This window comes from Lepidochelys olivacea, assembly GCF_965140295.1.
Source record: "Lepidochelys olivacea isolate rLepOli2 genome assembly, chromosome: 6".
NCBI lineage: Eukaryota > Metazoa > Chordata > Testudines > Cheloniidae > Lepidochelys > Lepidochelys olivacea.
In genome coordinates, this window is record NC_140416.1 from 60,704,538 (window position 1) to 60,838,346 (window position 133,809).

Sequence of the window (133,809 nt, forward strand, 5' to 3'; positions counted from 1 at the left end):
CTCTGTGTCTTTGTTACCCTCAGGAGACAACATCTAAAATCACCTGTCTGGTGCCAGCATTCATTGCCATTGCCTCCTGCTCAGTTTCATGCAACTCAGCAATTCCCTCCTCATTTCCCTTGTGGGCAATACTCATTCTGGCTGGTGCTGTGAGTTGTGCTGTGCACAAGCATGCCAAAGCAAACATGGCAATAAGCAGGGCTTGTTTAAAACTATCAGGGAGCAAGGAAATCTGAATCTTAAGTTTCATGTTCTGATTTGACTATACTGACAACAGTATGTTTGTTCTATTTGGAGTTGCTGCTGTTGCAGCCTTAAGGGGTTTCCCCTCCACTCCCACAGAACACCTGAGCGGAGAAAGAAGAAGACTTGGGATGACATGTTCAGTGAGATCCTTCAAGCCAGTGCTGCATCAGACCATGAGCAGAAGTCCTGGAGGATGAATACTGCATACTGTATAGAGAAGGAAAAAGCAGACAGGCGAAAGGCCCAGGAGTCCCAGCAGAAAAAGGAAAGGGAGATGCACCAGGACATAATGGGGCTTCTCCAGCAGCAAAACCAGATGCTGCAGACTCTTGCGGACTTACTGGTTCAACAATCACAGCTTGGACGACTCCATTTTAGCACCTCCCTGTATCTTGCCCCGCCCCCAACATTCCAGATGGTTTCAGGGACCGCATTCCTACCCCTACTATACCATACCAAAGGACAGAAATGACAACCAGACAGAAAGAACAACCAGAACTTCACATATGCTGACCTATGAGAGCCACTGTTGCTGTATATGTAGCCAAAATTTATGTGAATGTTCTTTCCCTTTAAGTTCTGTTCCACTAGTTTTTAATGTATTTGCTTTTAACTTGCACAGAACCTTTTTTTTTTTGTAGTGGTTTCTATTTTTTGGAAAATAATCTTTGGAGTTCTCAACATATACTGCAGAATACCTAGCGGTACTGAAAGCACCCACTTATTTGCTATTGTATAGTGTGACAACTCTCAGGATCAGTGACCAAAAAAAGAGTAATAATCAAATATACAGCAAGCACCACAAAATTAATAGGGGCACTGTCAGTGTTTTATTTAAACATATACACCTAGCACTGCACAATTCTTAACAGGCCCCAAAACTGTAGGGCCAGGTAGAGTACAGTCCACCACAATGCATTACTGTGGCTCACTGTTACAGTGATCTTTCAGGGCATCCCTGAGTCATATAGCTCTGTGTTGAGCTCTTCTGATAGTCCTTGAGTCAGTCTGTCTCAGCAGACAGCCACGGCAACTTTTCCCCCTTTGCTTTACAGATATTATGCAGGACACCGCAGGCAATTATAACTATTGGGATGTTTTTTTTCACCGATATCCAATCTTGTGAGTAAACAACGCCAGCATCCCTTCAATCTACCAAAAGAGCATTCAACAATCATTCTACACCTGCAGAGCCAGTAGTTGAATCTTTCCTTGGTGCTGCTGAGGTGGCTAATGTTCAGCATCATGAGCCAGAGGAGCCAGGGATAGGCTGGGTCCCCCAGGATCACTATCAGCATTTCAACATCACCAATGATAATCCACTGGTTCGGAAAGAAAGTCCCTGCTTGTAGCTTTCTGAACAGTCCTGTGTTCTTAAATGTGACATTATCATGTATCTTCCCAGACCAGTCACCATTATTGTTGGTGAAGCATCTCTGGTGATCCATCAATGCTTGAATAGCCATAGAAAAATAGGCCTTTTAGTGCTGTACTCTGGGGCGACGTGGGTTGGTGCCAAATTAGGAATATGCATACCATCTATCACTCCACCACAGTTTGGGAACCCATTGCCAAGAGCCACAGTCCTGTGTAGCAGAAGACAATTAATGGCTCTGCACATTTACATGACAATGGCCCCTCACAGTGGATTTTCCAACTCTAAAATGATTTCTCGTTGCAGATTTCCTCCATGCGATCACCACTTACTTCTTTCACTGTCAGTGCAGCTCTCAGGGGTGAACTCGGTACACTGATCCAAGAACACAGCCTTGCACATCTGAAATTTCTGCAGCCACTGCTCGTTGTTCCAAACCTGTAGTATGATGCAATTCCACGAGTCAGTGCTTGGGTCCAGAAGCAGCGCTCCACCACCAGAAGCTACTCTGTGAATGCCGCCAAGAACCTTGAATTCAATTTGCCTGCATCCCACAGCAATCTATCCTCCACAAAATCATCATGTTCCCCCTGAGTTGGTTCTTCATGTGACTCTGTAAATACCAGAGGATCATGAGTCCTGTGCTTGCATCACTCATGAACATATTGCAGAGCTGTGCAAGTTCCATGCTTCCATCAGAGATGGCAGACTGTGAGCAGGGCGGCACGAGTTCATGTTTTTTTTAAAAAGATGTGAAAATGATGGAATATGGATGATATTATGGGGATGGAGAAAGTTGCATGCTGGGAAGTTGACTCCTTGTTCCCAGTCACCCAGGTACAACTCGTTCTTCCCTACTCAGCCTTGCCAAAACTTCCCAAAATACAGTGCCCTGGATGGTGGTGAACTGCACACGGGGATACCAACCCATGGTGCACCACACCATGCATCGACAGAAGCACTCCATGGTGAGTAAGTGCAGCAGCTTTATGAAAATGTAATTTGCATCAACCAAATTTGGTAGACATGGCCTTAGAGAAAGTTAAACTTCATTGGTACTTTTCTTTTTGTTAGTTTGACAACTAGGTTAGCTTTGGCACTAAAGCTGTGAAATGGGAAGTCTGAAGATGGCAAATGTACCCTGTGGATTCATAGACGAGTGTCAGGAGGTGAACCCATTAAAGAAGATTACACTATGAGGAGACAGAAAAGGGGATTCCTCTTTTCTATCCCCCATGAAGTTTCTTGGGGACAAAATGCAGTTAAATGAATAGCAAAGGTGAAGGGTCGTAGTTGCTAACAAGGTAGAAAAATATTGATATAGCACCTTTTATTCCCAAGTACAATTAGAGCTAATTAGAAAAGATTTAAAATCCTTAGATGAAAATGTTTTAAGTTACATGTTCATAAAGATTTTCCATTTTACACTAAAAATAGGATAAAATGCTTTTGAACGGGTCTCTCATATACACAGACCAGCACTAAAATTCTGGGGTGCAGGGCAGAAGTCAGGGATGCAGCAAACCAATGTAGGCTCAGAGACTGGCCTCTGATAGAAAGTGTTTTATTTGTTAATGTCCATGCAGAGCACACAGGACCTGGATTTTTTTTAAAAAGGGTCTTGGCAAGGAGATGCAGTGTCCTGGTACTAAAATGTATCCCTCTTGGAAGCATGGAGAGCTGAACTGATCATACTGGATTTGAAGCTGTGGTCCTAATGAACAGCAATGCTATCTAATCTCTGGTGAACAAGTGGTTAAATCTCAGCCCTACTTCCCCCCCTCCCCTAGCACAGGTGCTCAGATAAAGGGCTGAAAGTGTGATGGTTAGGGAATCATTGGAGAGTGTACATCTTGGGGAAGCCATAATGAGTCCCCACGCCTGAGGTTATAAAACAGAGCTGAACTTTGAGCCCTGGGGAGCTTTTCTTCTGTTTATAGTAAGAAAATAAATTTGAATTCTTAGTGTGTTACTTTCTAAGAAAAGACCTTGCTTATTGTAATGCTTTTCAGCGGAGTATTTGGTCAGGAATTCCAAGTATTTCATAGCACATGCACAGGAGGGGGGAAAAAGTGACTGTAAAGGATAAAAAAAAGTTTCCAATTTAATGAACTTTAAAAGATAGATTTTTTTGCTTTTGCAATCTTAAGATTTGGGCTTACAAAACCAGGATTTACAACAGTTTTTTTTTTTTCCAAAGTATAAACAAAGACACTCTAAGAAGCCATCTCAATTACAGCAATCTGAGTCCCACTATTACAGAAATGTTTTTCCACTGGTAAGATAGCAAAATATTAACACTTCCTTGATGCTACTTATACTTGTTTTGAAAACATTTCCCCCCTCCAATCTTCTTACATGCTTGTTAAATATTGTATCATTCACCATCAGAGTTTTCCCTTAGAAAAGCTGACCCTGACCGGGAGAGAGGAAATCATCTATGGCACATAATGGCTCTCCCCTCCTCCTAATTCATCAAGGTTTTTCAGTTCCCACAAGAGTAGCACATTCTTCTCCCTTCTCCTTCCCTCTCTCCTTCCATCATCCTTTCAGAAGCTCTCTCTGTCTTTCATTTTCTTTTTTCAGGGCATTTTACCTGTCCTCCAGGCAAGTGTATCTGTGAGGCAGTTACTCTGAAACCAGTGCTGGACCACAAGCTGAACAGAATGGTATTGCAAAAATGGCTTCCCAGACACAGTTCCTTATTCCTGAAAATCAGGCAGCCTTTGCTAGCACTTTCTAGCAACTACTAGATTCAGCAGAAGCATTTTTTTCTTTTATCAATGCTAACAGAACCAAACAAGTAATTTTTACTCCCTGTGTAACAGTTTTCTCTTTCCTCCCTAAATTCCTCTCATCTAATTGTGTGGGCAGTAGTACCATTGCCCCAGTACACCAAGCGTGCCAGGGCTGTTGGACTACTGCACTCTAGTAAAAACAGGGCCCAGCCAACATGACCCATCCTTCCAGGATGATAGACCAGCTTCACAGCGACAAGCTGCAAAGCCACCCCTCTCTGACACAAGACACCTCCTAAGTTTCAGCGTACCCACATTTAGGGGCAACTACTCTGAAAATAGCTCATACATACAAATACTTGTTGAGCTGGAATCCACAGGTCCAGCTGCAATTTCAATATTGCAGCATGGCAGAGGAAAAACCAACCATGTACTCCAATACCAGCCTATTTGCATAAGCTCTCTAGTGTGATGAATAAGACCAATTCTGATACAAATGAACAGCAAAATTGGAAAGGCTTGAAAAGTTGTATCAGATACATTATACATCCTTCCCTCCCTCCAATCTACAATAATCACCCTCTTTCTTTGATGGATTGCCTCTTGTAAGTACGCACACAGAAGGTAATGCTTTTGTTATACATCCCTGCATTCAGGGTCACGCTCCAGTGACAATGAACCAAAGTATGCCAGGCATATTCAAGGGTCTTTTTCTGTGCCACATTTTAATGGCCTTTGATTGGAGTTGGGTCTACATCAATTCACACTTCTAACACCAAACATCAATATCTCGGCATAACGATGCAACTGTATTAACTTTTTTTTTTAAAAAAAGTAGAAAGGTATCAGAGGAACAGCCTAAGTTGATTTTGGAAAGAGGCTTGTTTCCTACACTTTTGTATTCATATTAAAATTACTTCACTGAAGTACATCAACGTAAGTGCTTTATGAAGTATCTCCACATACATAAACAAGGAGGATATTTTCAAAACATGTCTGACACTTCTTTACTTTCTGAAGTGGAATACGGGGCCAGAGCGCTTTTTCCCATTTGCTCCCCTTTTCTTTAAAGAACACACTACACACCACTACCAGTGTGGTCTAATTCAACAATCATCCTTCATGAGACCGTAAAGCCTGTAATGTATAACAACTATCAATATGCAAAAACTCCTTTTCAGCAGATTACTTACATTAACACCAGTCATATTAGGTGGCTGGCTGAACAAACAACACACGTTCACACAAGAATAAGTCAACTGTCTTAATAAGGATTTACTTTAACAGAACCTTGAATGGGTACACTATACTCAGTCTCATTATCAGAGAGTTGATTGGATTTTTATACAGCACGAGCCATAGGCAATCTAAAATAGACTCACTGAAGAATGGAATGGAGAGTCAGAAATGCAACATTTTAGACCCCAGCTCTAGGTGCCTTTAATACTTCCTGTTTTTCTTTTTTTAAGGAGAGAGCGAGCACGCACCCAAGAGAGTGTGTGCTAAACAGATGTTTTGATTTATCATGTTTTTAACTTCTTTTCTGATGAAGAATTCTCTGAATCTGTGTCTTCAAACTCTGCTCTGTGCCTTTTCAGTCCTCCAAGAGATTGAGAGCTCTCGCTGTCTATCAGATGCAAGTTGCTGATATCCTCTTTTGTCCCCACACTGTAACTGTTAGAGTCCATTTCAGACAGGCAACAGTCTTTGTGCAAGGTAACACCTGTCTGTACAATGTTGCCATTATCAGCATTTAAGTGTGATTGTAGTCCTTGGGTTACAGTCTCCTGCTCTCCAAATCTCTGTCCATTGTTGAAGTATGAAGGGCAAGGATGTAAGTGGCCATTATTGTGATTTACACAGGATGTCTCAAGGTTTCTGTCCTCACTATCATCAGTTTGGTTTCTGGAGTAATGACCAGATCCACTACAGATGGCGGCAGCAGAGAGTGAATCCTTGGAAACAGCCAATGAGAGGTGGCTTGATGCTGGTTGACACTTCGGGCTGTTTTTCTGTACTAGAAGTCCTGCAGTTTGAGTGCATGGCTCTTCGGTACGACTACTTAGCCCTTTGCAGATTGCTTTTCCATTGAGCTTTTTAGTCTCAAAAGAATGTTCTGCAGACCCACTGCTGGTGTCTTGGGATGTGCTTTCTTGATCCTCCATCCGTCGCTGATTGTCGCGTTCGTGATCTTGACCATTACTAGAGTTTTCTACCATACCATATTCCTTTAAAGTTTCTTTGCTGTGGCTTTCAGTAGAAATATCTTGGGCACCTTGAGGAACTAATAAACTCAAGTTACCAGCATCTTCCTTATTTAATGAGGGTGCTGTACTGTGTCTTCCACTAGTTCCTGGTCTCCCCTCATCATTCTCCCCCTCTTCATGAGAGGATTCACCATCTTTACCAGTGGAATAGGATATATAAGAATATTGAAGCCATTTGTAAGCTTTGTAAATCTTTCTCTCTACTGATTCACTATCTGAGCAAGGAGAGGCCCTTTCTTTGAGGACCTCCATATTAGTGGAACTTCTTCCAGGTGAAGAAGCTGGAGAAGAAGAAAGGTCATCTACTTTAATCTGTGGGTAATCATAGATATCCTCACCTATGTAGGTGCTCACATTTTCTGGATTTGTACTAGTCCTCTCTTCCCTTTGCATTTTCTGTCGTCGTCTTAATGCATTGCGTTGACGTGTCGATGCACGTCTTTCATTCAATTCCTCTTCATCATCTGTGCTGCTACTACTGCTAGAACTGCTAGATTCATTCTCTTCAGGACTTGGGGACCTTGGCCGTGGGAAAAGGTCTGTGTCCAGTTCTGCCTCACAGGTATTCTCATCAGAATCAGACTCATTGGAAAGAGCCAGGAGACGTTTATCCTGATATCTTCTAAGTGCAGATAGCCTCTGTTGACGAGAAGCCACATCTTCTCTCGCTGGCGGAGATTCTGTTGATCTTAAGGTCCCTAAGTTATAGGCTGTTTCATCTGATTCTTCTGCCACTTGCGGTGGGGAGTGATGCAGAGAGGCAGAGGATTCGGATTCGCTATACCCGGAGCGTTCACTTACTCCAGCATGGAGCTGCAAGATGGTGCTTTCACTAAGATCACTGTCGGAGTCAGAACTCCAGCCTTCAATCTCCCGACGCACGAGGGAGTCAAAGAATGCCATCATTCGTGGATCCTCCTGGACAGACTGGTTGGCATAATCATGGGACAGACCACTGCCACTGTTCAACACAAGACTAATGTACTCTTCATGAGTATAGAGGCAACGTGAATCATCCTCAATTCTACCATCCAGATCTCCTGTGCAGTCAGGCTGCTTATAAGGACTCCAGATCTGTAAAAGAGTGAAACAGAAGAATACATTGCATATTATATATATATACACACACACACACACACACACTCACTCTCTCACTCTATTTTAAAATACATACTATTTAAAAGCATTTCAAATACTACAGCAGTACAAATGCAAAGATTATGATATATAAGATCATGTTTTAGACTTCACTGTCCCCCGCCTCCCAAACAAGAACTTATAGTACTTGGAGAACTGTTCCTTTCACCCAATTCCAGATTTTTTTTAAAAGGAGTTTTTCCTCCCTTGGCAGCTCACATCACAAATCTCCAATAGTTTCGGTATTTCAGACTATAATATTTCTTGCAAACATCAGTGTTCTATTTTTGTATAAATAGGTGTTGCTCTCTCACTATGGGTAAGAATACTTTGTTGCCTACAGTACAGTCTAACCAATAACGAAGGCACTTGTTTCCCAGGAAACTAGGATCACTTGTAATGATGTGCGATGACATTTCATCCAGTTGCATATTATATGTATATCTGCTCAGTGATCAGGATGCTCAATGCATGCAGGTAAAAAGCTGGATATTACTAGTACATCTGCTAAACAGTCCTGAATTAAAAGGTTATGTGAGAGATTGACTTCCCCATCCCTCGATGCACCTGATGTCAAGGGACTGCAGCAGATCTAGTCAAAAAGATCCCCCACTCCTGCATTCCCATGAAAGAGAGGGAAGTAAGAATGTTTAGATATTTATTTACGCTAACTTTGAAGGGGAGCTGGGCAGTGATGTTGGGAAATTTAGTCAGTCAGTGTCAACAGTCTTGGCTATGCTACTGGTGCAGAGCCCAGTGCTACTAGAAGTTTTCTTGATGAAAGAACAGAATACCAGTTCTCTGTCGGGATCTAAGGATGCACTAGCTAATGCAATACTTAGATCCTCTCACCTCTTTCTTTTATTTCTAGATGGAGACGCAACAAGACTAAAGCATTAATCTGGACTCTGACACTAACCACTATCACCTGGCTAATGATTAATATAAGTCCAATATTATAATTATGTATATATGTATTGTAGACAGAGCTGGTAGCAGCCCCTATACTCAGAGTTGCCCAGTGCTGCCATTGCAAAGACCCAATTTTCAGTCCCTTAGAATGCTCCTAAACTAATTGTTTGGGCTGCAAGTTTCCATGCTGGGTGTCTGCCTCAGACTGAAGTTTTTTTGGGAAAAGTTATAGAAAAAGTGGTTGAGCCATTTCCCAGAAAGAACAGGAAAAACTATACTGGTTTTGCCCATGTTAAAAAAAATGTTTACAACAATGATTTCATGGAGAAACTTGAGAACCTACATCCTTAGCAAGAATTTTAAATTTGTCAAAGAGGGAGGCTGTGTTAGGGATGTGCCTTTTGCTGTTCCTGTGAAAAGTGTCCAAATTTGGCCAAGTTATGAGCCTTTGAAATATTTCAGTTTGTAAATGCTTAGTGGAGACTCGTTAGAATTTGGCAGATAAATTCTCTGCCGATTCCATCTGTACTGAGCATGCTCCATCCTGTACCACATGCCTACTGGACTGCCATGGGCGGCGGGTGTCATAGGCTGGGGGAGGCTGTGCCTCCCCAAATGGCATGACCCTGCCCACACTCTGCCACCAGGCCTCCCCCTCCTGCTTTGCATGACTCCAGTCTCCCTATGTGGTAGCCCTGGCTCGGGCCGTGCCACCTGCCCTTCTTCCTGGCGCTCTGGGGCCCAAGGCCATGCCAACAAACCTCCTGGCACTCCTGGGATGGGGCCGCGCCGCCCCTCTCTCCCAGTGCTCTGGGGCTGGAGCTGCACCGCCCTCCCTCCTGGGGCAAGGCCTGTGGCCACAGTGAAAGGGCTCTGGGCTCCAGCGGGGGGACTGGGGGAAACATGGAAGGGGTGGAGCCTCGGGTGCAAGGGAACCCAGCCGGCGGTTCACTTGCCACCCATGCAACAGAGCAATGGAGCATCCCAGAGCTGCTGCTCCTTGCAGCCAAGGGCCATTGGAATTGGGAGCAGGGAGACTGAGGGTATGTCTACACAGCAAAAAAACTCAACAAATCTGCAGTTGGTCCATGCCAGCCAACTCTGGTTCACATGGCTTGGGCTGTGGGACTGTTTCATTGCTGTGTAGAATTCTGGGCTTGGGCTGGATCTGGGGCTCTCTAGGACCTCCCAGAACTTGGGCTCCACCCTGAGCCCAGAAGGCTACGCAGTAATGAAACACCCCTACAGTTTTGAATTTTTGAATTACAGGGACTTTTGAATTTCTTCCCCCAAAATATGCCTGCCTGTAAAGAACAGGAACTAGGTCCCAAGCAGTGAAAGAAAACTGATCTGGCCTGCTCTTGTGAAAGTGTCTCTGGAGGAATCTCTCCTGGTTCAGGAGCAATTGGGGTAGAGTTTCCCTTGTGGAACCTGAACTGGGTTTCTTCATAAACAAAATGCCTTGGCCTTTAGCCTGTCCTGTCTGGGTGACTACCACACTGAGGGATGTGGAACAAATGAAGATAATAAGCTTGGCAGGTAACAATCCCTAAAAGAATTCATCTCCCAGTAGAAAGAGGAGAGGAGAGGAGACAAACACTACTCCCAAATTTTGGTTTTAAAACCTGGGAGGGCAACAGATAGCTGAGTGCAGAATTATCTGCTTGATCAGGGACAAGGAAGCTTGGGATGATCATGCAAAGGGCGTAATTGAGCACTGGAGCTCTACTTACAAGTCTGAGCTGCCTTTGTTATTCACAGGAAGAGAAATGCAGCCCCAAGTGTCTCAGACTTGGGGAGAGGTCATAATCCAGGAAAATCCATGAGGTACTGCACATAATTTATATACCATGTCAAAATAACTGAAAAAAAGTTATGTTCTTAATGTAAGTGAAAATAATTAGAGCCACCTGACTACATCAGATTATCCTACCAAGCAGCAGCAGATAGCCATGTAGACATTGGCTTGTCACCACAGAAACAAGGGTGAAAAGATTTTCCTATACTTGACACACTGGTAATTTTCAAACAAGTGGAACATCACCACTCATTCTCAAACACCAAAGCTGCTATTCATTTTAGGATTTAATGCAAAAATGGCATTCATTTTTAAAACTCTCCCTGGACTCGCTTTAGTTTGTGTCCTATGGACAGTCCCTCTGTACACCCAGCATCCCCTGCCCAGCTTGACAGACCTCCTCTCTGGTTTCACAGGTGCTGGTGGGAGTGCCTCATCTGCATCTCTCTGTGTCAGACCATTTTTTCATTCTGTCATTTAATTGTAAAGGATTGCAGTTTGTAGGAAAGATGTTACTCTAAATAAAACTGCAAAGAGCAGCTATGAAACCAGTACCTTAACTCACTTCTACACTCTTCAAAACTATGTCCTCCCTTCAGAAACCTGCACTTGGAAAGAGAGAGCTATACCCAGGGGGTAATGCATCCAGCACTTCCTCTCTGGTAATATGGATTCAAACACACTTTAATCCTGAGCAAAATGAGCATGATGGGGCTCAATCAGGGCTGTCTGAAGTACTCTGGGTTTAACTATACCCTCAAAATAAACATCCAGATTTGAATTTAAAGCTTCTTACGTGCCATGTTTTCAGGTCTGGTGAACATCAAAAGTCCAAGCCAATGAGATACAGTCAAGTGGGTTCATTTTAAAAATCAAAGGCCAAAGCCACCCCTGGAGTAAAACCACTGATTTTATTAGAGTTAAGACAGAGATTAATTTGGCCTTCATTTGGGACCCAGCACTAAAATAGCAAGTGTGTTGGCAGAAGTGCATGGGAATCTCAAATAGCTGGTCTGTATTATACCTAGATGTTGGTATTGAAGTAAGGCACTGCTAACAAGTGCTAAATTTAGTAAAGCTAGTCTAAAAATTAAAACCCAAACAATTACTTGTATCCACATTTTAACTCATCACAGACCTCCTATAGCTGAGGAAATAGAACACTAGTCAATAGCTGAAAGGTTGTCTTTACATCTTCATTTAAAAAAATATAAAACAAGGATTTTTTCGAGTGGTAGTGAAGGGAAGGGAAGAGCTTTTAAGAAAGATTTGAAAACCAGTTTTAGAGGTCAGTTGTACATCTTCCCTCTCACTTGTAATATCATGACATCCCTGGGGCAGCTACAGCAATTACTTAAATGAAAGAGTCACAATAGGAAAAGATATACATTTTTGAGAGGCTTTAACGCAATAAAAAACTCTCATCTTTTCCATCCACCTGTTTGGTCTGCTTCTGCCCTCCACATGCATCTCTGCCACCTGGTCCTTTTCTTCCTCTTCTCCCCGGACAGACTAACTGGCTGCCTTTTTTCCTGGACATCATTCCCTCTGGTAGTTCCTGAAGCTTCTCATCCAAATACATAGCATGGACCCTTAGCAGAAGGAGCTAAATTGACTTTACCTTCTTACAGGCAGCTGCTTTTATTGGCCACCAGGCTTTTCTTTGCAATGAAGAGCCTGGACACTTGTAACAGGAACTGGAAACCAGGAGAAGCAACCAGCACCATGTAACCTACCTACTTTCCATGATGAGCAATTGCTCTGCAGATCAGTTTGATAACTGCTGCATGTAAGATGGTACCTCTACTAGGTTAGCAACCTTCACATGCAGTACTGCACTGCAGACCTCAGCACTGGAAATGAGCTCAAATGCTGGCAACAGACTTGAACTCAAGTCGTGCTGGCCCCTAAATGAGAAGGATAATTAGCTGAGCCAGACCGATGATGTACAACAACCAAAGGGCAAGAAGTTCTGCCTTTTTCATGTGTGGAGTTGCCTGGATTTTACTAAACTTTTTCCCCCCCAACTTGTGATCTTAAAGGCTTCAGTTTTTTCAAAACAGATAAGTAAGTTCCGTCACACACACTGTGACAACAGAAATTGTCTTTTAAAGGAAGCGCTGGAGCAGAGAGGTCTTTGAAAGAGTTACACAACCTAAGAATGAACACTTAACCGAATCAAGCTTTTAATCATTAGACAAAGAGGAAAAAAAAAAGAGTACACAAAAGCAACACAGGGGATGTGTTTATGCCAAAGTTAATCCAACAGACTAAGCACAGTCATGCAGGAAGGATTCACAGGGTAAAGGGTCAATATATCCCAAATCCAAAAGAGGGACTTTAGACTGTATGAATTAAGTTCACAGAGCCAAAAATTCCTCTGGCAGAATTGCGTTTAAATAGAAACAGGCAGTCTGTTAGAAATTGAAAGTCAATACGCTTCTAAAGACTATACAACAGACTTTGTCAAAATCCATATTTAGGATGATGCAATCCAGATATTTTCTTTTGTTTTAAATACACACACAAAAGTCTCTCAGGAGAATATAAATGAAAATGGAAACAAAGAAGAGGAGGAGAATGGAGGTGCAAAACTAAAAAAAGTGTCACAGAAAAAGACACGAAGAAGAAAGTGGAACTAGGATAAGATTCTAAAGGCTGTTAATAGTTGGAATGTGAATGAAGCGGATAGGGATGAGACGTGGCCCAAATCCTTGGGAGCATGGCCCAATGCCCAACTTGCAGACTATTAAAACATTTATTGGCAGGGTAAAGGTTAATTTGTAACTGACTAAAAGCATTTAGTTATACTCAAACAACCGCCATTACAGCCACCTGCACTCAAGAATGTTACAAAGCCATTCAGCAAATGGTTTGAAGCAGGATCAGTTTTCATGGTTAGAAATTTGGTCAGTCTAGGTCTGTCAACAGGAATAGTGAAACAGAATTACTTATTTCCATTGCAGTGGCATGCAAAGCATGGGAAGTGCTGTACAAACACCTAGGACAACTCAGGAACAGAAGCCAACTTATCTTATGCCCCCCCCACAAGAGAAGTACTTGATAGCAAAATAGGATATACCTCTGCATTCCATGTAGTTTCTGATAGGCACCGGCCTTCTGAAAATTCTACACATTTTTAAATGCAGACTACAGAGAAGAGACAATTCTAACATCTAGCAATGTCCATCCCCTCTTGAATACATACAAAGATATGGTAACTTATACAGCTCCACTTATTCATGTTGTCATTGTACAAGCACTTAATACGCTTTTGTGAAAAATTCGAAATGGACCCAGGAGGTAGTACCTGGGTGGGATATAGGCTAAGGTTCAGTTGTACTGAACCCTTCCAGGATGTTCTCATGAAATTTCAGCCCAAAATGTCAGAAATCATATGAGATAACTGATCATACGACATTTCTGCCAGTTCAGGCCAAACTCTCTTGAGACTTTAGATATGCTCCAAATAAAACTGGAAAATAGGTTCCTTTTTCTTCAGGTCCAAGCAGGAACCAAACCATGGGGGAAGATTCAAATCCACAAAATTCAGATCTGACCCTATGCCCCCACACCATTTGAAATTCAAAGGGATTTAGACTGAAAATTGGACTTTTGCCAGTCTCTAATAAAACACTATATTTAACTGAAAAAAATCTGCTATTAAAAAAAGTAGAGACAACATCAAACATCAGGAACATGGCACTGGTGTAATATGGATTCAAATATATGGAAAAAAAATGTGGCCCAAATTAAAGAGTTGGGTAAAAGACAAATGATATCCACTTGATAGGCTAGCCAACTTGAGCCATTGCCTTCAGAACACTGCTGCCAAACAGCAGCACTTGCTGATGATCAGCTAAGGGCTGCAGGTCACGTGGTGCTAACTGTTGTTCTGTATCCAGATGCTAAATTAAATTATATTAAAAAAAAGAAAGAGCTAAGAAACCCCCACACAGACATTTTCCTAATGTTACTTTTCTATGTATGCAATTACTGTTGTTGCCACAGGAATATGATTGCAAATGGCAGGGTATTATGAAGGGGAGAGTGTCCATAAGACAGACAAACATTAAAACATAGTCCATACTATGAGAACCCCTGCTGTGAAGTCATGACAACTCATGGGACACACGCCCTGTTTTGGGCCAGACAGATAAAGGGGCTAGCCCTCTTGGCATCAAACCTTGGCGGGGGTGGGTGGGTGAGTCATTAACAAAACTAAGGTGCTGTTTCAATATCAGTTTTTAAAAGGAAAAATGTATTTATGACAATGACTGTTCTCTTACCTTTATAATCTTTTCAACACCAGAGGAGCAAATCATGTAGGTATGGGGATTAAACCGGACCTGGTTTACAATTGACCGATGACCTTTCAACACCATAAAGGCACCATTAACAACCCTGCCGATCCCACCTAGTTAAACAGAAGAAAGAAGAAGGGAAATGAATTGGAGCACACTATATGTAACAATTCATCTTAACTATACTCTGTAACTCTTGGGTTGACAAATAGAATATCAAATCTCCACATAAAAGTTACTACAGAAAGAATGCTGCTTCACTGAGGACTATACCTCCAGCAAATCTGTCCTTGGAGACTACACACTTCAACCTCCTAAATAAAAAATATGGGAAGTTTTAGAACTCTGGGATAAGTGTGATAAACGTATTCATCTCATATAAAAGAACAGCAACATATTTAATTGAACTGCAAGTGAAGCTGGCTTGTTTGAAGCAGAAGACCAAGAGTCTAAGTTTGAGGCAGAGATAAATTCACAGATTGGTTCACCAATCATTGTGCCTTCCTTTATCAGTGGTAAAGATTGCAAGATAATTTGCAGGTAATGAAATGGAGCAAAAGAGCATTGTTCCACTGGGTGTGATTCCTTGTCATGAGGCAAAGGAGGTAATCCACACTGGCTACACAAAGGGGAGTGCCAGAAAACAATGGTAGTACCTGTAAGGTCCTACATTAGTGACTCACATTTAAGTGTGAGAAGCTCTCTGTATTTTATTAGGTCTAGTTCCCAATGACAGCTTTTCACAGATTTGATTCTTCAGTGTATTTATATGTAAGTATAATTGTTTTGAGAACACGCACTTGCATGTTTAAATAAGGAAATGTCATAATGAAGAATGTGAGCAAAAACAGCACTGTTCTTTGAAAGTCAAAAATGAAAACAACTACAGAGGAAGGAAAATGATCTATCAAAATATAACTCCTGAGGTCAAAATACATCTTTTAGAAAGCTGAACGTGGTTTACTGAGCTATGCTGCCTGCAGCAATCCTAACTTAAAAAAAACAAACAAACCAACCAACCAAAAACCACCCCCCAAAACCCCAAAAAACAAAAAAACCCAAACCCACAACATACACAGCTTGCTTGTTAGGTTTAAACTGAACTGCCTTTTCCCCTAAGTGGCTCTGCTCATCAGGTTTCTTTCCCCCTTTGTCCCCATATTTGAGCTACTTCAGAACAAATATGGTACTGTAGTTCGATTCCTATGTTGTCCTAATTAACTAGCAACATTTTCTCCTGAAATGGAGAGTAGTGAAATTTCCATCAAATGGCCATTTTCTGTAGGAAAAGCTGCACTGACACTAAATGGCAGCCAGGCTGCGGGGGAACCAAAACCAAACAATCTCAAATACAGCTTTTATAGCAGCCTTCCTTTGTAGCTTACGTGAATAGCATGGAACATGTATTCTCCCTTAGTGAAAGCTTTCATCAGCTGATTTCTATTCCTCTACCCCAGAAAGCTCACCTCTCAATCTGGCAATGCATAAATGAGGGACACAATGTGTGACAAGAACAACCCAGAATGAGAAGGACACAAAATTACTTGATTTAAAATGTAGGATTTATTCCATTTATGTAAATAACTCTTTCCATAACTTCAGTTTCATGGTACTTTATTTCTGGCAGAAGGACTTTTCAATGGTAAAAGTGAAGGGATGTTAAATCTGTGAGACACAATTAACTTTGGGACTAGAATGAACATACCACATTTGAGATGTATGCATGAAAGAAAGAGGCCATAAATTATTTTTAAAAAAACAAAACAGCAAGACAGAGACAGCCTGGCCAAATGCTTCAAAACTTACAAAATGGTAAGACCTCTAGTAACCTGAGAAATTTGCAAAGTTCTTTCTCCTCACCTACATCTCTTCTTGGGCAGTCACCAAATTGAACAAGGTGACATTTCAACTCATTTCGGCAAGTCTCCACAGAAAATACCAGTTATGACCCTCACCCTTTTCATGGTATTGTCCATGCTAGACATTCATGATCACATTCGTTCATGCAACTTGCCTTATTTCTATGGCATTCTTTCCAACCAAATCACAACTGTCAATCATTAGCATGCATCAGGCCAATTGTGCAAGGTTACACCAAGTGCATTTCTTGAAGTTCTTATCTTAGCTTGGTGGACAAACATTCCAGAAAAAAGCCTTAGGAGTAAAAAGGCAGAAGCTGCTCAGTAAATGTTTCCAGTACAAGTGATGCCTAGAAGGCAAGCTTTAAACCGTTCACTGATTCTACACACTGGCTACTTGAACACACTGTAGTACAAGATTCAGGTCTGATATTGGGAAATGCTTTGCAGAGGATTAGGAATGCTCCTAAGAGTCAGGCACTAGAAGTAAAACGGGAAAAGGAAGGATGGTCTTGCGGTTAAAACACAGGCTTGCAAGTCAGACACCTTGGGCTCTATTCCCAGGCTTGTCACAGGCTTCTTCCATGCCCTTGAGCAAGTCACTTCACTATGAGCCTCAGCTTCCTCATCTGTAATATGGTTATAATAGTTATTTACCTCAGAGTTATTCTGAAGATTAGTATTTGTAAAGTATATTGAGAGCTCTGGATGGAGAACAACATGTAAATGCAAAAGATCTTAAATACATGGGCATCCAGAACTTCACAGCTGTCACTATGCTGCAAAGTGTGGCCACTCAGAAATTCAGTGGCAATGGGAAAGGATCTCCAGTCATTCTGCTCCAAAACTGGAAGTCCTTATCATTTCAGCTAACAGAGACTCCACTTGCTGGATCAGACTCATCTAGCTAATCTAGTCCAGTATCCTGTGGCCAGTATCAAATGCTTCAGAGGAAGATGGAAGAAAGCCTAAAATGGACAATTACAGAAATATTTCCCTGTGAGCAGGTTATTCTAACCCTATCAGTTAACGGTAAGCTTATGCTTCCCAACACAAATGTTTATATCTCTTACAGTAATATTTTTATACCCTCCAAATGTTACTGATGAGATTGTTACCTCTTGTGACTTATGGGGCTATCCAAAAATTCATGGTCTTGTAGGTTGTTCCAGTTAGGGTGAGAAACTGGAGAGAGTCGGGTATTTCTTTGATGCAATTTTGTTTATTTACAAAAAAAATATACATAAAGTACTATTTCTCTGAATACAAGAGAAATCAAATGGGACAGTTCATTTGCTCGCTGTTCTAAGCCTGCCTTTCCAGCCAGCACTCTGTGCCCAAAAAGCTCTTTTCTAGCTTTCCCTCAGGGCCACATTACCAGCACTTCTGTTACTCTTTGCTTGGGTTTCTCTCCGCTTCTGTCACTGTTCTGTTTTTCAATCTCACGTACACACTCTTACTCAAACAATGCCTAGCTGAGCTCCTGCCCATATAATTCAAAATTCCTGAGTGGCCTTCGATGTGCCTTCATTTTGGCAATAGACATGGGCCTGTGTTTGGGGTAGTGGCCACTTAACTGTTTCAGTCACCTGATTCCAATGGCTTCTTTACATTTATCTTGAACGTAAAGTGGCAGTTACACTGGACTCATAGCAAGGTTTAGTTCAACCCATAAGAATAGCTATACTGCATCAGACCAAAGGTCCATCTAGTCCAGTATCCTGTCTTCCGACAGTGGCCAATGCCAGGTGCCCCAGAGGGAATGAACAGAACAGGTAATCAAGTGATCCATTCCCTGTCACCCATTCCAAGCTTCTGGCAAAACCCATAAACACGATTCTCATCCATTTATGTGTCGTATATGTCAGTTTGCTCCAGCACTTTGTTTTCACACAGCTCAGTCTCTGACAGTGGTGAAGGCTAATGCAAACAAGTTATTTAGCTTTACTGTAATGTACTAATGCTCTAATCAGTCCTTTTACTCCATAGTGATCTGGCAGACTCAATTCTAATAGGGTTTCATCTTCTAGTATACTTAGATTTTGGGAGGTTTTGGTGATTAGTGGTTCGAATTCCTAACTCCATCTTTAGTTTTATTTGCCATAGTTTGCTTCTTTCTGTTGGCTTCACTTGGACTGGACTTCTGTTTTATGGAGGACAACCGTTTGGCCAGAATAACCTCTTGTATTATGCCATTTGACTACACAGATTTTTTTTTCCCCCTTGCTGCCCTTATTTCTTTTTTGTTCAAGGGTATGCAGACCTTCTGTGACTGACTCTGCACGGTAATTTCAATATTCTTGTGTAATTATAGTATACATATAAACTGCTTCTATTTTGAGTCTGATGATTTAATTTCCACACTTTTGACTTGAGGGTGTTTTTGATTAGCTTCCTTATTTTTTTTAAATCCTCCTTTCCGAAAGTTTAGAATCAAAAAGTTTAACTTGCTTTTTATAGGATCCTTCCCATGAAGACTGTAAGTTTAGTTGTACTGTTGTCACTGTTACTCAGTGGCTCAACAGGGCTGGTAGCTACTTTTTGATCTACTTCTACCTCCTCCTACATGTTACTCAAAACTAGAGTCCATAATAGGTCTCCTTTTGTATGCTCCAAAACTAGCTGCTCCAAAGGAAGAAATGTTTAATTATGATTAATTATTATTATTTGTATTACCATAGCACCTAGTAGCTACAGTGTCCCAACATATTGGACTCATTTCTGAGAGTGGTGCAAGCACAGGGTTTATGAGACAAAGCTGGGTATTTCGGATTACATTCAGCAGAAGGCAATGGAAAATGGACTAACCAGCTTGGTTTAATTTTACATTATTATAGCAGAGTTTAATTCTTCTAGCACTGAGTTAATTTCTCTATGCTAGAGACCCTGGATTACAAATCTGAACAAAAAAAATTCTACAGGCTAATTATAGTTGTATTTAAATATCTTCAATTTCCTAGATGTTTTTTAAATGGCTAACGCAATAATATTTTATGAAATATGTCTGGACTCTAGTTGTAGACAAAAGGTAATGCTAACCTGCAATGTGAATCTAGTAGGTGTCTAACAACACAACAAAGGAGTTGGAATTAGGCCTGTTTTTATAATCTGTACGAATTATCTGGAAGAAGGGATTTAACAGTAGGGAAATAAAATCCACTGATAATAAATTATGCAGTGCTGCAAATATCAGTTTGGACAGAAACACCACAGACAGGGCATGAAATACCAAAGTGAGATTACACATAGAAACATGCATGCCAATACATTCAGGAAATGCTGTTAAACATATTGAAGGGAAGAGATATACTTGGAAAGCAGTAATGCCAACCAAGAGCTACAGGTGGTAGTACCCACAAATTAGATAGGAGTTTGAAATGCCACATAGTATTGGGAAGGAATTAAGATTTTTGGACCACACAACCAGAAGTATCACTGAGGAACCTATAACAATCTAGAATGGAGAGGAGTTACTCAGGTGTAATGGGATGAACATAAGTAACAGATTGTCTGATTAGCTGGAAAAATGACCTAGTGTTGGAAGTCTACTAAAATGTGGAATAGTCTGAAAAGTAATGGAAGCCCCATTACTCAAATAGTTTAAAATTGGACAAGGCTCTGGAGAACTTACTGCAGGGAACAATCCTCCACTGGCCTCTTGAGGACAAACTGAGTGACCTAACAAAGTCTTTTCCGTCTAAAACTTTAAAAAAAAAAAAAATCCACTCATTCATATAAGGTAGAGTGACATTCCAGAGACAAACATGTAACTTCATACAAGCCTTGTGAATTATTCAAAGTGCTGAAAACTAGCGAGAAGGGCCAGATGTTCACAGCTGCTGCCAGTTTGCCACAGAACACCATTAATCTGTAATACATGGCACTGCAGTAGCAAGCCAATTTAAATTAATTTGTTTTTCCATTAATAATACTCTGGGCCACTTTGTGCCTTTAGGGCACAGCCCTGTATTTGAGTTGTATAATGCTAGGGGGAATCCATGGAGGGATTGTATCTTCAGGAGTCATGTGGTGTGGGGAATGGTGATAGTAAGGAAGGACCATAGCCTTGCCTGAACTCCTCCCCAAGAATAAGTAGGACACAGGTAATGAGATTAGACATATTTCCTGCAAGGGGGGAGAAGAGAAGTCCAGGTAAAACATCCTAAATTCTTCCTTCTCCCCACTCCCTTGTGCACCCATGAAGGGGACAGGCACAGACTGGCTCTTTGTATGTTAGCAAACACCTCTGTTTCTAGTTTTAAAAATACATGGCTTCCCATTTGCAAAGAACAAGCACACACACACACACACAAATAAAAAACAAACCAGATACACACAGCATGGACCAGACCCTTGTGTGTATAACAAACAAAAAAAACCAAAACAACCCCAAACCAAAATACTACGCAAAGGGAAGTTAAGCAAAAAACTGGGGTTTCTATTCTATCTCTTCTAGAGAGTGGGATTTAATAGTCTATAATGCGGACAAAGTGGAGGCCTGGAGAGGTTTTGAAATCCACAGGGAAATCTCAGACTGAAACATCTATAGAGAGTGGAGGCTTCTGCACAGAGGGTCAGTCCCTGTGCAATACTGTGCCCTGCCATGGGAGCAGAGTTTCCTCTGGGATGTTGGCGCTGGAGGCTCCCGATCACTCTTTGAACAACCAACCCACCCCACAACAAACCACATGCTTGACAGTCTGCAGGTGCAGAGGAGGACTTGAAGGAACGAACGCTGACAATCAAGGTTAATTCCTCAGGATATTTCCTAATGGGTTTTCCAGGGGGATTGTCATGTGGAGCAGCCCCTCCACCCTCACTAGAATACCAGACCATCTAAATTGCATTTGCTGTACCTGGGATGGGAAGGGGGAGTATGATGCTATATAAGATCAGCTTCTCCCTCCAACAAATTTTATGGCCAATTATTCAGGATTTCTACACATTTCAGGAAGTTGCAGGGGATAACATGGATCTAGCACGAGTTATAAGTATCTCTTGGGAACAGCTCTTGTGAAACAGGCAAACAACATTAACAGGGTTATTTTTTACTGATTAGTGTGACTGGAATGTAGGTGGGCTGGACAATTTGATGATAAATTTTTTTTTACTTTTCCCCTTGGGATGTTTCAAGTAAGTCCCACCCTAAATGATCCAGCTCAGCATTCTTCACCAATGCAATTAGCAATTTTCATTTTAAGTGGTTAAGTCGCTGAAATCACTTCCTAGCCCCTAGGGGAAGGGCCAGGCCTATAAATGAAGATATGCTAGAAAGTGAACTTTCTATCGCACAATGGAATTTGATTTCAGTACCAAGGAATTGGTGTTTGCTTCTTACTGTCAACTTCATTGGGAAACTCCAGCATCACTTGCCAGCAAGAACATAGATTTAAAAAAGTTACAGTAAAAATCACTGTCTAGATTCAAGGCTGCATCTACCTCAGGATTCTTTGTTGCTAAAAGCTGTCGGCACCTCATCTACACTAGCCTCTTGTTACACTGGTGGAGCAGAACAAGCAGCCAAGGAAAGAGTTATTACTGAAATAAACTGGAAACAATTTGGAAAAGCAACACACACCCTTTACATTCACTCTTCTCTTCTGTCAGGAGAAACACCGTCTGCTGGTGCTTTTAGCTATATAGTTCTCAAAAAAGTTATATATGCTTTTAGCTATACAGTTCTCTTAGCACATTGTTGGCACCATAAAAATTAACAACTTTTCAGAATGCTCTTCCTGAAGTTAAAAGAACAAATCTTGTGAAGTTATAAGGTGGAAAATAAATTATTTTTCTTGGATGTGGAAGTGCCAAAGACCCTAAGCATTAATGCAAATGGACATATTACAGGCATACACAGTGGTTGCCAAAGAATTCAGCACAATGAAGAGAAAAAGACAGGAGACTGAATTCTGGGGCAACCAAAATGGTAATTGTTGGGTATTTATGTTTCTCTTCCCTTTCTGTTCTCAGTGTTATCCTCACTTTTGAAAATATGTATTAAAATTATTTTAATGCTGGTGAAAGGACCTAGAATGACAGTCCTGGATGCTGCAACTTCTATTGGATACAGCAGTACAAGCTGCCCAACAATGCCTCCATTCTGGAGGATGTCCTCTCTGAACAGCATCTGCCTTTGCAGCCCACTCAGGATTTGCCTTCTCTCCCAAGAAAGCCAACAAGGGCTTGTTAATGATAGTTGAGGTGGTAGTTTGTGCAATATGGACAAGTTTTGGTAACCTGAGGTGGATTCAAACCAGGGAAAATGGATTTATATCAATCACCAGTTGTGTGAGACACAACAGACTTTTTAAATTTAAAGTGTTTCAGAGTACATTCCCATGGGATTAGATCACTTCCCGCCCCCCCAAAAAAACCTCCACTAATCATGTTGGGACTTGGAGAGCTTAAAGCACAAACTTGTCTCCAATGCAATAAAATCTTGCCATCTAATACTTCAAGCATGAAGAGCTGTTTGCATTTGCAATGACATTGCAAAAAAGGGAAGAAAAATTGCATAAGTCGTGCTGAAAACTGCCACAATTAGTTTAGTAACTGGACCACAATGACAGGCCTGTTACTGCCAGCAGTTACAGAGTTACAGTCAAAGATGGTATTAAGGGAGATTTGGAAATGCAGTTTGCTGTTCTGATTTATTAAGCAGCTCAAAAGTCTGGTAACAGTCATTTCAATTAAATAACTCAGTGATCATCTGATCACCTTCTCCAACCACAAAATAATAAAATTCCTGTTTTTAAAACAGCTTCTCGGAGTGATATTTAAAACACACACACACACACATCCCACCGTGGTTTTGGTAAATTCTGTTGAAAAACCACAAACAGTTAAACAAGGTTCTAACAGTCTTGCTGAGCAGCATGGGTGAGGCCTACATCTCACCTCACTTCAGCCTTCCTCACTGCCAATAGAAACTTGTAGAAATACTGGATTTGGTCACCCAAATAAATGACCAATGTCCCAGCATAGTGCTAGGGTGCCCTGTGCTGCAGGAAATGCTATCCATCAGAAGAAAGATAAAACTGAGGCTCTGCCCACTTGTACCCTTCGATGAGGAATCCATAGCTTTAATGAGGGAATTAGCTAAAAAACTCACCAAGCCACTAATGATTATTTCTGAATAGTAACTGAGAACTGGATAGGAACTGGGGATGTAGGGAAAGCACAGGACCAAATGTTCCACCATCTTCAAGGAGGGAGGGAAAAGGTGAAGGAAGTGTGATTGCTGGCACTTATACATGTATATTACATTATCCCTATTAAAAATGATCAAACATATAGGGAGAAAGTTGGAAAAACGCTTTTAAGCTTCCTAACTATTGTATCGTCACTTAAGTCTCGCAAGGTAAGCAATGAAAGCCCCCGTTGTGTGGGGCATTTAAAACTAGGCTGAACAAATCACTGGAGAGCTTACTGTGGAGCGGGGAATGACCCAGCCTGCCCACTGGGGAAACATCTCTAAACTACAATTATTTGCAAGAGTAGCAGAGTTTGTTCCAGTATCCTGGAAAGGTGCCAACACAAGTAGTTACACTGCACATACAGAAGAACCTCAGAGGTTGTTCATAACTCTGAACTAAACGTTATGGTGGTTCTTTCAAAAGTTTACAACTGAACATTGACTCAATACAGCTTTGAAACTTTACTATGCAGAAGAAAAATACTGCTTTTAAGCATCTTAATTTAAATGAAACAAACATAAAAAGTGTCTTTAGTTTACAAAAATTTGACAAGGTTTCCTTTCCTTTTTTTTTTTATTATTTTTTTTTTTAAAAAGTCTTTTACGTTTAACTATGTTTAGTAGTTTTACTGTTGTTGGTTTTTCTGGTCTCTGATGCTTCCTGACTGTGTACTTGGGGGGAGGGATAGTTCAGTGGTTTGAGCATTGGCCTGCTAAACCCAGGGTTGTGAGTTCAATCCTTGAGGGGGCCATTTAGGGATCTGGTGCAAAAATTGGGGATTGGTCTTGCTTCAAGCAGGGGGTTGGACTAGATGACCTCCTGAAGTCCCTTCCAACCCTCACCTTCTATGATTCTATACTTCCGGTTCCAAATGAGGTTACTGCCTCCCCTAATCTGCTGTCGAGTAATGCTATGAGCTGTTAAACAGCTATCATCACTTTCCACTCCTGAAGTGGCTACATTTTGGTAATGAGTGAAGTTCTCCGTATTTAGTAATTCTGAAAAGCAATTTTAGGCTTGCAAAAAGGTACCATATCATACACAATTCATCAGTACTGCTCCCTTAAATGTGTGTTAATAGAAATATGTCTCAAATCAATTAAAGAGGGCTCATAACTCAGCTGTAGTCATCTCTTTACTAAAAATACCAATAATTAGAAGAGTACAGTACAGTACATTATTTGTAAAACTTTAATTCATAACATTTGTGTTTGCCATCACTCTATCTTATTGGATCATGGGCATACAGACAGACACTTCTTAAGACTCGTATTGGAGGCCAGAAACTGAGCAGGAGGGAATTTCCTGTATTAGCTTAGGTGGTGTGAGGTGAAAAAGGCCTCAGCACGCCCGTGGAAGGAGATTTTTTAAAATTAAATAAAAGTAAATGTTGGTAATTTTTGTAGTCAAACCCCACTCACTGGGTTGAAAAAACTGCCTTGCCAGTTTAGAAAATGCCTTTTATCACAACAAAGAAGACTACATAAATTCTGGAGAATTCTCCCACTCGCTCTTAGGTTGGAAGAAGGAGTGAGTGAAGAAGACAGATAACTACAGATCAGTTCATCCTAGATGAACTGGATGGCTGGCAAATTAATTACCACAGAAGCCAATATCCATAAGATGTATAATGGCCCCATTATTACTCATGAAAATCTTGAAGAGTCATTCTCAGATCAAATTCTGGAAATGTTCAATGGGTACATTAACATGCATCAGGGTTTAAAAACAGATTAGCAGCACAGGACAGTTAAATTGGGCCTCCTCAAGGGAGTGGCATAATATCAGCAAATAAAGTGATGCCTATATGAGATAGGAATGATTTACCAGCAAGAGTATGAGCTCAGCTAAAGTCTTCCAAAAAGGGAACCACTCAAGTTACAGGAGATCAAGATATACATACTCTATCTCGTGATTTTCTGATTACTGCATTTGACATTAAGCAATTAGTTTTGTAACGGAAGTGTTGAAAGCTTATACTACTCCTACCCTCAAGTTACAGTAAGAACTGTCAGGAAAATGAACAGGAGTACTTATGGCAGCTTAGAGACAAACACATTTATCTGAGCATAAGCTTTCATGGGCTAAAACCCACTTCCTCGGATGCATGCAGTGGAAAATACAGTAGGAAGATATACATATACACGCACCCAAACGCACACACACAGAGACCATGAAACACTGCGTGCATCCAATGAAGTAGGTTTTAGCCCACAAAAGCTTATGCCCAAATAAATTTGTTAGTCTCTAAGCTGCCACAAGTACTCCTGTTCTTTTTGCAGATACAGACTAACACCACTGCTACTCTGAAACCGGTCAGGAAAATGTTGACTAACATGACATGTTAATTTGTGCTAACTCTAGGTATCAGTCCTTGTACACAGGTGCTCATCTGCTCAGCACCAAGTTCAAGATTGTGTGGTTCACAGCCAATAGCTGAAGACAACGAACAGAGGGATGGATCCTCTAGATATTAGGGCCATCAGCATCCATTGCCAGAGAAAAGCAGTATCCTGAATCCAGGAACTGACGGATAAGTAAAGGAAGAGTATATGAACAGGCCTATTTTAGAATATAAAAGTGTAATTTAGAATCTACATATATTTTCTCTTACTAATTTCAAATAGCTGTTTTAAACCAAAAAGTTACACAGGAAAATGAGGAGAGAGATCTCCTAGAGAAAGGATGAGAGAGTCAGAGGAAAAGAGTTAAGTCAAAGGAAAAGGCAGGGCAAATCCATATAATCCTGGTAAAGAGACGTTAATATCTTTGAATTTCTATGGTCTAAACATAGTCATCAGTTTTGTATCCCAATAAAGTAGATTATTATATAGAATCAAGTTTAATAACCAGTCCAAAATTAAGAGGCCTCATTTTCTCCAAAGTTCTCCAGTTTGCTGAGCCTTTTATGATCTACTCTCCCTAGCTCTCATAATTCACTGTACCTGAACAGCTTTTAAGAATAAAATAAAAACTTGGCAATTTACTTTTAAGGCAAGTTATCTGCTGCATTACTATGTAACTGTAGCACAGGAAGGCATCTTCTTATTAGTGTATGTGCAAAGTGCCTCACGTGGCACGTGGCCAGGATTCATCACCGAATTTGGTCCGCAGGTTGGATCATTAGCTTCCCCAACTTGAGCCAAGTACTGACAGGGAGTGGGAGTGAATGCTGATCCCTGCCCCCAGCAAAATATGTCATACTTAGTTGTATTCTATATAAATAAGGTACACATTTTCAACAGTGAGGGTTAATAACTGAAGCAGTTCAAAGGAAGTGGTAGATTCTCCAAACACTTGACATCTTTAAATCAAGAGTCAACGTCTTTCTAAAAAGATATGTTCTAGATTAAGCACAACTCAATGCAACGGAGACACTGGGTGAAGTTCTAGGGCCTACATTATGCAAAAGGTCAGGCTAGAATAGAGTATATGAGGGTCCCTTGTGGCCTCAATCTATAATACAGTAGGATACTGTGTGATATTTTGAGAGGTACCTAATATTTAACACTAGTATTCGTCAGATTCCCCATACAAGCTTACCTGCTTCTGGATCCGGAGGAATTCTCCACATGTATAAGTTGAAGTCATCAGAGCCAGAGAGGATGTACTATTAGAAATAAAAATAAATAAAGCAAATTACAGGTGAGGCATCACTTGAATTAGGTTCTCTTTCTTAAAAGTGAATTGAGAGAATTCCAGCTGTTTGGTCATGACTTTTAGAACTTCAAAAGTTTTACTTCTCTTTGTGTCTGGACAGGCTGCTGCCCCAACTAGGAATCACAGAACTCTGGACACAAAAGGACGAGAGTTCGAAGCAAGCGTCTGCTGTCCATGTTTTATTTTTGGTCTGCTACGGAGTCTAGCCTCCAAAGCAGAGATGGATGTAGACCAAAATCCCAGACCCAACCACCCGAACTTTGAGCTCTCACCTTTTCCTAAACTCAAAATTGTTCATCCTCAGACACCACCAGCATCTAGGATGTGCCATATATTCAACCACCACCACCTGCACCACTGATGCCTTTATGAAGATTATCATGAAAAGTCAAATCACTGTTGCCAAGAATCATCTTGCTATTAGTCACTAGAGGGAAAATGACCAAATCTAGTTCTCTCTTCTTAAATTTCAGGCAACGCTGCAAATATGAGTTTATCACAATACTGTACTTTTTTTTTGGTTTATAGTTTTGCTGGGGAGAAGGTTACAAACAGCACCTCCTTTCAGCAGCCTATAATGGATGAACAAATGCTTTACAGGGGAGTCGCATCTTACGCAGTGGTTAGCTTCTAAAGTCAGTGCATAAGGCGAAAATCATGTATAGTCAAAATTACCCTTGAAAATCCCTTAAATTGCCCATAAAGTACAGTACTGTATACACTCCATCACATTAAGATTAGGATCAGCATCCATAGTGCTACGTATCCGTGAGAACGTAAGCCTCGTGTACGTGGCCCTGAAACAGCGAATCACACCTTGATCGAGAGGTTGGAGGTGGTACTGGGGGGGAAGAAAGACTACTTCAACGTCATTATGCACAAACCAGAGTGCCGCAGGGTGGCCAGGAACATTCTCTATGATCAGCAACACTTTAAAGTCAAGACCTTTCTCTTCGAGGTACCACTTGAGCTCCGGAATGAAACACTTGTGGAACCAATCCAGAAATAATGCTGCCGTCACCCAGCCTTTTTATTTGATTGCCAGAACACAGGCAGGAGATTTTTGTTCTTGCCTTTTAGGGCCCGGGGATTTGCAGCCCTGTAGAGCAAGCCTGGCTTTATTAAATGCCCAGACGCATTGCCACACAACAGTCATAAGGTCTTTAGCTGTTTTGAAGCCAGGGGCCTATCTTTCTGATTTCGAAGTGTTAAGTGCAGTTGGGCATTTTTTTCCAGAAGAGCCCAATCTCATCAGCATTAAAAGCTTGTTCCGGAAGCTAGCCCTTTTCTTCTATGATTTTCTTTAATTGTTCGGGGTAGGCTTTTGCTGCCTCTTCATTGGCAGATGCAGCTTCACCAGTAGTCTGCATGTTTTTGAGGTTGAAGCGGTTCCTAAAACTGTTAAGCCAACCTTGGCTGGCTTTGAATTCCTTCTCATCAGAATGCCGTCCCTCTTCAGCTGGAGGTTTGAACAGTGTGTAGAGGCTAAGAGCCTTTTCTCGCAACGTGTTGCCATCGATAAGCACACGTTTACGGTTCATGTCTTCCAGCCATAAGTTTAATGCCTTTTCAGTTTTCACTAAAGTCTTATCATGCACCTGGCTTGTCACCTTAGCAGTTATTGGAGCACTTGATGCCACGGCTTGACGAATTTCTCTCTTGAATCTTGATGGCACGGATGCTAGATTCGTTGTGGCCATATTTACGCGCCGCGTTGGAGACCGACATACCGTCTCTCAATAAGTCCAACACAGCCAGTTTTTCCTCCAGTGTTGGAACAGATCGCCGTTTCTTCAGTTGAGCACCAGATGAAGTAGTTGGCTTGCATTTAGGGGCCAAGTTGTATGAAAAATGTGTACAGTATCTTTAAACACTAGAATCACACTCAGCAAGGCGAGATGCTCACACTATGAGAGGCACGCAGGAACTGAGACCGACTGAGGGACCAGCAGATTCACGTCTCCCATCTCATGCTCACTCCGGGGCATACGCTCATTGAATGGAATGGTGGGCTGAATCGCCCACACTATCTACACGTATCTTGTTATTTTTCTTTTTTTTTTGCCGAGCGCGTACAGTTGAATTCGCGTAAGTTAAATGCGTGTATGATGCAACTCACCTGTACACGAAGGCACATTGCACATTACTTTATGTATTCCCTTCTTTGTTGCATACTGCACCTTTGCACTATGACTCTGATGTGTCACTTTATGAAAATATGCTTATGATATGGATGAGACATAACAGATATACATTATGCAAGATAGCTCATATGAGATATCATTGGAAAGGTTATGATTTACTGAATGTGATTATCCAATTTGTATGCATGTATAATTTCTGTATCTGAAGTTAGGAATATTAACTATGAATCTGTATTTCAAATGTGTTACTTTGGGCATCGACCCCAATTAGCCCTTCAGGGGCAACAATGGAAAAGCCAGACATGGCTAATGGGCCATTAGCAGAGACAATGGACTGTGAAAGGACTTAGTCTTCCTGTGGACGCTCCGAACAGCCTACAAGTAATGGTGGCTACAGCCCTGCAGAGAAATGGGTCTGAGTCACCTGGTACTGGACCCACCCCTTGGAATGCCAGTGATCTTCCACTGGGAGACAAAGAGCTATATAAGGCAGGGGAGTGACATCACTGAGGTTCTCCTCTGCCTCCCCACCTTAAGAGACACTGAAAAAGACCTGGAAGCAAGAACTGAACTGAGGGGAGAAGGGTTGAGCCCCAGGTGGAAGGACAACCAGCTTGCGAATAATACTAAATGAGGTTTCAAGCTGGAGACCAGTGTAGCTGTCTTTCAAGACTTTCTGTAATCTGCCTGCAACAATATCTAGGGTGAGAAATTACTATTTGTAACCAATTTCTTTAGTGAAATAAGCTTAGTTTGAGTGTTTGGTTTTATATGCTTAGTAATCTGCTTTGTTCTGTTTGCTACCACTTTAAATCTGCCTTTTATAGTTAATAACATTTTTTTGTTATTAAATCCTGTTTCTGTAATTTCTAACTGGGGGAGGAGGGCAAGGAGTTGTGCATACCTTCCTCCACATTGAGGAAAGAGGCATATTTCATAATATACCTTTGGATCTGCACTCCAAGGGGAGGTGGACACCTGAGTGCTGGGGCAAGTCCCTTAAGCTGAGCCTTCCCAGAACTGAACTGATCTCAGTGTCTGTTTCATCTTGCAGTTGGGTGTGGCCCTGCCTGTGTGTTGGCTGGAGGAGGCTTAATAGCCTGGTTCAGCAAGACAGGTAAAAAGGGTCCCAGCCTGGCATAACAGGCGGGCTCAGTGGTATCTCAGCACATCAGGTGGCATCCTAAGGGTGACATTGTCACAATGACAAGGGGACATTTGAAAAGGAGAACATTTCACTGCCTTCCAGTTGCCAGGGGACACAAAAACCACCTCTTACCACATCTTCCAACAACCTGCTCGGTGACTCATTTACCTTAATCTCAGATGATGGACAACAGGGTATGCAAACCAAGGACAAAGGGGCATATTCTGATCTCAGTTACCCTGATGTAAACTGAAAGTAACTCTGTTGGGTCTACTGACTTATGAATCATTTAAATTGCTGAAAATCTGATTAATTTAGCCCCCAAAATCAAACTTTTTTTGTGAGTGACAGAGAGAAAGAAAATTTAGCCTTTTCTTGACCCCTGACAGAAGATAAGCTCTGCTTATCCGGCTTGAGTTTAACTGATTTCCATTCTCCAGGGATAAACAAAACTCATCAGGCAGAGTGATAGCAGGCTGTGAAGAGACAGGTCCTGTGATCTTAACACAGGACTAAAACAAAAATAAAGCCAAACTACATGGAGAAACACATAACCTTGTAAAAACTGTAAATAATATGCTAGTTGCTGTACAGGTAAAATGTGTGCTGCCACAACAATGCAACATCAGACCTCTGGAATTGCCCCCACAAACACAATGCAAGCAACTATTCTTTTCTGCTCCCAGCTCCAATTTTAAAACTATATGGGTATGAGTAAGCATCTACAAATGCAAATTGCCTGTTTACTAATGTGAAGGAGCATGGATCAAATACCAGTTGCTTTACAAAACTTGTGTGCACTAGTTCTGTATTGCTTAGAGACTCTTCCTTTCAGTGCCAAGCACTCCAAAGAGTAATTCCTACAAGCCAACATGTTCAGGCACTTAGGCAGCTTACCAGTGCCAAAATGACCTAATGGTGCCAGGAATATAAGCGGTTCTCTTTCATATGATAGCTTGTAAGTGCTAGCCCACAGCAGGCTAGGCGACTGTGCCAGATCTACATAAATTAGGGTTTACGCAGGCAGCCTCCCAAACAAAAACAGTTCAAGAAACAAAGCAGTTCTGCAAAAGGTATTTGTTACACAGGAAAAGGCTACATGGAAAGTTTTGTTGTCGTTTTTGTAGTTGTTTAAATTATATAAAGGATTGCCATCTTGTCAACATTTGTTACCCCAGAACGTAACCAAAACAGAAACTGTTCAGCACAGGGCAAAGACAGCCCTCGTTTGAAAATAAAACGACAAAAATATCCCTGAAAATGGTTTAAGAGAAAGCTAAATTTAAACACTTCTATCAAAAAAGAGCTGATGCTGAACAATAATGCCTCAAGTTTCCCCCTCTACCAAAATCATTGTCATACCCAGTACCTCATGTCTTGCTTTGGATAATATATGTACTACAAAAGTAGTACATATATTACTTCGGAGGGGAGGAATAGCTCAGTGGTTTGAGCACTGGCCTGCTAAACCCAGGGTTGTGAGCTAAATCCTTGAGGGGGCCATTTGGGATCTGGGGCAAAAATGGGGGATTGGTCCTACTTTGAGCAGGGGGTTGGACTAGATGACCTCCTGAGGTCCCTTTCAACCCTGGTATTCTAGGATACGTCTATGATAATAACCAGAAAATTAGTTTCAGATTTATTTTTTTTAAGGGGAAAGGGAAAGAGAAATCAAAAGAAAAATCATTTGTAAAGAACAGAACAGATGCATACAGCCTGTCTGGAAACTTCAAAATGCATCAGGCTGCAGCCATGCTAAGAGTCTGGTTTGGGAGCAAAAAACTCTTTGGGAACCTAGTAACAAAGGGAAAAACTGAGGCTACGTACGTGGTGGTGTAAGTTGCACTTTAGTGAGTGAGTGTACGTAGGTCTAGTAGTCCAAGTTTTAGGGATTCTAACTTGCCATAACTTGCATGCCAAGGAGCTGGAAGAGGAAGTTAAAAGCTCCTCTCCTACTTTTTAAGTTACTCTTAAACTTTTCTGCTAGTCATTCACTTCATACTACATTCCTCTCTCCTAGCCCATTAATGAAGTTGCACAAGCTTAAACTCACTTTAGAGTCAGTGGGCCAAATTCAGAAGTGAGGCTGCAGAATTTGCCACAGAATTCATTTCTTGCCACAGACAGATGTACCAGAGTCCCAATTTTCATTTTAAATAGTGAGTTGTGCCTAGCGATAGCCATCAAAAGCTATTAATAGCGTAAACTGAAGAAGAGAGTCACCTACACAAGTCTGCAGACAGCTTGAACCAATAGCTCAGAGATGGAAGTTTGGAACTTTGGGTAGGAATAAAAAGCCACTTTTCAGAAGATACCAAGAATTCAGCATTTCTATCACAGAATTTGCCATTTTGCTGCTGTAAAAGCCAGTAGCCAACATTCCTCCCACCCCACATCTCCCTGCCCTTCCAGGATCTCCCTGTAGTTGTCTCTTGTTTTCCGGCTTTCCTCACAATAGCGGTTAACTGGATGACAGAGCATGCTCCCTGCACTGTTGCATGGAGCCACGTAGCAGGGGTCAGGGAACCAGAACAGGAGTCCAGTTTACAGTCCGGCACTGGGAAGCAGCCAGGAGTGTAGGCATGTGAGCTGCACTGGCTGAAGAACAATGCAGCAACTGAAGAGAGGAAGATGAGCTGCTGAAGCCATCTACAACCTCCCCATGTCCCTGGCACATTCAGAGAGGAAAGAAGGTTCTAATCTGCGCTGTCTGTACAAGAGCATTGGATCCAAAGCCTGGGGCATGTAAATGGGCCACCTGTCCAGGATTGCTTCAACATCCATTTTTGAAAATAATTAATTTTATTTCAATTAGTATTTAAGTGAACCATAGTTCCATGTGGTATTGGAGGATAGGAATAGGAATGAAGTGTATTTCATAATAGAATGAATTAATACTGCTGTAGAATTTAAAATGTTGTTGCCATGGAGTACACAGCACCATGGTTATATGTTGGTAAGTGGCAGAAAGCCACTAAGCTGGTTTAAAGAAAGGCATCCATTGAAGGAGCCATATAAGCAATGTTATGTCAGCTTAGACTCCACTTTATATATGGTCCATTGATCTTAGGTTGCAATGGAATGTGCAAGACTAAGAGTATCTTCTACCAGCTGATTTGCAGAGTAACACTGATGAGGCTCATGGAGGTAAGCCAGCAGTGATGGACTCACAAGGGTGTTAGGAAATACTGAAAGGATAAATGGTGGGCCCCCAAATAGAGGATTGGTGAAATAGCGGTGACTTTTGAATCAGGCCAGACACGGAGGGAAGAGCTCACATGCTCAGATCTTTGGAGGAGAAGCCTCCACCAATGTTAAAAACACCTGCTTCATTGTCTGCATTTTTGCTGCAGTAGCTGATCACTACCGTAGATATTAGCATGCAGAAAGTTCACATGTGCCATTAACGGAAAAGCATTTCCTAAGAATCAGCACATAATTAAGTATTTCATTCTTTTAAAGGGAATCCTAAGGAAAGGGATAGATAATACAGAAAAAAAATCATATGGTCTCTATATAAATCCATGGTAAGCCCATAACTTGAATACTGTGTGCAGATTTGGTCCCCCACATCTCAAAAAGGATATATTGGAATTGGAAAGTTACAGAAAAGGGCAACAAAAATGATGAGGTGTATGGAATAGCTTCCATATGAGGAAAGATTAATAAGACTGGGACTTTCAGCTTGGAAAAGAGATGACTAAGGGGGAATAGGATAGAGGTATATAAAATCATGACTGGTGTGGAAAAAGTAAGTAAGGAAGTGTATTTACTCCTCACAACACAAGAATGAGAGGTCACCAAATGAAATGAACAGGCAGCAGGTTTAAAACAAGCAAAAGGAAGTATTTCTTCACACAACACACAGTCAACCTGTGGAACTCTTTGCCAGAGGATGTTGTGAAGGCCAAAACCATAACAGGATTCAAAAAAGAACTTGATAAGTTCATGGCGGATAAGGTCCATCAAAGGTTATTAGCCAGAATGGGCAAGGATGTTTGCCAGAAGCTGGAAATGAGCGACAGGGAATGGATCACTTGATGATTACCAATTCTGTTCATTCCCTCTGAAGCACCAGACATCGGCCATTGTCCTGAAAGACAGGATACTAGGCTAGACTGACCATTGGTCTGACCCAGTATAGACGTTCTTATGAAGGATCAACCTCTATCTATGCTGTTCGCAACAACAAGGGGAAAAGACTTCCAGATGACAACAAATTGCCAATTCAGAAGTTGCCTTAGAAGGAAGAAAACTAATATCTGCTGCTGAAGAATGCATAGATTCATTCTCAGAGCTGTAAGTATGTTAATTCCAAGCATTTTGTGCTATGACTACGACTTTGGAAGAGTTACTTCTAGACTTGTGTGTTCCCCTTTTGGTCCACTGCAGCTCCTCCCATTCCCTCCACCCCACTTAAGTCTCCCAAAGGAAATTACCACAGGCGATACACACAAATTGAGATCTGATCTGTTGCTGCTGCAGTTGCACAACAAATATTAGCACATTCTAGAACCCTACTGCCTTCAAGTTTTTATTTTCCTATTGTTGCCTGTTGGAAAGCTCTCAGCATCTTTCAATCTATATTTCCTATATGAAGAATGAGAGAATTCCACTCTCTCTTACCTCCATGAAACGCTTATTCTGTTATACTGCTATATTGATTAATGCAAAGTATGTGTGTAAGGAAGGGTCACTTAAGTCTGTTCCAATAAGTGGAACTCTATATCCATCTCAACCCCCACTTTGCTCTTAAAAAATAAAATACAAATCTGTAGTTGCCATTAGGCCTTCCATCATATTAAATCAGTCCTAAGATATGAGAACTACAGGGCAAATTCAAATGGATAACAAGGGAGATATTTTTCATATGGAGACTATTAACTGACTGACATCTACTTTACAATTCCACTGGAATTATTGTATTAATTCCGCATTTCTTGGGTATAGAAAATATGCACATGTGCAAGCAACAAGAGAATTTGTTATTTATCAAGGACCTGTTTTCAGTACGGCTAACACAGAATGCCCACTGACACATCTGAGACAAAAATAAGGACACGTCTATGGAAGAAGTTGGGGGAAATGCCTCCAAATTAATAAAAATAAAATAAAATAATAATAATAAAAAAAGTGCAAAACTATTAGCAAAATACCACAGCCTGACAGGAAAAACAGTTCATGTCTAGGCTCCCCTCTTTCCCTGGAAGACAAGACAAGACCAGACTAAACAGTTTGCTGACCAAGCCCTTCCTTCCACACACAAGACTGTTGTCTCCATGCCTGGCTGTAGTCCCCAAGCCTGTGAACCCAGCTCCCTTTAAGCCTCTCAGTATGAGTTTTCCTCATCAGGGCAGCCACTTCTGAGGCCTCCCTCCTCCTGACTGATCCCTCCCTATTACTATCTCCAGCCGAAGGACCTGGCTTGTGGAGTAGAGCTGATTTAAGTACCTGTATCGAGGGCAGACTATTAACACCTTCTTACCCTGGCTCAGTGGAGAGTTAGTATACCCAATCAAAAGTATGGAGAGAGGCAGGTGGAAATTATTCCTAGAAGCATGTGTTAGGATTAGAAAAACTTATGAATAGAAATGCTGTACTCAGTGGTGTTGTACCCATGTTGTTCCCAGGATATTTGAAAGACAAGGTGGGTGAAGTAATGTCTTTTGTTGGACCAACTTATGTTGGTGAAAGAGACAAGCTTTCAAGCTTACAGAGAGATCTTCTTCAGGTCTGGGAAATGTATTTAGTGTCATAGCTAAAGGCCAGGTCTACACTACACTACACACTTACTTTGGTATAACTACGTCATTCAGGGGTGTGAAAAATCCACCGCCATGAGCGACATAGTTATACTGACCTTAACCCCCCCACGTAGACAGAGCTATGTTGCCAGGAGAACTACCACCTCTCGTTGCGATGGAGTTATTAATCCTCTCCCATCGGCTTAGCGCTTCTGGTAAAGATGCTCTACAGCAGTGCCAATGCAAGTTTGTAATGTAGACCTGCCCAAATACAAGGTGGAACAGATTGTTTAGCATAAGTAGTTAAACACACATTTCAAGGCCATTAAGACCCCTCCAGTCATGGGGGAAATAAAGGTGGGGGGACGCAACTAGGGAAGGGGTTGTTAGTAGGTTATAAATTGCTATTATAAGCCATACATCCAGTGTCTCTCCGTCCATTATCTTTTTTAATAAAGAGAGTCTAGCAAAGTCATGAATTTAAGCTCCCAGGCTCATCTTTTGAAGGTGTTGAGCAGGTTTCCTTTGAGAATAAGAACTATCAAAGCATGATCACTCTGTGAAAAGCGTTCACCCACAGGGGATATGGTATTTTTGTTTTTTTATCATTTTCCTGTGTGAGTTCATTTGAGAGCACAGTGATTGTCTGGTTTCACTCACATAGTTGTTATTGGGACATTTAGTGCACTGGGTGAGGTACACCACATGTTGTGATAGGCACATGTAGGACCCTTGCATCTTGAAAGGTGTGTTGTGGGGGTTGATCATCGAAGCAGTAAAGATATGTTTATAGGTTTTGCATCCATTGCTCTGATGAGATCTGGTGCAGCTTTCAGCTGGTGTGTTCTGATTTGGGGAGAGTTTGCTTCTTCTGATGAGCTTGGAGAGGCTGGGGGGTTCTTTGAAGGCCAGAAGTGGGGGTTCAGGAAAGAATTCTTTCCGGATATGGTCCCAATCAAGAATGGGTTGTAATTGTTAAATGACACCTTGTATAGGTTCCAATGTGCGATGACAGAAATATTATTTATCCATTAAACGTCTAAAAACCGCAGCTGTTTACTTAGTACAGTGTTTAGATACTATAACAATAGGTGCATCCAAAACAGAGTAGATAAAATAGGAAACAAATTGAGAGACTACAGAGGAAACTGGTGGATGAGACAGACTAGATAACATCATTGGACTATTACTGTGGCATTGTTAATTGTTAGTTTTTCCATTCCAGGACTGGACATCAACATAGGAACACCATAAGCCGCTTAGTCTTGGCCTCTCTATCAGGCAATTGTTGAAGTGGGGCAAGCTTTCAGTTCAATTCTTCCTGAATGACCTGCCTCTGTTTAATCTATAACAGACAATCATTTCTCCCTATTCACATTATTGCCAATTTTAAGATCTCATCTGATCAACTGAATTTCTTATTTGTTGTCTGCAAAATTTCCAGCCCATCCTTACTAACTACCTGTTGTCCTTTCTATGAAAGGACTCTTGTAACATCTATTCCTGCCTGGATAATGGTGGCTCATTAGTTTAGCATTTGTACGTAGTGCTATGGCTTCCTGCTAAATCCTTAACCTTCAGCCGTCACAATTTTTGCTATGTTTTAAAAGCCTTGGTAACTATATGTATCAAAAAAAGTTTTTAATCAGGCAGAAAAGAAGGTTCATATCAATGGTCATACAAGGCATCTTGTTTCTAGAGGCACCATTTAAATGCCAAAGTTGTGACACTGAGAAAGTCTGAAGCTTTCCATTCCATACCTGCTCATTTCTTCAGGGATTTATACAAGTTTCCATCCCCAGGCAAGCAAACATTTGTACATTTGCTACTTAAACTTATTTGCATTCCTGAGGTAACAAGTGCCTTTTTCCCAGCTTCACCATCTCTTTCCCTGAGTACAGATATCAAATCTACCTTTCCCTCTGGAAGATCAAACAAAAGGAAACCAAACCATTCTATGTAAAAAGCATATAACTTAGTCATGAATTTTATTTTGGTTAAGACTAAAAAGAATACAAGTCTGATGACACTTCTGTGGGGAGTTTTGCCTTCCAAGACTCACTTTAGAAAGCAAGACCCTGTCCTTTATGAATAAAATATATAGGATTTATGCAACACAGCTATTCTGCCTTTCTAAATTCACAATCTAAATGCCCCCAATCTACTGTATAAGTTTGCCTAGTGTCCTAAAATTGTTTTTAAGTTTGGTTAATGTTGAAAACCAATTCCCTTAACATGGCTGTGCCACAGGTGTGGACAAGGCACAAGACATACTGAAAATCATTCAGGCCTATGTAGTGTGACCAAGAGGATTGAGAGAGATTTTCAACACACAAATTTGACTATGATTAGGCTGCTGGTGCACAAGACCCACTACTCATAATGCTGGCCAATATAGTCTTATTGTGTCCTTGTACCCCCTCGATCTGTCTGTATCCATCTGTTGTCTTGTTTCATACTTAGATTGTAAACTTTTAGGACATGAACCACGTTTTTGTTCCGTGTTTGTACAGTGCCCAGAACACTGGGGCTCCTAAGTGTTATGGTAATAACAAAAACAGTGGCTTAAAACAAAAAAGTTATCCTTTTTCACCCTAACCAGCACAATTCTATTAACCTGAAACTGTTTTCCAGGCTGGTTCTTTAAATTACTTAACATGGCTCAAACTGTTGCATAAACAGGACTTAAAACCACCCCTCATCCACAAGAAGCAAATCAAGGGAAGAGAAGAATCTTCTCCATTTATAACATTTACATAAATGTTTACACAGCATACACTGTTTGTCCAATTACAGCTGTTGGAGAAGGAAACAGTCATCAGCTACTGTTAACCATGTACTGATCAACTTACAGAGATCCCCAAAGGCTTTCTCTGCAGTAATTGATTGATTGTTGTCCCGGAAGAGACATGCTGGTCTAATGAACTGTACTGACTGGACAAGAAAAGCCAGATGGCTGTGTAACAGAGACTAAAGAACTGCACTGAAAATTCAAATCAAACCACTACTCCCACCCCCAACACACACCCCAATCTTAAAAGCAACTGAGCGTCCAAGGGGCAATTTTAAAGACCGGTCATACAAAACTGTCATCAAAACCTATCGATCAATATTTTGCAAACTCTACTGCATAGTAAAACTGATTTTTTAAATCACCAGGAGAAGTAACTGAAAGTCTATGATTGCATATTTCTGCAGCAAGGAAAATATTCCCACTACGTCCCAAAGAAAACAAAGAAGAAGTTTCTATGCATGCGGAAAGGAAGAGGGGTAGATGTAGACTATTTCTGAACATTGCTATAGCTGCAGGCATCCTGCATGCTTTTCCAGCTCTTTTGAACCCATTGAATAGAAAGTTCTATTAATTATGAGAATACAAAATTCCTAGCCTTCTTATCACTATCCGCTTAGAAAAGAGCATATTTTAAGCTTGGTTCTGAACACAGTTTGTCCTTGTCTACACTTGCAGTTAAACAGCATTCAGTACCAGTTCAGCTGCACCCATCTGCTGGCCCCTATTTTGTTAGCAACAGGTAATTTTTTTTTTTTTAAAAAGCATAGACCAGACCATACCCATCATCCTGAAGAGAGAAGTCCTGACACTGTTCCTAAAGTGCACATAAAAGGAGCCCCAATTCTGCAAACCTCTGAAAGTGCATGAAATCAGGGCTCCTTGCCTGCAGAGCCTGAAAGGAGCGAAGGAGTACAGCTCCTTTTGTGCTAACCTCAATGTCCCGAGGACTAAGGCTCTCCTACTAAGGTCTTCAGGAAATGAGGGAGAAGAAATGTACAGGGCAGGAGGGTTGGGGGGAGATGAGGGGGAGTCAGCAGAATCAAAGGGGGGTGTTCTCTATCACTTCTGCTGCAACTCAGATCCCATGAAGTCTCTTTTGGGATGGGATGGGAGGAGGGGAAGGGGAGACAAACACTGAAAGTGATAGGTTTCAGAGTAGCAGCCGTGTTAGTCTGTATTCGCAAAAAGAAAAGGAGGACTTGTGGCACCTTAGAGACTAACCAATTTATTAGAGCATAAGCTTTCGTGAGCTACAGCTCATGTTTGGCTATGGAATTGGGTTTCTTCAGCTTCTATATACAAAGCTCAGTTCCAACTGCGTTCTTTAAAAAAAATCAAAGATGACCAGCCATTCAGCAAGCTAACTGACAGACACCAATTTTATCTCTGTAAAATATAGTAAGACGCTAAATTCCTTTTTATGTAAGCTTGTCCAAAACCCCCCAAAAACATATTTGCACATGAGTCCTTTACATTTCAAGACCTGACACTGCAAGAGAAATTAGTTGCCATGAGCTATCATTCATACTCCGGCATCCTTTTGCACAGGAAAAGCATACATGTACTCTTTAGAGAGGAAAAGCTCCCTTTAATTTTTAAAGAATTAGACACTGATAAGTACCACTGCCTCAAAAATGTCCTTTTAACTAGAACGAATGCAGGATAGTACAACAAAAGTTAGATTTCTATACCACGGCAACACCCTCCCCCCCCCCCCAATTTATGGGGCTTAGCAACCATATAACTAATCCTGTTTGGGAGAAAGCAGTGCTGATCGTTCGATTAGTTGATGGGCACAAATCATATTATCCATCCCCAGAGTTTAGTGTGCAGAGTTAAACGTAATGAAAGCTGTAATTTTTTATAGGGAGCTTGAACAGTCTGCAGTGCAGCAAGTGGTGCATTCCTGAAACTCCCCTCCAGTGTAATGTCAACAGAAGAGGCTGAGTGGTGATGTAATGTCTGAGGGCATGCCATAGATTCAAGACACTTTTTGTTCTATTCACAGGATACAAATTAACCCTTTTATTGAAGCAGGCAACAACCAGCTGTATTTTACTACCACAGGCCCTGGAGTGGTTCAATATATATATAGTGTGAAATAAAAGCTGGTTATTGGCATTCTGTTCATTTGCACCACATATTGTAGCTGGGAATCATGAGCAGGAAGTTTATCTGTCTTCAGGTTTTATACCACTGCCCAACATGAAGATACAAATGCCTTCCATTAAGTGTAGATGTACTTGGACAAATTGTGCTCTTCATTTAAACCCAGGCAGTCCCTCTAAAGTTGATAGGGTGCATTGGTGTAACTAAGGCCAAAGCTGGGCCAATTCAGTCTGCCTTCCCCACACCCCTTATTTTCTTCTATGGGTGTGTGAGCAGCTAGGCTGGGCTGAGTTGAGCTCCTAATTAAGGCAAACAAGACACTATATCGTGTTTATTCACTGATCAAGATCAGAGCTCCTGTAAAAGGAAGAGGCGAGGCTTCTTAGTAAGTGGCACATGAACAGTATATTCATATTTAGTAACTAGGACAAGGGCAGAATTTTGTGTGGATCCAAATAATAAAAGTTTTCAGTCAGACTTTAGTCATCATAAGAACCTAGGTATTTGCAGAAGAGTAATATACCACTCAACATGAGTAAGGGTAGCAGAATCTGGCCCTAATATCATCATCAGTTATAATCCAAACAAATAGAAATTCATTATGGATTGATTAAAAAAAAAAAAAAAACTAAAAAGAATGCAGATATTTGGTGCAAACTGAATTGAGGGTTTGGCATTTCTGGGAAAAATCTTTCATATTCTGTTTATTATTTCAACAGGTTCATAAGGATAACGGTTATGTTAGTGTTCAGACTTGAATGATTCAGATGCTTTCATAGGAACACAAAGGCCTGTTACCAAGGACATAGAAAGAAGCATGGCTAGCTAACCTGTACCCAACAAAAGGGACATGTTCTTGTCACAGCCTATGTGCCCAAAATATCTGTAAGTCCAGTAGGAATGCAAACCTGAAGCACTTTTATAACATTTCCCTCAATTTCATTAATGATTGAGATTCAGTTTATATTTTGTATGATTTTTAGTTCAGCAATTTCATAGTGAGGCTAAAGAATGAACATTTCTACTTTTTACAGCTTCAGAGAACAATGATACTAACTCATCGACATTAGGCTTCTATTTTACTAGCAGCAGGTTTGCTTTAATACCATTTGCCTGCATGCAAATCACTTACAGCAGGTTCCCATTCTCAATGACAAATATTAAAGCATTTTCTATCCCTGTTCCATGGGATGGTTAACAGAGTCTATCGGGGGGGAAAGGGGGGTGATTCCAGAGCACAAAACCCTATAAAGACATAAAACACAAGAACACCTGTAGAGACTGATGGCCATAAAACTCGCTAACAGTTTCAATCTTCATCACTGTCTGGACAAAGAATCATCTACAAGTTCTGTTAACAAAAACTACATTCTTAGCAATGTTGGTTATTTAGGACTTTTGCTGTACAATGAAAAGTGTATTTTATACTCTCTAGTGGGAATTAACCTTTATATTCAGCTATCAGCCTAATATATCAGTAAAACTAAGCTAACTAGCGAATAATATAAAGGGGGGGACAAAGACATGGAAATCTACCTCTTCCCCCAACTCTAAACATGCAATAAATTTGCTATCCAGGAAATTTACTTTTCCTCCTCCTCCTGGTTTTGCATGATCACTTGCTAATATATTTATGACTTGTTCTGTACCTCATGCTTCATCTTTGAGACCCCCTTAAGATAGTCTCTTTCCTGTCCCAGCTCCCAAAGACGAAATAAAATTAATCATAGAATATTAGGGTTGGAAAAGACCTCAGGCGGTCATCTAGTCCAACCCCCTGCACAAAGCAGGACCAAACCCCAATTTTTGCCCCAGATCTCTAAATGGCCCCCTCAAGGATTGAACTCACAACCCTGGGTTTAGCAGGCCAATGCTCAAACCACTGACCTATCCCTTCCTCCCTCTCCTTTCTTCCTTTTGTCAGGATCCTGAACTCAACCTTCTCATTGTCACTGCTGCCTAGGTTGCCACCCACTTCTTCTTCCCCTACCAATTCTTCCCTGTTTGTAAGCAGCAGGTCAAGAGGAGCACAGCCCCTAGTTGGTTCCTCCAGCACATGTACCAGGAAGTTGTCCTCAACACTCTCCAAAAACATCCTGGATTGTCTGTGCATTGCTGTATTGCACTAGTTTAGTGGATAGCACTCATTTCTCAAGTACAGCCCTTTCAACACAACCCCCATCCAAGGGTGAAAGTTAAAGGACTTACCAGTACGCCGGAGTCCTGTGCAGGGGGCATGGCCTCAGCCGGAGAGGCGTGGCCTTAAATCCCCAGGCCCTTTAAATCTTGGGCCTGGGGCTCCAGCTGAGGTAGTGGTAGCTGGGAGCCCTGGGCCCTTTAAATCACCCCTGAGCTACCAGCTGCAGAGGCAACTGAGAGCCCTAGGGTTCGGGGGCGATTTAAAGGGCCCAGGGCTCCAGCTGCCGCTACTGCAGTGGAGCCCGGGGCCCTTTAAATCACTGAGGAGTCCTGGGGACTCCCGGCTGCCACTGCTACCCTGGGGCTCTGGCAGAGCTTTAAAGGGACTGGGGCTCCGCTGTGGTAGCAGTTGCTGGAGCCCCCAGACCTTTAAATCCCCCTGAGCCCTGCTGCCCGAGCCCTGGGGTAGCGGCGGCCGGGCTCCGTCTGGGATTTAAAGAGCTCCAGCCGCCGCTACTGCCCCGGCCCTTTAAATCCCCTCCGGAGCCTCACCGCCACTACCCTAGGGCTTCGGCAGCAGGGCTCCGGAGGGGATTTAAAAGGCCGGGGCGGTAGCGGTGGCTGGAGCTCCGGGGCCCTTTAAATCCCCACCGGAGCCCCGCTGCTGCTACCCCAGGGCTTTAAATTGCCGTCTGGGAAAGCCAGTGCTGGTATGCTGTACCGGGGCGTACCAGCTTACTTTCACTTCTGCCCCCATCCCACGCCCTACTGTGGTATGCCTTTGGTAACCACATGTTTTCCATTTAGGAGTATAACTTTTAAATCAAATACAACTCTGTCAGGTGGTCTCAACTTTTATATAAAACTCCATATGTTTAATTGAAAATTAGAATAGAATATAAAGTATTATCACTAGATCCAATGTAAAATATTAAATCTTGAGTTACTTCCTTAAGATGTCTTGAACATAAAATTAAAATGAGGACTGAATCATACATAGTCTGCTTAGCACATACCAGGAGACAAGAAATGAGAGCTGCAGCCAGAGAAAGCCTATCTTAAGCGACACTCACAAATTGAGCATCCCTTTTATTTCCAAACCCTTCCTCCCATCTTCCTACTTCCAAAACAACCCTCAGATACTACAGTAATGGGATGCAGCATAACACTCTAAGATAAACAGATGGGAGCAAGTTTCCAAGCTCTTTTTCTGTAAATTCTGTAATTTTTCTGGGTTTCATGAATGGACACATATCACACAAAGAAACAAAAACAAAGAACTCCAACACACCCGCCAAAGTACAGAATTTGCCTTACAAAGAGCTGCAGAAGTCTCTTGTCCTGTATCCCTTGTGGATTTGGATGCAGGTTCCAGCTCTTGTCTTCATGTCTAGATATGCTCCACCAGGATGCAATTCCTGTTGGAAGTGACAGCCCTATCGTTGGAAGTGACAGCCCCTACATGTCCAATTCCTATCACTGGATATTTTAAAACGTATCCAGTTACTTCTAACTATTGCTGTGTAGTTTCTTGAACTTTCATATTCCAATTAATTATTTTTGTAGTCCTCTAAATCAGTGGTGAAAAAAAAGTCATTGCAGTTTTCCTTTAGTTTGGTTGACTGGTGTACTAGGTACAAGCAAACACATGATTAGTATGCCCAGTTATACTTGACATTTCTGCAGTTAACAGACTTCCCCACACCAAAGATTAAGTTACATGTACTTGTTTTGCCACCAGTGAAAGGTTTCCAGTGAACACCCTAAAAAAGTTTGCCATTTTGGAAGACTGCCCCAATGGTCTCTTGATGATGTTCCATATTATGTCTCAGCTTCCCTCTTTCCTTCCCAGCTCTAAGTTTCATCAGGAAGTGCATCCCCCATTGCTCAGAGATTCCATATTGTATGTAACGCTTATACACCAGCTTCCTAACTGAACCAGATAACCTGTCTGTCGGGTTTTTCAAAAGGCAAAAGAACAGGCCCAGTGAAGAATGCCCACACTCTTCCCATAAAGTAATGAAGTTTAAAAAGCTAAAGGTCGATCTGGGTCCTGAGTCAGAGAGAAGGCAAACATCTTCTACAGAGCTCATGTAGTTCTACTCTGACCTCTAGAGGAAAAAGACTACTGTCATGTTTAGGTTTGTTCCATTATGGACCCATAAGTAGTGGCATGCTTCCAAAAAAGGTTAATTTGCTTCTGCAATATATTTCTTTGCCCTTTTTAAGTTTCCTTGCGGAAAACTCCTCTAATTTTTAGATTGCCTTCAGTACTGCTTCTGTGACTCTGATTGGAAATGCACAAACATACCTACTCCCTGTGCTTCTTAGGCACATCCACTTACTTCAGTAACAAAAATATGTTTTCATGCCTGAGCCCTTATAGTTACAAGAGACTCTATTCTATCTCCTGCACAGGAAACATATGTTCTGATTCCAAAATCTTTATTATTGATATCAGGGGAAATCTCACATGCTGGGCAGGTTTTATGGTTCCAGTAGTTGTAAAAATTTGTTTTTACTTGTAAAATAATAAATTTGACATGTAAGTTGAGCAAGAAGAATTTTAAATACCCCACAATGTTTGATTTTACAGGCCTGTTTCTCCTGGCTTTAAATAATAATAATTAAATGAAAGTAAGTTTATTTTTCTGACCTAGACAATATTGTCTAATACACAGGTCTGAAAACTGATCAAATGGGCCTTTCAGAGAGCTAATTTTCTAATTTTAGATTACTTTATTCAGATGTAGAATTTACCATACACCTTGGTGTGCATTAGTTTTCACTTAATTTCTTCCTGTTGCAATATTACACAATTTTAAGGCCACCTGCCTCCCCGTGTGTTCTGGATTCAGTAATATCCCCCAAATCAGAGAAGGCTCTTAAAGTGGTTTTCAAATGCTCATGAAAGCCTCTACTTTTGCACAGAGTAATTAGCACATGAGCTTGGGAGGGCACCACTTGCCCGTTACCTGGTCACGGTCGCCTGCAAAACAGCAGCTCTTCATGGTACAGGAGTTGAAGTAACCTTGGTTGTCAAACTGGAAGACAGGCAGTCGGGAGTGGATATCGTAGAGCACTGGTGGAAGACGCCGACGCAATGCCAGCAGCTGGGTACCATTACTGTTGAATCGGACACTCATGGCACTTTGAAGGGACAGATTTCCACCATAGCGGAGCAGTGAACTAAGAAAGGGGAGAGAGAACAAGTCAGGCAGGCTGCCTGAGATTTAAAGTTTACATAAGAGCATCAACTGTGTTTCACTTTTTAAAATACATATGTGATCTCCCAGTGTAGGTTATCAGAATTTTAAAGAGAAGAGGAAATTCTGCAGAATGATCTTTGCTCCAGGTGTCGTCATTTTCATTATGCTGCCATATAAACAATTTTATACATCTGAATAAAGTCTCTCTCTGCCCCATTTCTGCAGAAAAACATTCAAAGCACCCATTTCCAAGCAAATTTGACTCAAAACTTGAATGACAAGCTATCAAAAGTGCTCAGTTTAGAAAGGTGTCTGGAGATAGAGGCTAGTGCGGGTTGCTTAATTGACAGAGATTTTATTCTCCTCCCTCCCACCACGTGCAGCAGATAGAATTCCCTGCATGGGGACAAATTCTAAGACACAGGTGATTACAATTAAAAAAAAACAACCCACTGTTGTTGTAGGGTTGGGCTATTTGCATTTTTGACTAACCCTGCCAGCACTCAGATCTTTTGGTTCATCTGGTGCCCTAACTATTGTGGGCTAATCCCTTTTTGCTATCATGTTGGTGGAGGATGGAGGCTGCAGCTCTTTATCCACAAGTAGATGATCAGACCATTCGCTCATTCCAGCTTCCATTTACAGTTTCCATCTTTACAGCACATCAGGTAATGTTTGTGTTGACTGCTAGTGGGGACAATCAGCTCCAGGCATCTTAAATAAAAGACTACTTTAATATTAAGTTATTATGAAAAAGCATAAGATAAGAGTTAGCCAATCTCAAACATGTCACCTACAAATACTGCTAAGTAGGCAAAGTTTATATTCCATGTGACACGACTGCCTAAAATTCTTACATGGTAGAAGTCCATAGCCTCACCCAGCACGCAGATCACAACCAGTGTACCTATGTCAGCTCTTGGTCACGTGTCCAAGACAAAAGTGAGTGTTGTGTGTCCCCAGACCCTAAAGATTCTTCTTTATAGGAAAACCAAGATCTTTGTCTCCCACAGGTGCCCAGGATAATAGAAACTTGGTTTGAGGCTTGGGTTCCTTTGTGCTTCCAAATGCATATTCACTCTATGGATGGGGAAAATCGTTTTGTTTGCTCTGTGTCTGGTTTAAAGGGATTTAATGACTCCTACCACAACATCTGAGATGGACCTTTTGGTTCATGGGTTTGGGGGAGTCCCCACCAGATGATCTGTCCACCTTCAGTAGCTAACAGGCATGTGCGTACAGATGTAACATTTTCAGAGGAAGTTGACCCATAGGTTTTAATGCATCATATTTTCAGATATAGCTCTCTTCCCAAGGCTTTTATAAAAGTGAGTCACTCCCCATGGAAGGGAATCTGCATTCCACAAAGGTTTAAGCATGTCTTGTTTCATGACATATACTGTAAAACTGAACAGATGCTTGCTCTTTAGTTAGAGTCAAGAAGAACCTAGTAATGTACTTAAAATGGGCCCAGTTTTTTCCTCTCAGTGGTCAGAGTTGGATTTCCTTGAAGAAACTAGAGGCATTTTTCAAAAGTCCTATTACCTGACATTTTGTTTTCTGTAACCAATTACCTGACATTTTGTTTTCTGTCTTCCTGCCAGGACATGCCTGCATCGGACTCCTTGCTCTCCAACTCCCCACTACAAGGGTGATTTAATTAGATTACACTGCACACTCCCTGTACTATTCCACGAAGCCAAGCAGCAGGTGGTTGGGGAGTAAATTGGGGGTGGGGGGAGGGGGAAGAAGAGGTAAAGGTAGAGATGGTAAAAGGGAGTTGGTGCTTTATAGCAGAGAATGGGGACCATGTTTGATAACTGTATATAGAAAGTTCGATGGGGAAAGGACAGGAGTATACATGGTAAGAAGAGAAATTTAATAGAAGACTCACATAGGGAAGGGTGAAGAAGAGAGTCTGATGGTTAAGGAAGCATCAGAGACGTACATCATAGCAGGTGTAGGTAGTGACATCTAAAATCTTGCATACTTTTTGATTCAATTGTCAACTTTCTAAATAGTGCTCAATATGTGGATGATATAAGCTCCTAAAGATTTTGCATAGCCTTGGCCCAAACTTATTGGGCAACTCCTAACCTACTAGAACCTTCCCAAGACAGTAAAAGGCTACATCGGGGGGAGGGGGGAAAGAGGGGAAAGTACAATAAACCAAGTTTGGAATTTCTGGGTCTAAACTATTTTAAAGTTATGATGTGGCAAAAAGGTAAAAATGTTTGGTTTTTCAAAAACTGTCATAATTGTCACTTTCAGGTTTTGGGGCAGGGATAGTGTCTTTCTCCATCAGTTGTGAAGTACATAGCACATCTTTAGTGCTAATAATCTGACTAATCACCCAAAAAACTTTCCCCAGTTAAAAGTTTCTTCTGGTAGAAAAGCGCGTGTGCGCGCACACAGACACACAAACACACGCTTCAGGTGGTCTAGTTTATAGTGCAAAGCTAGTTACAATCTTAACTACCTGGGGACTAACAGGTCTCCCAATAATCTCACTTTTCAGTATTATGGCTGCCCCCTGAAGAAAGCTCAAATGCATATTGAAAGTTTCTAATTCAAAATAAAAGAGCTCTTGCTTCTCAGACTTAGATTTGGGCTGAACAAAATAGGTACAAGTCTTTTTTTAAAACTTTGATATTGGGAGATTAGAATTTTCCCTTGTACCATCTGAACTTGTACCATAAGGTGCCCCCAATGCCCAGTCCCACAAGGATACATTTGCAATACAAAACAAAATAGTAGCCATCACATACACAACACGTTGACATGTTTTACATATGCAAAAGATAATTAATTGGTAAAATGGACTACCAAATACAGCAAGAGAAGCTGCAGCCATGAATGTATTCAAAGGAGTTGGACAAACATTAAACCCTCTGTGCGCTAGGAGATGGAACATTTGTTTTAAAATAGTTTTCAAAACACAGCTCCCTCCCCCACAAACTTTAAACATTTAGCCAGCAGGAGTAGATCTAGCCAAATCGCAATAGCCACCAGATTTAGAAATAGTAATTCAGTCCTGTAGAAGCAGATGCCAAGTAGGCTTTCTGAATCGAATATTGCATACTGTTTGGTCCACAAACCTGTATTACATTTGGTTTGGGGGCATATGGGAAAGTGAGGAAAATGCATTTGCAGACTTCAGACAGAACCGCATTTTTTGCTATACACAGGGGCTTAAGAGGGGGAAAACGAACATAACAGGGTACAAACCATAGCTAGGTAAGTGAATGGATCTAGAGAAGCTGTGCGGCACTCCTTGCAGCCTCAACTATACATTCAAGCCTACTTCTCACAAATTACATCCATTAGACTGGCAATTCTTTTAAGTGAAATTAACAATGCGGTAGGGATTGCCTCCAACTTCACTGTACCAAGTCAAGCTTTACAACCCACCATCAGCGTGAGCCTACCAAATATCTGCTCACCAAGTGATGCTTAACTATTAAGTAGCTCTCAGAATAGATCTCGGTGGGAATTTGGGTAGCTTTTAATGCCCACCTAATTATCTGCTGAGTCTGGACAAAGGAACTGAGAAATCCACCATCTGAAGTTCATTTCAACTTTGAAAAGTGACTAGAAGAATAGCATCTTCTTACTAAATAGATCAGATTCTTAGCTATTTTATTTAGTGACTAAAAATAAAAGTTGTCACTGTTTTTAATCCTGAAAAGCCGACACAATGAAAAGAGTAATGCACAAGTTAGAATACAATCGCATCTCAACTACATTGTTCACTAAATTCCAAACACTTACACCTGTGTAAATCCACTGAGACAGCGGGGCACCCTAGAACCTTTACTACAGGTGACAGGGATATCAGAAAAAAAACAAAACACAACTTGCCTCACAAACTCTGGAGTGAGTTTGCAGGACTGGCAGTTGGGGGGGGGGGGGGAAATCTGTTTTTACTTGTATACTGTTACATTTGCCCTAGAGTTAGTGAGAGATATCAGTGTTTAAGAGTCACATTTCAGAAAGGAAATCTTAAAGAGGATTTTTTGAGGTTATCATTGCTGCTGTCGGGGGTGGGAGGAAAGAGTATGGCCATTCTGAATTTCCCTCACTTGTTTTTTATCATGTCACCTTCTCTGTAGCTAGAAGAGAAGACAAAAGTCTCTCCCCAATGAAGAGATGACAATATATGCTCATGGAGCTTTTTATTCTTCCCCTGTGTGAGCCACCAAGTAATAGGAACATAAAACTTCAGTCACTTATACTCAGTGAAGAGGTGTCACTTCCCTAATATGAAACTGAGGTATTCAATCAGTACAGGTTTTGGCTCATTTTAAGACTGCTTTCTCCTCCTCCCTTCCCCCCCCCCATCACTTATACTCCCTCACAACTTTTCTTCACAGAGTAGTTCTCAGAGGTGGCATCCTCTTGCAGGAAGTGTTATTAGTATAACCAGGTAGAACCAACAAATATCCCTCAGAGAGATGAAGGCCATCACCAGTAACAAGATACTTAAAGTCAACTCTCAGAGACCATCATCTGTCATGGTAATACCAAGCACAACCAGAGCAACCACTGATGGAGCATGTCTGAGTGAGCAAGGTAACACTCACTTTCTGCCATAAGTATCACCTTCTTCACTCATTCAGAACTATCCTGGCATTTTGTCCGCTTCCACTGCCAGCTGGGTGAGCCAGATTTGGAATGCTGGCATTGCTGCACAGCTCTGGAAACAACAGTCAACGACAAACATACATTTGAGGTTTTTTTGGTGGTGGTTGTGGGTTTTGTAGAATTAAGAGAAAAATGTTCTGTCTATAGACTAAAACTAAGTCCTAACACATATATACTGGCATTGGGGGCAGGGTGAAGGAGAGAATGACAGAGTTATGTACAATATGGTCATTGCCATAACTGGACGCACTGTGTAAGGGCAGCACTCACGTGTTAACCAAACATGGGTTCAGATGAACAATATTAGGCTGTCAATCCAAGATCAGCATCATTAGTGCAAATAAATAAATTTTTGCTGGAAGCTGGGCGGGGAAGGGGTGGAAAGAGGGGAGAACCACAACAGCCAGTATTTGCATCAGCTCAAGGCTTCCTTTCCAGGGAAAGGGGTGGGGGAGAAAGAGAACCACTTGTGCCTGAAACAAAAAATTTGCCTTTTAAAAGAAGTGCTGTTTAAATAAACATGCCATTTTTTTTTTGAAAGATGGACATTTGGTGGGTCAGCATAAGCTTGCATGAGTTCTTCATAAGTTAGCTTTGCCACACTTAGTAGTCACTGATACACAGAGAATAGCATAGGACCTTGGGGGAAGTTTAAAACAAAAAGTGCACCAGGATAGCATTAGTGGAGCCATTCAATACACATTCCTTTTGATAAGCAACAAATGTTACACAACAAAATGGATTACAGTCAATGTCTTTAGGAAATGAGAGTCATTTGTGGGGGAGGAAAGGAAGGAAGGAAGGAAGGGAGAGAAAGTGTTGATAATTCCAAGCAGGGTTGTTTACAATATAATGTAATAAAGAAGATTGACCTTAAAAGGAAAAAAAAACAAATTGAATGCTCGTAACTAATATGAAAACAAAATGTCTAATACACATGATCACATGCCATCAGGTTTATCAGCATCTCTGTAACCACTAAACTGAGGTACTTCTAACAGTGCAAAAAAAGAAAAGGAGTACTTGTGGCACCTTAGAGACTAACCAATTTATAAACCAGTGCAAAAAAAGAATTTGTAATGGGATAAAACCTGGCAAAAAGAATCTAAGCCTGGGAAAACAGAGAAGAAGTTTTTAACAGATCAGCTAAGCTTTGAAAGAAGGTTGTTTTCAATACACAAAACAGGAAGTTCTTATTTATTATGGATCACACCCTACAGGGACTGAAAATATTGATGGTATAGAAGAAAACAAGACAACAGTCTTAGCTTTTGAGACCAGTGGACTTCGCTACTTTATTTACAAAGCCAAAACAAACCTGCTATATATCTAACCTGCTTTGAAAACATAAGCATGGCCATACTGAGTCAGAAGACCAGTGGTTCATCTAGCCCAGTACTCAGTGGCCGGTACCAGATGCTTCAGAGGGCATAACTAAAACAGGGCAATTATCGAGTGATCTATATACTCTGTTGTACAGTCCCAGTTTCTGGCAGCCAAAGGTTTAGGGACACCGAGAGCATGGGGTTGCGTCCCTGACCATCTTGGCTAATAGCCACTGATGGACCTATCTTTAATTAACTTATCTAGTTTTTTTTTTTGTTTTTTTTTAAAAACAGTTATACTTTTGGCCTTCGCAACATGCCCTTGTAACAAGTGTCACAGGATGACTGAGTAGTGTGAAGAAGTACATCCTTATGTTTGTTTTAAACCTGCTATTAATTTCATTGGGTGACCCCTGGTTCTTGTGTTATATGAAGGCGTAAACACTTTCTTATTTACTTACTCCACATCATTCATGATTTCACAAATCTAGTCTCCCCACCATAGTTATCTCTTTTCTAAAAGTCCCAGTGTTTTAAATCTCTGCTCATATGGAAGCTGATCCTGTCCCCTAATTTTTTTTTTTGCCTTTCTCTGTAAATGTTTCCTAATTCTAATATATTTTTTTGAGATGGGGCGACCAGACCCGCATGCAATATTCCAGGTGAGGGTGTACAATAGATTTAGATAGTAGCATTATGATATTTTCCCCTCTTATTATCAATCCCTTTTTTTCATGGTGCTAACAGTTTGCTTTTTTGACTGCTGTTGCACATTGAGCAGATGTTTTCAGAGAATTATCCATAATGACGCCAAGATCTCTTTCCTGAGTGGTAACAGCTAATTTAGGCCCCATCATTTTGAATATATAATTGAGATGACTTTTCCCCAATGTGTATTACTTTGCATTTTTCAGCACTGAATTTCATCTGCTATTTGGGTGCCCAGTCACCCAGTTTTGTGAGATCCCTTTGTAACTCTTCACAATCAACTTTGAACTTAACTATCTTGAGTAGTTTTGTTTGCAGCTGCGAACTTTACCACCTCACTCTTTACCCCTTTTTCCAGATCATGTATGAATAGGTGGAACAGCACTGGTCCCAGTACAGAGCTTTGGGGGACCCCGCTATTTACCTCTCTCCATTCTGAGAGCTGACCATTTATTCCTACCTTTTGTTACCTTTGTTACCAGTTATTGATACATGAGAGGACCTTCCCTCTTATCCCATGACTGCTTACTTGACTTAAGAGCCTCTGGTGAGGGACCTTGTCAAATGCTTTCTGAAAGTCCAAGAAAGCTATATCCACTGGATCACATTTGTCCATGTTTGTTGACAGCCTCAAAGAATTCTAGTAGATTGGTGAGGCATAATTTTCCTTTATAAAAGCCATGTTGGCTCTTCTTCAACATATGTTCATCAGTGTCTGATCATTGCAACTATAGTAAAAATGGAATTAATTTGCCTGATGATCAAGTTAGGCTTAAACAGCCTGTAATTGCCAGGATTGCCCCTGGAGCCTTTTTTTTAAAAATAGGCATTACATTAGCTGTCCTCCAGTTATCTGGTACAGGGACTGATTTAAGCAATAGGTTACAGACTACAATTAGTAGTTCTGCAATTTCATATCAGAGTTCCTTCAGCAGTCTTGGGTGAATACCATCTGGTCCTGGTGAATTATTACTGTTTAGTTTAATCAATTTCTTCCAAATCCTCCTGTACTGACACCTCAATCCGGGATAGTTCCTCAGATTTGCTACCTAAAAAGAACGTCTCAGCTGTGGAAATCTCTCACTCACATCCTCTGCAGTGAACAGCAATGCAAAGAATTCATTTATCTTCTCTGTAAAGGGCCTTATCTTCCTTGAGTGCTCCTTAAGTACTTCAAACCTCCAGGGACCCCACTGATTGGCAGGCTTCCTGCTTATGATGTACTTAGTTTTTGAGTCTTTTGCTAGTTGCTCTTCAAATTCTTTTTTGGCCTGCCTAATTATACCTGTACACTTAACTTGGCAGAGTTTATGCTACTTTCTATTTTCCTCAGTAGGATCTGACTTCCTATTTTTAATGGATGTCTTTGTCTAACTGCCTCTTACTCTGTTTAGCCATGGTAGCATTTTTCGGACTTTTTAAAATTTGGGGTATACATTTAGTTTGAGCCTCTACTACAGTGTTTTTAAGCAATTTCTATGCAGCTTGCAAGTGTTTCACTAGTGACTGTTCCTTTTAAATTTCTGTTTAATGAACTTCCTCATTTTTGTGTAGTTCCCCTTTTTGAAGTTAAGCTACTGAGGTTGGTTACAGAGTAACAGCCATGTTAGTCTGTATTCGCAAAAAGAAAAGGAGGACTTGTGGCACCTTAGAGACTAACACATTTATTTGAGCATGAGCTTTCGTAAGCTACAGCTCACTTCATCGGATGCAATGTAGCTCACGAAAGCTTATGCTCAAATAAATTGGTTAGTCTCTAAGGTGCCACAAGTACTCCTTTTCTTTTTGAGGTTGGTTACTTTGGTATTCCCCCCCCCCCTACTGAGTTCTGAGGTCTGTTAATGCCCGTGAAACATAAAAAAGGGAGGTGAAAATAGCCCAGCAGCGCATACAGTAAAATTAATCTACACATACAAGATGTTCCTAAGAATTCTAATATAATTTAATAGTATGAGGACAATGTTCGGAAGGCCCTGTCGTATTTCTAATCATAGAAATACTTTGTACGGGTAATTCCTGTAGGATGATACTACCCAGAATCCTTCACAGGAAATTGGGAGTCTTTGTTTGGAGAGTGAAAAAACAAGTTTGGGCAAAATTAAGCTTCCAGGTCTGTCTTCCCATATAAAAATTAACCCCACATAAGCACAATATACTACATCCTCCCAGACTGGATAAAGCGTGGAGAAATTTAGGAAAAAGAAAAGGAGTACTTGTAGCACCTTAGAGACTAACCAATTTATTTGAGCATGAGCTTTCGTGAGCTACAGCTCACTTCATCGGATGCATACCGTGGAAACTGCAGCAGATATTATATACATACAGAGATCATGAAACAATACCTCCTCCCACCCCACTGTCCTGCTGGTAATAGCTCATCTAAAGTGATCATCAAGTTGGGCCATTTCCAGCACAAATCCACAAATCACCCGACCAAAAACAAAATATGTTTAAAAATCATGAGGTTAAATTTTATATTTATAAAATCTGAGGGAGTCGGGGGGGGGAGGAGGGTTTGCTTTCTGGTTCTTCTAGTGTTCATTTAAGTCTCATTTTCAAGTTTTTCCTCCCCAACCAGGAAGGCTAAAAAACTTTCATTAAAACAAAACAAAAATAATTGACTTCAGGAGCTGGGACTTTAAAATAAATATCACAAGACTTATGACAAACTTGTAAGAGTTGGTAAAGCTGGATAAATATCAGGAAGCATTTCCCTGGGTTAGGGCCAGGGCCGTCCCTAGCCATTTCGATGCCTTACACAGCCCCCTGCCTGTGGGGGTGGGGGGCGAGGCCAGCCTCCATGGGGGGGGGGGGGAGCAAGAGCAGGCTTGGGGGGCAGTTTCCTCCCTGTCCCCCCAGCATGAGCTGGCAGAGTGGAGCTGGCTGGGGCTGGGTTGCTCCACTTCCTGCCACCTGGTGAGTGCAGGGCAGGGCCAACCCCTGCTGCAGTCCTCAGGGGAGTGGGACTGGGGGCGGGGGCAGGGCTGGGGCGGAGGCCATGGGGAAGAGGTGGATCAGGGGCTGGAGCAGCACACAGTTGCGTGGGGCACCAGGAAATTTGGTGCCCCAAAAATTTCCTGATGCCCTATGCAGCTGCGTATTTTGCATATGGATAGGGATGGCCCTGGTTAGATCTGCCCCATCTAATTTGGCCATTGAACGCTGCCTTTGCCCTGCCAATGAATTCAGCCTTTCTAGACAGTTCACTTCTTTCACATATATCTTTGTGCCTTCTTCCATTTTGTCCTTTATTCATAGACAAAGCTACAGACTTTTGGGCTTGGGGGGAGGAAGGGTGAAGAGGAAAGCATTAAAAAAAAAATTATTCTTCAAACTCCTCCTTCAGACTCACCTCCACCATTATGCCTACAGAACACAGCCAGATAACAACTAGGCAGCTGAGTCAAGACTACTGCTGATTTTGCAAAATCATGCTTATTTTACTGTTAACTAATGCTCCTTCCATCCCCTCTCCATTTGCTTGTTTCATCCACCTGTTGAGTCTTCTCATAAACTTGTCCCAGAGAGCTCAACCTCTGAATCATCTTCATGACATATCTGTATAGCACCTAGCAGAATGGAGCCCTGATCCCTGCTTAGGTCCTCTAAGAGCCGCTGTAAATCTAAATAATAAGCGAGATCTACCAGACTGTAAAATGGTTTTTCAACAGAAACAGAAGACCCTTTGTTTGACTTAAAAAGCCAAGTGGAGAATTTAAAAAACAATCCTGCTATGACCACAGGGAATGGTCTGAATCACCTAATAGACCTCTTCCATCTCTAAATTCTCTGATTTAGGATTTTATTATTTAAATTGGTCAAAAGTAGCAGTTGTATGGTAAGGTGATGGTGTGTGAAGGGAATATAAGTAAGTAGGATTCAAAGCAAAAAAACAAACAAACAAACAGCAGATTCCACCAGATAACCAGACTGATGAGAGACCAGATATGCCATAGGAAGGTGACCTTCAGACAAAAACAAAGGCACAAATTATTGTTTCTGAAATGAAGCTGATTTAACATCAGTAAAAATAAAGGTACGCAGCTGCCAGGGAAGGCAATATGTTTGTCTGGAAAGGTAATTCATTATGAATTAAAAACTGCTGCACTTGAAGTGAATCTGTTACTCTGAAACCTGCTAAAGTAAAGTAATAGTAACAGCCGTGTTAGTCTGTATTCACAAAAAGAAAAGGAGTACCTGTGGCACCTTAGAGACTAACCAATTTATTTGAGCATAAGCTTTCGTGAGCTACAGCTCACTTCATCGGATGCATACTGTGGAAAGTGTAGAAGATATTTTTATACACACAAAGCATAAAAAATACCTCCCCCCACCCCACTCTCCTGCTGGTAATAGCTTATCTAAAGTGATCACTCTCCTTACAATGTGTATGATAACAAGTTGGGCCATTTCCAGCACAAATCCAGGGTTTAACAAGAATGTCTGGGGTGGGGGGGTAGGAAAAAACAAAGGGAAATAGGTTACCTTGCATAATGACTTAGCCACTCCCAGTCTCTATTCAAGCCTAAATTAATAGTATCCAATTTGCAAATGAATTCCAATTCAACAGTCTCTCGCTGAAGTCTGGATTTGAAGTTTTTTTGTTATATCATCGCAACTTTCATGTCTGTAATCGCGTGACCAGAGAGATTGAAGTGTTCTCCGACTAGTTTACGACTGTTATAATTCTTGACATCTGATTTGTGTCCATTTATTCTTTTACGTAGAGACTGTCCAGTTTGACCAATGTACATGGCAGAGGGGCATTGCTGGCACATGATGGCATATATCACATTGGTGGATGTGCAGGTGAACGAGCCTCTGATAGTGTGGCTGATGTTATTAGGCCCTGTGATGGTGTCCCCTGAATAGATACGTGGGCACAGTTGGCAACGGGTTTTGTCACAAGGATAGGTTCCTGGGTTAGTGGTTCTGTTGTGTGGTATGTGGTTGCTGGTGAGTATTTGCTTCAGGTTGGGGGGGCTGTCTGTAGGCAAGGACTGGCCTGTCTCCCAAGGTTTGTGAGTGTGTTGGGTCATCCTTCAGGATAGGTTGTAGATCCTTAATAAAGCATTGGAGGGGTTTTAGTTGGGGGCTGAAGGTGACTGCTAGTGGCGTTCTGTTATTTTCTTTGTTAGGCCTGTCCTGTAGTAGGTGACTTCTAGGAACTCTTCTGGCTCTGTCAATTGGTTTCTTCACTTCCGCAGGTGTGTATTGTAGTTGTAAGAATGCTTGATAGAGATCTTGTAGGTGTTTGTCTCTGTCTGAGGGGTTGGAGCAAATGCGGTTGTATCGTAGAGCTTGGCTATAGACAATGGAACGTGTGGCGTGGTCAGGGTGAAAGCTGGAGGCATGTAGGTAGGAATAGCGGTTGGTAGGTTTCCAGTATAGGGTGGTGGTTATGTGACCATCGTTTATTAGTACTGTAGTGTCCAGGAAGTGGATCTCTTGTGTGGACTGGATCAGGCTGAGGTTGATGGTGGGATGGAAATTGTTGAAATCATGGTGGAATTCCTCAAGGGCTTCTTTTCCATGGGTCCAGATGATGAAGATGTCATCAATATAGCGCGAGTAGGGGCATTAGGGGACGAGAGCTGAGGAAGCGTTGTTCTAATTCAGCCATAAAAATGTTGGCATACTGTGGGGCCATGCGGGTACCCATAGCAGTGCCGCTGATTTGAAGGTATACATTGTCCCCAATGTAAAATAGTTATGGGTGAGGACAAAGTCACAAAGTTCAGCCACCAGGTTTGCCGTGACATTATCGGGGATAGTGTTCCTGATGGCTTGTAGTCCATCTTTGTGTGGAATGTTGGTGTAGAGGGCTTCTACGTCCATAGTGGCCAGGATGGTGTTATCAGGAAGATCACCGATGGATTGTAGTTTCCTCAGGAAGTCAGTGGTGTCTCGAAGGTAGCTGGGAGTGCTGGTAGCGTAGGGCCTGAGGAGGGAGTCTACAAGCAGTTGTGCCAGAGTCAGACTGCAAGACTATCATGATGTTCGACACTAGTACACACACACCAGGACTGACACTGCTAAGTAAATGAAAGAAAGTGCAGCCACACACCTCTTTGGCATCAAAAGTAATCACAACTTTCTTAAGTAACAGGTGATTGATTACGGGGGTTTTGCTGTTATATTAGTCCTTCCATTAGAGAGGATCAAAACAGAGATTTACAACCAGCCAGTTAAGCATCACATGCTTCCCTATAAATGGGTAAACTGAGGTAGAGAGATTTGCCCAGCTGACAACATGACAGAGTTGAAAACAGAAGTCAGGGTTTCTGACTCCCAGTCTGTTATGGGAAGTTACTTTTATTCTTCCGGGGGGGGGGGGAACAAAAAACAAAAAATCTCTCTAATATCCTTTCATGCTCCCATTTATTGACTGTTCCATAAAGGATTTAGTGATGTAGTTTTCATGAAAGCTGCTATATAAAATGAAACTGAGTAGTACTGAACCAAGGCAGGAAAATATGTATGCTGGAAAGGTCATACCTTTCACAAAGGCCTTGCACCTATTCACTGCCAACGCTATTCTGGAATCAAAGCAAAGCAAAGTTAATATATAACTGCTGGAAGTGTTACAGGTACCCTTTCACAAAAGATATTCCTAGCACAGGTCACTACCATTGGTGTGGGACTGATTTGGCACTAGTAAGAGAAATAAAAGGAGAAGAGTCAATTACTATGTGGTCACAGAGTGCATCCCTTTTCTTATGAGCATGCACTTTGCTTCCCTTCCCAAACACACCTTACTCAGGTAATCCTTACTCAGCCCATCCCTCTGCCACTTTCCTCAAGCACATGAGAAATGAATGTACACAAGAGAAACATGTAATCAAAGCAGTAGATCACTCCACTCCTTTTACACCACCGCCTACATGTGACACAGAGGCCCACTGGGTACCAGCTGCAAAGGGTTTACTGTTCTGTAATAGCAGTTCCTAACAGACCTGAAACTCACAACGCACAGCACACCACTTCCAAGGTATTTATCCATAAAGAATATCATGTGATGTTTACGCTAAAAGCTGGTGTCACGCTGATAATGACTATGATTGTAACATATATGTATTCCTACTAGATACTGGAAATGTGTTCTTATAGTTTGCATCAAAGTGTTAATTCCAGGCAAAAGTGAAAAACTGGTTTCTTTCCAGACCAGATACGTTTACCCATCTATCTGTTGAAATGTAAATTGAGTGTTGTCTCATTCACAGTCACCTTCATGCAGATGAAGGATTGGGCAATTTATCAGGAAGAGCTGAACGGCAGGGGGGGAAAAAAAGTCTTATCTGGGGGTGCACTTCAAAAGGTTTACTGGACTAGCTGAGGGACAAGGAAAGCACCCCATTATCTTGCATCTATGAAGTAAACGAACACTGTTTACACTCATGAAAACGGGATCAAAACCAGCCTCAGCTGGAAATGTTGCAAAAAAGCATTGGGGGAGATAAGCCCACTCTAGACAAGAAGTTAGCTTGTTACATTTAGACTAGTCTCTAGCAATTGTGTATTTTGTTTTATATGTAACCCTTCTACTTCCATTATCCTTAACTTACTCTCTCTCGACTCTTGATAAGAAACTTATTCTTGTTTTCACTATAGATATATTTCAGTGCTGTGGTATTGTACAAGGTATTGATCCTGAGTTGAATCATACAAACTGGGGTGTACTGTTCTCTTAGGGACAGCATATCTGGCATTACTAAGAGCATTCGATGGATAAGCAACTGAACACTGCAGGGGAATGCTTCAAAGGGCCTCAGGGACCAGACAGCATCTACTGTTAATCTGCAAGGCAAAGTAATGGCTGGCATAGCCCAGACAAGATTGTTTGGGTGCCTAACAGGCTGGAGGAATCAGGGAGCTGACACAGTTAAGCACACACACAAGTCTCCCTCTCGCTGGGGGCACAGGGGTAACAAGGTGACTCTCAGTCTTGGGCACCTTGAGAACTGTCAAAACACGCAAACTAAAAACAAACAAGTTCATTAACAATTCACCCTGAGTTTCAAAGACAAGACAAAGGAAAATAAACCCCTTATAAATGGACAAGTCATTTGACCTTTGAGACAAGGCTGAGACACAAAGGTGCCATTTCACAGCTATCACAAAGCAATGCCTTGTCTAAGGAAGAAGTATATCTAGAAAGTGCACTACATCCATCTTAGGACACACCCCTATGCCAGTGAATAGCTCTATTGTCCCCCCTTCCCTCTTGCTTGGCTCCTGGCCTGTGTTTTTATGAGTGATTTAGTCTTTGTTCTGCAGGTGTTAAATACTCTAATTACACACAGACATGGAGGTCATACTTTTACCTATAAAAATGTTGTTTTTTTTTTAAATTGTACCTTGTTTAATTATGCTTCTAATAGCCAGCCAAAAAGAAATTGCCTTCCTAGTTGCAATTGAGAGATCACAGATTGCTTGCTTGCATCAATAACTTTGGTGAACACAATCAGTAACTTCCTTTTAGAGCTCCTTCTCCCTAAAAGGCTAGCAGCTCCCTTGCAAGGGGACCCACAAACAACCCCTTGTGAATAAAGTCCATTTAACATGTGTATAGCTTCTCTTCTCTCAGACAGAAGAGTTTGTTTTTCCAGACTAGTTGGGCATTATGTTCTATATATGTATACCTGGATCCCCTAATTTATCTAAGTATTAGAAATATTCATTTTGATACACTTACCTCTCTCACATGGACACTGAGCAAGTCTTAATATTTGTAAAAAGCTTTGAGATCCTTAGATAATAGTGACAGGTTTTGTTACTAATAAGAAGCCATTCAACTCAAAAAACTGTCAGACTCCTCCAAAGTTTCACTTTGGAGATGGGCCACTACCCCATTCCACTCCCTTGCCACCCTCTCCTCTCTGCAAAAAAGGAAAAACAAAATTAGTGTAGAAGATTCAAATTAAAAAGCAGCCTTGCCTCTTCTCCCTGGCACTCCTACATAGAAGAATATGAAGAACCGGTTCAGAGTAAGGTCCAACCACAATTTCTGAATGTGTGTTGAAAATTGTTTGGTCCTGTCTATATTTTAGATTAGTTTTCAGTACCCCCCTGCAACCATTGATGACACCAGTTATCAGCAACTAGTAAGATTTTTTTTTAAGTGTCCACAAGTGGTCTCCTAGTTCAGAGCCCATATAAATGTGAAGGAATGGAGGTGGGGGAAGTGACAGAACTACAAGCATATAGTGCCATTCTCTTTTTGGGCAACTAAAACAGTTTACCACAGTAACACTTCAGCAGTACCAGCCAGTGTCTATTTCTTCTCAGCTCTGGACCCTCTGACCTGCAGCAGAGCTCAAGCGGCTACAAATCTCAGTCTTGGGTTCAAAAGACTATGGTCTGGAGCAAGCCAGACTCTACTGGGAGTTTGAGAACACACACTTCAGTGGGAAAGGGGTGCAGCAGCACAGAGCTCAAACACAGAAGCTTGTTACTAATGGACACAGACTGCATAGTTAACTCAAGTGATCGGTACCCAAGTTAGCCTAGCCCAGGTGTGAGCAGCAACACGGTAAAGCCACACTCAAGTTACTGTGCCCATACGTTGTTGCCATACTCACTCATGTGAGCCATTAGGACTTCTGTGATCAAATCCCATGTTTCTCAGTATTGCAGTAAGCAGAGATTAGCACTTCAGTGGTTTAGCCTGCAGTCAGACTGCAAAGTGGGCCAGTTACCAGCCTGAGCATGAGCAGCACTCCGGCTTTAGCCTATAACCCAGGACAGACCAGCTAGTTCAGGTGTAAAGCACCATCATACTCTGATGAGAGGTTTTTTTGCACATAGACAAAAGCCAGGTCAGAGGCAACATCTGAGTAAGATCCCGAGTCTATTGCAAAGTTAAGACAAGCTCTAAAAAGGCATGGAGGGTGAAGAGAGACGGCAGTACCAACCTCAAAAAGCGTGATGTACCTACCAGGTTGTAGAGTAACAGCCGTGTTAGTCTGTATTCGCAAAAAGAAAAGGAGTACTTGTGGCACCTTAGAGACTAACCAATTTATTTGAGCATGAGCTTTCGTGAGCTACAGCTCACTTCATCGGATGCATGCCGTGGAAACTGCAGCAGACTTTATTTATACACAGAGAATATGAAAGAGTTCCCAGAAGTTACCTACTACAGGACAGGCCTAACAAAGAAAATAACAGAACGCCACTAGCCGTCACCTTCAGCCCCCAACTAAAACCCCTCCAACGCATTATTAAGGATCTACAACCTATCCTAAAGGATGACCCAACACTCTCACAAATCTTGGGAGACAGGACAGTCCTTGCCTACAGACAGCCCCGCAACCTGAAGCAAATACTCACCAACAACCACATACCACACAACAGAACCACTAACCCAGGAACTTATCCTTGCAACAAAGCCCGTTGCCAATTGTGCCCACATATCTATTCAGGGGACACCATCACAGGGCCTAATAACATCAGCCACACTATCAGAGGCTCGTATACCTGCACATCCACCAATGTGATATATGCCATCATGTGCCAGCAATGCCCCTCTGCCATGTACATTGGTCAAACTGGACAGTCTCTACGTAAAAGAATAAATGGACACAAATCAGATGTCAAGAATTATAACATTCATAAACCAGTCGGAGAACACTTCAATCTCTCTGGTCACGCAATCACAGACATGAAGGTTGCTATCTTAAAACAAAAAAACTTCAAATCCAGACTCCAGCGAGAAACTGCTGAATTGGAATTCATTTGCAAATTGGATACTATTAATTTAGGCTTAAATAGAGACTGGGAGTGGCTAAGTCATTATGCAAGGTAGCCTATTTCCTCTTGTTTTTTCCTACCCCCCAGATGTTCTGGTTTAACTTGGATTTAAACTTTGAGAGTGGTCAGTTTGGATGAGCTATTACCAGCAGGAGAGTGAGTTTGTGTGTGTATGGGGATGGGGGGGATGTGAGAAAACCTGGATTTGTGCTGGAAATGGCTCACCTTAATTATGCACATTGTAGGGAGAATGGTCACTTTGGATGAGCTATTACCAGCAGGAGAGTGAGTTTGTGTGTGTGGTTTTTGGGAGGGGGGTGAGAGAACCTGGATTTGTGCAGGAAATGGCCCAACTTTATTATCATGCACATTGTGTAAAGAGTTGTCACTTTGGATGGGCTATCACCAGCAGGAGAGTGAATTTGTGTGGGGGGGTGGAGGGTGAGAAAACCTGGATTTGTGCTGGAAATGGCCCACCTGATGATCACTTTAGATAAGCTATTACCAGCAGGACAGTGGGGTGGGAGGAGGTATTTTTTCATATTCTCTGTGTATAAATAAAGTCTGCTGCAGTTTCCACGGCATGCATCCGATGAAGTGAGCTGTAGCTCACGAAAGCTAATGCTCAAATAAATTGGTTAGTCTCTAAGGTGCCACAAGTACTCCTTTTCTTTCTACCAGGTTGTATCCAGCAGAGACTCTTTGGGTATGTTTACACTGCAGTTATAAGGTGCAATTCCCATCGTGGGTAGACAGATTGGCTCTACCTCAGCTTGAGCTAGCACACTAAAAACAGCAACATGGATGTTACAGCACAGGCTAGCCACTCAAGCTCAGACCATGGGTCTGGTGGGCTTGGACTCACTCAAGCAGCTAGCTAACCCAAGTTGTCACCAGTGTTGCAACATCCACACTACTAAGTGAGGGAGACACAGGCTGTCTACCCAGGCTGGGAATCACACTTCCCAGGTGCAGCACACAGACACACCTAGTGATAAGCATCTTTAGAAATATCTTAGGTAAGTGTGTATGGGTATCTACACCAGCAAATTAGAAAAGTGTTCATCTCAGAAGTACAAATATTTGGCAGCAAATACACTAGCAGTTTGCTGTGCAAATTTTACAGATTTAAAGCAGCACCCCTGCTTTTAAACCACTGGAGCAATGCATTTTTCCAAAAGCTACCACCAAAGATTAGATGTGCATGTAAAACTTTAGGAAAGAGAAATGCTCGGCCCTGAAGAAAACAGGACTCACAGGTCAAGTGGTGGATAAAGTCTGAATGAAATCACAATATCTTCAACAACTGATCCATTTCCAAAACAGTAATTATGCTGAAGGCTTTAACACCCTCAAACATAGAACTACCACCATACAAAAATCCTTATCCTACAAAATCTGGCATAGTACCAAAGATCTCCACAAATTCAATAGGGTTGCACTATCAGTTTCAGTGGTTTGCTGCATTACTTTTCACAGTGGTAAAAAGTGGTCTTCAGACACAATTGGAAATAAACGCGCAAACCTCAATTTAGCATCTAGGCATGTAGGACACTTGTACTGAATTATGCATTGCCAGGAGGAGCCCAGGTGTGGAACAATAGCCAGTAGTGCAGGTTAAGCGTGAGGTGTATCAGTTGAGCTGCATGGCAGCACAGAACTAGAGTAAGAGGATGCTATAACTTAGGTCTGAGATGCATTTGTAGAACTGTGGGAGAGGACTGCAAGTCAGATTTGAGGTGCTTTGGTAGAGCTGTGGTGGCGAGAGTTTACACTGCATTTATTTGTCCTGCCTCTACTAGCTAAGACCAGTAATTTCAACAGGTACAAAATTAGTCAAACACACATCAAAAGGCAAAAATGACAGGAAAGAGGAAATGAGTTGACAAAAATGCTGATGACTAATAGTTGACAAAAATGCATTTTTTTTTGCTGCACACAGCAGCACGACTTTCATTTAGAAAAAAAGGCTGGCAGATGTCCCAACACAAAATAATATATGTAGAGAGAGAGAGAGAGAGAGCGCGCGCGAGCATATAATTTTACTGTACTGAACCAATTAAACAGTTAGTGCTTATACAGAGCCAACCAAAGGGATGTGGTTTCTTGGCCATTTGAAGGGACTTCTGCAATTCCAAAGCTTGTGAATTAGCATTTATTTGTTGGTACCATGTTGTCTGCTCTTGCGATTACTAATTTCTTTCTCCCCATTTGAATACCACAGCTCTTATCACTTGACACTATGGAACATGAGACTGGTGCCACAATATGGTCACAAAGAAGCACTAACAAACCCCCACAGTTCCTTTCCTCAAAATAGGTCCTTTTATGAACAGAGCTCTACTTAAAGCACAGTCATAAAATCAGACTACGTACAGATCTTTTACTTCCATAAGGAATGGAGAGCACATTACAGTTGCTGTTTATTTCAGGCTGTCTAGATCCAGTAGCAATGCTTAACTAACATTCAAACTCATAAGTGCCCTTCCATAATGGAGGTTTATGTCATTCACAGCAAGGGGGGGAAAGAGGGCAGAGGGAGTACTGGAGAGAGCCACTGGAAAATATTATATGAATAAATAGCACCCCATTAATTTTAACTAGGAGAAAAGTCAGTAGAGCCCAGACTACGTTTTTTCCTTAGGAATCAGAATTATTCTTACATCTCACATAATGGATGGGATTCAAAACAAAGGTTCCATAGTAGACTTATTTGCCAGGTGGGAGGGGGAAAATGTCACACTGCATAGCAGAGTGTAGAGGCCTTACACTGGACCCAGCATTGTGGAAGTTAACTCTTCAAGTTTCCATTAGCTCACACCCACACAGGTAGACAGGACTGAGGTAATATAAAAAAACCAATAAGGAGTTAAGGGTTGGATTTTCAGTGGTGCAGGCCACCTGAAGTTCCCATCCATTTCACTTGGTGGTGCTGTTGCTCAACACTTGGAGACGGCAGTTACATTATGCATGTACCATTGTGAAAGCTTGCAGAGAACCAACCAAAGCCAGCCTCAGATAGTGCTTTTCTGGCAAGCTTGTTAAAGAACCAACCTGTATTAACCCAATGTATCTCACATGCACAACTTCCAAAGTCTTTCGCTTCATTCACAGCGGGAACACCTTGACATGTTAACATCCTGACTGTTGGTATGACACAGTGAGAGCTCTTCCCAAAACAATCTTAGTAGCTTAACTAAGCTACTGCTAAGAAGAAACAGTCTGACTTATTACTTTAGTGCCTTAGTATGTACAAATGATACCTGCAAAGGTGCATATCTATAGTCTAATGCCATGTGTGCCAGTTCACTGAAATCCAATGGCTTGTAATAGCAAGGGGTTAAGTGGGTCAAGGAGACTATTATATTCTCCTTGCTCCCACTAATACAGTTAGGATGAGTCCATTCTGTGACTGCAGAGGCTTCTTTACAAGCTGTTCTGCTTTGAGCTACAAAGCCACCTTTCAGTACTTTCTTTGGGGAGACAGGGAGAGAAATGCTCTCTTTTTGACTTTACTGGAGTCCCAGAGACGCACTGAATTTTACCCCATTTTACATTTTCCACATGATAGCCCCCACCTTTCCAGTACATTCAGACAGGAAGGAACATCCTTCGAGTCCAAAGGATCTGCTCTTTAATTGATGGGAAGGCAATCCCTACCTACAGGGCTGGAACTTGCTTCCTGGGCTTGGAGTATGAGAGAGGCAGTAAGACCAGGCTCCAAATCAAGATGCAAATGTGGATGAGATTCATTAAGCCAGCCCTCTTAGTTTTAGTAAATTCTGTATGAATAGTAGTGCATCTTAGGCTCAGTTAAATTTTAGACAATTTATGCAAATAGCTTTCTTATCTGAAGGGGCAAGATATTGGAGGACTGTTCTCTTAGCTGAGGAAAGAAGTTCTACAAGGCAACTAAGAGCTGATTTGATTTTAGGAGTTGCTTGTTTTGTTTTTAAAGTGATGGTGAAAGCTACTGTCTTAACCTGGACACCCACCTACTTGAAAGCAGACTGACTTATGTGACAAGAGCTAGAAGTCATAGTACAGCCATCAGATGGTAACTTTTGGTCACTACAAACCTTAGTTGGATTTGAACCAGTCTCTTATAGGTGAGGAGTTCCGTATCTCACTACCAATCCCCTAAGGAAACTACTCAGTTTCTCCCCCTTTCACTCAACCAAACAAGACACTTGTTCCTGGGCAGGATTTAACACCTTCACCCTTCAAGAACGAGGCATAGGGGTGCAAACACACCATCCTCATCATGAACAGCAGTCACAAAGCACTATTGGGAGTTCATGGGAATGTTTTGTTTGCTGACCATTTCAAAAGTGGAAGATGGCCAAAAACAAGAGGTGCCTAAATTCATTCTGATCTCAAGTGATTTCCAGATTAGTTGACATAGGTAAGAATAAACCTCATCTGACTTTACTAAAGGGAGAGAACTGAGATGGAGAAAGAGACAGTATATCCTTTAACAGGTTCCAGATTAAGAAAAAAAAAGTGGAAAACTTGAGAACTTAAAAATACTGTGTAATTAGACATGTCAAAAGGAGAAAATATTTAATCTGCCTTATTTACTTACCCCAGGCAGTTCTGTACTATACACTTCATTCTTGTAAGCAAAGACAATTTTTAAGACACACACAAACATGTTTTTTGGGTACACAATATGGATTCTAGACACCATCTAGTGGCACAAAAGCCTTATGACACCTCAGTCTGAATAGTCATCCTCCTCAAGGATTTGCAAAAGCAGTGTAGCATATTCCCTACAGTGCTCACTAAACATGGTACTAAGGTATTATTAAAGAAAGAAGGAAAATAAGTAAGGCCCATATGATTTTGGAGATCTGTTTCTTTTGACAAAACAACCATATGCCCCAGCTAGGGTTCATAAAACACAAACAGCGCTGTATCAGCACTTCACATGTTGGCACACAGGGGCCAAAGCACTATACTCAAGACTCCCAAAATATCAATGCAACAGAAAAATGCACTTGCTGTGTTGAATCAGTTTGGCAACAGAAAAACAGTTAATTGACTTGGCTTGTATTTACAGATTAGCTCTTTCTATTGGTCAGTCTCTCATACAAGATGTAACCTGGGACTCATTTAGTCAGTACATGATCGAATTTAAGACTTGACCAATGAAACTTTTGAGTCCTATCTCAATCCTGTGTAATTGTCCCTATTTTTCCCCACATATTTAGAGGAAAGTTTGGCTTTTCATTTTATCACTACACTGCAATAGTTAGAAAGCTGCTATTGTCTTCTGCTAATCGGAAGGCTGATCCATTTCAAAGCCCGGGACAAGTTGTACTCATACAGTAGGAACAGAAATTGAAAAATATTTCACAGTTTTTATGGTTAAGTTAGAAGGGGTGAGGAGTGCTGCTTCTTGTAGTGTCATGGTTGCTAATCTCTAGTGGTTGACGAACAGAAGGTATAAAAGCCTCATTACTGATAGAAATTCTCCTTAGCGCAAATGGCAAAGACTTTTGTATTTTGGAACAAAATAACCTGAAATTATAACCCAGCTAATTCATAGGGTATAAGGCTAGAATTAGGGTATCATCTAGGCTGACCTCTTGCATAATACAGATCATAGAACTTTCCCAAAATAATTCCTGTTTGAACTTGAGCATATATTTTTAAATCACCAGATACAGGGAAGCCACCACCACAAAGTTGTTCCAATGGTTAGTGGTCCTCACGGTTAAAAAAATTACGCCTTATTTCCAGTCTGAAATTGTCTAGCTTCAACTTCTAGCCATTGGACCTTGTTATACTTTTATCTGCTAGACCTTCAAATTTTTGTTCCCCCTGTAAGTACTTATAGACTGTGATCAAGTCATCCCTCAATCTTCTCTGTAAGCTAAACAGATGGAGCTCTTTGAGTATCACTATAAGGCAGGTGTTTCAATCCTTTCAACATTCTCATGGCTCTTCCCTGAACCTTCTCCAATTTATCAACAGCCTTCTTGAATTGTTGACACCAAAACTGGTTGCAGTATTCCAGTAGCAGTGCATTAACGAGACACACAGGAGGTAATGTAACCACCCTATTCCTTCCACTTTTCCCCTGTTTCTACCTCCAAAGATCACATTAGCCCTTTTGGCCACAGCATCACACTGACTTCATGTTCAGTGGATTGAAGAAATCTTCGGGGGGGGGGGTGGGGGGGGAGGAGATGGTGGATAGAGTCACTGCTTCCCAGGATAGAGTCCCCCACCCTCTATGGCCTACATTCTTTGTTCCTAGATATATAAGTTCACAGTTTATTTTGACCCCTTCTCACCATCCCAGCCAGCTTGGGGGTGGGAGTTGCTATATCACACAACATCCTCCAGTGTATACAACTACAACAGCTGAGGCATACTTCTGAAACTACACAAAAGCCTTGTCTAGACTAGAGCTTAAAGAGGTGATGTTAAGGCGGTTAGCAAGTTAGCCAACACAGCTGAAGAGTCTAGTGTAGACAAGGCATCCAGCCTTTAACTCATTGAGTTGCTTTAACTTGACCAGTTTAACACGTTCTAAAGCAGGAGTGGGCAAACTTTTTGGCCTGAGGACCACATTGGGGTTCCAAAACTGTACGGAGGGCTGGGTAGGGAAGGCTGTGCCTCCCCAAACCCTAACCCTATCCGCCCCGTCTCACTTCCCATCCCCAACTGCCCCCTCAGAACTCCCAACCCATCCAACCCTCCCTACTCCTTGTCCCCTGACCACCTCCTCCTGGGACCCCCTGCCCCTAACTGCCCCCCTAGGACTCCACCCCCTATCCAACCCCCTCTGCTCCCTGACTGCCCCGACCCCTATCCACACCCCCGCCCCCTGAGAGGCCCCCCTCTAAAGCCCCTTTCAGAATGCTGCCCTGTGAACATGGGCGGAGGACTCAGGAGGAACAGGGGCAGCTGTGCAGCCAGAGAGAAGCAGCGGTTTCCCCTTCAAAGTGCCGCTTCTCTCCAGACAGCTGCGTGGCCGCCCGGTGTTCCTCCTGAGTCCTCCGCCTGCGTTTGCCACGCTCTGGCCACCTGCACCGCCCGCCTGCTCCCTTGTGGCTGCAGGTGAGCCTCCCTTCCTGCTCTCCCCTGCTCCTGCAGTGCAGCCCCCTCCCGCGCTGGCAGCATGGCGAGCTGAGGCTGCGGGAGAGGCGGGGCAGTGGACTAGCCTCCCTGGCCGGAAGCTCAAGGCCCGGGCAGGACTGTCCTGCAGGCCACAGTTTGCCCACCTTTGTTCTAAAGGCAGAGTACCTTGTCTACACACTACTCTTCAAATATGTAAGTCTTTGCCAACATATTCCAGTCCAGTCAAGGCCTCAGCGGCCTAATCCTGCAGCCCTTAGACAGTGAAAAAACTCACTGAAGTCAATTATGGGACTTTTTCTTGAGTAAGAGATGCAGAATCTTGCCCTAAATGAGGATTTCATGTGTCTGAGATTCAACTTCTCCCTGCAAAGTTTATTATTTTGTTCAAAAATAAACCTGTTAAATCCAGAACAATATAAATAGCAGCCAAAAGACAGAACACACTCTGATTGGTAACTCTTTTTAAGGTGACAATTGTAGGTATCAGCAAGAACAAAGCTATACAAGTATGGATTAAATTAGTGTGCTCTGAAATAAAGGCAAAAGTTGGTTATTCCTCCCTTCCCTGCCACCCTCCGCCCCCGAACTCTCCATTCTGCAGTAAGTTACATATTACTAAGGCTAAGCAATGGGGCAGAACAGTGTCTTAAGATTGGAGTTCTTAGTTATTCTGCAAGTCGGTGACAGAAGCAGCAGGCTCTGAGGGGAAAAAAATCACTACTGACTACTTAGAGACCAACACAGAGACCTGTCAGGATGGAAATAAAGGTCTAAATGTGGTAACAGAAAAGTATAAACTGGTCAGCAAGAGAGTGCTGTTATGGCCAGAAAAAAGTTGGTATCATTTTATGCATGTACTATCTTACATATATTTATTCAAGATCATTTCTACTACCTTTAATGACAATAATTTTGGCTACTTTCTAGTCATGCTAGCCCAGCACAGCCCATCCAGCTATTTGGGAGAGCACATTTCACTCTATTCTGGCTCATCTAGGAGTTTGGTAACTAAGGGCTTATTTATATGGGGCAATTTTCTGGCATAACTATACTGCTATAACTCCCCATGTGGACACTTATTCTGGAATAGAGAGCTGTGTCATGACATAAATTAAACTATAAAAAGGCACTCATTCTACAATAAAACTGTCCATACTGAGAGTTATAGCAGTAGAGTTATGCCAGTAAATTTCCCTAAGTAGACAAGCCCTGAGTTGCAACCATGGAAGCTTTATTACCACAGATAGGGGTGAGCCAGAAACAAAGAGCCCAGATTGTTTATCTTTTTACAAGCAAAAAAAGATATTTTATAGTATTGACAAAGGAAAAAAACTGAGCTGGGAACCTGACTGTATCAGTGAAACCGGGACACAGAATTCTACAATTAAACTGTTAGTAATTATTTAGGGCTTGTCTAAACAAAAATAGTGCACTGCAACCTGGAATGTAAACATAGTACACAGCAGGCCAGTGGGAGCTGCGATCGGCTGAACCTGCGGATGCAGCAGGTAAACAAACCGGTCTGGCCCGCCAGGGGCTTTCCCTGAACAAGCGGCGGAGCGGCTTTGAGAACCACTGTCTTAACATGTTTAAATGAGTTTTCTATAAAAGCCAGTCCTAATCTAACTCCATTAGATGAAGATTGTTACTTATCCACTGGTAGGGCAGACCAAATACAAGTGTGCTGTTGTCAGAATAAAATTGTAAATCTGGGGCTATGGGCAGTGTAAATCACTGTAAATTCATTGTCTTGGAATTCTCTCTTTTCATTTATCTGCACATGCCAATTTTCTTTACTCTCCCTGTAATGACATTTGCGTATTTCCAATTACAAAACAAGAAAAAACAAAAAGGGAAATTTTGTACTTGAACTGCTCAAAAGAATTCTCAGACTATGATAATCAAGAGAAAATTAAATTTAGTTCTAAAGTTAAATTTGTAAAAGGGGAGAAAAAGCAACTCCACAGAAAAAGCCTAAGTGCACATACCACACTCAGATGTTGCACATTAGGGATGTCCCTCACTTAAAAAGGAAGTATATCTCCCCTCATACTGTAATCTTATGATCTCATTTTTAAATTGTAAATTTTTGCCAGAAATGCAGAATAATGAAGTTGAATGAGACAATGGAAGTCTGGTATCCATAGGACTTTTTGAATATCTAAAACTCTTGGGTAACAGAGTCGCTGCTGGGTCAGTTCACCCAAGGCACAGACTTTGAAGACTGATGGCTTTTTCTCCTGTTACTCAAAAACAGCTAGCTTCCACTAAGGTTGCACACTCTACTAGTATTTCAGTGCATCAGTGCAGGGTGTAAAGTTAAGACGCAGTGATAATAGCCTGGTGAGCCTTGCAGCTTTCCAAAACTCCTGGGGAGATGAAGCTCCATTATGAATAAAAGGAGTTTTCGTATAAAATCAAGGTTCTAATATATACACTGAAAAAATTAACCCTCCATTATTGCAAAACTTCATGCCCCCAATTTTTTTTTTATTGTGCCCCTCATTCAGGTCCTTTTTCACCACCCCACAGTTGGACCACAGCTAGTTGAATGGCATGCCAGCACCTACGAAAAGAAGATTAGACAACATAAAACTCTATGAGAATAAAGATAGCCAGCTCTTACCTCTGTGGTTTGCGAATATCCCAGAGTCCCACACCCTCTTTAGAGTTGGCAGTAGCCAGTAGTCTGGGTTCTACTGGATTAAACATCACACTATGAAAGGCTGATGGGTAGTTTGCCAAGCAGAAGGGCTCTGTTGAAAAAAAAAAAAAAAATGAAGATTTCAGACATAAGAACAAACAGTGCATGCAATTGTTCTGATGCAATGATTTTGCAACTCACTATGCCATTTCCATATAGTGATCTGAAAATACAGATTTTCCTGCAGATTCTTAAGTTAAACACATTCCAAACAATGTAACTGATGTTTTGAAATCTACCCACATATATCATCTTTGCCCAGTGTGGAAAAATCCCATATATGGGACTTTAAGAAAATTCTCCACATAGAAGCTTAACAGAAGAGTTTAAGGCCATGACATTATACAGATCCAAAATGTCAATCTCATTAAGAGGGAAGGCAAAAGCTGATCAGAGGAATGAATTCCTTAGTCAGTAGGTTCTTAAATCAGAGGTTCTCAAAGTTTCATAGTGCAAACCACATATTTACTGAAGGAATACATTTAATGGAGCCCTCCCCATTCATACAAGGCAGCAGCAGTACTTGCTTACATGGAAAAGTAACATTACTTAATGAAACTTAGCAGCTAAAAACAAGGGGGAAGAGTCAGAACCATGTGAGAAGCCATCTCTCCACAGATCACTAGCTCGTATTCTGCAGATCACAAATGCTCTAAAGATCAGTGTCAGAGAATCACTGGCTTTGGTCACTTATTTTTAATTCTAAGTATTATTCAATAGTTTTGTGATTCACAGAGATGTGCTGAAGTTCAGAGGAAACATACCTGGTACACATAACATCACATGTAGGTAAATTACTTGGTTAAGTAGGTTTAAGCTTCCAATAGGATAATTTGCATCAGCTTTTTATTCAGTGGACATGAAAAAATTAGTGTTAGTTACACCAATTTTATGTTCTGTGGTGACCGCAATCAGCCCTGGCTGAATATGGGCACAACTCTTGTTAAAAATCAGCACTAAAGAGTCTCAGCAACTCTGGAAGTCAGGTCACTTGTATTGGGTTTTTAACATTAAGCACTCAAGTTTGAAAAAGTGTTAGCAAAAGTTCGTACTGCCCAGCGGAAGTAGTGTCACTAGGACTCCATGGTAATACAAGAGGACTCTACTTACATTTATTTTTGTAATCACTACCTTCAAGTCTTATATACAGAACAACAAAATAAAACCAAATAAAAATACATAACTTTTTAAAGAGAAAGACATGCAACTAACGAGACATGTGCCAGCCATCATCTCCATTCTTCTACTTCTATATTATATGCTTTTCTGCCACTTTTTTTGACTCAACTCTACAGAGTAAGGACCTTTTCCTTAAGTGTCCGTATAGTGCCTGCTACAAATGTGGCACCTATCCAGTTTGAGACCTCTAAGCAGTGAAGCATTTAAAAGAAACACGAGGATCTGCTAACCAATTTAAAGAGGAGCTACTCTACCATTAGAAATCACTGGAAATGGAAGTTGTTTTAAACTGACTGACCCACATTTGCAAGCATCCAACATTTTTGAGATCTATAAATATATCAGGGCAATTTTCGAGAGAGAGGGTGTGGTTTTTCTTTTTAAAAAGAAGTTTCAAGATCTATTGATTAGAGAGATCGCCTGGACATCATAACGTCTCAAACCTAGTGATCAGTTTATCCCTGTGATTTCCTCCCAAATGATCCCATTTTTCAGTCTACCCTATAGCTACCGAGGACTGGTTTTTGGTGCTCGTGAAATTGACTTCCTTTTTGGGAATACTTTTAACCAATTTGCAGCCTGAGAGGGGTCAAAGGTTGCCATTGATGGCACATGTCAAATGCCTGCAGCTGAGCCAAGTACCACCATGGAACAGCTAGTGTGACCTCTAGCTATGAAGGGGAAAAGGCGAATAGAAGGAAAATTCACCAAGCACAGGATAGATAAAGGGACCCAGTGTTTTAATAGAGACTGCCTTTGTAGCTTTGGTCAAGTCTCGGCCTCCAGCTGATCTCAATTTTACAGACAGGGAAATGTTTCTATTTTATAGTGCTGTTCTGGTGATTAAAGTTTATGAAAAGCTATTACAAGTGCTTAAAATTTATTGGAAGGCACACACAACCCTCCAGTGACTGCAGGCCTAACAGCTCCTAAAGCGGAGGTCTAGAGAGTTGTCCCTTAAAAATGCACTGACAGGTAGGCATGGGCCCCAACATGAGCAGCAGGTCTGCATTTCTCCCTCCCATTTTTAGTGTTAAAATTTGGAGTGCCCAAGGCTGTCCTATGAGTAGTGGTATGATCAGAATTATGTTGACAGAGAAAAGAGAGGCAAAGAAAAGAGGGGCAAACATTTGTTTGGCAAGCCCACCCAAAAGCACTAAGGCTGGCTGTAGTCAACAGGCAGTTTCAAAAGCAGAGTAATGGTAAAGCTGATCCTTTCAGTTTACATCATCAAATTGGGTTCCTGCTGGGACATAAATGCTGTATCATTAAAATGGCAGCCCTCATTGAGAAACAGACCCCATTCAGTGAATGGAGATACTGGAACAGTTACAGATTGCCAAATGAAGGGTTTTTTTATTTAGTAAATATTCACTTGCTTATATAAAGCCTGCTGCAGTTTCCACAATATGCATCTGAGGAAGTGAGCTGTAGCTCACGAAAGCTTATGCTCTAATAAATTGGTTAGTCTCTAAGGTGCCACAAGTCCTCCTTTTCTTTTTTCACTTGGCCGAGTTACTGTAACTAAATCGCTGGAGTTTCACCTGCATTAAAGACATACTACAGTACTGTACTTCGAAAGGTAACTTTTCTCCTAACTTACAAGAGTCTGACAACTTGTTTAATTAAAAACAGATTTCACATCCAAAATTAGTCAATTTAATGAATAAGGGATTTAATTTGGTTATTGCTTTATTTCACACTTGCAGCTCTCACACATACCAATACAAAAAGGTTTGTTTCTTACAAGACAAGTTCAATACCATCCCTTCCAAAACTTGAGAAAACAAGTTTTTAAAGGGAAAGGCTATGCAAGAGATTGAGGGCTTGGGGAAACCGAATTCCACTCTACCACTGTTAGTTAAAATAGAATATTTAATAGCAGCTTCTATATGAGATTTGATATTTTAAAGGAGTTTGCCAGGATTTTGACCCTGAATACATTTACTAGTAGGCATAGTGCTCACTACCACAAATAGTCCCATTGAAGTCCTTGAAGTTATTTATCGTGATGAGCACTACGTCTTGTAGCAAAATGATTGAAGGCTTGGGACTTAAATGCTCAACAGGAGCCTCCATACATGTTTGTTTCTATTTAATCACTAGAAAACATGCAGATTTTATAGTGAAACCCAATAACCCTTGGACAAAAAGCCATCCTTATCAACCAACCTCTTAAGAGGCTGCCCCAGAACAATCTCAAATGTATTGAGTGCAATCCTGCTCCTCGTTGGTTATAAGGCCATTTCTTAAATGAGCCCTGGTCTACACTAGGAGTTTAGGTCGAATTTAGCAGTATTAAATCGATGTAAACCTGCACCCGTCCACACGATGAAGCCCTTTTTTCCCCAACTTAAAGGGCTCTTAAATCGATTTCCTCAGTCCACCTCTGACAAGTGGATTAGCGCTTAAACCGGCCTTGCCGGGTCAAATTTGGGGTACTGTGGACGCAATTAGACAGTATTGGCCTCCGGGAGCTATCCCAGAGTGCTCTATTGTGACCGCTCTGGACAGCACTCTCAACTCAGATGCACTGGTCAGGTAGACAGGAAAAGGCCCTCAAACTTTTGAATTTGAATTTCCTGTTTGCATGGTCACCTGCAGCTTGCCACGCTGGCCAGAGCTCATTAGCAGAGGTGACCATGATGGAGTCCCAGAATCGCAAAAGAGCTCCAGCATGGACCAAGCGGAGGCAAGCCTACCAGAAAACCAGAGAGGCAAACGGCCGGTCCGGGTCAGAGCCCCAAACATGCCGCTTCTATGATGAGCTGCATGCCATTTTAGGGGGTTCAGCCACCACTACCCCAGCCGTGTTGTTTGACTCCTTCAATGGAGATGGAGGCAACACAGAAGCAGGTTTTGGGGACGAGGAAGATGATGATGATGAAGCTATAAATAGCTCACAGCAAGCAAGCGAAGAAACCAGTTTTCCCGACAGCCAGGAACTGTTTCTCACCCTGGACCTGGAGGCAGTCCCCCCCGAACCCACCAGGTGGAGAAGGGACCTCTGGTGAGTGTACCTTTTAAAATACTATACATGGTTTAAAAGCAAGCATGTTTAATGATTAATTTGCCCTGGCATTTGTGGCTCTCCTGGATGTACTCCCAAAGCCTTTGCAAAAGGTTTCTGGGGAGGGCAGCCTTATTCCACCCACCATGGTAGGACACTTTACTACTCCAGGCCAGTAGCACGTACTCAGGAATCATTGTAGAACAAAGCATTGCAGTGTATGTTTGCTGGCATTCAAACAACATCCGTTCTTTATCTCTCTGTGTTATCCTCAGGAGAGTGATATCATTCATAGTCAGCTGGTTGAAATAGGGTGCTTTTCTTAAGGGAACATTCAGAGGTGCCAATTTCTGCTGGGTTGTTTGCCTGTGGCTGAACAGAAATGTTCCCCGCTGTTAGCCATGGGGAGGGGTGTGTGTGAGGGGCTAGCCATGTGGTGGGGGGAGGCAAAATGCGACCTTGGAACGAAAGCACATGTACTGTGTATGTTAACGTTAACAGCAAGGTTTACCGTAAAAGAGTGTAGCCATTGTTCTAGAAAATGTGTCTTTTTAAATATCACTGCCTCTTTTTCCCTCAACCAGCTGCATGTGTTTCAATGATCACAGGATCTTCTCCTTCCCAGAGGCTAGTGAAGATTAGAAGGCAAAAAAAAAAAAAACAACGCACTTGTGATGAAATGTTCTCTGAGCTCATGCTGTCCTCCCACACTGACATAGCACAGACGAATGCGTAGAGGCAGACAATGTCAGAGAGCAGGAAAGCACAATAAGACCGGGAGGAGAGGTGGCGGGCTGAAGAGAGTAAGTGGCGGGCTTAAGAGAGGGCTGAAGCTGAAAGGTGGCGGCAGTGTGATGAGAGGAGGCAGGATTCAATGCTGAGGCTGCTGGAGGATCAAACCAATATGCTCCAGCATATGGCTGAGCTACAGGAAAGGCAGCAGGAGCACAGACCGCCGCTACAGCCCCTGTGTAACCAACCGCCCTCCTCCCCAAGTTCCATAGCCTCCTCACCCAGATGCCCAAGAATGTGGTGGGGGGGGGGCCTCTGGCCACCCGACCCCAGAAGATTGCCCAAGCAAGAGAAGGCTGGCATTCAATAAGTTTTAAAGTGCTGTGTGGCCTTGTCCTTCCCTCCTCCACCACCCTACCTGGTGCTTCCCTCCTCCACCACCCCTCCTGGGCTAGCTTGGCAGTTAGCCCCTATTTGTGTGATGAGTAAATAAAGAATGCATGAATGTGAAGCAACAATAACTTTATTGCCTCTGCAAGCAGTGATCGAAGGGGGGAGGGTAGGGGAGGGTGCTTAGCTTACAGGAAAGCAGACTGAACCGGGGGGGTGGGGGTGGGGGGGGTGTTCCATCAAGGAGAAACAAACAGAACTGTCACACTGTAGCCTGGCCACTCATGAAACTGGTTTTCAAAGCTTCTCTGATGCGCACCACGCCCTCCTGTGCTCTTCTAACCGCCCTGGTGTCTGGCTGTGCGAAACCAGCAGCCAGGCGATTTGCCTCAACCTCTCACCGCCCCATAAACATCTCCCCCTTACTCTCACAGATATTGTGGAGCACACAGCAAGCAGTAATAACAGTGGGAATATTGGTTTCGCTGAGGTCTAACCGAGTCGGTATAAAAGCCAGCGTGCTTTTAAACGTCCAAATGCACATTCTACCACCATTCTGCACTTGCTCAGCCTATAGTTGAACAGCTCCTGACTACTGTCCAGGCTGCTTGTGTATGGCTTTATGAGCCATGGCATTAAGGGGTAGGCTGGGTCCCCAAGGATACATATAGGCATTTCAACGTCCCCAATGGTTATTTTCTGGTCTGGGAATAAAGTCCCTTCTTGCAGCTTTTGAAACAGACCAGAGTTCCTGAAGATGCGAGCGTCATGTACCTTTCCCGGCCATCCCACGTTGATGTTGGTGAGACGTCCCTTGTGATCCACCAGTGCTTGCAGCACTATTGAAAAGTACCCCTTGCGGTTTATGTACTCGCCGGCTTGGTGCTCCGGTGCCAAGATAGGGATATGGGTTCCGTCTATGGCCCCACCACAGTTAGGGAATCCCATTGCAGCAAAGCCATCCACTATGACAAGCACATTTCCCAGGGTCACTACCCTTGATTGCGTTGGCTACTTGCATCACAGTAGCCCCCACAGTAGATTTGCCCACTCCAAATTGATTCCCGACTGACCGGTAGCTGTCTGGTGTTGCAAGCTTCCACAGGGCTATTGCCACTCGCTTCTCAACTGTGAGGGCTGCTCTCATCTTGGTATTCATGCGCCTCAGGGCAGGGGAAAGCAAGTCACAAAGTTCCCTGAAAGTGCCCTTACGCATGTGAAAGTTTCGCAAGCACTGGGAATCGTCCCAGACCTGCAACACTATGCGGTCCCACCAGTCTGTGCTTGTTTCCCGAGCCCAGAATCGGGGTTCCACTGCATGAACCTGCCCCATTAGCACCATGATGCCCACATTGCCAGGGCCCATGCTTTGAGAGAAGTCTGTGTCCATGTCCTCATCACTCACGTCACCGCGCTGACATCGCCTACTCGCCCGGTATTGCTTTGCCAGGTTCTGGTGCCGCATATACTGCTGGATAACGCACGTGGTGTTTAATGTGCTCCTAACTGCCAAAGTGATCTGAGCGGGCTCCATGGTTGCCGTGGTATGGCGTCTGCACAGAAAAAAGGCACGGAACGACTGTCTGCCATTGCCCTGACGGAGGGAGGGGCAACTGACGACATGGCTTACAGGGTTGGCTTACAGGGAATTAAAATCAACAAAGAGGGTGGCTTTGTGAGAAACTGAATTGCCCCCTCAAGGATAGAACTCAAAACTGGGTTTAGCAGGCCATTGATTTCACAGAGGAAGGAGGGAGGGAGGAGAAAATGAATACAAAACAAATCTGGTCTATTTCTTGTTTTGAGCAACTTCATCTATCTTTATACATCTTGCTGGCAGCAGACTGTGCAGTATGACGACTAGCCATCATCATCTCCTGGGTGCTTGGCAGAAGACGGTGCAGTATGACGATTAGCCATCATTTTCTGCTGGCTGGAGGTTAAAAGACAGCGCACTGCCAGTAGGACTGAATCGCCACGAGACAAAACAAGTGAAATGACCTGGCTGAGTCACTCCCATGTTTGTCCAGGCGCCCGGTTAAAAGAGCACCCAGGACTACGCCGATGACGGCTACCAGTCGTACTGCACTGTCTGCTGCCAAAAGGCAATTAACTGCTGCTGTGTAGCAATGCAGTACCACATCTGCCAGCACCCAGGAGACATACGGTGACAGTTAGCTGAGCGGGCTCCATGCTTGCTGTGGTATGGCGCCTGCACAGGTAACTCAAGAAAAAAGGTGCAAAACAATTGTCTGCCCTTGCTTTCACGGAGGGAGGGGAGAGAGGGAACGGGGGCCTGACGATATGTACCCAGAACCACCCGCGACAATGTTTTAATCCCATCAGGCACTGGGATTTCTATGCAGAATTCAAATGGGCGGCGGAGACTGCGGGAACTGTGAGATAGCCACCCACAGTGCAACGCTCCGGAAGTCGACGGTTGCCTCAGTACTGTGGACACACTCCGCCGACTACATGCACTTAGAGCACTTGTGTGGGGACACACGCAACTGACTGTATAAAACCGCTTTCTACAAAACCGACTTCTAGAAATTTGACCTAATTTCGTAGTGTAGACATACCCTGAGTGTCAGTAACAGGTACAGCTGAAGCAGTGACAAATCTGGAATTGCAAGTACAAATGATTTCAGAAGCCTTAGTTAAACCTGAGATTAGCCACATGATGCTAAATACAGTTTCGTCCTTTGCACACTTGCACTTAAACTGTGCTCAGCTCTACCTGTTGCTAACACCCGTTGTCAGCAACAGGTAGTTTTCCCAAGGCTTTACAATCTAACTGCTCAGAAAGAGACATTAAAGGAGGGTGGGTTTTGTTGTTGCTTTTTGTTTGGTTGGTTTAAGGAAAAAAAAACCTATTCAGAGACCTACCTGTTTAGTTAGGTGTTCACTCAATATGGTGTATTTTAATAAACCTAAATTGTGTACTTACACTATCAAGTAGTTTAGGTCAAAAACTGAGGATTTAAAAAAAAAATTAAAAAAAAGTTTTGCATAGGGCTGTCAATCGCAGTTACCTCATGCGATTAACTAAAAAAAATTAAATCGGGATTAAAAATATTAATCACAGTTTTAATCACATTGTTAAATAATACAATACCAATTGAAATTTATTAAATATTTTTGGATGTTCTTCTACATTTTCAAATATATTGATTTCTATTACAACACAATACAAAGTAGAAAAGTGGTCACTTTATATTATTTTTTATTACAAATATTTTCATTGTAAAAACAAAATAGTATTTTTCAATTCACCTCATACAAATACTGTAGTGCAATCTCTTTATTGTGAAAGTGTAACTTACAAATGTAGATTTTTTTTTTGTTACATAACTGCACTCAAAAACAACAAAGTCCACTCAGTCCTACTTCTTGTTCAGCCAATCGCTGAGACAAAAAAGTTTGTTTACATTTACGGAAGATATTGTTGGCTGCTTCCTTTGTATTTATGTTCCAGATATGCTAAACATTCGTATGCCCCTTTATTCTTCGGACACCATTCCAGAGGACATACTTCCATGCTGATAATGCTCATTAAAAAAAAATAATGTGCTAATTAAATTTGTGACTGAGGGGAGAATTCTATGTCTCCTGTTCGGTTTTACCCACATTCTGCCATATATTTCGTGTTATAGCAGTCTCGGATGATGACCCAGCAAATGTTCGTTTTAAGAAAACTTTTACTGCAGATTTGACAAAAACGCAAAGAAGGTAGCAATGTGAGATTTTTAAAAACAGCTACAGCACTCAACCCGGGGTTTAAGAATCTGAAGTGCTGTCCAAAATCTGAGAGGGACAAGGTGTGGAGCATGCTTTCAGAAGTCTTAAAAGAGCAACACTTAAATGTGGAAACTACAGAACCCAAAACCACCAAAAACGGAAAAGAAAGGAAAAAAACAAAAAACTAAAACCTCATTTACTTTCTGTTGGTGGCATCTGACTCAGATGATGAAAATGAACATGTGTCAGTCCACTTTTCTTTGGATAGTTATCAAGCAAACCCATTAACAGCATGGAGGCATGAAGGGACATGTGAATCTTTAGAGCCTCTGGCACGTAAATATCTTGCGATGCTGGCTTCAACAGTGTCATACGAACCTGTTCTCACTTTCAGGTGACCTTGTAAACAAGAAGCAGGCAGCATTATCTCCTGCAAATTGTACCCAAACTTGTTTGTCTGAGCGATTGGCTGAAGTAGGACTGTGTGGGCTTGTAGGCTCTAAAGCACTGTTTTATGTTTCCAAAAAGAAAAGGAGTACTTGTGGCACCTTAGAGACTAACCAATTTATTTGAGCATGAGCTTTCGTGAGCTCATGCTCAAATAAATTGGTTAGTCTCTAAGGTGCCACAAGTACTCCTTTTCTTTTTGCGAATACAGACTAACACGGCTGTTACTCTGAAACCTGTTTTATGTTGAATGCAGTTATATTTTTGTACATAATTCTACATTTGTAAATTCAACTTTCATGATAAAGAGACTCTACTACAGTACTTGTATTAGGTGAATTGGAAAAAATACTATTTCTTTTGTTTTTTACAATGCAAATATTTGTAATAAAAATATAAAGTGAGCACTGTATATTTTGTATTCCGTGTTGTAATTGAAAAAACATCCAAAAAAATGGTATTCTGTTACTATTTAACAGCATGATTAATCGAGATTAAATTTTTTTAATCGCTTGACAACCCTCGTTTTGCAAAACCCAAAATGCAGTAGAAATATTTTAATCAAACTTCACTTTTTCCCCTCCCTTGGACAACATACAAAGGCAGCTTGAAAACTGAACCAAGCCTGGAACGAAATGTTAGATTTCACCACTAACCAAGCTGTATAGATAGAGCACTCAGCATACACGTCACAGACTATTTTATATTTGTGTTTGAATAGAGACTGACAAGTTTCCAAGAAGGATGCTGGCCAGTTCCAGGTTCTCTTTCTGTACTACAGAATGTACCACCACTGGACATCATAGCTACCTGAGAATTTTTGTTGTAACACACAAACAGTGGGGTTCAGAAAAGTTGTGGGTTTATTTTAATTAGAGCATGGTTTATTTTTATTGTAAAGAAAGAAAGAAGAAGGAAGAAGAAAGAAAGAAACCCTGTTAAAAAAAACTACTACATTAAGGCACTTCGTTTCCATATACCGAAAAGAACAAATTTCTCCAGTCAACTAAAAAATGTCTTTGCCTTCTGTCACATTAATTTCATAGATCACGAAAAAACCTGAACACAAAGTAAACTCTCGTCCTCATCACACTGAATAAAGTGTAAATACAGAAGCTGTAAATACAGAAGCAGAGAATTTTACATGAGCCAAATTAATGATTCAGTAACCTCAAAGGTAAACTTTTAGTTCACGTTGCATACAGAAACTGGACTTATTATAAGTACTTCTAATGGGCTTTCATGTCTAGTTCAAGGACTCAGTTCATTCTAGGGCCTGAAAATGCAGGCCAGAGGGGTAGTGCCTGCAACCCTGCTAGTCACAGACAGCTGCACTAACCCCAGAAGTGGGCGGCACTGACATGTTAATGGGCAGGGTCAGGACTCCTAGCAGATGAGCTAATTCAGTGAGGAACCAAACTACGGTAGTTCCAAACAGCAGCTTTATGTCAAATAAAATGTTATATTAGAGGGCAATAAGATGAAACTGATGTAAAGTCAAGGAGGAGAGAGAAAGGAAATAATTACTGCAGTGACATGCACAATGTTCTGAATGAAATTTCCAGACAGAAACTATTTTAAAATGGAGTTAAGGGGGAGAATACATACCAGTCATTTACAGTGATATACTACAGGATATTGTAATTATCTCCAAAATGATCTTTATAATCCCAGGAAATTCAGATTTAAGATGAAATTAAAAAAAATATGGAAATGCACAGTTAGGGCACCTAAATAACCTTAACTCTGCTCTAGAATGACACCATACAATAACCATATGATTATGATTACGGCATTTTAATTTCAGACTAGAGCAAATTGATTTTTAGAAGACACTTCTTTTTCTCAAAAAGAAAAGGAGTACTTGTGGCACCTTAGAGACTAACCAATTTATTTGAGCATAAGCTTTTGTGAGCTATAGCTCACTTCATCGGATGCATACTGTGGAAACTGCAGAAGACATTATATACACAGAGACCATGAAACAATACCTCCTCCCACCCCACTCTCCTGCTGGTAATAGCCCATCCAAAGTGACCACTCTCTTTACAATGTGTATGATAATCAAGGTGGGCCATTTCCAGCACAAATCCAGGTTTTCTCACCCCACCCCCCCCGCACACACAGACTCACTCTCCTGCTGGTAATAGCTCATCCAAACTGACCACTCTCCTTACAATGTGTATGATAATCAAGGTGGGCCATTTCCAGCATAAATCCAAGTTTAACCAGAACATCCGGGGGGGGTGGGGGGTAGGAAAAAAACAAGGGGAAATAGGCTACCTTGCATAATGACTTAGCCACTCCCAGTCTCTATTTAAGCCTAAATTAATAGTATCCAATTTGCAAATGAATTCCAATTCAGCAGTTTCTCGCTGGAGTCTGATCGCACTTCATCCGATGAAGTGAGCTGTAGCTCACGAAAGCTTATGCTCAAATAAATTGGTTAGTCTCTAAGGTGCCACAAGTACTCCTTTTCTTTCTGTGAATACAGACTAACACGGCTGTTACTCTGAAACCTGTCATTATGCAAGGCACTGCATTTAGCCGTATGGAGTGGAAATCTATCAACTGCATGAAAAAAACTTGTACAGATACAGACAGACATCATCTTCCTTTCCAAATGCAAACAGATAGACATCGTACCAAAAGGACTGAAGGTAAAAAATCCATTACAACCTATATACCACACAGACTATGCTGACAGCTTGTGCCACATGCTCTCAAAGAAACTGCGGAATCACCTGATCAACATCCTCTACAGCAAACAGGGAAAGATTAAGAATGAGCTCTCAGAACTAGATACCCTCATAAAAAAAACAACCTTCCACACAAACTTCCTTGTGGCTGGAATTTACTAAAACTAGACAAGCCATTTACAATGCACACTTTGCTTCTCTACAAAAGAAAAAGGACACTAAACTTTCTAAACTACTACATGCTACAAGGGGCCACAGCAATGGTTCCCTCAACCCACGCAGCAATATTGTTAACCTATCCAACTATACTCTCAGCCCAGCAGAAGAAGCTGTCCTATCTCGGGGCCTCTACTTCTGCCCCTCCACCCCCACGAACATGATACAGTTCTGTGGTGACCTAGAATCCTATTTTCGACGTCTCCAACTCAAGGAATATTTCCAAAATACCTCTGAACAACATACTAATCCACAGAGGCCTCCCTACCAACATTACAAAAAGAAGGATTCTAGGTGGACTCCTCCTGAAGGTCGAAACAGCAGACTGGACTTCTACATAGAGTGCTTCCGCCGACGTGCACGGGCTGAAATTGTGGAAAAGCAGCATCACTTGCCCCATAACCTCAGCTGTGCAGAACACAATGCCATCCACAGCCTCAGAAACAACTCTGACATCAGAATCAAAAAGGCTGACAAAGGAGGTGCTGTTGTCATCATGAATAGGTCGGAATATGAACAAGAGGCTGCTAGGCAGCTCTCCAACAACACTTTCTACAAGCCATTACCCTACGATCCCACTGAGAGTCACCAAAAGCAACTACAGCATTTGCTCAAGAAACTTCCTGAAAAAGCACAAGATCAAATCCGCACAGACACACCCCTGGAACCCTGACCTGGGATATTCTATCTACTACCCAAGATCCATAAACCTGGAAATCCTGGGCGCCCCATCATCTCAGGCATTGGCACCCTGACAGCAGGATTGTCTGGCTATGTAGACTCCCTCCTCAGGCCCTACGCTACCAGCACTCCCAGCTACCTTCGAGACACCTCTGACTTCCTGAGGAAACTACAATCCATCGGTGATCTTCCTGATAACACCATCCTGGCCACTATGGACGTAGAAGCCCTCTACACCAACATTCCACACAAAGATGGACTACAAGCCGTCAAGAGCACTATCCCCGATAATGTCACGGCTAACCTGGTGGCTGAACTTTGTGACTTTGTCCTTACCCATAACTATTTTACATTGGGGACAATACCTTCAGATCAGCAGCACTGCTATGGGTACCCGCATGGCCCCACAGTATGCCAACATTTTTATGGCTGAATTAGAACAACGCTTCCTCAGCTCTCGTCCCCTAACGCCACTACTCTACTTGCGCTATGTTGATGACATCATCATCTGGACCCATGGAAAAGAAGCCCTTGAGGAATTCCACCATGATTTCAACAATTTCCATCCCACCATCAACCTCAGCCTGGTCCAGTCCACACAAGAGATCCACTTCCTGGACACTACAGTTCTAATAAACAATGGTCACATAAACACCACCCTATACCGGAAACCTACTGACCGCTATTCCTACCTACATGCCTCCAGCTTTCACCCTGACCACACCACACAATCCATTGTCTACAGCCAAGCTCTGCGATACAACCGCATTTGCTCCAACCCCTCAGACAGAGACAAACACCTACAAGATCTCTATCAAGCATTCTTACAACTACAATACCCACCTGCGGAAGTGAAGAAACAGATTGACAGAGCCAGAAGAGTACCCAGAAGTCACCTGCTACAGGACAGGCCTAACAAAGAAAATAACAGAACGCCACTAACAGTCACCTTCAGCCCCCAACTAAAACCCCTCCAACGCATTATTAAGGATCTACAACCTATCCTGAAGGATGACCCAACACTCTCACAAATCTTGGGAGACAGGACAGTCCTTGCCTACAGACAGCCCCCCAACCTGAAGCAAATACTCACCAGCAACCACATACCACACAACAGAATCACTAACCCAGGAACCTATCCTTGCAACAAAGCCCGTTGCCAACTGTGCCCACATATCTATTCAGGGGACACCATCACAGGGCCTAATAACATCAGCCACACTATCAGAGGCTCGTTCACCTGCACATCCACCAATGTGATATATGCCATCATGTGCCAGCAATGCCCCTCTGCCATGTACATTGGTCAAACTGGACAGTCTCTACGTAAAAGAATAAATGGACACAAATCAGATGTCAAGAATTATAACATTCATAAACCAGTTGGAGAACACTTCAATCTCTCTGGTCATGCAATTACAGACATGAAGGTCGCTATCTTAAAAACAAAAAAACTTCAAATCCAGACTCCAGCGAGAAACTGCTGAATTGGAATTCATTTGCAAATTGGATACTATTAATTTAAGCTTAAATAGAGACTGGGAGTGGCTAAGTCATTATGCAAGGTAGCCTATTTCCCCTTGTTTTTTTCCTACCCCCCACCCCCCCCGGATGTTCTGGTTAAACTTGGATTTATGCTGGAAATGGCCCACCTTGATTATCATACACATTGTAAGGAGAGTGATCACTTTAGATAAGCTATTACCAGCAGGAGAGTGGGGTGGGAGGAGGTATTGTTTCATGGTCTCTGTGTATATAATGTCTTCTGCAGTTTCCACAGTATGCATCCGATGAAGCGAGCTGTAGCTCACGAAAGCTCATGCTCAAATAAATTGGTTAGTCTCTAAGGTGCCACAAGTACTCCTTTTCTTTTTGTGAATACAGACTAACACAGCTGTTACTCTGAAACTTCTTTTTCTATGTGTGTCTTCAAAAAGGGACAAACGGAGAGGGGAAAGAAAAAGGAGAGCTCACATGCACCAGCTGTTAGGAGATGGGACAGTCTCCCTGAATGCAGTAAAACTAAATATGATCTTTGGAGTCTCATATTTGAAGCCGTGTAGGCTGGCAATCCTGTGCTCTTACTAGGGTTACCACCTTTCTAATGGCTAGAAACCAGACCCTGAGACCCTGCCCCTTCTCCACCTCTTCCCCCAAGGCCCTGCCCCTGTCGCAGTCAGGGTCTTCACCAGCACAGCTAAGGTCGCCTTACCCAGCACCTGTGGGCTGCACAGGGCCACGCATGCCACACAAGCAGCCAGGCCCCTGAGGCATCTGCAGCTGCTGCACTGCCCCTTCTCTCTGCTTAGGATTGCAACATTTTCCACAGATTTAAAAACAGCACCCATACAGACACACAAGCTAAAACCTGGACTGTCCAGCTGAAAACCAAACAGGTGGCAACCCTAGCTATTACCACAATCCAACATTAGTACAAGATAGCAAATCACCACCCACATAAATCATGCACCATACTCCTTCCCCATCCCCAAAAATTTATCCCAATAAAGGCAGCTTGTCCGCATTCAAGAGCTCTCTCTACATTAAATACTCTTTTCTGCCTACAGCGCTCACCTCCATGGGGAGACTCTCGGATATCCCAAATGAGAACCCGGCCATCGTCGGATGAACTGGCAAAGACGTTATCATTCACTGGGCTCACTGAAAGGCCATACACTGCATCTTCATGTGCAAACACATCCAAGGTCTCACTGCTGCAAGACAAACATGTGTTATTTCCCCTCCTTTTGGTGTACATTGTTTCAGGAGGCAATTGAGAGCCATAGTTTTGTCACCTGACGGTACTGAATGACAAGATCAACACTGCTCAGACTAGATATGAAGTTCTTGTTATGGAATTAAAACAATATTTGCTAACTAGACATCTATCACAAAAAGCCTCCAAAGTGCGGTTGCATTAGATAAGTTTTGCAATAAGTGAGCTAAGTCAGTTCCTCTTTCTTTTCAGCTTGTAACCTTTAAAAGACTCCTAATATACTAGTAATTGTAAACAGAATTAATATAAAATAAACAGTTACTCAGCTGTGACTTTTTAAGGAAGGGAACATGAGAAGTAATATTTTAAAGTAACAGGGTAAATTCATATATATATTTAACACCAGGAATGAGTTTGGCCCAACACATTCTGGGCTACTAATAGCACTGAAGCTTATAAAATTGCAAGAACTTCATGCCAGGGTGGAGCCAGCAACTTTGACAATAATATTAAGGGAAAATACATTTGTCTGATATTAGTCAATATACTTTTTGGAATTTTGGGGGTCATACCTGTTTTAAAGAAGTAAACTTGCTGAAATTGTGCTTTTTATTTTATTTGCATTTCTTTAGGGAGTAAAAAAGGTGGTCTCAAAAGGTTCTGGTTTTAGTTAAAGTTTTTGTTTGCTTGCTTGTTTTTTTACCCTGGAAATATGATGAATGTCAGCTCTGGTTTCCTGTGTTTGAGAGGGGACTTCCTGGGGCCCGAAAGATAGCTAGCTTTCATTTCTTAATTAAAAAGGGACAAGGAGGTGGGGAGTGTTGATTCTTTAATACAAGCTTTCTTTCACCTAGAGGTTTGTCAGTCATTGGAGTTAACTGTTAAAAGACAACAGTTTTAAGAAGTCTCAGCTACTTAGGTTTCCTCTTTGGATGTCATTTCACTAGTTCTCTAGTCAGTGTCTTCCAGGATAGACCACACCTGAATTTCTAATGTGGAAAACAAGCTAAGACCACCCCCCAAAACCCCCAATCCCTTTTCCTCACATGTACTCTTTATCCAACATACAGCAGCAAAACAAGGGTTCAAGCCCAATTTCCACTCTCCTCCCATCTTTGTAGGTCACTTTGAAAAGGAGCAAGAAAGGAAGAATGCCAAGAAAAGATAGGCCAACATGACTACTTAAAGGCTAGAACAGCCAGTGTGAGGCTCCTGGATTTGTATTTCTTGGGGAACAACCTAGATGCATAGTATGACTAGCAAAAACTCCAGTGTACAGAAAGCATTCAAGGAAATCCTGTCTGAAATTAATGCAAGTTTTAGCAGTGCCCATGCTAAAACTGCTGATCTAGGAGAGAGATCAAGTAACTATCTCGGAGGTGACTAACTTGGAAAGCAGTTCTGATAAAGTAAAGGCCAGAAAAGCAGTAGCAGAAAGTCCCACTTGAGCATATGAAAAAAAGAATTTGATGGAGCTAGTTTACATAGAGCCATCATTAAAACATAAAATGTTAAAACAGAATGAAATTTTAGAAAATTAAAAATCAGAATTCAAAATATCACACTGACTGGGTTCCCCACAGAAGATGGTGCAAACAAATATTGCAGTATTAGAGGAATGGGAGAAATGTGCTGCAATTGGACATAATATATCTGAAAATCCAGTATGTAACAAAAGCACATGCCAAAACAAAATCAAAGGAAGGACTGTACTTAAAACACTCAAGCAAGATATATGGTGAACAATCATTTTCTGTAAAAGATGCCAGTGACAAAAACTGCTTGTCAAAACTAGGGATGGGGAGGGATATAAAACAAAACTGTATAAGGTTTTTGTTTTGTTTTACATTCCCAGGTGTAAGCCAGAGAACACAAGCAAAATGGAGAGGATTTGTTCTTACTAAGAACAAGTGTGAAGAGCAAGACATACAGATGTTATATTTTCTCTTCAGTCAACTGTCAGGTCAGACACTCAGGTGAAACATATATTATGCTGAATAAAAGTCCCCAAAAGACTTCTTAACAAGCTTAGCAACAGAGATCCTTCCAAATTATGCTAACCAGGACTCGGGCAATGCAGAGATTTAAGGTTTTATATTTCTCACTATTCTTACATCCGTTCCTGCCTTTTCTGACTTCGTATTCATTTTTCATCAGTGCACATTACATTACTTAACAGTTTGTGGAAGTTAAACAACACGTACAGACCAAAACATTACCCTACAAAGGTTGTATCCCAGAAATCAAATCCAGCTCAGAAGAAACATACACTATCCTGATTGTTCAACTCTGATATTTAGACAGGGTAACAGTATGATGTTAAATATATTTGGGATAACCTTTCTACCCATGTTATCTCACTATGACTTCTAGGACACAATTCCCCACAGCCTTCTACTTCTGGTATCAAGTGGGTATAAAATCCCACAAATGCGAATGACCACTGCCTTGCACCTTGTGTAGTTATTTACACCTGTAGGAGTTCACACTTGCTTTGTACCAAAACTGCAAGGCTTTGGGGGAAATGGGCCCTTGGAGCCAGATTTTTAAAAGGTATTTAGGCACTTAATTCCCCTGGACTTCAGTGGGAATTAGGTGCGTAGGTGCTTTTGAAAATCCCACCACAGCCTCGATACCTTTAAAAATGTGGCCCTTCTACTCTGTAATTCCCCATTTGCACATACTACTGTCTTCATGAGAGTACCTATCCCACCCCCCAAATAACATGAAACCAAAAGGTCACCCGATTTTAAGACCATACATTTTGGGCTAAAATGGTCTTTACTTTTCTTCTAGAACATCAGTTTGGATGCCTCCAATGACTAAGGTAATGAAGCTGAAACAGCAGTGGAAACAAGCTATGCATTTACCTTTCAACATCATGGAGTATAACTTGCTCATCATTGCCTATAAAGAGAAATATAAACACTTAAAATCATGTACTGGTCATTAAAACTTTATAGTAAAAAAAAAAAAAAGTTTTTGCAATTTCCATTTTGAAAACGAAAGCATTCTGGAGCAATGACCAGCCTGGTTGCCCAATGGTCAGCACTCTGCTCATCTACACAGAAGCTCTGGGTCAATTTCTGGTTGTTGTCTAAAGCACCAAGGCCTTACAGGAGCGAAGAGTGCTGTAGAAGACTTAAATAAGTCTTATTTAAGGCTTATTTAAGACTTAGGCATGCCTCACATTGCTCAGACACTTCAGTTAATTAAGGAGCGTTGCTGATAATACTCGGACCAGTCTCGGCCAAAATTTTAGTGTGTGCATGGGTGGAGAAGGTGACAAGAAGTTTCAGGTCTCGTACAGAGACACCTACACCCACTGCAATTAACAAGGGAAGATGTAACTGCTTAAACAGTTACAACAGAGGAAGGGCAAACTAGATGCTATCACAGTTTTAGCATTTGAGTTGTGAGCCCAGTGCACTCTGCATGTTAGTACAACAGTGCTCAGTGCTGCTGCAGTGACCACATATTGGGCTACAATCACTGTTACACAGGTGTGCACACACTACTGTGACCACAATTATTTTCATATTAAAAATCAGATAGCCTCCCTTGATCATGTTCCTCAAATGCAAGTCAAACCATCCATATGAATGCAGGCTAAAGGAACTGCATCCATAAAAAATATCCTGGACCCACCATGCACCTCCAATCTCTAGTATTGAAGGTTGTTCCCCCTCCTGCATTCTCTGTACTAAACACTAGCAAATACAGGTTTAGCATCTTCTGTTTACAAAAGATTCAACACAGCATTATGCATGCAGTTACCATTCATTTGCAGTAGAATGAAGAAAGGATAAAATAAAAACCAAAGGACCTCATCCTTAGCCTAAGTGCATCTATCCATCCCGTAAATATGATGCCAGCTGTCAAGCAGTGAAGCTCATGTGATGTTCAGGAGAATGAACATGGGTTCAGAAGGAACAAGAATCCATTTATTGATATGCATTTTAAATGTAAAGAGAACTCCAAATTTTCGTTTATCTTGCACATGTTTAAATCTGTTTGCTCCATGGTATAAACATGAGAAATAAGTTTACATTTAGTTAAGTAGAAGCAAGAAGTGTTTTCATATGTCCACAAACTCTCTTTAAAGGCTCCTGGCAAATGAGGACACAGAGCAACCATTACTGTGCCAGCATTAGGCTATGTCTACACTTCAGCTTATGCCGGCATAATGTGTGTTGCTCGGGAGTGCCAATAAAGCACCCGTCTGAGCATCATAAGTTACACCAACATAAGCGTTTGTGTGCACAGCGCTATGTCAGCAGGAGAGCGTCTCCTACTGACACAGCTTCTGCCATTTGCAGAGGTGGTGCAGCACTGTACGTGTAGACATGCCCTTAGATTACTGTGTAGTGGCTCTTTTCCATGGTCCCTTAATCAAGCCATTTACACAAAGTGCCTAGTTTAGATCCAATAAAGCCACATTGATTTATATGAAATTACACCAATGAAGAATCTGGCCTAGTTTTTCCAAGGACTTCGAATGCCACCCAATATACTCAGATGAACTGGGGAGGAAGCCATTACATGATGCTGACTTCAATCTCCTATCTATTAAGGAACCTGCTTTCCCCTCCCACCATAAGCTGCAGGAGCAGAGTGGGGAAGCAGAGAAAAGTGTGGGGGTAGGGGGGGCAGGGGAGAATACGAAGTGGCCATGACTTGTCTCTATCTCTGGTTCTGTCTCTATGGTGGGAGGAAAAGATGGGGATGTGGCCAGGACCACAAGTTGACTGGGTTACATGTGGCACCCTAGTAGTTGCTTGCTGTTAAAAGTGTCACCACCATTCAGTAGGGTGTAAGTAGGGTTCACAATAACTTGGTTCTACTGTGATATTTAAAGAAAATGCAGACAATTTGTGGAGAATAATTTGGTAACAATTGTGTGTGTGTGTGTGTGTGTGTGTGTGTGTGTGTGTGTGTGTGTGTGTGTGTGTGTGTGTGTGTGTGTAAGTAAAACTCTTCCACTTCATTTAGAAAATCTCCCCTTTTGAGAATACTGGTTAGGACAATGAAAGACCAGAAAATGCCCACTATTCTTTTCAATTATACTTATGGGGATGGAATAAAGCATATACAGAACGTGGTTTGGTAGTCTAAGCCCCAGATTTGTATTAGTGGGACTCCATGGAATCACAAGTTCAGTTCAGCTTTTCATCCACCCAAAGTATGAAGTTGAGTTCAATGCAGTTTACTACGAGTATTTTAAAACCATTCATGTTCTTTGTGTTCATTGGACATTAAAGGCTCCAGAGCATTCTTCATAGGAGCAGGGTTTGCCTGGTGTCTTTGGCCAAAGTTTCCTTTCCAAAGTTTGTTGTGCAGAGCACTGTCCACCCAGCTGCTGCCCTCCGCTCTAGAAGTAGCTTGATATAATAAACTCTACCTGTATACATACACACAAAATGCTTTGAGATCTTTTGGACAGAAGTTAAAAATATATACTTGTTTTGGGCAACCTGCCTCAATCCATAAACACACTGTCAAACATTTTCATGATAAGAAGGAGCTCTTCTTTCATTGTGAGTATGTTCCACTCAGCTTAATCAAGTTTCCATATTTTAGTTTTTCCAATTTGCAAAAATAAATAATCTGATTTTCTGTGGTTGAACTTCAACTCACTTCAAATTGTAATATTATACTGCACAGGGAAAAACCTTTACACTTGCACTTCTATCATACCTTTCAAGGATGTCAGACCACTTTATAAAGTATATTTAGCCCCCTTTTATAAAGGGAAATAAAATAGAGAAGGTAAGAGACTTAGTTTACAGCGCTGACTATAAAGTTCACAAAATCTCAGTGGGAGAAGGAAATCAAGAGCTTCAAAAATGTGCTAAAAAAAGAAACAAACTTAACTACATCATAGGGTGGGCAGATAAAGGATACACATTTCTTTCCCTTCTTCACTGGTCTCATTAGACTGTAGAAGGTATGCTCGGCATGGATTGATACATATGCAAATATCCATTCAATAAAACATGTTTATTCTCCTCCCCTTCTCTGAAAAAAGTTTCAATATTTAAAAACAAGGGGGGGGGGGGAGAGAATCTAGTACTGATGAAAGGTGTCAGACCAAAAATTCTAGAGACTGCAGTCCTCTATACATTTCTCCAGAGCAAGTACATATTTCTGCCACACAGCTTCTGTCCCAATACCTCAATGCTGAATTTTAAGAATGAAAGTTGCTCAGTTTTAACAGCCAGTTTACTACCAAAGTGAAGTAAGACTATCAGCAAGTGAGCCAATCAGTGCCAAGTGTGCTGGTGGTTTTTCAATGTAGACATCTGCCCACTGGAAGAAGCAATGAGATCCCAAGCTCATTTCAGAGACCACTTAACAGCCATCAGATGGTAACAGCATTTGATCACTACCAACCTGTTCTAAATTTGAACTGGCAACCTATAGTCAAAGCTCTGTATTCCATGCTTACTTGTGGAACTGTCAGACTATTCTGTTGGATGGCCTGCTCCTTAGCTGAGCCAGAGCTCAAGGAAGGGCAAAGGTGGCTTTTAGCCACCTATCCACTTCTTCAATCTCCAAAGGCTGATCTGGATCCAGTGATATCTTCCAGAAGCCTCAGAGTGCTAGGCTTCCTTTGCCAGGTTTGGGGAGGGTCAGGAGCAATGGCACAGAGCAGACTATGCCACCTCAGCAACATCCAGAAATTTTTCCCATTTTAGGGGGCTCCTCGGGGGCCAATTTAGAGCAGTTCTGTGGAGGCCAATGAGTCTTTGTGTGGGATAGGACCTGGCTTATTGTTTTTATTCTAAAGAGTTTATAATCCAGTCTCCTTAAATCAGGTTTGTTTTCCTTCCTTACCTCCAGAGAACACTTTTGTGTTACCACTGTTGAAAGCTAGGCAGAAGATGTTAGAATGATGCTCCCCTTTCAGCTGCACTGGTTTGACTCTGGAGTGGATGGCTTGTTCCATATGCCAAAGCAGGACCCGGCGGTCATCCCCTCCTACAAAATAAGGAAAGGAAGCCTGTGTGACAGACTGAACTAAATGTAAGCCAATGGAAGAGAGAAGGAAGATATTTAATACTGTCAACATTCACACAGGCTTTGTTGGGATGCAGATTGGTTTACCACACACCCCAATCCACCCTTCCACCCCCATTGGTTTGGATATGTTAATAGTTACCAAGAAAATTATTCACATCAAGAGATAACACCTGGACATTTGGTTATCGTTTATGAAAAGCAGAAAAGACAGTAGGTTAAATCTAAAACAATACTTTCTTTTTGAAAACAACAAAAACAAACAAACATTCTTTCAGCATATACAGACACCATCAACCTGCAGGGACCAAAAGAACCTCCCATAAATTGGGCTGGCTACAGGACAGGGTGCTAAATATCAAGATTTTAATACAGATGCAACAGAATGCCCTCTCAACCTACTCTTAAATTAAAGATTTGTAAAGGGTTTAGAAAAAAAAAAATGTATTTCTGTGGTGAATACCTGTCACAGGCTGGTTGATAGTGGCAATCAACAGAGCAATATGGGCTTAAATCCTTTTTTTTTTTTTTTTTTTAATTTGCAGCTCTTTGTACTTTTCACCATTTACCTGGTCACCATTTTGAAAGGCAGTAAGCCATCCATAAAATATACTCAAATATTTGCTAGACAGATAAGGCAAGAGTTGGAAAGGAAATATTAGCTGATTTTCAAGCTTCTAAAAACAGTATTAAAACAACAGTGATTAGACTTAGGCAGAATAACATTTGACAATGCCCTTTGAATGTGGAGTGCTTATGAAAAAGCACATGTTTGAATATTTGGATAAGAAAGTGTTTTTTAAAGGAACAGCCAAACAAGTTAGGCTCAAATAAATTTAGTTGGTGATTTTTATATGTGAACAACAAGTTATATTGGAGATTAGAAGAGTCATTACATAGAGAAAAGTTTCAGTTAAAACATTTTAACATTTCCTTGCACAACTGGAAGCCCAAAACACAGCAAGCTTGGGCCACTGTATGGGCCAAAAGTGAAACTGACTACAACCAAAGTGAAGCTGATTATTTGGATAATAAAATCAAACGAAAGTCAAATGCATAGAGTTTAAAAAAAAAAAAAACACAACACACACACACAAAACAACCACCCCCCCACAATAAAAAAGGTTAAGTCAGATTTGTCAAAACTTTAGTAACAGAAGGAAATTGTTTCATGGAATTGAGTTATACTGAATGTGCTTTTAGTTACCAGTTTCTTAGCTAAGTGAAGTGTCTTAAGGCAATCCTTCTAAAATCTGTTAACACACAGCACAGCAGTATTCAAACACTTCTTATACAATAAATTCCTTGGGACAGGGACCATCCCTTTGTGATGGGTTGGATCACAGAAACCCCCTTGGGGCTGCCAACTGATGTGCCAAGACTACTACTGCCCCGACTTTCCCTGCCAGCTTGGGACTCCAGCACCCCGTCTTGTGGAGCCAGACATGCCATTCTGCTCCAACACAGACCCAGGGTCTGAACCATGTGCCCCAAAGCTGAAGACTTAACTGAAAGCAACTTAAGAAGTGTTCCTGTCTTTAACACGCAGATGCCCAACTTCCCATGGGGTCCAAACCCCAAATAAATCCGTTTTACCCTGTATAAAGCTTACACAGGGTAAACTCATAAATTGTCTGCCCTCTGTAACACTGATAGAGAGATATGCACAGCTGTTTGCCCCCCCAGCTATTAATACATACTCTGGGTTAATTAATAAGTAAAAAAAGTGATTTTATTAAATACAGAAAGTAGGATTTAAGTGGTTCCAGGAAGTAACAGACAGAACAGAGTGACTTACCAAGCAAAATAAAATAAAAACACGCAAGTCTAAGTCTAGTACAGTAATAAAACTGAGTACAGATAAAATCTCACCCTCAGAGATGTTTCAATAAGTTTCTTCCACAGACTGGGCACCTTCCTAGTCTGGGCACAATCCTTTCCCCTGGTACAGCCCCTTGTTCTAGCTCAGGTGGTAGCTAAGGGATTTCTCATGATGGCTGCCCCCTTTGTTCTGTTCTACCCACTTGTATATCTTTTGCATAAGGCGGGAACCTTTATCCCTCCGGGTTCCCACCCTGCCTTCTCAATGGAACAGCACCAGGTTAAAGATGGATTCCAGTTCAGGTGACATGATCACATGTCACTGTAAGACTTCATTACCCAGCCCACAGGTACACAGGAAGACTTACAAGTAAAACAGAGCCATCTACAGGTAATTGTCCTGGTTAATGGGAGCCATTAGGATTCCAAACCACCATTAATGGCCCACACTTTGCATAACTACAATAGGACCTCAGAGTTATATTTCATATTTCTAGTTTCAGATACAAGAGTGATACATTTATACAAATAGGATGACCACACTCAGTAGATTATAAGCTTTGTAATGATACCTTACAAGAGACCTTTTGCATGAAGCATATTCCAGTTACACTATATTCACACTCATTAGCATATTTTTTATAAAATCATATAGAGTGCAACGTCACACCCTTCCCCTATTTTTGTACTGTACAGTGCAAGCTGATGATATATGATACACTTGTAATGTGTTCAATGATCACTAGGAATAGAGATGCCAAATAAGTGACATGTCCAGATTAATTATAAATGAACTTCAGTTTATTGGAAACCGATGTGTGCTTGGCTTTCTTGCTGGCTGGAAATGTGGCACAGGAAGTTCACATGTACACTCCAGCTGTTTCAGATGAGTGAGTAATTAATAAAAGTGAAGGTTTTAGAGAAATGCAAGAGGCGGCCATTGAAATACATTAAATGAAGTCTTTAAGATGAAGAAACCTGGCAGACACCGACACTTTTAACTGGTTACTTTTCAGAGATCAGAGTTATTGTCAAATTATCAACCCGTTTATGACAATCATGTCTTTTAGTTGTCACCACCCAGCAACACCAACAGTTTAGGCTCAAGCCTTCAATATGTAGGGGAGGTGATCAGCAACATTACCGTATTTCTATCAGATATTTCTTGAGATGCACATTGTAAGAGGGCTTTTTGTAGAGTCAAAATATAATTTAATATTCTATTATGGGAACAACATAAGACTGTAAAACCACCAGCCACAGGTCTACATTACCCAAATGCTCCTAGTTCTCAAATGTGACTACAATCAACTATGACTCTCACAAACTCTGTTAATGCTGTAAAAGTGCATTTCCTGTCAATGAAATCTTTAAGAGTTAAGGAAATCACCAGGTAAGGCAACATTTGCATTCCCACCCCCCTCCCCCCATCCACCTCAGTTCACATTTTACTGTCTGAACGACACAATATCCAGGGACACTCAGGAAGCTCATCTGTAAAATAAATTCCCTTTGACTTCCAACAGACATTCAGTCTGGCTCTGACAGAAGTTATGAAGGTTACTCAAGCAAGCATAAGCATTGCACAGCAGGGCTTCCCTGCTGCAGAACTTTGTACATTTAGTGCACGCGTTCGGAAGAGGAGGAATTACAATTTGGATGGGAAAGAGTCTTATCCATGCTACAATTTAAACACTTTCAAGTACTGAGAGTTCAACATGAATTCCCTCTCCCTGTCGCCTCTATACATCCCCTTCTCTTTAATAGGTTCCTGTCCCCAGCAGCTCCCTTTTATGCCTCCTAGACATATGTAACACTCCTCTGCAAACCTCATCCACAGCCACTTGCAGACCAGCTAAAGTTTGGTACAGAGAGTATGGATTACCTCCTATGGCAGTGGTTCTCCAAGCCAGTCCACTGCTTGTTCAGGGAAAGCCCCTGGTGGGTCGGATTGGTTTGTTTACCTGCTGTGTCCGCAGGTTCGGCAGATCGCAGCTCCCACTGGCTGCGGTTTGCTGCTCCACGCCAATGCGAGCTGCGTGAAGGGCAGCCAGCATGTCCCTTGGAGACCATACCTCCATTGTACAACTACAACTCCTCCGTATTGCCAATATCTTAGGTATTTATATGGCTACTCCATTATGACACCATCTGAGCATCTCATTATCTTTAATAAATACTTATCCTCATACCAACCCTGTAAGATGGAGATAATAGCAATTCCCTATTTTACAGATGGGGACTGAAGCAATGAAAGACTAAGGCCTAGTCTACAATGAAAAATTTTGCTGGCATATAGTTATGCCAACTGGCAGAGAAGAGGGGAAGGGTAGAAACAATAACAGTGCACCTAACCAGCATCTCTACACCTGCAAATGCCCTAGTGTAGATGCAGCTATACTGCCAAAAGAGTCATTTTGCTGTAGAGCTTATTTCATTTGGGAAGCTGTTACAAGCTATACCAGCAAGAGAACTCTTTTGGCAGTATAAGTTGTATCTCCACTAGGAACATTTATTAGCAAAGCTATACCCACAAACCCTTTCTAGTGTAGACAAGGCCTAAGAAATTTGCCCACAATCACACAAAGTCTTTGGCAGAACCAGGCACTGAGTCCAGGTCTCTGAATCATAGGCTAGCACCCTACCCACTGGACCATCCTTTCTCTAGGACATGGTGGAAGAAGGCAAAGGGATTTTAGATTCACAGGTAAAGTTGCCTGAGAAGTACAGCTTGTAGCTCCTCTCTGAAGGCAAATCTCTCATGGCTCACTACAAGAAAGTCCAAGAGTCCCACTCCCGCTGGACTGGGACTCCCACTACCAAAGTTTAAGTCCAGAAGAACCTATGGTGGCACAGCTGGATGGATGGAGGGGCAGCACAGAGGAAGCTAAAATGTGGAGTTTATGTGTTACTGACCCCATCCCATCTAAAATGGTGGTTAGAATAACTAGTAGGTGTACGAATGGCAGTGCTTTACAGCATCATGGTAGCATTAGAGATAAGATTTGAATGACTCATGTAAATTGTTTTTAATTAAATTCCTTCTGAGTTGATATTTGCTATGCCGTTTCTCAGACAGAAAAGGAATGGTTCTGAAGTTTTATTTAATAAAAAAAAAATCCATTGAGTCATAATCTGTTGACAATTACTTGTATCATGATTTTTCCCGGTACTGATAATAAACTTAGACCTCTATATTATTTGCATTAGCAGGATATCCTTTCTTCAGGATTGGTACAACTATTGCCTTTAATCAGGGAAAAATAATAATGAAAGTAATTTTCAACAGAACAAGTCCAGTTTTAGAGAAACTAGTAGGCACACAACAATGAGATTTCAAACCAGGCCAAAGTTACACTGATCAAGACATTCACACTCGGAGTTCACAGGAAAAAAAGAAGTGAGAATGGGGATTAGAGATGTTTGCTTTTTTTCCAATCAACTTGAAGAAGGCATTTGATTTGATTTGGACGAAAGCATTAAGAAAAGTAGTAAAATCAAATGGAGTTCCAGATAGGGTAACTGCAATTGTAAAAGAAAATTATGTACTGAGACTCCTGCTGTGCCATAAGATTTGGTGGAAAATTAAGCAACTGGTTCAAGTCAAAGTTTAGGGTAAGACAAGGTGGCATGGAATCCCCATCGCTTTTCATCATAGTTCCTATTTTTAAGAAAGGAAAAAACGTGATCCAGGTAACTACAGGCCTGTTAGTTTGACATCTATAGTATGCAAGGTCTTGGAAAAAATTTAGAAGGAGAAAGTAGTTAAGGACATTGAGGTCAATGGTAAATGGGACAAAATACAACATGGTTTTACAGAAGGTAGATCGTGCCAAACCAACCTGGTCTCCTTCTTTGAGAAAGTAACAGATATTTTAGACAAAGGAAATGCAGTGGATCTAATTTACCTAGATTTCAGTAAGGCATTTGATACGGTGCCACATGGGGAATTATTAGTTTAATTGGAAAAGATGGGGTTCAATATGAAAATTGAAAGGTGGATAAGGAATTGGTTAAAAGGAAGACTACAGCGGGTCAGACTGGAGGGAGGTTACCAGTGGAGTTCCTCAGGGATCGATTTGGGGACCAATCTTTTTATTACTGACTTCAGCACAAAAAGTAGGAGTGGGCTAATAAAGTTTGCGGATGATACAAAGCTGGGAGGTACTGCCAATTTAGAGACGGACTGGGATATCATACAGGAGCATCTGGATGACTTTGTAAACTGGAGTAATAGTAATAGGATGAAATTTAATAGTGAGAAGTGTAAGGTCATGCATTTAGGGATTAACAACAAGAATTTTAGTTATAAGCTGGGGATGCATCAATTAGAGGTAACGGAAGAGAAGGACCTTGGAGTATTGGTTGACCACAGGATGACTATGAGCCGCCAATGTGACATGGCCATGAAAAAAGCTAATGCAGATTTGGGATGCATCAGGCGAGGTATTTCCAGTAGAGATAAGGAGGTGTTAGTACTGTTATACAAGGCACTGGTGAGACCTCATCTGGAGTACTGTGTGCAGTTCTGGTCTCCCATGTTTAAGAAGGATGAATTCAAACTGGAACAGGTATAGAAAAGGGCAACTAGGATGATCCAAGGAATGGAAAACCTGTCTTACGAAAGGAGACTCAAAGAGCTTGACTTGCTTAGCTTAACCAAAAGAAGGTTGAGGGGAGATATGATTGCTATTCATCCCTCTGATATATTTATAGAGAGCAGAGAGGGAGAGGAATTATTTAAGCTCAGTACTAATGTGGACACAAGAACAAATGGATATAAACTGGCCATCGGGAAGTTTAGACTTGAAATTAGATGAAGGTTTCTAACCATCAGAGGAGTGAAGTTCTGGAATAGCCTTCCAAGAGAAGCAGTGGGGGCAAAAGACCTATCTGGCTTCAAGATTAAACTCGATAAGTTTATGGAGGAGATGGTATGATGGGATAACATGATTTTGGCAATTAATTGATCTTTAACTATTCATGGTAAATAGGCCCAATAGCCTGTGATGGGATGTTAGATGGGGTGGGATCTGAGTTACTATGGAGAATTCTTTCCTGGATATCTGGCTGGTGAATCTTGCCCACATGCTCAGGGTTCAGCTGATCGCCATATTTGGGGTTGGGAAGGAATTTTCCTCCAGGGCAGATTGGAAGAGACCCTGGGGTTTTTTTCGCCTTCCTCTGTAGCATGGAGATTGCTGGAGGATTCTCTGCTGGAGGATTTGCTGCACCTTGAAGTCTTTAAACCATGATTTAAGGACTTCAATAGCTCAGACATAGGTGAGAGGTTTATTGCAGGAGTGGGTGGGTAAGATTCTGTGGCCTGCATTGTGCAGGAGGTCAGACTAGATGATCATAATGGTCCCTTCTGACCTTAATATCTAGGAGTCTATGTTCTTAAATTGGATGTCAAGAATGGTAAACAAGTTGGAGGGTATGGTACTCTAATCTAGAGTTAAGCGCTTTACTTATTCAGATGACATCATACAACTGGCAAAGATGTTTGAATTAGTGAGTATACTCTTTGCTACTTTGGAAAATTGGTGTAGTCAATTTAGAGTTACAATAAATGCTAAGATGAAAGGGTTTTAATTTTGGAAAAGGGACAATACATAAAGCATTGAAATGCAGCTGTGGTGAAGTTGCAGAACAAGTAAAAATCACACATGTACCTAGGAAGCTTGATGAGTGCTAATGGTTCCATCAAGGAAGAGGTTAAACAGAGTTATACTTTAGCTACAAGTGCTGCACAGAAATTGTTGAAATCATGAACTGATAACAGTATATTTGGTATCAAAGTGATAATTCATCAAACCAGAGTATTACCAGTATTACTCTATGGTCCAGAAGCAGCTGCATTAAATGAAACTATTATCAGAAGGCTGGAGAGAGGTGAGATGAAAATTCTTCAGAAGATGGCAGGTGTAAAGTGGAATGATTTTAAGAAAATAAAGTTAGGAGGAGAGCAGATGAGAAATCATGGTACTGGATTGACTGCAATAGAAAATATTACAATGGTGGGGAAGAGTGTAGAAGACAAACAGATGACAGGATGCCAAAGAAAATAATGCAAACACAACAGAGGTCAGTCTGACCTAGAGGCTAACTACCACCTAGATGGTGGGACACCGCATGCAGGGACATGATCAGGCTGGACTTAATGGGCGAATGAGCCATGGACAGGAACGAATGGTGACACTTGTACTGCACCTGTAAAGCTGCTTTGGAATGAGAAGAGGAGTCATAGAACGGTACATAATGACTCCTCCTCTTAAAACGTTGCATCTACTTTCCTTACTCCGACAAATCAGAGGTCTCTTGGCCTGAAGTGTAGTTTTACTCATAGAAGTAACTATATCAAGATAGCATATTCATTCTCAACAGAACTTCTCTCCTTGAGGGTATTCAGATACCCCATCTATTTAGTTTAAATTAGTACCCAAGTGTTTACAGCATTTTGGTCATATCAGCACTTGCTGAACCAGTACAGCTAAGATCCACAAGGAGTAAGGGAAATCCAATGTAACAAAACTAAAATCCCAATCAGTTATACCTGTGCCACTGTAGACAGAGACATTGAACAGGTGCCAGAGGCCTAATTTGGACTGCCAAACCTTTATTAATAGTAATGATGTGCAAAATGGGAAGAACTCAGTTAAACTCACAGATCCTGGGTTATGTTTGCAAGATTGGCGGTTTGAAAATTGAGCATGAAACTCCACAATCCCATTTTTAGTCACTTTTCAGATGGAATCACATTTTAAAGGCTTTAAACTTGCCAAGTAATTTAGTCGTCAATGAGGACAAGGGCCTTTAATCATTAGGGGTCAAACTCTGGCTTCTTGCCTCAGCCTCCCATATGAAGCTGTCAGCCACGTAGAGAAATATGCTAAAGAAAAATCTACCTCCAGGACAACCTGGGAAGTGATCACCCTTCCCTACAATCCCAATTCCTCTATATCTACAGTATAAAACAAAACCCCCACATCAGTCAGTATGTTCTCCTTACTCTAAGGCTGCAGTGACTCTAGCACTTGGGAGAGGGGTAGGTAGCATTCCTGTACCCTACTCAAAGGTGTTATACTAAGGTAGCAGCTACACTAGTAATTTAACCCTTTCCTAGCAGAATTGCAGGGCCATAAGTTTAACCAGAAACCATTCACTGCCTTCACATTAGCCATACTGAACCACTGCAGTTTTGCCCCACATACACATTCGTGCTTCCCTGAACTGCTTCAGCTGATGCCTTCTGAGTGGGTAGCTATCCAACAGGTCTCAACACTATGGATTCTGGGAGATGAGAATCCACCTTGGGACAGTAGCAGAAACTTAAAATGTTTCAGTACTGTTCACACTAGCCCTAAAATGATACAGACTGACCCAGTATTTAGCCTTGCTGAAAGCAAATCTACTCTCAACAATATTTGTTAGGCATTGTAAACCATCTGGATCACTTATGTATGGACACACAAATATTATACAAGTATGCTAGGAAGGACTAAGCAGCTCTTCACAGAGTTCCTCTAATGTATACAAAGCCTAAGTGAGCTCCCTGAGCCTCTCTACTTCTGGTATACACCAGGACCAATCATTGAGGAACCAGTGCCCCAGAGAGGTGACACCCCCAATCCCAATTGCCAAAAACCTATTGACCAACCATCTAGAGCGGAGTGTCCCCACATTTGCAAGGGAATTGCATGCACTTTTATGCCAGGACTGCATGTGGCCCTTTTTAAATGTACTTAGTAACACGATTCCCCTAACAGAAAGAGGTAATACTTCTCTAGTGTTGTTGCTAAGGTCATCTCATTACCCTGCTTCTGATCCACACTCCTTCGGACTTGCCTGGCAACAGAATGAGAGGTGCATTACCAAACTCTCTCTCTCTCATCCCTACAAGCTTCTAATTAAAACTTACAATCATAGGCAGGTCACTTAAATATTATTTTGTGTGGGGAAGAGCAGCAGAGTAGGAAAAAAGAGCAGAAAAATGTATACAAAGATTAAGGAAACCTAGGACCATAATACCCTCCAGAAATTCTCTTGGTGATGCAGTTTAAACCAGAAGAAACTAGGAGGCATTGATAAACACATACTTGTGTTTATCAAAGATAACAGGGATGCATGGGGGGAGATGGGCAAATGCACGAACAAGAAAACATACCAAAAAGCAAGGCTTGAAAACACATTATGTAACACCTACTAGCCCAAGAATAAAAGTTCATTAGTTAGGATTCCTCTACCACATCACCTCTTTAAAGCCACACCCTCCAGAAACCTCACCCCTGTAATTTAAAGGAATCAAATAGTTGAGTATAAATTTACTGTGTGCTATACTTAACTCTTACACATAGTCAATCAACCTCAATTTTTTTTGTAATGTAACTTGCTCTCAAGGCTGTGGAAAAGCAGGAAAAAAACAAACAAACTGTTGAATAAGCTTGAAAACTTTCACATTTATTGGTCCAATAATATATCTACCAAATAATATCTGATGAGCTACAGAGGAAAGTGTTGTTTTTTTTTCCCCCAAATCCTTCAACTAATTTCACTGAATAGTATTCAGCCACCCTTACTTACCTCTCTTCCTTATTTGTGAGGCCTTTCCCTTCCTAGTGTCATTCTATTTTTCATTGTCTTTCCTACTGTAAATCATGATGCATCTTGTTGCAAGGGCTTGCCTATATGGCCTCACAGTTCGAGCTACAGTATGCTTGCATGCTGTGCTGTAACTCCCCTATGTGTTACGCTGCAGGCACAAATTAAAAGGTACTTAGTTAGCATTAATTTAATCCATATGCGCTGCAATTCATTCCCTCCAAACTGCAGGGCCACATGGACATAGACTAAGGGGTGGTCTTCAGGGTTTGTCTCCTCCTTTCCTTTCCTCTATCCCCCACTTACATCTCTCGCTCTCTCCTTATACATTGTATTTTCTACTTCCTCCCTTCCAGTCTCCTTTCTTCTCCTACTTCTGCCCCCTAAACGTCAGTGTCTCTCTCTGAAGTGCCAGTATCAATTTTACAATTAAGGAATCCACAACAGAAAGAGTAAGACCCTCAAGACTGATGGGTTAGGCTTAGAGCCTCGCTAGAAATTTTCTATCACATTTGAAGTGAATTAGACAAGGAGCTCCCAAATGTAGACACCCTAAAAAAAAGCGGGGGGGGGGGGATTCCTCACCAAGGTTCAAGAAACTCAATTTCTTTTGACACTTTGTAGCACCAATAAAAATATTAAAATGAGAGAACTTACTTTACTGGATTTATCCACGCGAGATCTGATACACAGGACCAACGTTGATCAAATTTTTAATTAAGATGTAAAATATCAACATTAGGATGGTACAGTGAAATCCTATTTTAAAATTTATTGGTGACAAAGGCCTGTCCACACTGGGGAAATTCTTCCCAAAAATTTTAACTGGAAAACCAGTTGGAGCTATAATGTAAACCAGATTTAGGCAATCAGAAATGCATTTACTGAACCAGTAAGTAGCCTTGCAAATTCCCTTAGGACCCACTGCTTCTGACAACAGTGTCAGGAAGAGTTGGATATGTACCCAGAGGACATTCCAAATAATACAGTGAAGAACTGTGCTAACTGAATCAGTATGTCTAGAGTGAATGCACTATTCCACTTGTGCTTAAATTGGCACCATTGAAGGCTAAGTTACAAACAATTCAATTGTCAAATCGAGACACAGACTATAATGACCGGAGCACTAGAATAATTATATCAAGACAGTTAAATTGTGCAACTGGGAAACTGTTTGTATTCCTCTGCTCACATTCCCAGGCTACTATGGGCTTAGTAAGCATCTCCCCTACTTCATCCCTGCCTCAGCATCCCGACTGTTTTGACAGAGCAGTGTCCCAGCTAGCCTAACCTTCCCTTAGCTTTCATTGGAGTCCTTCTCCCCAATGAATGTCATTGCCTGCCTCTTCTGCTGTTCATAGTTTAAACATTAAAAATGCCTTTAAAAATAATCAGGCTCTTTTTGGTTTAGCTTTAATAAAGTCTGTACTTTTTAAGGGTATTGAATTTAATGGGGAATCCATAATGCTTCTGCCTTTTAAACACCTAATTCTTAAATGAGCAACTAAGCACCTGTCTGCCATTACCCTATAATGCAAAACACTCTCGATTTTCAGATTTCAGTGATAGCCGTGTTAGTCTGTATCAGCAAAAAAAAAAAAAAACCCACATGAGGAGTCCTTGTGGCACCTTACAGACTAACAAATTGATTTGGGCAGAAGCTTTCATGGGCTAGAACCCACTTCATCAGATGTATGAAGTAAAAGATACAGGAGCAGACCTGCACATCTACCAATGTGATATATGCCATCATGTGCCAGCAATGCCCCTCTGCCATGTACATTGGCCAAACCAGACAGTCTCTACACAAAAGAATAAATGGACACAAATCTGGCATAAAAAATCATAACATTCAAAAATAAGTAGAACACTTCAATCTCTCTGGTCACTCAATAACAGACCTCGAAGTGGCAATTCTTCAACACAAAAACTTCAAAAACAGACTCCAACGTGAAGCTGCAGAACTGAAATTAATTTGCAAACTAGATACCATCAGTTTAGGACTGAATAAAGACTGGGAGTGGTTGGGTCATTACAAAACCTAAACTTAATTTCCCCAATACTAATTTCGCCCTACTGTTACTTACACCTTCTTGTCAACGGTCTGTAATGGGCACTCTCTTACCACTTCAAAAGTTATTTCTCCTCCCTTGGTATCCTGCTGTTAATTGATTTATCTCATTAGACTGACCTAACACTTGGTAAAGCAACCCACATCCTTTCATGTATTTATACCTGCTCCTATATCTTTTACTTCATACATCTGATGAAGTGGGTTCTAGCCCATGAAAGCTTATGCCCAAATAAATTAATTAGTCTCTAAGGTGCCACAAGGACTCCTCGTTTTTGTTTTTTTTACTCTCGATTTTGTGGTCACTTATAAGGGGAAACAGTTTGCAACAAATGGCTATGATACCCAGAGAAAATGAGAAATTCAGACTATCGATACAAAGCCAAAGTTAAGGTAGTTAAGTACACAGTGTAAATTCTCCTAATTCCTAATATCTGAGTTTCTAGTAAGAAACCTCAACCATTAGAGGTCACAAAATTCAGTTATGATTTTGTTTTTTTAAATGTATTACAATGTTAGTATTTTTTTCCTCGTGATTTCCTGAGATCTGAAAGAATACAGCTCCATTGATATATACCTCCTAAACTCTATAGAAGGGAAGTGCATCTCCTGTAGACCACAGATGTGCAAGAGAGGATATTCCTTCCTGTGAATTTTATTAACACTGTAGATGGGGAATTCCTCTCCTTTCCTATGAATCTGCAGATATTCATTAGAGAGAAGCCCTATCTAGGAAGTGGATACACACTGAGGTAACTGCATCAATTCCATCACAAGACTGAAGGGGCTCCTAAGGCAATGTTTCCCAAACGGTGGGTCCCGACAGACCACTGGGTCACAGAGAGGTTCCAGAAGGGTTGTCACATCCAGGGATGGCTTAACCATTCACTAGGCCCTGCCTGAGGCAAACATACACTTTCCCTGGCCCAGTGTGGAAGGGAGGTGCGTTGGAGAGTTAGCCTGCCTTGCATTCACCCCACAGCAGTGGTTCCTGTCCCGCAGTGCTGGGTCCAGCTCCCGGCATTGCAACACCACTCACTCAAATTTGGCCCAGGTACCCCATGGCAGAGGGGCAGATGGCCAAATCTAAGGCTATGTCTACACTATGGACCTTACAGCTGCACCTCTGCAAGGTCTCTTGTGTAGCCGCTCTATGCCAGTTGGAGAGAGCTCTCCCCCTGGCATAATTAAACCAATGAGTGGCAGTAGCTATGGCAGCAGGAAACACTCTCCTGCCAACGTAGCGGCAGCACTTTTGTCAATGAAACTTATGTCGGTCAAGGGGGGTGTTTTCTTCATACCCCTGACCAACAAAAGTGCTAGTGTAGACAAAGCCTGGATTAGTGTTGAAAGTCCATGCGCCAGATCACAATAACTACAGTGGGGAGCCAGGCCCAGCCCCGCAGGGCAGGAGCCACTGCTTTGGCGTGAATGCGGGGTGGGCTCACCCTCCAATGCACCCCATCCCTTTGGGTTCCTCCTCACCAGGCCATGATTAGGATTATGATGCCAGGGTGAAGGGTGCATATATGTAATGGTGAGTAGTAAAAAAAAAAAAAAAAAAAGACAAAATGCAGTTAGTGGGTCACCTTAGTAAAAAGTGTGGGAATCAATGTCCAAAGGCTTTTCCAAGCAGCAGCAGCAATGTGAAACTAACACGATTCATGCCAGTTTCTCTTGCTGTCTACATGCTTCTTAATAGCAGCAAAACACACTGGTCATTTGTGTGTCTGTCACAGATTAGGAAAGCTAAGAGCAGCAGCAAAGGCACTTGAGCTGTCGGTGGATTTAGGGCTTGTCTACACAGAGACATTTACAAGCATAACTATATTGCTATAACTGGCCACATGGACACTCTTACTCCAGGATAAATGTCCACATGGGGTGTTACCATGGTATTATAGCGGTATAATTATGCTCCTAAATTTCCTTGTGTAGACAAGCTCTAGGGAAATGTAGGTTTTCTTTTCTAACCATTATGACTAGAATTTTTCTTTAATTAGTTTCTGCAGCAGTTGTTGGCATTTGCCTGGAAAAGATTCTTACTCAGCCCTGTCAAATTGGGTTTTGCAAGCACAAGTGTTGCTACAATACACTATGGTGAGGCAAAAAGCACCCATTATGCCCCCTTCCCCCCCCCCCCAGTGTCTCCAATTACTGTTCACAGCATATCAGATAGCCCCCAGGCAAAATCCTGAACATTTCTCCTGTTTGGTTTGCATCAAGTATGTTAGGACTCTTACAAATGAGAATCCATTTTTAAAGCTAAGGCGGCAAGAGACATAAATCCCCATGATGTGCCATTAGTACATGTGATTATTGCTAGCAGAAGGCCAGAGAAGCAGGAAAAGTCAATTTCTCTCTTTACCCCATTTTGGAGGAGGGCAGACCTTTATTTTGGAGGAAAGGTATAATCCCCTTTTCCAACCCTATGGGGTGGAGGACCTTTTGCAATACACACGCGCACAGTTTGGAAGACCATGACTGTCAGTAAGGGGAAGTGACACTCCTCTCCTGTCTCTCATGTCCCCATTTTGGGAAGCTTGGCTGTCTGGAGTGGGAGGGAAGCTGGTATCCCCCTCCCACACACAGGGAGAAAGGCCTTGGTGGGGGGCTGTGATACACTCCAGTCTGGAGGGTCTTGGCTCTCAGTGGAGGGTCATGATCCCTTCCCATCCACCCCGCAGTCGGGGGCCCCTGGCTCGGGGAGGGGAGCTGCAGGCAGCCCTTTCCTTACATCGGACGGGCGCTGGATCCCCTCCCCAGGCGGTGCTGTGACCCTCCCCCGGGTTGGGAGTCTCGGGCTAGGTACGGAGAACTGCAACCTCGAGCCCCAGCAGAGACAATCTGGACGCTGGGCGAGCCTGGTCCGGCCTCCCCTCCCCTGGGCGGAATAGGCCATCGATTCCCCGGCCTGTCGCTAAGAGGAGCCCAGGAGAGCGAGGCCTGCAGCTCCCAGCAAAGCCCCGGCCTGGAGTTTGCTCCCTGCCCCTCCGCGCGGAAGGGGAGCGAGGCGTGAAGCACCGCAGGGGAGAAGGCACCTGCGGCAGCCCCGGGGGGACCCGGGCACGGCGCCCCGAGGCCGCTCTCCCTCCCGCCCCCAGGTAGCGGTTGACCTCAAGCCGGGCCCCCCTGCTACCTGACAGCGCCCGCACCCCAGCCCCGTGCGCCGGCCACCCCGCAGCCAGGAACGGGCACCGCCACCCGCCGGCGGGGAGATCCACCCCGCGGCCCCATCCCCCTCAACGGCGGCCCAGGAGCGACCCGAGCCTCCCAAATCCACGCAGGGCAGGGCTGCCCCCCGGAACCCCCCCCCAGCGCGTACATGCCCCCCAGCAGCCCCCCGCCCTCCCCAGTCAGTGACCCGCCCCACTGCACCTCCCGACTCGCCCCAGCCCCGGCTGGTCGCTGGGACATGTCACCGGGCTCTGACAATTTCAGCCCAGCTGGCGCCGCGCAGTAAAGCGCATGAAACCCCCTGTACCGCCCCCCCGGTGCCAAACACTTTCCTGCAAACTTTGTTGGGGATTCACGCCCCACCCCCCAATAAAATAATACAAAAATGGGATGCGAACCTGTCAACCATTTTAGATCCCTCCTTGGGGAACACTCGCCCCTTGCGGGGGTGGGGGGGGGGACTGGAAACGCCACCACAATCCCCCCCTTTCCTCGGGTGAGCTGGGGTGGGGAGGGAGGCGAGATAGCCGCGGGGGGGCTGGCAAGGACTGGGGCGGGGGGGGGGAGGATGTTTGCTTTACCTGAGACTAGCCACTGGCCTCCATTGTTGGAGAATTCAATGGCATTGACACAGCCGAAGTGGCCCAGTAGGTCCTTCTTGTAGAGGTTTCTGCAGCCCCGCAGGCGTCTCCTCTGAAAGTCCTGGGTGAGCAGCGGGTCTCCCTGCAAGCCCCGCTGGGACAAGAAGCCCACCACCGACCTCATGCTGCCCCCCGGCCCAGATCTCCTCTTCATGCTGCTGCCTCTGCTGCTGCTCCCCACCGCCCCCCCGCCTTTTCCCCTCCCCCCCTTGTTATGGTTATGATGATTTTTCTTTAGCCAGCCATAGCAGAGAGAGGTGTTAGACACTCCGTTGCTTCCTGATCCCCCTTAAACTCCTCCCCCGCCTCCCCCCAGCAGCTGATCCACAGCTGCAGCCTTTTCCTTAATGCAATTCTTCTGCTGCCTGGGTTTGTTTGAATGTTGCTGGTGGTGGCAACGCATTTGGGTGTTCAATGGCTAACGCTGGCGTATAATAACTCGCAGACTTGCTTATGAGGGCATCCTGTTTTTGCTCTTCAACTTATTTCAAACACCCCTTCCCCCCGCCCTCCAGAAAATCGCTGCGGAAGTACTTTCTTTCTGCCCCTACGGTCGGATCAAGGTGTCGTATCGTTTCCCATTTGGAGGGTTACCGTCTGAAGGCACTACTCTTTTGGATGGGGGCAGGAGTTCGTGCGAAGGGTGTAAAAGGGGGCAGCAGCAGCACTATGCCTGACGTTAGTATCTGTTGCCTCTCAAATGCAGCGTGGCCGCTGATCCTCAGAAAACTCTACATTTCCTGGAGTTCAGCGTATGTAATAAAACCAGTAGGTTTCAGGGTCCCTGGAATTCGTTCCCCTTTGCACTGACTAGTAGGGGCTTTCTTCTCCATGCAGTTCCTAGTAGTGGGAAATTGCTGAAATGCAGCTAATTTTTGGGATGGTGAAGGATAAATCTATATTAACACCATGTCAATTTCCTGGGTGTCAGCTTCTTCAGGGCAAGGATAGCCCTAAAAAAACCCAGTTGGGGTTACCCCAAAATGAGCCTGGAGGGAAAAGACTGTTTCTCCAGCAAAGCTGCAAAATAACGCCTTGAGACAGACATTACCATTAATGGGGATGCTTTCATAGAAGTTCACCTTGAAGAAAAGGGGGAGGGAAAGTGACCTTTCTTTTAAATCTCAAAAAATCTTGAAACTGTGGGAGTATAAGGAATAAGGACTAAGGAAGGCTTTTCTAAAGTGGGTTCCAGCCTATTCTGATACTTGCTAAGAGCTCTTTGAGACACAAATGCTGGGACATGTAACCCAGTAACTGGGAAGAAAAAGAGTTTGGGGGGGGGGGTGGAATTGGCAGAACCTGTGAAATTTGTACTGGAAAATGTTGGCGAATTCTTCCTTCACCCCCAAAATGGTAAATTTCTACAGGATTTCCTTTTATCAACCAATGGTGATTTTTTGGAAAAAAAATTGCTCTTTTCCCTCCCCTTGTCTGCCCTGAAAACTTATGAATTTCAGCAAGGTTTCCCACTTCCAATCTACTGGATTGCTGCGGATCTATCCTCATGAGATGCAGTGAAATTCGGCAGGATTTCTTTCCCAAACTGGTGTATCACCTTGCTATGCTGCAGTACCTGTGTGCGTGGAAGGGGGAGAAAACTATTTTTATTTTTATATTTATATTTATTTTATTTATTATTTTATTTTATTTTCTGTTCTACAGAGCCATATTTTTAAATTTTAACACCAGATACCATTGTAAGACAAAAGGAAAATAATTTTAAAAGCAATGGAAATACAATATAGACATTCTCTATGGCCCCCATCTTGCAAAGACACACACGCTCAATTTTATACACTGTAAGTAGCCTTAGGATTTTTAGACGCACAATTCCTAATGGGTGTAGGTTAATACCTGTGGAAGTTGTAGTTTAGGCAAGGCTCAGAGGGTGGGAAACATCTCTGAGCCTTATCTATGTAAAGATGCCCATGTTGGGAATTATGAGCCCCCAAAATCCTAGTGTAGACAAGATAGAAAAAAAATGTCTTTACTTCGTGACCAAAACTGTTGTGTAGCATTATTGTGTACTCTTAAATAGCTGCCATGTTCAATCTCAGCGGTGACTGCTTTGCAATAGAAGATGAAATGATTTTGTTCTAAAAGGCAGTAAAAAAAAGGTTTATAGAAAGACCATATAATCCAATAAATCACACTTTTTAGCCAACAACACTCTAAGCACTATTTTTAGTAGCAAACCTTTCAATTATATTAAAAATAGGAGATTTGACCATTTAAAGTGTGCAGCTTTTGTTTTAGACAGCATTCTTTCAAATGAATGAAATGTCAGTATGTGAAAATGTCTCCAAATACACTGTTTGAACCCAAAAGATAATACATGCATAATAGTAATTTGACAAGAACATCCAACCACGGTGTGTTAGCTGAATGTTTCTGATACTATGATCACCTTAACTATATTAATACTGAGACATTATATAAGGTTTCATATTTAACACCTGACATTTTTTAGGCCTTGTCTATGCCAAGGATTTGCCCTATTTGCAGCCATAAGTGGCCAGCCATTAGTGCACTGTACTCATGCAAATTCCTAGTGTAGACAGGCAAAGCTGCTAAAAGTCATGATTTGCAAGAGTGAAAATTACCCTAGTTTCACACACACGGGTAAACTGCACTGGTGCAAATGATAGTTTATTGTAGTTTGCCAGTGTACACTAGAGGCACCTTTTACAGTTGAACTAGTGACTGGTCACTGATGGCCAAAATTCCCTGAGTAGGCAAGACCTTAGTGACATTATTTCAGGCTGTAGATTCAAAACTGTCCCCATCAGTTTACATTCTATTTTATTGTATTCCACTTCATTTTTTATACTGCCATCATCATTGTAGCATCTGATATTAAACAACATGATTAACTTCTGCATGTATGGTTCATTTTCTCTCTCATCCTCTTCCCAAAGGGGAAATTGTGTGATCAGAGTAAAGTATTGGTAGCGTTTTAGTTTTTTAAAATAAATATGTATATGTACCTTGCATTTGGAGAGGAAGGTGGTAAGGTTTATGGTAGTTCTTAGTTTGTTCCACAGTCTGGGACCAGTCCTGAGAAAAAGCTTTGTCCTCTGCACAGATAACGGGTATAAAGGCTATCTTCAAAACCAAAAGTACCAGAACTTTTTCGTACTACTTAATGGAAGTTTTGATTTGGAGAAAACAATCAAATCTGTGAGTGAAGAGAGGGGAAACATTACATCGTAAGAATGTGTGGGTTTCTGTTGTCTTTGAAAGAAAAATGATGGGCGATGCACACCAGTGCCACCAAAGGTCATTTTTCTCACAAAGTCTAAACGCATTATCTATTTGATAAAAATGCTGGTAAAAGTATTTTTTCACCCTGTTTCCTCTTTCTGATTTATCTTAAAATAGAATTATTATTCCTAAAGAAATGATCATTTCGTATGCTGCTGAGTAGGATCTGAGCACATTTTGTTTTTTTAAGGAGACTATTCTGCTGTATTTACTCATGAGAACATCAGTCTGATCAATACAAATATATTACAGGGCTTAATTGTGCAAGCCCCCTGAGAATGGAGCATCTGTTGGCTTTAATGGGAGTTCTGTAACATGGATTTAGGGAGGAGGGGAAACTTCCTGAATCACGCCCACTGAATTTTATTAGGTTAACATTTTAAGCATTTGGGAAGACTGTTTTGGTTGATTGATCTGGGGCTTTTGCTTTCTATTCTGTCTCACCATAACAGACAAACCAATCTTTTTGAAAATCAAAGACTTGAAATATTATGTAAGTTCATCAGATCCCTACACTAGGGAATTAGTGACTGCTAACATAATGAAGAGAGAATGTAATGTTTTCTGTGGGGAAGATTCTTTTTGTGTATTTTGGGCGTGCTCCAGCAGCCACTATGGTCAATGGCACAACTCTCAGTGGCTTAAATAGGTTCAAGTTTTCAGAGATGCCAAGGGTTGACTGTCCTTAAGAGTGAGATTTACAGCCTCAAAGAGTGAGAGTTTCCAGGTGGTGTGTTAGGTCATTGCTTAAGACAGGGACTCTTACCTTTGGTCCTTGGCGAAATCCAATAGTCCAGGTTTTTAATCCAATCAGCACTTATTAGTTTGTTTTAAAATGTACACTGCTTAATATTGCATATGAAATGCTTAAATGTCCTAATTCATACTAAAGTCTAGGGCAAGTGAAAATTCTATATGCAATGCAAACCAGTGGATTTTAATAAAAACAATTATTTGCTAGTTGGAACAAAAACCCGGATGGTTGGAGATCCCTGAGGACCAGAGTTAATAATCCCTGGTTTAGGCACACTGTCAGTGGACAGAATAAGAGAAATATTTGATAATAAACTGTTTTTATATAAACCTAACAAAAAAGAAAATTGTTTTATCAATACAACAATGTTTATTTTGCATATCACCTTCTCATAGTGATCATCCATTTGAAAAACACTTTACAGTACAAATATTATTTGGTTTGTATATTATTACTCATATTACATTTACAGCAAACTAAAATAATCAGATTCCAAAATAAATAAATGCAAAATAAATTAAAATGAAATTATTAAAATGAAACACAAACAATACATTAAATGTACTGTATGTAAAAATAAAGTAATTAAATAGAATTTTATTAATTTGAAGCTAACAAACCATAGATAAAGGATTCAGATTCCACATTTCTTTTAGTATCTAATTTGGTTTCACATTTTATTAATGTGCTTTCTTATATTGTCATGTGGCTCCCTTTGTTGTTTTTATAACTTCTTTTGGTGGCTCAAACTTGAATCATAGCTCAGGATTTGCCAACTTCATTTGGATAATAGAGGACAGTGTCCCGTATTGCTCAAGGTTAGGTCTGAATGGTCTTTTGTTCAAGACTGAACACTCTCTCTTCTCCTGCATTTGAGTGGGGTAAAACTTAAGACAAGCCTGGCAACCCTGGACAGTAATGGGAACTTGAGAAGACCACATTTTAAAAAAAGAACTCTTGCTAGCTACTGGGACAATGAAGGGCCATGTATTTGTCCAGTGTGGTTTAATTTTTGAACTATATTTTGCAGTACCTGCAAACTTTCAATCAACTCCTGCTCGGTTTTTGGGCAAACTATATTTTTTTGACAATCAAGTATCCACACACACACACAAAAGCCTGCATAGCCTCCTCTCTTCTTCCCCGTGTGCACAGAACCTGGGTCTGAAGTCTCCATGGTTACTACAGTACACAAGCTTGGAAAGCAGCTTTCCAAGCTCTAAGCCCGTGGTCCCTCAACTTTTCAGGGTCATGCCCTCCTTACCTGCCCTCCTTGCCCTTGTCTGTGCCCCTCCCCCTGGAGCTTGGGCCATGGCTCCTGGGGAGGGGGACGGACAGGGGCAAGGGGGCTGAGGCTGGGATCATGGCTGGGTGCACAGTTGGGACCAGGGAGAGCCGTAGCTGGGCTGCAGTTGAGGGCCGAGGCTGGAGGCAGGACCGGGAGCCAGAGCTGCAGCTGTGGGTGGGGTCAGAGCAGAGCTGGGAGTGGAGCGGGGCTGGGTGGCGCTCCCTTCCCACTTCCTGTAGAGGCTGGCCTGGGTCCCGCCGTGCCCCCGCTGAACATTCCTCTGTGCCCCTCTAGGGGGCGAGCCCCACAGTTCGGGGACCTCTGCTCTAAGCCCTGTGCCTGAGTCCCTGGATGTTTGTGGTCTCTTTTAAATCTTTATATATTTACTCAGAATTAGTGAGAGATGCATATGAATGTGTGTGAGAGTGAGATAGCATGCTAATGAGAAGGGCCGGATTAAGGCAGGGACTTTAAGAGTTGCCTCCCAGGGCCCTGGCTAAAGGGGGGTCCTGCAAAAATAAATCACAGGCAGTGATCTCCAACTCCGGGCCACTAAAAGTCCTGCAGTGCAGCAGGGTGCTCAGGCAGGCTGTCTACATGCTGTGACCCCATGCCGCTCCCGGAAGTGGCTGGCTGCTAGCATGTCTCTGTGGCCCCTGGAGGGGGGAGAGGCAGCTCCGCATGCTGCCCCCCGCCCCCAGCACCGTCCCATAGCTCTCATTGGCCACTTGCCGGCCAATGGGAGCTATGGGAGCGTTGCTTGCTGGCGCGGGCAGTGCACAGAGACACGGTGTCCCCCTCTCCCCAGGGGCCACAGAGACGTGCTAGCAGAAGGCCGTTTTCAGGAGGCTTGCAGGCAGACTGCCTGAGCCCTGCTGGACTGCTGGCTGGGAGCTGCCTGTGGCAAGCACCTCCTGGCTGAAGCCTGCACCTCGCACCCCCTTCTCCACCCCAACCCCCTGCTCCAGATCAGAATCCCCTTCCTCCACCCAAACTCCCTCCCAGACCCCTCACCCCCTCCTGCACTCCAATCCCTTGCCCCAGCCCCCTCCTGCACCAAACTCCCTCCCAGGAAAAAGACATGTATACAGGGGCCCCACAAAATCTAATAGCTCCAGGCCCACAGGAGAGTTAATCCGGCCCTGCTAATGAGTGAGTCTCGCACCCAGTGAGTGACACTTGACATGTCTGAGTTTGGGGGCCTTAATGCCTAGAGAATTATAGTTCAAGTGGGGAAGGGTGGATAAGAGATTCAGTTGGTTAGAAGAGGAGTACTAGTGGCACCTTAGAGACTAACCAATTTATTTGAGCATAAGCTTTCGTGAGCTACACGAAAGCTTATGCTCAAATAAATTGGTTAGTCTCTAAGGTGCCACTAGTACTCCTTTTCTTTAGCTGTAGCTCACGAAAGCTTATGCTCAAATAAATTGGGTTAGTCTCTAAGGTGCCACTAGTACTCCTTTTCTTTTTGCGAATACAGACTAACACGGCTGTTACTCTGAAACCTGTCCGTTGGTTAGCTTACTACTAGCCTTTTACTTTTGGAGACCTGGATTTAGATTCATTGTGTGATCCTGGCACCACTGAAATCACAGGCATAGCTCCTATTGATTTCAGTGGGGGCAGGATTTCACCAGTTACACCTATGTCCACTGCCTAGCACAATGGGAAGCAAATCCCTGATTTACTCTTCAGACCACTGTGATTGAATTGCTTACTCTTTTCTTTCTTATAATGAATGTCTTACTGACAGAATCTATTATTATACTGTATTATAAATTCTGTAATATTTGAATGAACATATATCATTTCTATACCTTGTATGTAACTAAGCAAAACAATACAAATAACTCAGAACAACTTTTTAAATAAAAAGCTTTCTTTTAAACATAGCTCCATTCAGAAAAGTGACTGCAAAAATGGCATAGTGAGGTTTTATTCCAATCTAGTTTATTCAGGTTTTTCTACTGTCCTCATTACCGCAGTATCTGAACACTTTCTAGAAATGCATTAAGCAATGTGACTAACATTGGCCATGTTTATTATTTCTCTGTCATGGCATATCAAATTTGCTCAGTTTAGCAGCTGAAGGATTTTTTTCCGAATGGTTCATGAACAGGAAAAAAACACAGTTTAACTTTTAGATCCCTAGATCACACTTGGACATTTTAAAGTAGGAGATTATTCTAATAACTGCAGTTGCACCTATTTGAATGTCAAGAGCATTCTGAGGCCCTGTCTACACTACAGGGGAAATTCCATCTAAACTACGCAATTTGAGTTATGTGAATAGCATAACTCAAATCGATGTAGCTTAGATCTACTTACTACAGGGTCCACACTTCGTGATGTCGACAGGAGACGCTCTCCTGTCGACTCCCCCTACCCTTCTTGATCCGGTGGAATATAGGAATCGACAGGAGAGCAATCTGCGGTTGATTTAGCGGGTCTTTACTAGACCCACTCAACTGACATGAACAGGCTCTCATCAATCCCCTGGTAAGTGTAGACAAGCCCTGAGTATCACACAGCACATTTATAGACTCCTAAGTAATTTTGAATTTATTCTGATCCAGAACCTCTTTTTCCCCACCTATCTGGACAATGACAAAATCCTTTTACTTCTTCCTCCTCCGCATCATACAAAAAATCCACCACTTCCTTTCCATCCTGACAGCTGTACAGCTAGGGTTGCCAGTCCTCCAAGATTGGCCTGGAGTCTCCAGGAATTAAAGATTAATCTTGAATTAAAGATTAGGTCATGTGATGAAATCTCCAAGAATACAGCCAACCAAAATTGGCAACCCTATGAACAGCTTGTCCATTATTCCATACTCTGCCCACAATGCAAGTTGTCTGCAAATGATGCTCCACCCACTTGAAATGACAGAACGAGATGTCACTCACAGTAGATTGTGCAGATGTTGAAAATATAACAACACATTCTGTGCTAGGTTCTTCCAGTTTAGCTTCCTTGTGGTATGGTTCAGATACCCTACCAGGCTTTGCTGGGTTCACCTCCCCTTCGTGGGGCCTGGATGCCCCCTTGAGCTGTATGGGACTGACTCTTCTTCAAAGGGGCTTGACTATCCTTCTGGGTTTTCTGGGACAGATTTCCCCCTCACTAGGGTTCAGATGCCACATGTGCTCCATTCTTCCTGTTTGGCTTCTTTGTTTCACAGGTCAAATGGGGAGGGTTGAAAAGGTGGTCCTCTCCCAGGCACCTCCTATTGGTGACTCTCAGATCCAATGTCACTCATAAAACATTTGCAGATCTTCATACAATGACCAACCCTCTCATTTCTTACATGTGCAATGAAATAGTTAACAATGCTTACATTTCAATAATCCTCAGTGAGGGCATTTTTTAGAGCTATTACATTTTCTCTTTAAACCCCTGGTAGACATCACTGCATTAATCACACTTGGTTCACATTTTGACTTAAAAAGCAAGTTACAATTACTTAAAATGAGATTTTGGCTTGCATATGGAGTGCAGGATTTGAGCCCCAAGCAATATGGATTTTAATTATTAGTGGGCCAGTGGGGCCCACAGGTAGCTTTTTGTTCGTTGTCTTCTAACAGCACTTTATAACTCTGAACTTGAGTCTCTTCTTTTTGATTATTGGTTACCATTGATTTCCCTTTGAATATTGAGTCATACTCTAGTCTTCTCCCTGTTACGAAATGAGCTAATACTATTATTAAAAAAATTGGGACTTTTGGCTGAAACCTTTGCACAGAGATCTCAAATCAGACTATTGAGAGATAGAGTCTCCTTTAGCTAACTAGGCAGCCCTACTGCTTCCAGATGCAAAGGTTCCCAGTTAACTGCTGAAACACGTTTCTCGTAAATAAGAATAAGTGTGCATTTAATGTTTACTGATTTGGTTACCTTCTTATCTTTGATAGCGTCCCTGACAGGCTTTTGTAATCTCTATTTTTGCCAAAATGTACTCATGCATCAGTTGCTTTCATTTATTTTTAATTTGCCTCTTTTATGTGAATAAACTGCTCTGTAGATGGTGTGACAAAGCTCTGTCCTTGCCTCTGTGGCTCCCGTGTTTCCTGGCGGATTTCGCTAGCCTCAGAGGTTACATGTGACCCTCCATGTAACCCTTCTTTCTCTAGAGACAAGGGTCACAGTCTACTGAGTCATTTTCATCATAAGCCAGTGAGGGAGGTGAGGAGAAGTTATCCTTCCTTGCACAGTCTCTGTTGTACCCCAGTTTCAGTGATTAATCAGGGGGCAAAGGTGGCGGGGGCAGCCCGAACCCACCCTCTACTCCGGGCTCCAGCCCAGGGACCCTAATAATATCAGCTATGGTAGCTGACCTTTTAGAAACATGACATGTACAATTCCCTGGGTTACTTCCCCCACAGCAGCCCTCACTTCCTCAAGCTCCACTTCACCCTTACCTCAGGGCCGCCTTCCTTCTGCCTGATATGGTGTGTACTACTCAGACTCTCCAACAGCACAACTTCCTCCCACAGCTCCTGACATGCACACCCACCTGACTGACTGGGAGGCTTTTAACACATTCAGCCAGCCCCTGATTGGCTTCAGGTGTCCCAATCAACCTAGCATTCTCCCTGCCTTCTGGAAAGTTCTTAATTGGCCCCAGGTGTCTTAATTGACCTGGAGCAGCTTCCATTTCACTTAACCTGGTACTAGGGATTTGTTTAGCCTGTAGCTAATATATCTATCTCCCACTACTTTTCTATAGCCATCTGGCCTTTCCCCGTCTCATATCCACCCCCTCTACTCAACACCATAGAGTTGGACAACTTGGGACGCCAGGCAGTATGCTCGTGACAGACCATCAGCGTAGCCATGGTGGCATCCAGCCCTGTGCCGTATGCGGAACTGGAATGGTTGGAGGGATAAGAACCACCTGGTGACCCTTGCATTCTTTTCCTTATTCCGTTGCATCCATTGGAGAGGTGCATGGTCCGTCACAAGAGTAAATCACCAGCCTAAGAGGTAATAACGCAGTGTCTCTATAGCCCATTTGACAGCAAGGCATTCTCTCTTGACTACTGCGTATTTCTGTTCTCTTGGGAGAAGCTTTCTGCTTAGATAGAGGATCGGGTGTTCCTCTTCTCCCACCATTTGCGACAGAACTGCTCCCAACCCCACCTTGGAAGTGTCTGTTTGTAAAATAAATTCCCTGTTAAAGTCCGGGGCTATGAGTACGGGGTCATTATAGAGGGCCGTCCGAAGGTCTGTAAATGCCCCCTCTGCTGCGTCGGTCCACTTTACCATGTCTGGACCTCGGGCCTTCACCAGGTTCGTTAGGGGACTTGCCCTAGTGGTGAAGTGGGGAATAAACCGTCGGTAGTAGCCTACCATGCCTAGGAACGCACGGACCTGCTTCTTTCGGGTCGGCCGGGGTCAGTTTTGAATTGCCTCTAGCTTATTCGTTTGGCGCTTCACTATGCCTCTTCCCACAATATATCCCAGGTACCTAGCCTCTGCTAGCCCTATGGCGCATTTAGCGGGATAAGCAGTGAGGCCAGCCCGCCTTAAGGTGCGCAGTACTCTCTCAGCTTTCTCCAAGTGGATTCCCCAATCTGGCATATGGATGATGACATCATCTAGGTATGCAGCTGTATAACTAGTATGGGGGCGCAGCAGCTTATCCATGAGGCGCTGGAATGTGGCTGGGACCCCATGTAGCCCAAAAGGGAGGACGGTGTACTGGAATAGCCCATCCGGGGTGGAAAGTGCTGTCTTTTCTTTAGCTTCTTTGGCCAGAGGAATCTGCCAGTACCCTTTTGTCAGATCCAGTGTAGTCAAGAATCGGGCACTACCCAGTTGGTCAACCAGTTCGTCGATGCGTGGTATGGGGTATGCATCAAACTGGGATATTTCATTCAGTCGGCAAAAGTCATGACAGAATCTCATGGTACCGTCAGGTTTAGGCACTAGAACAATTGGACTGGACCACTGACTGTAAGATTCTTCAATAACCCCTAATTCTAACGTTTTCTTTACTTCGGCCTTGATTTCTTCTCTTTTGGCTGCTGGGATGCGGTAGGGTCTCAATGTCAACTTGCCTACGGGGATCGTGCGGATATGGTGATAGGTCTCAGTCATCCGCCCTGGTTTTGTAGAGAACACATCTCTGTTGCGATTAATCATGTCGGCTGCCTCGATCTTTTGGATCGGCGTCAAGTTGGATGATATCTTCACTTGCTCGTGTAAGTTATCCTCCTGGGGAAGGGTCTCCTGCATGACTAAGCATGCCACTCGATCGTGCCAAGGTTTTAGAAGATTGATGTGGTAAATTTGCTCTGATTTCCAGCAGCCTGGCTGCCGCACCTTATAGTTCACCTCTCCTACAGCTTCGATTATTTCGTAGGGTCCCTGCCACTGGGCCAACAGTTTACTTTCTGCTGTGGGCACCAGTACCATCACCCGATCCCCTGGTTGGAACCGTTGAAGCTTCGCTTGGTGGTTATAATGGGTTCGTTGGGTCTCCTGTGCTCTCTCCAAGTGCTCCCGTACAATGGGTGTAACTCTGGCTATCCGATCTCTCATCTGCAGTACATGCTCAACTATGTTCCTTCCGGGATTTGGCTCCTCTTCCCAGGCTTCTCTGGCTATATCCAATATGCCCCGAGGGTGGCGCCCATATAGTAGTTCGAATGGAGAGAAACCCGTGGAGGCTTGCAGAACCTCCCAGATGGCGAACATGAGGTAAGGCAATAGGGTATCCCAATCTTTCCCATCCCGGCTCACCACTTTCCTGATCATGGCCTTGAGGGTCCTATTGAACCTTTCCACAAGGCCATCTGTTTGCGGGTGGTATACAGAGGTCCGTAAGGCTTGTACATGGAGCAATGAACAGAGATCTTTCATCAACTTGGACATGAAAGGTGTCCCTTGATCAGTCAATATCTCCTTGGGTAGCCCAACCCGGGCAAAGATCTGTACTAGCTCCTTAGTTATTGTCTTAGAAGCTGTGTTGCGCAGGGGAACAGCTTCCGGGTACCGGGTTGCATAGTCCAGTACAACAAGCACATGTTGGTGGCCCCGAGTTGTCTTCTCTAGGGGCTCTACCAGATCCATGGCTATCTGTTCCAAAGGAACCTCTATTATTGGAAGAGGTATCAAAGGAGTCCGCAACTGCGGGCGAGGGCTATGTAACTGACACTCCGGACAAGAGGTGCAGTATCGCCAGACATCTTCATGTACTCCTGGCCAGAAGAACCTCCGCAGGATCCGTGTCTGGGTTTTTTCTACCCCTAGGTGTCCTCCAAACAGGTGACTGTGGGCGAGACTCAATATGGCTTTTTGATGTTTTCGTGGCACCAGAAGTTGTTGTATCTCTTGCTCCTGCATTTGCACCTCGCAGTACAGGAGATCTTTCTTCACTCTAAAGTAAGGTCTGGGACTCCGGACCTTCCCATCCACAGGTATCCCATCGATCTCAGCCATCTCTTTCTTGGTGTTATCATATCTGGGGTCCTCCACCTGGTCCCGCCCAAAAGTCTCTCTCGCAGGACTAACCTGCCCCAGCTCCCAGGGGCTGGCTTCTGCTTCTTCCAATGGCTCGCCGCCATCATGGCTAGGGGCAGCTTCTGGCTCATCTTCTGTGAAAGTTTCTCTGTTGGCTGCCCACGTCCATCTGCCTACTAGGGAGGTCTTCTGACCCTGGGTCAGGATCCGGGTTCCCAAGGCCTTCGCGGCCTTCCTCTCTTTTTTTGTCTTCCGGGTCTTTCAGGGGGCTGAGAACAGATCCTGAGAAATCTCAGCGAATATCGGAGGTTGACATTCCCCCGGTGCCGAGTCACTGTCCTCAGGGTCCCCACCTCCCTCCAGCCTCTCCGGGGGGAGTAAATTATCAGACCCTAGTTAGTCCGTCCCAATGACTACAGGATATGGGAGTTTAAGAACTACACCCATGGTCACCTCAATGGGGTTTCCCTGAACCTCTATCTCCACTGGGATGGTGGGGTAATGACTCATGGCCCCATGCACGCACGTCACTGCTACGTGTTTGGCTTGTAGCAGCTGACTACTTTTTATCAGCTTACCCGATACGGGGGAGATAGCACTCCCAGAGTCCACAAGCGCTTTAGTCTCTGCTCCATTTAGCCTCAGTGGCCTGGTGTAATTATGCGGGGCTAATGCAACCCCCGCGAGGTGGATAAGGGAGCATGGGACCTCCCAATCCCCCAAGTTTCATTGCATAGGCTCCTGTGCTGCTATGTGTCCCCAATCCCCACATGCATAACATCTATAATTGCTTTTAATCACTCCCCTATCCCGGGGGTTAAGGGGATTAGTCCCAGGGTTCCCCCCACTCAGGCCAATCCCTTCCTTCTGGGGTCCCCGCTGGTTTTGCCCCCCCCCCCCTTCTTCCACCTAGGACTCCCCAGGGGTTTGGCTGCCCAACCTTCCAGGGTTGGGGTCGGGTGCTTGCTTCGAAAGGGGCCTTCCTTGGGTAGTCGGGTCAGTTCCCTGGCTGTCATCTGTCTTTCTACCAGTGTGATCAGCTCATCGTACGTGGACGGATCATTCTGGCCTACCCATTTGCGGAGATCTGGTGGCAGTCCCCGCAAGTAATGATCTATGACCAGGATCTCCAAAATCTCCTCCGGCCTGCACACCTCGGGCTGTAACCACTTCCGTGCGAGGTGTATGAGGTCGAATAGCTGGAACCTCGGGGGTTTGTTTTCCTGGTATTTCCACTCATGGAATCTCTGGGCCCTTACCTCTGCCGTTACCCCTGATTGTGCTAGGATCTCTGCCTTCAGACAGGTATAGTCAGTGGCATTCGTGGCAGGCAAGTCAAAGTAGGCCTTCTGGGCCGCTCCACACAAAAAAGGGGAGAGAATGCTGGCCCACTGCTCCTGGGGCCACGCCTCACGCTGAGCAGTCCTTTTGAATGAGAGGAAATATGCCTCTACGTCATCTCCTGACATCATCTTTGGCAGACAACCAGTGGCCCTCAGGGTTCGCGTCCCCTCGGACCTCCGGGCCTGGGTGGTGAGGATCTTCAGCTGGTCCACCACCTCTCTCAAGAGGGCACGATCTTGGGTCACCTGGCTCATCAGTAATTTATTGGTTTCCTGCTGTAGCTGCATAGACTCCTGTTGTGCCATTGCCTGAACCCGGGTGGCCTCCTGCTGGGCTGCCGTGGTTTGTACCAGAGCTCTTACCACCTCCTCCATTGTGGTACAAAGCAAACAAACAAAAACCAAAACAAAAAAAAAAATCCAAAACCCCAGTGCACTTTTTTTTTTTAAAAAAACCTCTTTCTTCCGCCACACTGTGAACAAAGTCCCACTCCTCACACCAGTTGTGACAAAGCTATGTCCTTGCCTCCGTGGGTCCCGCGTTCCCTGGCAGATTTCGCTAGCCTCAGAGGCTCACTGTGACCCTCCATGTAACCCTTCTTTCTCTAGAGACAAGGGTTACAGTCTACTGAGCCATTTTCATCATAAGCCAGCGAGGGAGGTGAGGAGAAGTTATCCTTCCTTGCACAGTCTCTGTTGTATCCCAGTCTCAGTGATAAATCAGAGGGCAAAGGTGGGGGGGGGCAGCCCGGGCCCACCCTCTACTCCGGGCTCCAGCCCAGGGACCCTAATAGTATCAGCTATGGTAGCTGACCTTTTAGAAACATGACATGTACAATTCTCTGGGCTACTTCCCCCACAGCAGCCCTCACTTCCTCAAGCTCCACTTCACCCTTACCTCAGGGCCGCCTTCCTTCTGCCTGATATGGTGTGTACTACTCAGACTCTCCAACAGCACAACTTCCTCCCACAGCTCCTGACATGCACACCCACCTGACTGACTGGGAGGCTTTTAACACATTCAGCCAGCCCCTGAATGGCTTCAGGTGTCCCAATCAACCTAGCATTCTCCCTGCCTTCTGGAAAGTTCTTAATTGGCCCCAGGTGTCTTAATTGACCTGGAGCAGCTTCCATTTCACTTAACCTGGTACTAGGGATTTGTTTAGCCTGTAGCTAATATATCTATCTCCCACTACTTTTCTATAGCCATCTGGCCTTGCCCCATCACAATGGTTAGATGAGCCATCAAAGAAAGTTGCTGTTTACTGGACAATGCTTGTGCCCGTGACAAGAGGAAAAATAAATACTTTAAATTCACTAGATGATATGATTCTGTTTTGGTAGTGAAACCACATTCAGAGCAGACATGGGGTTTCCATTTATCTTTACCTCTCTCTACAAATTATTCTCTTTGAAAATATATATATATATATTTTTAACTTTTCATTTTTTTGAACAAAACTCCGATTGCCTTAGAGAGCCAAATAAACACTTTAAAGGAGAAACTGTCTGTTCCGACCTAGCCCAGTCCCTGTCTCTGAACAGACACCAGTCTGTAGTGATTTGATCCAGCCATTGAATCCCATGTGTTTCTAAGCCCCCTGAGCAGAGTGACTGGTTTTTAGCTCTGGGTCTCCCATTCCCAGGGACCGCCCCTGTCTCTGACACCCTTCTTGGGCAGTGGCACCCCACAGCCTGGCTGCCTTGGACCCCAAAACCAGTTTCACAACCCTCCTGAGCTCCCAGCTGCTTAGGCACATTCCCCCAAAGTCCACCTCACTGTGGAAGCTCAGATTTCGCAATTAATCTCTTGAGGGACTATATGGCGGTAGTGCAAGGAACACAGGTTTTGCAAAGGAATGTCTTAATCCCAAACACGTTACTCTTAAAAAAACACAAGAAAGTTACAGATCTATGGAAAATGACAAACTCCCAATGCAATTCCCCTTAGTCTGACCTCAACATCTCTGTGATCACTGGGATTGGTCCAAGTCCTTGGTCCAGGCAGCTCTTCCAGCCCTCTTGGCCTGGCCGTCTTGTTTCTACTGGTGGAATGGCCTCCCTTGCTTAGAGAAGCACCTCTTTTAAAACCGACTCTGTCCCCCATTTTCTCATGTGCTGCCTGCAAGATGGGGGGGGTAAGGACTATGTTCCAGGCCTGCCCCCCTTTAGCTTCTGTGTAGAGAGACATTCAAAGTCAATGGCCCTTTGGTTATAGAAAAAAACATTATTCTAGTAACAAAGCGTAGTTCCATGTTGATGGCTCTGTCAGAGCTTCTCAAGGACAATCTATCCCAGGGGTGGCCAACCTGTGGCTCCTCAGCCACAGCAGCTCCTCAGAAGTTAATATGTGGTTCCTTGTCTAGGCACCGACTCCGGGGCTGGAGCTACAGGCACCAACTTTCCAATGTGCTGGTGGGTGCTCAGTGCTCAACCCAGGGCTCTGCCACAGGCCCTGCCTCCACTCCACCCCTTCCCACCCCCTCCACTGAGCCTGCAGTGCCCTCGCTCCTCCCTGCTCCCCGCAGAGCCTCCTGCACATCACGAAACAGCTGATTGGGAGGTGCGGAGAGGGAGGGGGACGTGCTGATTGGCAGGGCTGCCGGTGGGCGGGAGGCGCTGGGAGCGGGGTGGAGGGGAACTGATGGGGGTCTGCTGACGTATTACTGTGGCTCTTTGGCAATGTATATTGGTAAATTCTGTCTCCTTCTCAGGCTCAGGTTGGCCACCCGTGATCACACCTCTGCCACAGAATGCATGCTCTAATCTACAATGAAAGTTACAATCACAAGTGGTAAAAACAAAATGAAATTCACAATGTGACAACACATCCCCAAACTATCACAATGTCAAAGCAATTTTAAGCAACAATTGTCATTGTTTCAGTGTCTCCATACACACTGAATGCAGATAGTTGAGATTTTAATCGTTTAAAAGCTTGGAAATATAAACCTGAGATTTTCAAAGAAGTTTAAAGAAGTTACGTGCCCAAATCCTACTGAATTCCAGTAGATTTCGGTCACCTACCTTGTTTATGCCTCTTTGCAAAATCCAATGCAAAACTTAAGGTTCTCATGAAATAACCAGAACTCTGTCCCCTGGCACATACATATATATAGCAGTATTGTCTAATGGTCCCAACCTCTTTGTGCTGGAGTCTCATGTTGATTATATATCAGGACTTGTTCCCAACATGTACCCTCTTGCCATGCCTGGTTGCTGCTTCTCAGTTGGTTTTTGTCCTTTTCTCTTTCCTGATTTTGTCTGTCTCTATCTTTTTTTCAGTTTGTCTCTTAATTTTATATTTATTTTGGGAAGGGTGGAGGTTATTTGCCATTTTACACTCTTCTTGTTGTTCTTTATTTTGTGTTTTTCCCACTGCCTTTTTTTTCTTTCTCATAGTTCCTTCTTTGACTTCCCAATTTTCATCCTATGTTTGCTACGTTTATGTTCCTTTCTACTGGCTTCAGTGGGGATGGATTTCCATTTAATGAAGGATGCCTGTTTGGCTCAGATAAACTTTTGCAGGCTCCATTAAACAGACTGTATTTTGTCTTGCCTTCCTGCTTTCATTTTATACATGGGTGGGTGCACCCACAAGGGTATACATGACTTCTGTTAGCCCTGTTGTGGTTTCCTCAAGTAGACTCCAGGCTGAACATAAATATTTTAATTTCCTCACTTTAAACTTTAGGATCTTTTAAAATAACTTCATTTATTTTTAAAAATCCCCCTTTCTAAAGTGTAATGTCATTAATTTTTGGTACAATCCCTGTCCCGAGGATGTTGAATTTAATTATGCTGTGATGACTATTGCTTAATGACTCAACTATAGTTCCAACTTTTTTTTAAAGAAAGAAACTCCTCTTTGTTACGTAGTAGAAGGTTGAGAGTATCCTTTCCTCTTCTGTGCTGCAGAACTAACTTTTCCAAGAAACAATAATTTTAAGTGTCAAGAAACTGCTTCTTTTAACCTTGTGACATATGACTACTTTATATGCAGGCAGCTGACGTCATCCATTTATAGTGCTTTATTAGATTTATTTACCTCTTTGATCTCCCTCAAGATTTAACACTTGTTATATTTTTCTTGACCTGGAGGCAGGTAATGCAACCATATTGGTATATTTGCATTTGTATGACTTCGGATTTGTATCCATACAGATTCTAGTGTATGGTCTGCTCTACACAGCAATGTTTTTCATAGGTTTCCATGAAATCTTTCAAGTATAGTGTGCTTTTCCAATTTCTACTACTTAATCTATTTTTCTCTGTATAGTTTCTACCCAACTAAAACAGAATATAGTTTATTTTCCATCATTGCACGATATTTCAAAAATGTCTGTTATGTCAAGGTCCTCTCCAATTGCCAGGTTTTGTAATTCACCAATTTTTGCTCCTAGTTTCTCACACTGGTGTACAAACATTTGTAATGTTTAGTTTTGACGGAGTGCCTATTTTTTAAACAATTTTTTATGCCTTCCTGTTCTTCCTCTAATTTTTGTGCTATCTTTTATTATTTGATAGATAATTACATTTGTATTATGGACATCTCAAGCTGATGTCTCAGTCTTAGGGTTTCCCTGCACACAATAGTATTGTTTTAATACATATATTTAAAGCAGCAACCCCTGCAATGTGGATGCAGTTGTATCAATATAAAAGTCCTTTATACTTGTATAATTATTCTCTTACAAGAAGGGGGATAAATTATAGTGGTCTAAAGCCTGGTTTTCTACACTACATAGTTAGGTCAATGCAAGGCTGCTTATGTCATGGGCAGCATGTATAAGAGGCTTGGGGAGGCTAAGCCTCCCCAGAAAAGGCTGGCCATGCAGGAGGGTAACTGCCAGGGATGCAGTGCAGGTCACCTCCCTTTGGAGGCCCACCAGCCCGTCGCTTTTGGAGCGTCGGAAGTTCCCTACAAGTGGGGTGGGGGGGCTCACCGGCGCCGGGACCATGGCCCAGCCTGCGCTCTGCCCCAAGGCCCCACCCCCACGCAGCCTCTTTCCCCTAGGCACCGGCTGCTCACTCCTCTCTGATGCAGAGATGAGCGAGCAGTGGGTGGGTGGCAGGGCCTCAGTTGAAGAGGCAGAAAGGAGTAGCTAGTGGGTGGGGGGCTTGGGGGAAGAAGAAGAGAGGAGCGGGCAGGAGGTTTGGGGGAAGAGGAAGAGAGGAGCAGGAGGTGGATGGGTGGGCTTTGGAGGATGAGGCAGATAGGAGCAGGCAGGGTGGGCTCAGGGGAGGGGTTGGAGAGGGCCTCAGGGGAAGAGGTAGAGAGGAGCAGATGAGGTAGCTCAGGAGAGGGGGTGGAGTGGGGACGGGGCCTTGGGAAAAGAGGCAGAGTGGGGCAGGACCTTTCGGGGTGGGGCCTTGGTCTGAGCACTGGTGGCCCATCAACTTCTAGGGAGCTTTCAGCACTCACGTGTAAGCCTCCCCAAATGAAAGACTCACGCACCGCTGTGGCTTACATCGACCTAGCAGTCACACGTCTACACTCAAATTGGTCGCCCACCACTATAAGCACCCTGTTATGCCAATATACTAACACTACCTCCCGGAGTGGCATAGAACCACAGTGGATGTACTTAGGTCAATGAGTGTAGAGACCATAACTGTCCTCCAGCAGCAGTCCCAGTCCCCACAATGCCCCACACTGACCACTCTGGTCACCGTTTTGAATTCTGCTGCCCCAGTGTCATGGAGACTGGAAGCCCCCCATCATAAAAATAAAGGGAAGGGTAACCACCTTTCTGTATACAGTGCTATAAAATCCCTCCTGGCCGGAGGCAAAACCCTTTCACCTGTAAAGGGTTAAGAAGCTAAGATAACCTCGCTGGCCCTTGACCAAAATGACCAATGAGGAGACAAGATACTTTCAAAGCTGTGGGGTGGTGGTGGGGGAACAAAGGGTCTGTCTGTCTGTGTGATGCTTTTGCCGGGAACAGATCAGGAATGCAGTCTCAGAAACTCTGTTAAGTTAGTAAGTAATCTAGCTAGAAATGCGTTAGATTTCCTTTTGTTTAATGGCTGGTAAAATACGCTGTGCTGAATGGAATGTATATTCCTATTTTTGTGTCCTTTTGTAACTTAAGGTTTTGCCTAGAGGGATTCTCTATGTTTTGAATCTGATTACCCTGTAAGGTATTTACCATCCTGATTTTACAGAGGTGATTCTTTTATCTTTTCTTCAATTAAAATTCTTCTTTTAAGAACCTGATTGATTTTTCATTATTCTTAAGATCCAAGGGTTTGGGTCTGTGTTCACCTGTACAAATTGGTGAGGATTTTTATCAAGCCTTCCCCAGGAAAGGGGGTGCAGGGCTTGGGGGGATATTTTGGGGGAAGACATCTCCAAGTGGGCTCTTTCCCTGTTCTTTGTTTAATACGCTTGGTGGTGGCAGTATAGGGTTCAAGGACAAGGCAAAGTTTGTACCTTGGGGAAGTTTTTAACCTAAGCTGGTAAGAATAAGCTTAGGGGGTCTTTCATGCAGGTCCCCACATCTGTACCCTAGAGTTCAGAGTGGAGAAGGAACCTTCACACCCCCCA

At 42.6% G+C, this 133,809-nt stretch overlaps 1 protein-coding gene across 1 annotated transcript; it reads right to left on the bottom strand.

Annotated features, from left to right (window-relative positions):
* Positions 1–3,766: 3,766 nt before the first annotated feature.
* On the bottom strand, positions 3,767–113,301 carry DCAF5 (DDB1 and CUL4 associated factor 5). Its single transcript, XM_084630267.1, has 9 exons — positions 113,083–113,301; positions 96,649–96,792; positions 92,682–92,718; positions 89,670–89,809; positions 73,923–74,052; positions 46,545–46,758; positions 27,376–27,442; positions 14,763–14,890; positions 3,767–7,700 (listed from the first exon to the last, which is right to left on the bottom strand). The coding sequence occupies exons 1-9, from the start codon at positions 113,294–113,296 to the stop codon at positions 5,883–5,885; spliced, it is 2,892 nt and encodes a 963-aa protein (XP_084486393.1). The 5' UTR covers positions 113,297–113,301; the 3' UTR covers positions 3,767–5,882.
* Positions 113,302–133,809: the final 20,508 nt, after the last annotated feature.

Excerpts from the sequence above, each read along its gene's own strand:
- DCAF5 (XM_084630267.1), bottom strand. The coding sequence starts at position 113,296 with ATGAAGAGGAGATCTGGGCCGGGGGGCAGCATGAGGTCGGTGGTGGGC. Across the intron at positions 89,810-92,681 it reads ATACTCCATGATGTTGAAAG|CAGTGAGACCTTGGATGTGT; the intron begins GTAAATGCATAG and ends TTTGTCTTGCAG. Across the intron at positions 27,443-46,544 it reads TTGCAGGCGACCGTGACCAG|TACATCCTCTCTGGCTCTGA; the intron begins GTAACGGGCAAG and ends TATTTCTAATAG.